This window comes from Ammospiza caudacuta, chromosome 14 (assembly GCF_027887145.1).
Source record: "Ammospiza caudacuta isolate bAmmCau1 chromosome 14, bAmmCau1.pri, whole genome shotgun sequence".
NCBI classification, from domain to species: Eukaryota; Metazoa; Chordata; class Aves; order Passeriformes; family Passerellidae; genus Ammospiza; species Ammospiza caudacuta.
In genome coordinates this window covers 15,365,138-15,507,647 of record NC_080606.1, presented here as the reverse complement: position 1 = coordinate 15,507,647, position 142,510 = coordinate 15,365,138, and the positions used below count along the sequence as shown (strand labels likewise).

The 142,510-nt window shown below is 45.4% G+C and overlaps 5 protein-coding genes and 1 long non-coding RNA gene across 8 annotated transcripts in view; 1 reads left to right on the top strand and 5 right to left on the bottom strand.

The window, feature by feature from the left end:
- Positions 1-38,973: 38,973 nt before the first annotated feature.
- On the bottom strand, positions 38,974-55,499 carry LOC131564006 (transmembrane protein 182-like). 2 transcript variants are annotated; one of them, XM_058814260.1, is made up of 6 exons: positions 55,289-55,499; positions 52,662-52,779; positions 50,657-50,755; positions 47,413-47,550; positions 40,301-40,574; positions 39,412-39,517 (listed from the first exon to the last, which is right to left on the bottom strand). In XM_058814260.1, the coding sequence occupies exons 1-5, from the start codon at positions 55,439-55,441 to the stop codon at positions 40,345-40,347; spliced, it is 738 nt and encodes a 245-aa protein (XP_058670243.1). In that variant the 5' UTR covers positions 55,442-55,499; the 3' UTR covers positions 39,412-39,517; positions 40,301-40,344. The 2 variants fall into 2 exon arrangements, with proteins under 2 accessions (XP_058670241.1, XP_058670243.1); XM_058814258.1 differs by having other exon boundaries at positions 38,974-40,574.
- Positions 55,500-62,945: 7,446 nt separating this feature from the next.
- Positions 62,946-88,699, bottom strand: LOC131563951 (sodium/hydrogen exchanger 2-like). The gene is made up of 12 exons (XM_058814189.1): positions 88,474-88,699; positions 86,625-87,088; positions 85,649-85,899; positions 82,213-82,430; positions 78,422-78,618; positions 75,103-75,192; positions 72,884-72,954; positions 71,659-71,823; positions 71,124-71,238; positions 69,043-69,180; positions 63,965-64,037; positions 62,946-63,088 (listed from the first exon to the last, which is right to left on the bottom strand). Exons 1-12 carry the CDS (start codon positions 88,697-88,699, stop codon positions 62,946-62,948), a joined length of 2,151 nt encoding a protein of 716 aa, XP_058670172.1.
- A 1,692-nt stretch (positions 88,700-90,391) lies between these two features.
- Positions 90,392-92,934, bottom strand: LOC131564076 (uncharacterized). The gene is made up of 3 exons (XR_009275352.1): positions 92,854-92,934; positions 92,588-92,671; positions 90,392-90,812 (listed from the first exon to the last, which is right to left on the bottom strand). It is a non-coding gene; the product is annotated as an uncharacterized LOC131564076 (long non-coding RNA).
- A 3,075-nt stretch (positions 92,935-96,009) lies between these two features.
- LOC131564056 (TLR adapter interacting with SLC15A4 on the lysosome-like) lies at positions 96,010-97,872 on the bottom strand. The gene is made up of 2 exons (XM_058814318.1): positions 97,774-97,872; positions 96,010-97,538 (listed from the first exon to the last, which is right to left on the bottom strand). Exon 2 carries the CDS (start codon positions 97,491-97,493, stop codon positions 96,570-96,572), a length of 924 nt encoding a protein of 307 aa, XP_058670301.1. The 5' UTR covers positions 97,494-97,538; positions 97,774-97,872; the 3' UTR covers positions 96,010-96,569.
- Positions 97,873-103,107: 5,235 nt separating this feature from the next.
- SH3BGRL (SH3 domain binding glutamate rich protein like) lies at positions 103,108-133,146 on the bottom strand. Its single transcript, XM_058813928.1, has 4 exons — positions 132,952-133,146; positions 111,292-111,477; positions 108,169-108,249; positions 103,108-105,206 (listed from the first exon to the last, which is right to left on the bottom strand). Exons 1-4 carry the CDS (start codon positions 132,994-132,996, stop codon positions 105,174-105,176), a joined length of 345 nt encoding a protein of 114 aa, XP_058669911.1. The 5' UTR covers positions 132,997-133,146; the 3' UTR covers positions 103,108-105,173.
- Positions 133,147-141,804: 8,658 nt separating this feature from the next.
- Positions 141,805-142,510, top strand: part of HMGN5 (high mobility group nucleosome binding domain 5) — a 7,789-nt gene continuing 7,083 nt past the window's right edge. Inside the window, exons 1-2 of one of the 2 annotated variants that reach the window (XM_058814131.1) lie at positions 141,805-141,848; positions 142,064-142,107. In XM_058814131.1, the coding sequence (XP_058670114.1) occupies positions 142,093-142,107 (15 nt within the window). In that variant the 5' untranslated portion in view covers positions 141,805-141,848; positions 142,064-142,092. Of the gene's footprint in view, positions 141,849-142,004; positions 142,108-142,510 lie in introns of those variants that run through there. The other variant, XM_058814130.1, reaches the window with a different exon arrangement.

The window sequence follows — 142,510 nt, the reverse complement described above, 5'->3', positions numbered from 1 at the left end:
GCAAATGTGCTGATAATCTAGTCCTGCTCTTCTTGTGGCATTTGGAAAAAACATTTTTCTTTATTGGAGTTGGGGTACAACAGTGGCCATGAACAAGGAGATAAAGAGACCCACCATGCCCTGAGCTGACAAAGAGGCACATCGAGGGCTGCTACAGCCACGTTCTCCCAGAGGGAAAAATTGGAGCTGCCACATCCCAGCTGGGCTGGGAGCTGCTCTTGGCAGCATCCATCCCCTCCTGCATCCCAGGGGCTGCTCCTGCATCCCAAGGGCTGCTCCTGCATCTCTGGGTCAGGCAGGGCTTCCCCAGGTGGTTTCTCTCTCCCAGCATCCCACATCCCCTGTGGGGCGAGGAGCCAGAGCTGAGACCTGGAGCATCCCTTTTTCCCCATGCCCTTTTTCCCCCATCCATGCCCTTTTTCCCCCATCCATGCCCTTTTTCCCCCATCCATGCCCTTTTTCCCCATCCATGCCCTTTTTCCCCCATCCATGCCCTTTTTCCCCCATCCATGCCCTTTTTCCCCCATCCATCCCCTTTTCCCCCCATCCCTTTTTCCCCATCCCTTTTCTCATCCCATGGCTCTCCCGGCCGGTCCCTCCTGGATGCGGGCAGAGCCTCCTCCCAAAATCGGGGTCATGTCTCCCTCTAGGGGCTCTCGAGGAGGATGAACCCCCCCTTCCCCTGCTCCCGGGTGCTGAATCAAGGTGTTCCAGCTCCTAGGGGCTGGGACGCGACACAGACCCCGTGTGCCCGTGGAAAATGAGGCTTAAAAGTTAAATTGTAATAACATTTTCTGGAAGAAATTTGCTTCCTGCCTCCTCTCTGGGCGAGGAGGAGGCTGAGCGCTAAGTCTGTGTGGATGAAGGATGAAGGTGGTTGTGTCTTTGTCCCCAGCCTGGCAGGGTGACACTCCTCCCTCATGGGTGCCTGTCCCTCTCCTCTGCAGCATCCTCAGGCGTTTTGGAGGTGGCTGATGCTGCCAGCTGGGCAGAGATGCTCTTCCAGAGGTGCTGCTGGGTCTCTGATGCAGCTGCAGAGCAACGGCAGGGATGGGGACACAGGCATGGTCCCCAGAGCTGACCGCAAAGAGGAAAACCAGGTGGAACATCAGGCTTTTATTTCAATGTTAGCTGAAATGGGAAACCAGAAGTGTTTATTGGCCATAATGCAGCATTTAAACATAACTTATGAAGATGAATTTTGAGTTTGTTTAATTTGATGCCTTTGTGGACTTTCAGGGTAGTTTGTGTTTTCTGTTTTTTCCAGTAACAAGAGCAGTGGGAATTTGCCCCTGTTTAGTGGCCAGGCAGCCATGATAATCATTCTGTGCCACTGTTGACCTGATATTGATCTGAGAGTCTGGGAAGAAAAGAAGTCTAATAAATAAGTATAAATCAATAAATTCAATCAAAATATAAAGGACAGTCTTCCAAGAGGCACAAGTGGGAATTGCAGGAATTGAAAGGCAGCCCATTTAATTTGAATGACTTGGCTGGTTTTGTGTCAGGACTCAAGTACAGCTCTCAAAGATCTCGTTTTACTTCGGGGACACAGAGATTCATTTCACCAATTTCAACAATCCAAAATTTAGGCTGAGGCTTCCTCACAGTCAGCTGAGAGCTGGGATGAGTCATGTTCTGGGGGAGGGTGTTCATTAGAGGCACTACATCATCGCATGGGACGTCAGTGCCCAATTTTGAGCTGGCCCAAGTTAGGTGCAGTTCATCTCATCCCTCTCAGCATCCCTCCCTTCGTGGGCTGCTGCAGCCTCCCCCCGAGGGGAACAAAGAATCCTCTTTACCCCAGAAATTATTTACATTGTGATGATTTCCCATTGCCCAAAACTAACTCATCTCTTGGAAATTATGGCTCTTCACTCAGCAAAGCCAAGGATCTCTATAAAGATTTCGTGGCAGTGTTGCTGAGAAAAATCTAAAAAACTTGTGAAAGAGCCCAGACCAATTTGAATACAATTCCTCTTTGCTGCACTGCAGTGTAAATCAGGAATAGCTCCTGAACCCCCAGCTCAGGTCCCAAAGGCTTGGCTGCAGTTTGTGTAACACCGATGTGCCTTTGCCTCTTGCAGGATGAAATCACTGATGAAACCAGGATAAGTCAGATACACATATATAATTAGTAGTTGGTTGCTTAATTAACCCTAATTAGGGGTAAAAGCTAGATGATCTTTAAGGTCCCTTCCTACTCAAAATGAAACTGAAGCATTTGGGTGATTTGGAGTTTGAGGATATTCACACGGTCAGATTTGGGGATGTGCGAAAGGATAATAAACACAAGCCAGAGAGAAGGATGCTAATATTGCTTTAGGGATGCAAAGTGATTTTAAATGGTTTTAAATTCTTATGTTTAGTTACAGAAATTCAGGGTCAGATCTAGTGAAAGGTTTGGTACCTAAGCTGGGCTGTCCCATCTGATGGTGACATTTGCATTGAGGCCACACAAGGACAGTGCTGGGCGCCAGCATGGCAAGGGGACCCTTGTGGTCCCTTAGACCCATCAGGGACAAAATCAGCCTCTGGTTTCAATGGGAGCAGAGTCCCTGGGACCTGAGGAAGGTGGCCTGAGTTCAGCTGTCTCTGGCAGTGTTTTGTGGCTGCTGTGGGTGCTGGCTCAGATTTTCTGCTGATTATGCTGGAGCAATATTGCAAGGAATTTATGCATAATGGACATAAATCTCGCTCTACGAGCCACCTGAGGGGCAAGAAAAATGGTCTCTGTCAAGGATCTACACACAGAAATACATTAACCAGGAGCTCTCTGCAGAGCAGGAGCTCCAGCTCCAAATGCAGGTTTGGGGGAATAATGAAGAATAAAATTAGTGCTTTGGTAATGCATTAAGCCTTTTGGGGGGGTTTCACTGGCAGCTTTTTACAGCCTGAAAGGATAAATGGTGCTGATAATAAATTTTACTAACTTTTAAAGCCATCTTCCAGTGGAAGGTGCAGAAAGCTTTTCCTGCACAGTTGTGAAGCGGGAAGAGCTGGGACTGCAGAACCCTGTTGGAACTCCCAATTAGCAAAACATACTGGGAAAGAGCTGCCTGCGAGGATGGGAGGTTTCTGCTGGGTGGGATGGAGGGTTGGGCACACCACAGTCACAATCCTGCCCAGGAAATGAGTGGGGCTGGTTGTGAGATGTCCACACGAGCTTGGCCCAGCCGCAGTTCCCATCGGATTCTGTGGCTGCTCGTCCTCCCTTCAGCCAGGGTGTTCTGTCACCCATCTCCCCTTCAGCCAGGGTGTTCTGTCACCCATCTCCCCTTCAGCCAGGGTGTTCTGTCACCCATCTCCCCTTCAGCCAGGGTGTTCTGTCACCCATCTCCTCTTCAGCCAGGGTGTTCTGTCACCCATCTCCCCTTCAACCAGGCTGTTCTGCCACCCATCCTCCCTTCAGCCAGGCTGTTCTGTGAGGCTGAGAGCTGCCCATTGGTGTTGATAAAATGAACTCAAAACCAGCCCCACAAACCAACCAGGTGCTCATTTCTTTCCATGTATTTCAGGGCCAAGGGGAGCAGGATGTGATTAAAGACTCTTCCCTCCCATCTCCGGGGCTCTGGCTTTGTTATCCATATTCCCATGAATTATTTTGTTGCTATAGCAATACTTTTCTGTGGGCCTAATCCTTTCTCATTTACAGGGAAGCCCTTTACTTCGCTCTCTCAGTGCAGTGGGACCTTCACTTTGGAAAATTACCTCTCAAATTACAGCTCGGGGTTACTTTTGCTTTTCAGCACTAATCTGGATTGGGGAATTCTTAATTTGGGTTAAAGTGGATTTGGAAATTCTTAGTAAAATAAGTGCCAAAGAATCACATCTGTGAAACTATAATATATATTGTGTGTGTCTGCATCTTTGCAATCATGAATCTTCTCACCCAACTAAATTTCCTGTATGGAGAGGAAAGTGGTGGGGGAAACAGAACTAAGTAAAAAACTCTGTATGCTACATGTTTGCAGATTTCTGAATTCCATTTTCATCCTGACTCTTCTCAGCACTTGAAAAGTATCTCTCAGTCAAAACTTTTATTCCCAACTCTGTGGCAGGAGGAGAGCAGGGACATGGAGGAATGGAAGAGGCAGTGAATTCCAATGGTCCCAGCACTGGCTTTGATCCAATCCATAATTTTTCTTCTTTCTGTTTAATTTCTTCAATTTTTCTATTTCTGTGTGTACGTATCTACATATATGTGTGTATGATTTTGAGGTGTTCTTGGATCAAGAACCTGCTGTCCCTCATGCTGGGTCATTGCAACTCTCAACAATGCTTTGCCGTGTGGCTTGTGGATCAGCAAGAGGGTTAAAAGGTTTAAATGACAAGATTTAAATGAAAAAATAGTTATTTTGGAATGTATATGTGGATGGAAGTCAGGTTCAAGGTGGAAAGATTAACTTGTTTGCTTTGTATTAGTAATTCATATTAATTCATGATCTGTTATATTAATTTTTAATGGATATATTTAAGAAGGAGACCAAATTTTGGATAATCTTCCCTTAATACCCTATGAGAGTAATTAAACCTCAACTACATTGTCACAAGCTTGCAAAATCAGTAATTGGAGAAGGTTAATATATATAACTGGGGTTGCTGAGCTGCTGTTGGGGGGCAACAATGCTGGATTTAGATACTGTTACTTCAAATTTTTTAAATCCATTTAAGTCCAGCACTGAACTCATTGCAAAGACTGAAATTCAGCCTAAGGGTCCTGGACTGCTGGCAAAGGGTGGCTATTGGCACACCTCTGAACTCACCCCAATTTGTTCATGGCTGCTCCTACAGGCAAATCTATCCAGATGCATCAGCTCTGTCAGCTATTCCCATTTGGGAGCAGCTTCCAGGTCCTGCAGCCTTCCCAGCTGACACAGGCAGCTCTTCCACTGCTTCCCATGGCTTTGACACTCTTCTGTGCTTCTTTCCTTGTGGATAAGATCATTCCTCCCCTGAAGTGAAGCCCTGGTGTCTCCCCGTGGGGATGCTCCTGGTGGTGGGATGGATGGGGTGAGCGCAGTGTGGATGAGTGAGCCACAGGCAAAAGGAAGAATAATCAATTTATCAGATTTTTTTAAGAGATAGAAAGTTACAGAAGAGTGGGGGTTCTTGATTTGTAGGGGGTTTTCTGCTGAAATCTGTTGTTTCTGGCTTCCTCTGACTTTTAAGAATAAAACCCCACAACATCTGTGGATAGGGAAATTATTTCCTTGGTGGCTGCTGAGTCTACACCAGTCTGTCCCACTGGAGCAGGGTCTCAGAGATTCAGTGGGATTGATGCCTTTTCTGGCTTTAATTGCAATTATTTGTGTGCCTGAACATTTCACAGATTTATTTTTTTCCCCAGGATCTAGCATTTCTTTTTCTTGCCCTTTCAAGAGACTCAGCTGGGATTATCCTGTCCTTATTTTCTGTGCCTTTGTTTTTGTTCACATTCCATAACAAGTGATGCTGGATTACAAAACCCACTTCAGGCTAATACACAATTGTCCATCGTTTTCCACTGAGATGGTTTTTAGTCAGTCCCTTCCCTCTTCCAGAACTGAGCTATTCTTGTGGCAGTCCCACGTGGAATGTCCCTGAGTCCTTCTGCAAGGCAGGAACTCCTCTGGAGCCACCACAGCTTTCTCTGGAGAGCTCAAATTTTCTTGACTTCAAAAGTCTATTTGTTATTTAAGGACACAGGATGTTCTCCCCATGTTTACAGAACACATTGTAACACATTTTAAGTGTAATTGGAAGGAAAGATCTTTGATGTCTATTGTAATAATTTCCCTCAAGGGCTGCAGGATTGGTCAAAGTCTACACCAGTCTCTGGATATTTCCCCTTTTTTTTAACTCTCAAATAATATCTGGGTTTTTTAGTTCATAAAATCCAAAACTGTGGATGTTTTATATAAGATTTAAATATTGGTTTAGTTTTGGGAAAGAAATGTCTACACGAGTATAAAAATATTCTGTATTAATATTTCAGAGGAACTATTTTATTTGTCTTCATTTCCCTCGTGATGATTTTTCAGACTTTTTCTTCTGGATATTTCATAAATATATATTTAAATGTATACGCTGAGCGGGGGAGCTGCAGGGACCAAATTCCTTCTGAGAGTTGGGAACAGAAGGGAGGAGGAGTCTGTGCCTTGTTCTGAAACATCCTAATGACCCAAAGCCCTTTCTGACATGAGAAAAAAAAACAGCTTAAGCAAAAACCCACCATGTTCTACTCATACCTGAAGTCTTTTTGTTAAATCCCTGCCCGAAGTTTGCAATTCCTGAGCTCCCATCCATCTCCATCACCTCACTGATAGCTTGGAGAACTTGATTGCATTTCTAGAACATTTCCAAATCTACATTTTTGGAGGCTGTTTTAGCAGTCTTCTATTTTTCATACTGAGTGTTCCTTGCTTTGAATACTAATTTTTGGTGACCAATTAATTTTTATCATGGTCATATCACTGAACTAAGATAAGCATCTTCTCTTGTTGTTTATTTCCCAATGCAACAAATCAATTTTACATTTTGAGTAGAAAGAGAACTAACTGAAGCTGGAAGAAATATAGATAACTGTGTGTTTTTGTTATGCCCCCAAAATAAAAGAGATCTCATAGCTTTTTAATAATGGATTCTCGAGGTCTATATTTAATATCTGGAATTTAGCATCATTAATTTCATAACTAAGTTTATAATCAAATTCATTAATTTTCATCAGAATGCAAGTGAGGTATTGTTCTGGATAAATAATCATCCATCTATGCCATTGTTGAGAGAACAGTCCTGAGCTGGGCTTTGAGGAATTGGGAATCTTGTGTCCAGAGAAAGGAATGGAGCTGGCAAAGCGTCTGGAACATCAGGAGCAGCTGAGGGAGCTGGAAGTGTTTGCTGTGGAGGTAAGGAGGCTCAGGGGGAAATTTCTCACTCTTCACAACTCCTGACAGGAAGGTGCATCAGGCTCTGCTCCCAGGGGACAAGGGGACAATGAAAGACAAGGAAAAATGGACAGGGGAGGTTCAGGTTGGGCATTAGGAAAAGTTTCTTCACTGAGAGAATGGTCAGGCATTGGAAGGGGCTACTCAGGGCAGCAGTGGAGTCCCCATCCCTGGAGGGGCTCAAAAATGAGCGGACACTTCATGTGGCACAGCTTCCTGATGACTTTAGTGGCCACGGTGGGATTCATTGAGGGCTGGATTTGATGACTTTGGAGGCCTTTCCAACCTTAATAACCCAAGATTCTTCTTGCATGCAGATGCTGGTCCCCAGCAGCCATCCCTGCTGCCACCTGGCACATCTGGCTGCTCCAGGCAGGTGCTCTCACACCTGGCTGGACACTGGGATGTCTCCCACCAAACCAGGGGAAAACCACCCGGGGCAGTTGGAGCCATCACAGCAGAGCTTCCTTGCTGTGATGTGTGCTACCTCGGAGCAGGGAATACATATTTATGGAGCATTATTTACTCTCAATCAGCAGAATATAGGCCAGCTTTGAAATGCAAATGAGCTGCTTCATCTCCAGCCCAAGCCTGCAAAGGCTGAACCCACCCAAATGCACCATTCCTGCTGTTCCAAAGGCCGAGCTCACCCAGCTTCAACACATTCCCTCAGGAGGTTTTGCGGGGGAAAAACAACCTCTGCTTTTCATTTGCTCTCCTGATTTCGAGGTTTGCTCCAGGTAGCCTTCGGTGCTCTCTGTTTATCAGCAAACTGATCCAGGTTCTGTGGGCAATCCCAGCCATGCTCCCTGGAGTCTCCATCCTCACTGAGCTCCTGAGCATTAACAGCTTCCAGCTGCTGGGACAATGTGTGCTGCACATGGCCCAAATTGGGCCTTTTCACACTGCCATCACATCTGCTTAGCAAGAAAGTTCCTGTCCTCCCCAGCAGAAACACCCCAGCAGCCCTTCCAGTGCCATCTGGGAAGAATAACTGGTGCAGCAGGGTAATTCTGTTGTCTCTATGCATCCAGGCAGAATTCCCAAGTTATTCCACCTGAAAACGTGTCTCCTGCAATGGCCATCAAATGGATTTCCAACACGTGCAGAGGAGCTGTAAGTGCTGTTTTGATTCCAGGCTAGCTTGAGCAAAGAGTGAGGGAATCCAACAGAGAGGGAAGGTTGTCTTGCTAACAGGAGTATGAGAAAAGAGGGAAAATATATCCAGGAGAGCTGATGAAGATGGATTATGAAAATACTAGACTTGAATCTCCTCCTGGCTCAGTGGTATAAGAAAAGAATTGACTCCTCCCATAAATATTTTTACTCCCCAAATAAAATTATAACTCAGTATTATCATATCAATTTATATTGATATGATAATAGAGAGTATATAATATATATATCATATTATTTACTCCCTAAATAAAATTATTACTCAGTATTATCATATCAAAAATAGTAGTTTCATAGACGCATCCCCAAATGCTTAATTTTCCAGTCCAAATTTTTCTGCTTTTAAATGCTACTTGAAGAAAAAAATGTAAATATTTTATATATATTTATATACATAAAAACTACTTTCTAAAATAAATTAGAGGCAGCTTTCTCAACAAAACCAGTTTTCATAGTGCTTTTTCCTTACCATCCTTTATCCTGGGTGATATTCTTGGCTGGAATTCCCAAAGAATGTCACAATTTAGTTGTATTTACCTTTATCATTCCCAAACTTGCCTCTGTAAGAGTCCAGCTGTGATGCCAGATCCTGTGCTGGGTCTGCCCAACACCTGTGCAGCTCCAACAGGAAACACATCCTTTCCTCACAGGTGGCATCCCAAAAATGGGATGAAGAGAAACAAACTGGGTAGCATTGCATCACAGCACTTTCCTACTAGAAATGAAAATTCTTGGCTGTTAGAGCTAGAAAAGGAATTAAAGAATGCAGATTTATTAATCCCAGTTGTTCAAATTCCAGCTCACATAACAGCTCTTTTCCCATGAGCAAAGTTTTTATGCTAAAATTCCTCTTTTGGAAGTGTCTGGAATATTTTGCTATTACTTAGTTGCTCATGCTGAGCAATTGATTTTTTTTCTTGGCTCTAATAAGATGTTATTGCTTTCTCTTAATTTACTTTTATGGCTGTTTAATGAAGGCTGCTCCTAAATGGTGGAAAAGAATCCAGAGGATTTAGGGAGCTAGAAAAGCTCTTGGAATGTGATTTGTGGTGCATTTCAGGTAGGAGGGAGCAACTCTTGCTCTCCATCCTCCACCAGCCTGCCCAGCTCTGCAGATGAGATCATTTAGTCAGCTAAAAGTCATCCCAGAGCAAAAACAACTTCCAGATGTTTCTCTAATTTTGCAGGACACTGAACTGTGAACAGTCGTTAAACTTTATCCCTTTTGCTTCCGGAGTTTTCCAAGACAGAAACAGATAAAAGAATGGAGGGGAAAAAAACCCCCAAACCACTGCCAAGGGATAATTGTGCAAAGGAAAACTCTGGAGTAAATGTGTTTATTGTGGGTATGGAAAAGAGAAAAGGAGCAAAGTGCAAGGGCAAGGCTTGGAAGCTCAATCACTGTCCTGGAGGATGGGATCAATCCCCGTGCTGGCGGTGTTGGGAAAGTCAAGTGTTGGAAACCTCCCTGCAGAGAGGGATTTGTTTGACAGTTATCACCTCCCTAAAACTGGCTCTGATGGAGACTGAGAGCTTGAGATCTGTCAGGAAAAAGGGGTTTGCTGTTAAAATTAGTCTTTACTTGCTGAAGATGAGCTCCTGACTCGTCATCCTCCCTAACCCTGCATAGCTACAGTGAGAATCAAGCATATTTTCTCCTAAAATCCAGGACTGGGAATTAAATCCTCCATAAAATTTTGATAAAGATCTTGCAGCTTCAACTTTAGAGAGCATGTACTTATTAAAACTCCTCCGACTTGATGTTTAGTACAATATTGACACCCAGTAATTAGTTCATCCATGATATCCTTCAGTTCTTTTCTGCCAATTAGTGCTGCAGTTTTCACTTTTGCCTGGCATAGAAATAAACAGAGAAGGTACCCATTAGATTTTATTCTATTACTTTTTTTTCTTTTTATGGTGGTTTTCCCATTTCTTTTTCATCCATTTAATGCTGGAAGATGTGGAAATTTGCCAATTGCCCCAACATCTATCCTGCAACTCCTCTTGTTCTGGGGAGGAACAATTCAACTCTGATCTCTCCAGATGATGCTGTCCATAAATTAAGGCAGGCTCGGTTTGAGGGACTTGATCTTGCTGCTTTCATTTCTCACGTGACACTTGAACAGAAAACCAAGTGGATTTTAAACAGCTCTAATTTGTATTTCCCAGTTAAGAACCAGTAAGATCAGTTGATGTGGTTGCAGCATTATTTGGAAAAGACCCAATACAGCCTTTTCCTATATTTTCCTTGTAAATGGTGTCATTTTACATTAATATCATCTCTGGTTTTGTGGAAGCAGCTCCTGTGTTTTTTTGTTGGTTCTCTGGATTAGACTGGCTGTTATGAATTTGACAACAGTTATCAAATCTCCCCTGCAGCAGATTGACTGTCAAGGATATGATGGTCAAATGTTTCACATATTGCAATCAAACCATTTGTGTTTGGTTTGAAGAATTCCAAAAGAAAGCTGTCAGCTAAGAAATGAAGTTGAAGTAGCCTGAAGCTTTTGGAGCATGTTGATCCAATTATGATGATCCACTCATATCCTTCAGCTTTTTTTTTTTCAAAATCAATTTTCATTTTAGCTCAGGGGACGGGTTTTTTTTGGTAATGCAGAGAAACATCTGTAAGGGTATTTCAGATGTGTTGTTTCAGGAAATTTCTTTTTTTGTGTGCAAGAGACCATTGAACTCCACGCTGATTTTGCAAGTGGCTTTTGTCTCCAGCGCACACACATTTATTTTATACATTGTACATACATGTATAGAATGCAATATGTACTAACCTGAATGGGAATTTTAAATGAGTTTACATGTGTTTAATCTGGTTGCTTGAACCTGAGGAGAAAAAACTACAGCAAAACCCTGAGGGCTTAAACTGCCAGCACATAAGGATGGATGTAAAGAAACCTAAACCGTGAGCATTGTGGAAGAGATTCCCAGCTGGTGTTTACCAGGAAAGCTGTTTGTCACCTGCAGGGCTCTCTCCTGGACAGACTCTGCTGCCATGATGTGTTGACACAACAAGTCAGTGGTCAGCTCTCTCCTTTCACTCCTTCAGCTGAAAAATACCAGCTGAAACCACCCAGTATTTGTTATTCTGCTGCCAGGTGCTGTTGCTGGTGAGTTGATCCCTGTCCCTTGTGCAGCCCGTGGGTGACACCGAGCCGTGACAAGTGTGAGGGTGAGGACAAAGCCATGCCCACCCACACTGTGCCCTGCCACAAGTGGAACATCAGAGCTGATCCCAGATTGCTGTGCTCATCCCAGACCAAGTGTCGACAGTGTTCTTTTCACGTCCCATGGTGAGTATTTAACAAATGCCATTAAATAAGGAGATATTCCATGGAAATAAGAGCTACATCTGGGTGGTATCAACAGGATGATGGACACTGTGTTTGGGGTGATGCCTCCAGAGTCCAACAGAGGCACAAATTCCCTGATGCTGGGAGTGGAGAGAGACCCAAACCAGGACCCTTTTGGTCAGCATTCCTGGTAGATCCAGCATTCTGGAGATGCCTACAGCCACAAATACCCACCATTCCCACAGCCTGGTTCTCTTCTTGCTCAGGAGCTCTACAAATTCTTCAAACTGGCAATTAATTCACAATCCATACACCCACCAAGCTGTGAGTCTGATGACCTTTCAGAAATCCATAAATGCTCTTCAGGAACCTCCTCTATAAAATCTCCCCAACTTTACCCTTTTTTTACTCTTGGGTAAGTCCTCCAAATCCCCAGGAACTGAAATTTTACCTTTTCCTCATGGTCAATCTCCAAGCTTTATTTAATAATGATTCTGCTAGGAGAACACACTACCCTGAGATAAGGAGGGGCAGCCTGGCTGTTACAGTAAGAAATATTTCCAATGTTACCAATTATGTTCTGAAAGAGAAAAACTGTCTTAATTTTAATCAAGACTTGTTAGAACCAAAGGCTTTTTGATGGGACTAGGTGTCCAACCACCACAAACATGCTGTGGTTGCAAGATCCATGAAAATATACTCCTGATACAGCTGGTTTGGGGGCAAATAGTAGACATGGCAGTTCTTGGGGCACCTGATTCCTTGAGTCATCTGACTATGGTGGCATAAAGTCTCTCACACTATTTGTCACCAAAGCTAAGGGACACCCTGCTCATTCACTCAGCACAGTGAGCTTGGGACATGTTCAATTGGCTCTTTTGTCTCCTGAGCTACTGAAAGACACCAAAAACTCTTCATTATTATCAGGTTTATTGAGGGGTTTAAGATCTTAAATGAGATGTTTATGGAGAAATTAATCTTCTTGATTTTTGTGCCACCATACCTAGAGCTGAAGGGCAAATTTAACCACTCTTTCAACAGTGTATTTTGTTAAACTGAGATATTAATATCGATTAGATGGCTGATTCTTTCCATAGTATAAAATAAGTCAAGGCATAATTGATGGTACTTAAATATCTTTGCATCTTGCAATACTGGATTTGAGAAATTATATTGACGAAATGCTGGTTTTCAGCAGAAATCAGGTTTATTTTCTTTTAGTTCTGAAGCCCTGGAATTTCTCAAGGAAATGAAGAGTTTATTTGATATATCCCAAATATCCATGAACAGACTCTAAATGCTGACTTTACCAGAACAGAGCTGATTTCCACCAGTTGAAACTTTCAGCCCTTTCTCTCTCAAAATTTGCAGTAAGGGCAGTGCCCAATTCCCTGATGATTTTACAGGGAACTGGATCAGCTCCATAAAGTTACCTGGAAAGGAACAGACCCACAGATACTGAACACCTTGCCAAACATTTTTATGAAGTGATGATGGAGAACCACACCAAGATCAGAGATCACTTTTCAAACCTTTTGGCCTAAATGTACTTTATCTTGGATTTAAAGTGTATCCATCAAACTTTGAAGTTAGAAAATGAACCAACTGGGGTTTTTTAAGTCTTTCACACTGTACAGTAGCACTGCTGTTTGACAGAATTATTCCAAAATCATTCAAGGTTTTATTTAACTGTAAATATTTATTTTCCATCAAAGGAAGGGATTCCCAGAGGTGGCCAAGGCATCCAGCTGGCTGCTTTTCAACAATATATTAATTTTTTGTACACCCTTTTCCAAGCTGTGCAGTCAGCAGGAGTCAGGAGCTGTTGAAGGCAAGGTCTCCTGAAAAGGGCACATTTCTCATGGATAAACACGATGGGGCATATTCTGCTCTAGAAAGGATTCATCCTCATTTTCTTCTCCTCCTGACCAAGGGTTTGATTTCAGTATAAGGCAAAGCAAAACATTTGTTTCCAGTAAAAGCAAAGCATTTTGTGGGCTCCTGAATATTTCATTGGAGAATCTTTACCTAATTAAGGTAAATTTTCCAAATAGTTTATTTTTACAGTAGGACAGGAATGGAAGCTGGAATTTGGGGCTCCTCCAGGAGAAACTAAACCTCTGTGCTGGCAAACATGAGAACAGCACTGCACAGATGTTCCAGACAAGGGTGGACCTGCATAAACACAGGAAAAAACCCTGTCCAATCTCTCCAGATACTGAATTGTACAAGGAGCAAAGTACACAAAATTAATACGACTCATGATACTGAAATAAGGAAAATGCCAGTCAAAGTTATGATAATATGGAGTGTCCCAGAATCCCAGGATTTGGACAAAAAACCTGTGTCAGCAGTTAATGACTCACTCGCAGAATGGGGTGATTAATTATTTTTCTGTGTGACCACCCGTGGATGCTTTAGCTGTGGCCTGGGATGGATCTGTGTTAGTGCTGCATGACAGCAAACTCCAATCGAGGGTGGGAGACTGGGCTGTATTAGCATTGTACAAGAAAATACCCAGCAAAATATTAATTGCCTACACATCATAAATTTGACCCACATGAAATCATTCCGTGGCCGTGCCAAGGAAGGAAAATTTCACAGCTGGAGTTAAAGAAGGATCCAGTCACTCTTCCTACACGTGTAGGGATATTCGGATAAATGGAGAAAATAGGTTTCTTGAAGCTATTGGCATCCCAACATTGAACTGGGTGAGGTAGAAAAGTTCAGAGTTTGACTGGACCAGGTCCTCAGCATCCTGCTCTGGCTGTAAGCAGCAGATGGGCCTGGGTGGCACCTGGGGGTCCAGAGGGGTCCTGAGGAGACACAAAATGCTGATGGTTTGCTGATGGATGAACAGAGAAGGGCATGTTTTAGTTGTATCACGGAGGGGAAAAAAATCTGGTACTTCAGCATAGCCTGGAGGCGTAAACACAAGGAGATTTGCAAGTGGATGTAAAGTGAGTATTGCTTAAAAACAGGCTGAGGAATGAAAAGGCAAATAGTGTGGTGGTATTTTCCACAATGTTTAGGTACTCATAAGTCTAATCAACCTGAGGAAGGAAGATGAATAATTCCCTTTAAATCACATTGAATACCAGAATAGGTGGCTACACAGGACTAGACAGACCAGGAGAGAAGCAAGATGAGCAGAAGGACCATGTGAGGTTGAGGCAAACGCACCTGACCACCACTGGCTGAAGCTCAGCCCCAGGATGTGTTTTTGTACCACAGCCCTGATGATCCAAGCAAACGTTTTGGGGCTGTCTATTGGTGTTATCTCCTCTTTTAAAGGGAGAGGGAGGTCCTTGACCCTTCATGTTCTCTGCTTTAAGCATAAACCCCCTTATCAAAACCACACAAAAACATTGTGCAACTTTCAGAGTTGTGTTTAGCTGCTTAAATTTCCAACCTGAGCAAAAAGAATAATGTTATTTATTTATTTATTTATTTATTTATTTATTTATTTATCCCTGCACTGCTGCCTGGGGACAAATACATAAAGATGGAGCATTTCCCACTGGAGGCTTTTGACTCCAAGTTTAGAGGAGTCATTAGTCACGTCACACATGCCAAGTCTGGTGGAATTTGGCAGAGCTGCTTAAACTTTAACGAGGGTGAAGGGATGAACCTTCACCTCAGCTGTGCCGATGGTTACAATGCAATGATAATTCATCAGGAGTTTAGTGCTCAGCTTCCTATTAAAACACCCCAGTCAGGCAGGATCAATCCCTACAAATCTGCCAAGAAAGATACAACTTGGATCAAACAATAGCGTTTTCACTCGGGCTGCACAGACACAGTTCGGCTCTGATGTGTTTTCCCGGGTGAATTACAAAAGCAGGATTTGGAGATTCTTCCGTCTCGGGAATTAAATGCTCAGAACTATTGGCTGTCAACTTGAAGAATGTTAGATCTGCATCTCTCCACAATTGTCTTGAGTTTTTTGGAATGGAGCCCAGCTATTAGCAGGGGGTAAATAAGACAAAAATTGACAACAATGTGCATTATAGGGTGAAGCGTGGAAGCTGAGGTTTAGATGTGAATGGTTAATGGATTTCTTAGAACTGTGGTATTTGATCTGAAGCTTACCATGTTTTTCAAGCAGATTCACCTCAGTTGATCTCTGAAACCTTAAAAAAAAAAGAGAAGTATATTTTATTCCATTTGAACCACTGCAAAAATACAAGGTAGTGTTTATTAACATGGCATGATTTTGGGGCTTGTGCAGAACTATTCTATGATGGTTAAAAATATGTTTTAAATGTGCATGGTTATAAGTTTGTGTTGGTCAGACTCAGTTTGGCTGTTGGCACAGACTACTACAGTAAAATGAATTCTGCTTGGTGAATTAGGGGTTAAATATTTCCAAGTGTGTTTGTGTCATTCCCAAACTCCTACTTTTCTTTTACAACATACAGTGGGTACAAGGTTGTGAGGTCAGACTGGGAGTGATTCTGCATTTTCAGAGAAGTGGTTTTTGTTTTATTTTTTTGCTGCCTTATGTGTTTGGACCGTAAGAATGTTTTTTCTCTTCTGTGGCATGAGCTGTGCTTTTTATCCTACAGCATCTTTACTAGGGATGAAAAGGCCCAAGAAAAAGTGATAATTTTACCACCGATCCAGTGAATGAACAGCACAGCTAAAATAGGGCAAACTTGTAAAAGACCCCATTTCAACAAGTTTCTAAAGAGCACAAATACAAATACCTCCACACAGGCTGCAAGCAATATAAACAAACCTAAATACACATTGAAGCTCAGTTCAGCCAGGCACCTCAGCCTGGCTGTAGCCCTCCTGAATCCACAGGTTTATTCGCATCCATGCACATTTATGGGTGTAAAAACTCTTTGTCCTGGCAAGCAAAGCCAAGCCTTTATTTCGTTCTATTTTGCCTTTATTTCGTTCTATTTTGCCTTTATTTCGTTCTCTTTATTTTCCTGCTGAAGCAAATTTTTCTGCCTCTCTCTGGACTTGCTTCCTTGTGAAAACACACTCAGTGGTGTTTTTTCTGCAGGTTCTGGATGTGTTTGTGGAGTTTCAGTGAGTTCCCCACCCTTCCCCATGGTGGTGCTGCCTGAGCTTTTCTCCAAGCAGCTGATGATGCTTTGGGAGAGCTCAGCTGCCTTTGCACCAGCCTGGATTCCTTCCCGCTGACAACACCAAGTTCCTTGGAGACTGAGGTAGGTTTCTACTCAGATAAATCTGCACATAGCAGTGATGAATTTGGGCACACAGATTCTAAAAATGCGTGCAGATAATGCCTTCAAAAATTGACTTTACTCAGTTGGGAAACATCAGCCCCCAGCCCTGTCCTGTTTTCAGTAACTGTTGTTATGTCCCAGTAATTTCATCTTATATCTGGAAACCTCTGTTGTTTTATTTATACAAACAATTCTTCATTTTGGAAGGAATGGAGGAATTTTTAAACTTTGTGTTCCCACGATTGCAGGTGTGTATAATGGCACTGGAAAGGAAATTACTGCCATGTATTTATGGCTGATGGAGGCTGTGAGGGGTTGTGATGTGAAATGAGAAACTCCCAAAAACTTTGTCAGGGCATGAATTTAGTAACAAACATAAACCTGAGCTTGAAAATGAGCAGCTGGGTTGTTCCATTTGGTGAGATCACACAGTCAGCAGGAGTTGGGCTGAGTTGGAGTGACTTTGGGTCTTGCTTTTAGCAAAATATCACCCCACTGGGCCTAAGACCCTCTACCAATATAAACTAATAGCTTAGAGTCAGTGGTTTTACTATTATTAGGTCATTGGGTAGAAGAAAATGCTAAATGGAAATAATTTGGAATATACCAGCAAGTCCCAGGAAAGTGGGAGAGCAGAAAGGTCCAGTGCAGCTTCCCCAGGATTCCTGTAAATGAGGAGTTTCCAGCTCCCATTGATCATTCCTCTTTGCACCATGTGTATAAAATAGCAATTTGAGGTTTCAGGAGTGTCATGTCTGCATGATGAGTCCATCAATTTTCTTTGGCTGCAGGTTTCCCTTCAGTGGCTGGGAAGTAAATTATGAGAAGCTGAAGGAGAAAGCCGTAAATTATTGGGCTCTGCCAACTTCAATATCCGCAGCCTGACGGAGCCTTGATTTGACAACAATCTGCTTGTCAGTCTCTCTTGCAAAATATTAACACGCTCAATTATCAAATGTGTTATCCAACTGTTAAATCTCACGGATGGAGCAGTCCAAAGTCCAGGGTCAGGCTCCATTTCTGCTCCTGCTGCAAAGCATCTGCTCAGGCTTGGGACCTGCTCCTTCTTGGCCCCTGACAGCAGCTTTCTTTAGGGTTAGTTGTGTTTTGTTAGGGAATTCAGGCTCTTTCTGTGAGAAAACTGGATAGAAAGGCACAAATGTTGTTGCTTGGTTGCCCCGGGTGCAGTTGGAGTTTCTGGGAACAGTGCTCCCCAAATCAGCCTCTTTGAAGAGGCAGAAAGCAAATTATGTGCTTTTAAAAGCCCCAAGTTTTGGAGGAAGCACCAACTTACCTTCATGTAAGAGCATTTTACTAAATCAAGTGTATTCTAATCACCAGCAAAAAAAATCTTTTCTTTCTCTGAAAGACCCTTTGGGAAAACCCTCCCACTTCAGTAGGATTTTATCCATCCTCCTGTACTTTTCCCAGGCAATGGGGATGAACATTAGTCTGTCTCCTCATGCTGTAAATTATGATGGGCCACTGTAGATAAGGGGTTTGTGCTAAACATTAAAAACAGTCACCTGGAAACAAATGAAAGCATGAGTAATAACCACATGCAAATTTCTCCCCCATTTATAACTTGCTAGTAAATGCTGACATTTGGAGAGAGGGAATGCAGTACAAGAGGAGGATGTTGGATTTTGCAATTACAGTCCCAATCCATTCTCAAAAGATTAAAGTTTTACACAGTGGTTGTTCTCGGGAAATTTGCTGAATCCTAATATTTAAGATGAAAGCATAATGAAGGATGGCTTTTTTTTTTTTTAAATTGTCTGATAGGCTTGATTTGCCAGTTCCCACTGAAGCAAAACTTTCCTCTGACTTCAATTATCAGTAAATTGTGTTGACCTCAATAAGGGTTTTTGCAGAACTGGACCCGTAGCATGAATAGGCTGTTCTGTGCAGAAAAGTGACTGCATGAAAATGGCATCTTCTTACTCATCAGTTCTGCCTCCCGAGGGCACACGAGCTGCTATGTCTGGCTTTAATGACAGAAATGAGGTTTTGCTGCTCTTTCCTCCTGTGAGACCTCCAGAGCTGGTGGAACCAGGCTGGGAGTTGGTGCAAGAATGGCAGAATTTGGGTGGGAACAACTGTGTCCCCTTGGTCCTCCACACCCTTGGGCTGCACCCCAAAAAGCTGTGAGCCCCAAGGCTGTCCCCCAAAGGGGTGACAAAACCCAATCCCCCTGTCTGCACACGACAATGAATCAACCATGCTTTTCCCACTGGGCTACTCCAGACCGGGAGCTTTAAACGCTCCCTGTTTGACATCGTCCTGATTTATTGCATTTGTAAAGGTGACCTTAAATATTTTAATGGTAATAATTCTTTCAAGGGTTTAAATCAGTAAATGTGCTGTGTTCATATTTTGGCATTATATACTGTAGGCAATTTAATCCATATAAGCAGTTTCAGTGATATTAACACTGTAGGCAAACTGATACTAAAGTTTAAATGTCAGAGAGAGTTTCCATATTACATCTAGTGCAAACAAAGCATTTTTTCTCCAAGTACTGAGGCATAAAATACCAGGAGATAGTAAAGACAGAGAGTGCCAATGAGTCTGAAATAAATAGGAGGTGAAATTTATAGCATTTTCAAATATGTGCCCTAACCAAGGACTGCTGCAGCTGCACAGATCTATAAAATTAGAGATAAGAGAAAAACCTTGTAGCACTTCACAATAAATGCACCTCCACCAGGGTATCTATCAGGGTTTCTGTAACTCCTTGGAGATTTACTATTTCACCTTGGATTTATTTCCCACTGTGCATGGCATGGATGGTGTTTCTTATTTCCTCCATTGCCCCACTCGTTATGCAGTGCCAGGTCCCAGCTGTAATCACTGGGCAGGGACGTGGCACCATGAGCTTACCCCTTGCAGGAGGGTGCAAACAGATCTGGGCTGGGATGACCCCACCAATATTTACCCAGTGGTGCTACAGGAGCTTGGGATCAGGCAGATTTCCATCCCATGGCCCCCAGGCTCTGGGTTTCTTCTCACACTCAATGGGTAGTGAAGACTTTAACTTTTGGGGGCAAAAAAAGCAAGGATTTGGTACGAAGAGGTGCCTTCCATGGTTTCCAGTTTGTGGTGAGGTGCTGGGTGCTGCCCATGTTGGGATAAATGATGCTGTGCCTCTCCAGGCCCTGGGAAGGTGCATCTGAGCCAGCCAAGCACGGCTCATAAAACCTGTGACAAATAGTCAAAAGGTTTATCGGCCATGTTCTGCTGTGCATGACCCCATAAACCAGCAAGGATGTGTGGAAACACGGGCTGTTTGTTAGGGTGTTTGCTTGTTAAATAACCTGACCTGCTTTGAAATCTCCTCTGGCATCACTGGGCTGAAAAAGGGGGGCAACTCAGTAAAAATAAGTAAAGCAACCCATGAATGATGTGTAGGAAGTCACAGGAGGAGAAAGCACAAGTGCTGCCAGGGAGGATGAAAGTGGAAGGGAATAACCACTGAGAAATAACGTTTATGAGCTAATTATGCTCTTTTTTCCTAAGGATCCTTATCCTTGATTTAATCCCTCTGGAGGTCTGGCACAGCTTTGGTGACCATGACTCCTGGGAATGTTCATCACCATCACTTAGGTGGCAGGACTGTGGTACAGGCCTGGCAGTGCCTCTTTATCTCAAGGAATTTTGAAGGTGCTTCAGGCAACTTTAGGAAATTAGATATAAGGGAGAAAATCCTGCTCCTGCTGGGCTGGTAGAAATCTCCTCAGCCCCCATCCTTCCCTTTCAAGCTAAGCCCTGCCAGGCCTTGATGAGATGTCCCAGACCACACAAAAAGATCTCCAGGCCCTATAGGAGGAAGGGACAGCCTCTGCCATGAGGAGTTTCTTTCACTATTCAGAAAATTCAAACACAAATAACACCTTCCCAGCTGTGTCATTGCAGCAAGGTGAACTTTTAGTGCTCCAGGCCGAAGGATTCCTCTGGAACAGCACTTCTTCCATCAGGAGCCCCTGGCAGTGTGATGTGACCATCACCTTCTCTGGCCACAGCTCCTGGGTGAACAAGTGACCCAACGCACGATTTGCAAACTCCAGAACCTGTCAAAGTGAGGGAAAAATGAATGTGCTCAAGATCTCATTGCAAATCTGCTGTAACAGAGCCAAGATCTTTAATTCATATTCACATCCCTAATCAATATTTCAAGAAAATCAAAGTGTAAAGCTCAACCTGTATAATCGTGGCTCTGCCTTCATCCTGATTGCACTTAATTTCATCAGGGTCACACTGAAGAGCTCAGGCTTGTTTAATTCTAAACTCCAATGACAGTCAGAGGAATCCAATTTTAGTTGTGGCTCTGTAAGATTTTTTTTTATTCAAAAGCAATTAAATGGCTTTCTCTGGCCTCCTTAAATTACAAACCCTTATTTAAAAACTGTAAATGAGGGTTGTTTGTCCATAGGAAATGATACCACCATATTTAAAACATATATAGAATGACTTGTAATAACTGCTACTACCTCAATAGATGATAAGCCAATAAATTAAAGTAACAGCACATAAAATGATGAATTCTGGTAGACTTAAGGTGATATAAAATAATTGGAGACTTCACTGCTATTTCCATTTTTAATGGGGTTCTGTGGCAGCACGTTCTGGCAGAGGGGCTGGAAACGTAAATTAATCTTTATGCATCATCATCAAGCAGTGTAAACACGGCCAAACTTAATTAGGACATAATAGATTGTTAAGAGTCTGCCCCTCAGAGGTGAGATTGCTCTGGCAAGTGATTACAGACTCTCAGGCAAGGTCTTCTTTAAAAGACTGGTGGTAGCTCTCCCATGCCTCTGACAACAAACCCCATGAAAAAAAAAAGCCCTGCCAGAGAGGCAGCTGTCCACAGTCCCAGGGCCAAGCACAAATCTGCAGTGAAATATTGATGCAATGTGGCCTGAGGTTGTACTGCTTTGGTTGGAAAAATCCTTGGTTTACTGCAAAAATACCAACAGGAGTCACTGAAATCTCCACCAGGATGGAAATGCTGGGCATTCCCAGCTCTGATTCCCACAGCCATGGGCACTCCATCCTGCTGGGCTGGACAACATGGAGAGGGGAACTGGGCTGAAGTGGGTGCATAAAATAGCAAAAATCTTACTTGGCATACTGTGTTTTAGACATTATTGCACATTAAGTAGAGAAATGCAATGTAGTCTGTTTTTCACTTCTGATACTGGCTTTTGTCATTAATCCATTCCTGTGTGATTTTCCGAGCCTGTTGTACTGTGACCTCTCTTTCCATGGCAGCAGTTCAACTTACGCTTTTATATATCAGTATTTATTTATACTTTATACACATGCTCTTGCTTCTTAAATGGACTGAGTTCACTAATCGAACACAAGGTGATAATTTCTGGTTTAAAAGTAGCTGCAAAATGTAGTTGAGAAATCTCAGAGCTCTTTGTGAGAAATACTGACAAAAAAATCTGAAAAGAAAGTACGTTTTATTGAACAGTTTCAGTCTGGATTCAATGTCTGTACAGTGTGGACAGCAGAAAATTCAGGCAAGAAAACATATTGTAGACTCAGGGGAATTTTAGTTGTGTCTGCTTTAAAAGTCATTTTGTAGGATGGGTATGGTGTGTCAAGGTCACGCTGCACAGTAGCATGAACTGGCCAGATGTGGAGACCTTTTTCACACTGCCAAATACCAAAAGGTGTCTTAATAGCTGGGAATCAAACTGCAGCATCATCTTGAATGCCTTGATTACTCCAAGGCTGCTTTTGGAGTTCAGCATTCTCGATTTTATTTCCTGATAATTGTGTTAAGAGTTTTCTGCTGCTCAATTGCCTCAGGAATTAGGAGATGGTTTTGAGAGCAGGGGAAGGACTCCCCTGCTATCACAACTCTCCAGGGCAGAAAACATTTCTCATTATGGAAATTATCATGGATATTGTATGAAAAGGGGAAAAAAACAATTTCAGAGCTGTAGGAAAGGTCTAGTGCAGACCACCACACTGGACTCATCTTGTTAATCAGGATAAAAACAGCAGAGAAGACAAAAACTTTGAGTTCTCAGCTTTATTTGATCACTACCGTCCTTGCAGAGGGGTTTTATGTACTTTAATTTCTATTTTAAGTCTTTAATTCACTTTTTAATTCCCTCTTTGCTAATTTAATATGTTTTGCTCTTTGTTTGCACCACCTAAAACTAAACCAGCTTAATCCATGTATATCTCAGAGTCAGACTCCACCCCTGCATTTGCTTTTGCATTTCCACTCTTTGGTAATAGCTTTTACAAGCAGACCAGTTTAAATTCTTAATTTTGTCTAATTCCTCTAAATGCACAATGATTCTTCAACTGGAAAGGAAAGAGAGCAGCTCAGAATGATCCATATGTTGAAGTACTGTATTTTCATCATTTAAATGATAAACTTCCCATCAAATATCCACAAATGTACATTCATGACTACCATCCAATGATCCATTGGCCAGAGGCACATACATTGTTTTAATTTATTTTGGAGTAAAGGTGCTTTCCTGCCGAGTTCGGATAAGCTTGCTATGCACCAAACAGATGTTCAATAAAAGAGACTTTACTGAATATGACAGAGAAACTCAGGCAAAGAGGATGAAGGAGGGAAAATTACAGGATGTATGGATTCCTGGTTCATCAAACAAGAGGCCACGCTTTTAATCGGGGCTCTTTTATGGATCGAGCAGAAATGGAAGAGCAGGAGCGGGGATGTCTTGGAAGAAGGTGACACCAATGTGTTGCTCGTTGCAGAATTAACTTTGGCAAACCCACTGCAAGAGCACACCAAGTCTCCCCATCCTCTGATGGGTCCAGTTCCTCCCATTGTGAGAAAAAAAAACTGCAAAAATTCAATTGCAGGATCTGGGAGAATTACAAGGTCTGGAGGTGGGCATGTGAGGGTTCCTTCCCATTGTGTGAAACACCCAATTTTGCTCTCGGAAGGAAAAAGTGATTCTTAAACCACCCAAGCCTTACATCTATTCAGGCTTTTCCTATCTGGAGAAAGGTGCTGTTTGAGGAGGAGCTGAGGAGCACAAAGCCAGCCTGATTCATCCTGAGATCAAAGAGGGAATGCTGCCTTTGAGATAAAGATGGCTCTGCTTTGAGGGGTTTCTCCTTTGTTCAGGGATGTCCACCCACCACTGGGACAGCTCCTCCTCAGAGATACCCACCAGGAGAAAAGCACCTCCCCTGCCTGCTCCAGGGAGCTTCAACTCCAATTTTTGGATGTCTCCATCAAAGAGAGAGTTCATGCCTGACCTTCTCCCTGCCTTGGAGCCCAGCAAGGTTGGGTCTCCATTTGGGACAGAGAATTGACTCCACAATGAAATTTTTTAACCTGGAAAATTTTAACACCACACTGGAAACTTTCTTATTCACAAGATGTGGATCCCAATCTTGATTTGCCAAGAAAGGGGAATTGACATTTTCCACCCAGCAATCTGCTATGCTTGTCCAGAGGCAGTTCATAGCCAGCTTTCCTCATTCTACCTTCCATTATGGATGTGTCAACGTGGTGAAAACTGGAAGTATTTAAATATTTTTGTGGGCATTTTGGTAAATTCTGATGGTATAGAAGGTGGAACAGCTTCTGCAGGTGCAGCTCTTCCATCAGTGCTCTCCATCCAGATTATTTGATGTTTTCAAGCTCAGTCCCAATAGTAGTGGAAATGCCTTGGAATGTGGTGTAGGGCAATCAACAAGTGACCTGGTTTGGCTGCTGAGGCTTTCACTTGGTGTAATGGAATGGAGAGAAAAGGTAACAAGGGGTTTCTGGAGAAGGGACCTTTATAATTGAATTTCATAAACTTTCATTCAGGAGATTCTCAGCTTGGCTTAACTCTCCTACATTCACTTCTTTAGAAGGAACTTCCTTTCCACAACCTACAAAATGTGTATTTTCCTGTAGACAGGAGATAATAAAAGTGAGTAGGATATAAGGGGAAAGACAGCAAAAATGGATGGCAAAAGAGGATCTGAGGGAAATAAAATGTCTAAGTGGTAACTGGCATCAGACCTAACTTTATTTTTTAAGAAGCTGCTGAGATGCTGACCTGAATATTTACCAAGCTCTTCCTGGGCAGAACTTGCTGGTTACCAGCAAATTGAGATGAGAAATTACCTCAGCTGTGGGACTGTGATGGGCTTCTCCAAAATATACATTGAGATTTGTGAATTTGCAACAAGGAAGCAGCACTGTCCCTTTAATAATAAATGGTTGTATAATTTATTATTAAAACCACCAGCCATTCAGAACCAATGGTCAATAAACAGCAGTTTGCAACATGAAGTAGGATCCTGTGTAGACTTTCTGAGCCATTACTACATGTGAGTACCTACAACCAGGAGCACCAAGTCTCCACTGCTGATGATGAATTCACACATGATGCTGAAGTTTCAAAACACTGAAGCCTGGACAATATTTTTCACAAGATGGATTGGCATTTTTAATAATTCCCAGATCCCAAACACATATGAAATGAGCCCTTGATGAGAAAGGTCTGATTACAAATAACCTGCAGAGAGATGAAAGTTTGTTTTTAATATCTGCCTTTGACTTTCAAGAGGCTTCAAAAGAAGCCAAAGACTAGAAAACAGTTTGATTTAATACTGTTAGATGTGTGAAATAAAATGCTGGACAATAAGAGATGTAAAACAAGCAACAAGTGCAAATGACTTAAATCAAATTAAAGAGCTAATTGAAAATAATGGAATTAAACCCTTTTTTTTGGTTGTTTTTATTCATCTGGTTTTCAGCACTGTTTGCAACAGCATTTTTTTTTATCTTCTATGCTTTGAAGAACAAACTTTCTCTGCCATGAAAGACAATGATTTTAATCAGGCTGTGAAATGTCATTCTCTGGGGATGTGGCTGTTAAATGCCAGCGAGGAAGAGAAGCTCCATCAACACAAACCAGCAGGGCAGCCACGGAGTGGAGCAGCCTCGGTGTGTGGAGCTCTGATACAACATCCTGATACTGGGATCCTTCAGCTCCCATCTCAGTGATCCTCACCAACACAACCTTGCTCTCATTCTCTCTATATCTAAAGGAATTCTTATTTTTGTAACACAGACACTCACAGCTTCAACTGAGCAGATCTCGGACTGCAGTGAGGAACCACGAGGTATCTGCTGGTAAATCTCTGTTTTCAGAACAGATCACCCAATGTGGAGTGAGCTTTTGTTGGTTTTGTTTAAGCAACTGAAGGGAAATGGGGTTTGCATGAGGGTATTTGGGTGTTTTTGTACACATTAAAGCAGAGGAATGACCCCTCTGCAGTGGGGTTGGTGCAAACCTGCCTGTGCTGCTCACGGCTGCTCCTGGTTCTCCTGGGAGAGGAGGAATCCCAGCAGGAGCACGACTGTCCTTGTGGCTCCTCACTGTCCTTGGGGCTCCTTGCTGTCCTTGTGGCTCCTCACTGTCCTTGGGGCTACTCATTGTCCTCATGGTTCCTCACTGTCCTCAGGGCTCCTCACTGTCCCTGGGGCACCTCAGTGTCCTTGTGACTCCTCTCTGTCCTTGTGGCTCCTCTCTGTCCTTGTGGCTCCTCACTTTCCCTGTGGTTCCTGTCTGTCCTTGTGGTTCCTCACTGTCCTTGGGGCACCTCAGTGTCCTTGTGGCTCCTCATTGTCCTCATGGTTCCTCACTGTCCTTGTGACTCCTCACCGCCCCTGTGGCTCCTCACTGTCCCCTTCTCTCACCCTGCCTTGCAGTGCCAGGGTAACTTCTCCTTCCTCTTCTCTGCCCTCTCCGAAGCTGCCTCCTCATCCTCCAGCTGGGTTGGAGCTCCAGGGCAGGGATGGCTCAGCTGCATTTGCCCAAAGGGCCTGAAGCTTTCAGTGCTTAGAAAAATCCTGCTGAGCAGAACGGAGGATTTTAAGGGTTTTATCAAACTTAAATGATGATTCTGTGATTGCAGAGCACATCTGCAGGGGGATGTTACCCACAGACCTAGAATGAGACTTGGCTTTGCAGAGCAAAATTAAACCTGTTATAAGCATTTTGTACAGAAAATTCCCCCATAAAACCCTGTCATCAGCGTTCAGAAAGCTTCTCTCTTTTTTTGACTGCGTCTCACAGAAATAACTTCCCTGTGGAGTTCAGAGCTGGGCAGCACAGCAGGCTCAGCTGCTCCTTGGCTTTAGAGGTTATTTTTGCTTTACCCCATCCTGCACAGCAGCAAACCACACTTGGAGGAACCTGCTCTAGTGGAAGGTGTCCCCTGGAATGAGATGATATTTTAATTCCTTCCAACCCAACCCACTCTAAGATTCTGTGATTAACTTTTCTGCCTTTCTCATGGGCAGCTTAATTTTAAGACTTGCAGAAGAACAAGGGGAAAACCAACTGAGACAACACGAGGACAATTCCCCTGCATGTGGAAATGTGGGGTTTTTTAAATGAAATTATTTCCCCTGTGTACTGCTACACTGCCTCTTCATTAGAGGGACAGGAGAAGTGTGTGCTTGCTCAGTGCTGAGCTCTCATGGTGTGCAGGAATTGCATAGAAAAAATCATTCCTGGTGCTAAAAACCAACCTGACACTGCTCCTTGAGTTTGGTAAAATATCCAATCAGTCTCAGTGGGTTTTTCAGGAAAAGGAATTAAAAAAAATAACAGGAAGAAAAAAAATAAAAAAAAATAAGAAGGGGGGGAGAGAAGAGAGAAAACCCACCAACCCTGATGTGTTCCCATAATAAAGGGTCTAAAAATGCCCCACTCATTGATGCAAAATTACACTTATTGTTTATCCTCCTTCTACTTCACACAGCTTTATACAATACACACCACGAAAAATACAAGCAAACAACCGACACATTAGTTAAGAGACCTTCCATTTTACTTTGGCAGTTCACGATAATGGAATTTAATTGTGGAAAAAGCTGAATAATTTTAGCTGAATGTCATTTGGTTCATTCAAACTGGGAATCAGGGACATTTTTAACAAAGGTTTTCAAACTTCTTTTGAAATCAGGAAGCTGCTGTGCACAGATAAGGGGAGAGGTTTGAGGATTCTCTATCAGAAATTTCAAGGTTTTTTCCATCTGCTTTTTCACATTAACTGGTAATTATCCAGAAAGGCACATAATAGTGCAGAAATGACAGAAGCTGACAAAGGTTTTCCTAAGATATGTAAATTGTCAGTGATAGGCAAGGTGCAACAGAAAGGCTTTCTACAGCACAATTATTTATGCCAGTTTCATTTGCTTTTAGGTAGCACTGATGGTTCTACCCCACTGCTGCCTTTATCACAGGCACTGCACATTCCCTCACCACCAGCACACGGGGAAGGTGGCAAAAACTGAGCTTGGAGCTTGGTGGTCTCCTCCAATGCCCCTATTTTCTATTAAATACGTGCACAAGGGGCTGTGTGTGGAGATATTTCTGAGATGGTTATAACCTTCCCCTTCATTCCTAGCGCTGCTGAAATAAATTAAGGATGTGATCCTTTCCAGTGAAGCAGCTCCCTCATGGTGGTGGTCTCAGAGCCCACCTTCCTCACAGCAGCTGTTTGAGGGAGGAGGTGTTAGAAGGGGCACTCAGCTGTTTGTCTCCGAGGTTCATTAGCTCTCTCTGCTAATTGCCTAATTGCAGCAGACAGATGAACCCCTCAGAGCTGCCCAGACAAAGCCCCTTCCTCCAGCTGTCTCTGTGCAGGGATTCTCCTGATGGGGTTGGAAAGGTGGGTGGTGGGACCATCACTCCTTTTGCCTTTGGAAGATCATTCTGGGAATGTAGAATTGTGGAATAGTGTGAGCTGGAAGGGACCTTTTGAAGGTCACCCCTCAATGGGCAGGGAGGGCTGATTTGGGTACCCTAGGTTATACTCCTCAAGGGAGGAAAAATCCCCTCTCCATAAATTGTCCACTCAGCCTCAGGAATTATTTCCTTTGGCATTACAAACATGCCATCCCCTTGCCCTGTCCCAGCAGGTCACCAGGCTAGGCTCCAGTTCCTGAACAGGGTTTTACAAGGATATTTTAAATTCTGTTGTACAGGCAGAGGGTTTTGATAAATGCCCCTTTGCCAAAGGAAAAGTTGGGCTGGACCTCTCAGCCCTTTTTGGAACTTAATTCTTATTTAAGTAGAGAGTAAGGGGCTGTGCTGGGAGAAATTCCTGCCTGACCTCCCCCTCATCCAGTTCATACCAGAATTACAGGTTTTAATTAACCTTTCCTGGAAATGGGACTTCCCATATAACTTCACGTGTACCAAGAGTTTGTAGGATCTTTAATGGATGGAAGGACTTCACCTGCTGTAGTGGCACCAGAGGTGTTATGGTGGGATAATCCCTTCCCATCAGCACCTAAGTGATGTTAAAGTGCCCTGATGGGAGGAGTTTCCATGTGTTTCTGGGGGTGGAATTAATTTTCTTTATGGTAATAGTCCCTGAAGTTAATGGGTGCTGAGAGAAAGGAAACAAGATGCAACACAACAAATTTGTATTTAAAAAAAAACCAACAAGATTGCATTTGAAAGTCAATGGGCTTTGTTATTAACTCTAAGGACCTTTTCTCCTATCTGGTGCTTTGTTTTCCCAAATCAGGGAGGTCAAACTCGAGTGAAAGGCTTTGGGAGGGATGGAGAGGAAGGATTTCACCACCAGAGCCTTTGGGCTGCAGCTGCTGCCCAAGGTCTGTCCCTGCAGGAACCAGCCTGGGGTTACTTGTTCTCCTTATTTTAATTGATTTTTTTTTAAAGACAGATTTTCTACCAGGGGCTTTTATGCCATAAAGATTCAACAAAAAATTCCAAGAGCTTCTTAGTCAGTGCTGAACTCCACCAGGGTGTACCAGCTCTGAGGGTTTGGATGAAACACCCCAGCAGCCAATTTTGGAGGCTGCAGCCCCAAAATCGCTCCTGTGCTCATGTCCCCTTTTGTCCCCATTCGTGTTAATTCCCAGGACTCCTTCCTTTCCCTGTGCAGCCCCTGGTAGTGCTCCAGCTGCTGACACTGGGCTGCAGCTCCTCTGAATGCTGTGAAAGCAAAAAAAAAGGCATCAAATATGCCTGGGTTTAAGCAGAAGTTGATAAATTATTAATTGCAAAGGAAACCCCAGCTCGTGCTCAGGGGAGACCCCAGGACAAGATGAGGTGGGGAACAAGATCCCAAGCCCAGCTGGAAATGGATTTTGGGAATATGCAGGTGAATTAAAGGAGGTGTGTGGGCCAGCAGCATCCTGCTGATGTTCACACAGAGCATTTAGCATATTAAAAAATTGCCTGAGTGGTAATTACGTCCTTAAACTTTCTGGATTTCCTTTCATTTTATTTTTTTTTTTAGGTTTCTTTTTAAAAATAAAGTTTAAATTAGATCAAAAACCACCAGGCCTGTGAAGATGGTCCCGGGTGGTTTGTGCACAGCAGAGCTGAGGACTTTGGAGTTGTCATGCACAGACATCAGGTGAAGGCTGGCAAAAAGCACTTTGAAAAGGCACAAAGGCACTTAAGGACAGAAACCCCAAGGAAGCTCAATAAACAATCACAGGAACGGTGCCTGTGCCGTGAATGTGACCTTGCCATTGTTGCACATTTCTGCTCCTGTTTGTAATGACATTTTGGCCACTGTCTAAATACACAGAAATGGCCTGAATGCATCATCTGGATTATCTGATGTTAGTTTGTGTTTTTGGAGGTTTTTTTTCTGCAGCCTCTTGGTAGACTTTGAAAAAAGAAAAGGGAAAAAAAGTTAAACATATTTCAGGGTAATTGAACTGTGTTCACATTAACTTACACTAAAATTATTTTTAATTAAATGAACTTCCCCTGTTTGTAGCTGGAAGGTACTTGTGTGAGATAAAAACTCCATTCTAATAACGCTGAGACTCACCAGCACTTAATTAGCATCACAACTCAAGGCAGAGGGAGCAAGAGGGTGGGTCTGTACTGCTGGGTGGGATTTTGGGAAGGGATGCTCAGCCCCCATCCCAGAGCCCACCCAGCGCCTCGAGGAGCACCGGGAGGGGAAATCACACCTAGGATTTGACACAGTTTGTGGCAAAAGCAATTATAATTAACATTATATTAAATATTAAGTCAAGATCATAAAATGTTGATTGGTACTGATTAGCTGCATAATCCATAATTAGAAATCACTGCACCCTTCAGCAGGTACTGTAGTGCCTTGCCTGTGATTTCACTGCTAAATTAAGCGAGAGTGATTCAGCTTTTGCCATGAGTTTGCTCCTGCATTTCATTTAGGGCAGAAGCACATCCAGGTAAAGAAAGGCACAGGATCTGTTAGCACTCTGTCTGCTCCCAAATCACCCATCCTAAGGGCCGCTCCCCACCCTTCCCATGCCCATGGAGAAGCCATGGCCAAATTGCCCTCGACCACTCTCAGGTCTGCTGTGGATGCCTCTAAAAGATGTAGGGAGAAGCTTTGGAACTGCCTGGGATTTGTTGGAGTGCCCATCCCGGGAAGAGTTCAAAATCCACGAGGATGTGGCTTTTGGGGACATGGGGTAGTGGTGGCCTTGGCAGTGCTGGTGGATGGTTGGTCACAGTGATCTTAGAGGGTTCTCCCAACCTAATGGTTCCATGACTGGATGGAATTCTGTATCCTCTGAAAATTCCTTGTGTATTTCTTCACCCCAAACAGGGACTGCAGCAGGTCAGTCTGAGGCTGTGCCCTCCTGGCTCAAGCCAAAGTGAAGCAGCATTAGGCAGCTCCAAGATAATGATTTCTTTTTGGCCCAAACTCAAAATACACCTCAGGACACCTCAGAAAGGAGGGAGCAAAAAGATATTCTTTATTGTGATTTGATTTCGGAACACCAAACCCATCTGTGCCTCACTCTTTAGTGGGGTGGAAACAGGGACCCTGTGGGGAGGTTGGTGGCTCTGGGCTGAGGAGCTGCTGCAAGAGGGTGAATTATTCGGGGTGTTTTCAAGGCTTGCTGCAGCAGCCCTGCTTTCCCCTAATTTTATGGGTCCATTTATCCTGGATATCCATTTGCAATGGATAATGTCATCATCACACACTGGGAAACGCTCGAGTTTTGTTGAAGTAAAGAACAAAGTGCCCTAAACCATGAGGTTTTATGTCTTTCCTGCTAATTTCAGTCACCGCCTTGGCTGGAGACCCAGCTGTGATTTTCCACAGTAGAGCTGGATTAAAATAATAAAATTTGGTGGATAAAATCCCAAGCCCATGGAGCTCCAGCAGCCTCCTCGCAGCCGAGCTGATCCAGAGGGACCCTCGGAGGCTGCGCCGGGCAAACCCAGGGCAGCAGAGAGAAAACACATTGTGGCAATTTCCTCTTTTCCAAAGGCGCTTTGGAGTCCTAGGGATGAAATCTTTTCATTCCTTCTGCTGTTATCTTTGGCTCTGATTAGCAGTGCCTGGGAGTGGAGCTGAGGTTCTGGGCAGAGCCTCAATCAATTCAATCAATGCGGCCGTGATGCTCCAGCGATTCTCCCTAACCAGGGCTGGGTCTAAAGGAGGGCACAGGGAATCACAGGGAATGTGTGCAGGAAAGCTGGGCTGAAATCCCTGTTCCCTGTGCTGGGTATCATGGAATGCAGCCCTGGACTGGCTCAGGGAGGTACTTGCACTCATACAATCATTCCCACAACATTTCTCCCTATTGTATTAATGACTATATTTTTATTTAAATCAATATATTTAAATATATATATAAATTTTAATATATTGATATATTTCTATATCTATTGTATATTTTAATATATATTTATATTATATATGTGTGTGTATATATATACATATATACATTTTTATTTTAAATTAATGAGATGGCACCGACCATATATATATAAAATATATCTCTATATTATATATTTTAATATATATTTATATTATATATGTGTATATGTATATATATTTATATTATATATATGTATATATGTGTGTATATATATATGTGTATATATGTATGTATATATATATATATATATGTGTGTATATATGTATGTGTATATATATATATACACACATTTTTATTTTAAATTAATGAGATGGCACAGACCATCTCCATTTTAAGATCTATTTTTGGCTACTCCAGGGAACCCTCTGCCCAGCCTGAGCTCCTCAAGCAGCCATGTATCCTAGGAAGATCTTTGCCCCATACAAAGCATCCAAACCCCACTGACATTCTTCCAACAGCCTGGAGACACCAGCAAGCACCAGAAAATGCTCCCAAACCTGGTGTGTTCTTTGCTGAAGCATTGAGAGTGTAGGGGCTACCTCTGGCTGAGCAGCTAAATAAATAAGTTCAAAAATTTAAGAAGATTCCCATGCCATGACTATCAAAATCAAGGTATTTCCACTCTTTTGTCATTTTCATTTTAAAAAATCAAAATTGTGTAAAAAAATAAAAGCAGAATGTCCTCTCTCTGTCACCCTTCCCTGGGCAGGAGTGCAGGAGGTGCTGGGCACAGGGTACTGCATTCCCAGTATAAAACTGGATTTGCATCTCCTGCCTGGGATGTACAGCAAATCCCCCCATCCAGCAGACAGCATTTTGGCTTCTGGAATACTGAAAATGTCTCTTTTTCTGCCTGCAGAACCAATGCATTAACTCTGAGAAGGGGCAGCAGAAGGAAAGCCTGGAGCTGGAACATCCTTCGAGCAACAGCAAAGAAAGAGAAAGCAAAACCACCCCTCTAAGATGGCTGCAAACAGAAGGTCTCTGCAGCCCCTCCTTAAACACTGAAGATATTTTCATTTAAAATATCTACTTAAAGGCAGGTTTAATCTCCAAACGGCATTTTCCACTTAAAAAAAAAAAAATCACATGCACACAAAAAACCCCCACCTTCAAAAATGTCTTCAGTTATTTCTCCTTCAATTTTTTTTTTCCAATTAAATTAATTTAAACAGAGTGAAAAATGCTTTATGCCCTGAGAGCCTGAAACCTCTGGTGTCAGCTGAAACGGGCACTTGTGCTCTCAGCTTCAGCCCTCGCTGCAGGCACCTCTGCTTTGAAGCCTTTGAAGTGTCTGTGGCACAGGAAGAGGCTCTCCTCAGAGAACACCAGTTATTTTACAGATATTTAATGTGTGAAGTGTGTGTGCCTGTGTTTGGGTTCGGATAACGGGGCTTTCACAAGGCAGGTGGGAAAACAGGGACGGGATCCTGACTTGCAGAGCAAAACTGAGGGAAAAACCACCCTGGGAGCATCTCTTAAGCTGCTTCCAGCCTTCACCAGCACCGCCCTGAAGATGCAGATGAAATTATGAAATTATCTGACCTTCAGAGGGACCAAAATATTTTTTTAGTGTCTTTAGAACTCACTCAGTCTCCCAGCACCGGGATTTCCTTTAGAGGAAAAGATGCCGCCTTTTCCAAAAAAAGCCTGGGGACACCAGGAGCAAGGGGCTGGGGGTGCCCATGCCCACGGGGCAGCTGGAACCACCCCTGAGCTTATTTTGGGGCTGTGATGCAAAAGTTTTGCAATAAATTTGATTAAGGGCTGTATTTTTTAGTTAATTATTTAACTCACGTAATGACCTTGCTTGTGATTTCAGAGATAAAACCTCTGCCTGAATTTCAGGGGGGTTGATGCAAAATCTCCACCTCAACACCCTGCAGGAACAATTTTGAGGCTGATTTGTTTAAATTGTTTAATTTCCCTTCTTTTTGTGGGGCAGGGATGCCCAAAGGTTGATGCCTCTGTTTCAGAACAAGCCACATTTATTCACTGTGCACTAAAATTATTCCAGCTTGCAACCAATGAGGTTTCATTAATATTAAAATTTTAAATCAGTCAGCTCAGCCAATGTAATTTGAGCACTGATGGTCTGTTGAGTATCTTCTCTCATGGACTGGTATTTAAATAGAAGAAAAGACAAAAAAAAAATTCTTATACCTGAAATGGAAAAACAATTATGTTCTATGACTTTGCAGAGTTATTTTTGAGGACATGTAATATATTTTTGCAGAGTCCCTGTTCTAGGAGAGGCTCTTCCTTCTTGGTGTTTGTTGCTTCTCTTAAAGTAAACACAAGGAAATATTGGGCAATGGATCGGGAGATAGTAGATAAGGAATATAGAATAAACCCTCTCTTGTTCAAACAATTGCCCTTCATGCTACTTTATTTTTAATTTTTCCAGCTTTGCTGCAGCTGTCCTTGACTCACCAAGGCCAGGTGAGATATTTTTCCTTGTTTGCAGATCCTAAAGTTTATAAAGCTTCAATCTACTTTTCCATAACCAAATGTTTAGTACCTACCTGCTGTTTTCCTTTGGTATTTCTTTTTTCCAGTAGTCCTGGTCTTTAACCCACTGGTTCCTTTGGGTTGAACCAAGGGTTCATCTGATCCACCTGGAAACATCAATTTCCAGGAGATGAGAATATCACCTGCCCTCCTGACAATTTTCAAACTAAACGCAGCACAGAATCTTGGCTATATCTAGAAAATAGGTGATTTTTCTTTTTTATTTAAAGAGGAGGGGAGAATACTTGTAGGAAAAAGAAAAACAAGATGAGAAGGAAGAGAGAAGATCAGTGAATGTCCAGCATTGATTTAGAAACAGGCTCTGCCAGGCAGGGGGAGAAGGAGCCTTTCCCAATCCATTCCATTTATGGTTATTAGTATTGATATTGTACTTCTCTTGGCTCCCAAAAGGAAAAGTGGGGAATGAATTAGGAAAAAAAAAAAAAAAAAACACTTTTCTGTAAATAATTTTTTCCCAATTCAGATGTTTTTTAGGAAACGAGGGGGGGGAAAATCTGCTTCTCAAATGTCAAGGACTTGAAAGACTAAAAATACATCACCGGAATAAATAAATTAACCCAGAAGACAGGACTGATGCTCTGCAGGCATCAGGGATTAAATAAATTCACTAAATTCAAAGTGGTACTGCAGATAAGAGCTCTTTGTGCTGCAGCATGTACAGCTTATTGATTCTGGGATTGAGGTGCTGTGCTCTCTTGTAAAGGGGGCTCTGCCTGATCTGGTGAGTCCTGCCCCGGTGCAGAGCGTGGAGCCCAATCCCCTCTCCCCATTTGTTTTAATTTGGTCTCTGCCTTCATTTGCTGCTCCACATCTGTGCCTCCCGCCCAGCACTGCCTGGAGGTGCTGAGCCAGCAGGATGGGGCTGCTGCAGGAAAGGAGCCGTGGGCATCTTCCATAGGGAAGGAACGCCCAGCGCTTCCCCTCTCCAGAGGGTTTTGGGGGCACTGAGAGGACAAAGGGTCCTTAAGGGAGCAGCTCCAGAGGGGATCCAGGTTCTCCACACTCACATTTTGTTACGGGAGCCACCAAGGAATGTGCCTGACCAAGGTCAAAACAGGACCTGCACAGATAAGATGAGCTTTTCCAGACAACAAAAATAAAAAGTGGGAAGGTTTGTAATAAATCCCAGAGGGGCTGTTGCACACCCAGCTGGAATGAAGCTGGGAAAGTTCCAACTTACCTGTTTTCCATGGTAAAGGGTGTTTTCACCTCCTTGGTCAGATGCTGAACTGTCAAAGTCACTTCACACGAACACAGAAGGACATTTAATTCCTCCTTTGGAAGCTCACCTGGTGCTCAGCTCAGGTTTCCTCCACAGGTTGCTCTGAAGGGCCAGCAGATCTCTCCAAACACAGAATTTCATGATCTCCCAAGGAAGAGAAAGACCTCCAGGCCTCTGGAGGTGTGAGGAAGCAGCTGGGCAGGGCAGTGATGCTCTCAGGGTGTGCTGGTCCCCTGTTCCATCTCTCCTTGGGTGAGGTGGAGCCAGCACCAGCACCTTCCCAGCCTTGGGGCATCCTTGGGTGCTGGCTTTCAGAATCACAGCAAAAAGAGCTGATCTGACCAAGGGGAAAGACCTTCCCAGCCTCAGGGCATCCTTGGGTGCTGGCTTTCAGAATCACGGCAAAAAGAGCTGATCTGACCAAGGGGAAACACCTTCCCAGCCTTGGGGCATCCTTGGGTGCTGGCCTCGAGAATCATAGCAAAAACAGCTGATCTGGCCAAGGGGAAACACCTTTATTATTAATTGTTGTCGCTTGGGTACGAGGGAAGAGCTCCATGGCATGAAAGAAGTTGCCACAGGGACTTTTGGGTGACCTCCCCAAATTCCTGCATCTCCCTCAGGTTTGGCAAATCTCCCAGTATCTTTCACCAAAATCAAGCTCTTAATCTCAAGACACCTCTCCTACGTCAGGCCGCCTCCTGAGCACGATCCACAGGGCCCGTGTTTCAACACCCAGGATTCATTAATATTTCCTGCAGAGTGCTCAGTAAGTAGCAAATAAAGCAGGAAGTGTCCCAGATGTTGGAAAGAAAAAATGGAATTATTCATTGCTTACTAACATCAAATGCTAATGTGAGAAAAGCATCCTTGAAGAAATCCTTGACTAAAATTCATCAGAGTGATGTGAAATCACTGTTTTAATTATGCATTTTGAATGTATTTATTAGTCCCGGTTCTGATCTGACTTACAGATGTTTAGCAGTGATAAGGGTCTGCTGCAGCCTTCGGAATTACTCATGATTTATAATGACAAAACTTGGATCAGAATTAGGTCCTTGTCACTACTCTATAATATCCTTTCATCAAACTTCACATTCAACAGATGAAAGCGAACGTGGTTTCTGCAATTTCCAACTCTACCACTGAGCCCATGAGTTCCTTTTTTAAAATTTCTCCTACAGAAGTGATGACTCTCACAGCAAATTTTGTCTGCTTGAGTTACACTAGCCATGAGAAACTTGAGAGCAAAGGAATTGGAATTTTTAATCCATGAAAATGATGTATTTGGCCTTGTGCTGGCCGTAAACATGGAATTTTAATGGAAGAGTTAATTGCTTTAATTATGCAGCTCTACAATCTCATTCTTTCTTAGTGCTGTGACTATTAGATATATACCAAATATTGAGAGATTTTCCAAATCTTTGGGAAATCCAGGGATTTGATGAAGTCATCCAAAAGCTCAATACCAGACAACAATTGGATGTGCTCAATACCAGATATTTAAAATAAAACACCCTCTGTTCAAGAATGATTCAAAGCCATGTGGTTTATTTCCAAAGAATGATGGAATTTTAAACTATTGCTTGTTCTAGAGCTGATCCAGAAAGAGCAGGTCTCCAGGGATGCTTTACTCCCCAAGGCATGAATGCATGATTAAGCTAAATGTATTCCATAAATGCCTTGATGACATTAAACTAAATTTTTTAAAGAACAGATGGAGAAAGTTAATAAATATTTCATTCTATAATATAAAACTCACTTCTATATTCACAACTTCAGGGATCCTCAGCTTCACAGATATCAATAAGTCTGATGGATTTCTTGCTGCATTCTCATTCTTCTGCCCTGGTGTCTCTTATGGGATCATCATTTCTGCATGCTTGGATTGTTTTATGGGATCAGTGAAAGGCAAGTGACTGTAAATCTTGACCTCTTCTGCTCCTGGATTGTATACTTTTATTCTTTGTGACCATAAGTGTTCATCTCCACATTGAATAGATAATTAAATGACAAAAATTATTCAAAGGGAATTTGTAGTGAGAAATTATACCTTGAAGAACTGATGGGGAACAGAGTTAACCCAAGGAGAATCAGGAAAAAAAAAAAAAACAGTTTAGAATGGCCAAATAAAAGACTAAAATCTCTGTGTATTTGGGAATGTCATGAAACATCCATTCACTGGGAAAAAAAAAACATTATTTTTTTACCTGCACATCCCAATTCTATTCAAACAAAATTTCTATTAAGGGAAAACAGTGTGGATATTGCTAAAGAACTGTAGCCCAAGCCTGTTATTCATATGAAAGAACTAATCTTTACATGGGGGAATTACAATTCCTCACTCTCTGTATGCCATGAATCTTGTAAAAGAATAATTAGAACTTGCTCCGAAAGGAAAGAAACGCCAGACTTGAATAATATTTTAGGAAGAGCATTAACAAACATTTTTACACTGCCAACAATCTTCAGCGCTTCCTAGCAGAGATTTACATTCCATTATTAATTAACTGCACTGAGTCAATAGTGTGACATAAAGCTCAGGAGATGTGAGCTGAGCACAAACTCTGACATCCACGAGAACGGCGCGGTTTGAGAAGTTTGATTTAAAATTTATGCAAATGAGCTCAGCAAACAAGGACCCAACAAACTACTTCAAAGCACCATGCTCCAGCCCAAAAAAACACGACGAGATCAAATCTTTGTCATTTCTCAAGTGTCTTTACAAACCTCTGCCTATTCAGGACAAACTATTTCACCCCCAGTACACCTGGATAGTTTGGTGGAGAATTAGGAGGTGATTGCTCTTCACAGGGTCACTGCCACATCAGCCTGGATGACTGCAAGAATTTAAATGTACTTAAATGTTGTATAATTTGTCATTTTAGTTCTGACTCTTGTAGGTCAGATAGAATACAACAAGGTCCCAGCTGAGCTGCCTGATAGGGCTGACCAAAACAAAGCCAAAAAAATAGCAATTCTATTGTCCCCATTCCCATTCCTCCAGCTCCCACCATCACTCCACTTTTGGGCTGAGAAACTTCTCCAGATTGTGTCCAGGGAAAATATTAAATTCAGAGTAATGACAAAAACTATTCAAAACAATTTTATAGTGAGAAATTGGCATGTGAAGAACTGATGGGGCACTGGCACAACCCAAGGTGATATCACAATATCATGCTACTGTCCCTCCTTTTCCCTCAACCAGGATCACCTCTCAGTTTTTGGGTTGGGAATCCCCACAAAACTGCATCCAGGGAAAATATTAAATGTAGAGTAAAACATTGCTGTAAAGAAATACTAATTAATTCATGTTATGTTTCAAGCCACAAAAGTTAGTTTATTCCCTTATTGAAGGTTAGGTTAGGTCCAGGTACATTTGTATCTTCAGAATCAGGGCTTTTAAGGAAGAAAAAGTTTCTCATGTTTCCCGACATCCCATTAAAATGGTTGTCCTTTGACGTCAATTAGAGCTAGCCAAGGAAAAAAAAATCATCCTTAATTGCTTTTTAGAAATAGACATTATTGCTTGCACCATCACAGCCAGATTCGATTTCCTTTTACAAGAAACTGGGATGCTGGGAATGCTGTAAACCTCCAGCTCTGCTGAATATGGATGTGGAGCTCTGCTGACAGAGAGCTACTTTCCCCTGGGCTGCAGAAAAAACTGGTGCAAACCCCACCAACATGCTGAAATATCTCCAAAGTGGAAAAAGGCCGGAGCTGGATCTCAGCTGGGGCTGGTTTGGGATGGGCAGTGGTCAGAGTCAGACTGGGAGGGCTGGGGGTGCTCACCTGGAGAAGAGAAAGCTCCAGGGAAACCTTCCAGGGCCTAAAGGGGCTCCAGGAGAGCTGGAGAGGCACTTGGGACAAGGCATGAAGGGACAGGACACAGGGAATGGTTCCCACTGCCAGAGGGCAGGGATGGATGGATATTGGGAAGGAATTCCTGGCTGTGAGAGTGGTGAGACCCTGGCAGAGGGTACCCAGAGAAGCTGTGGCTGTCCCATCCCTGGAAGTGTCCAAGGCCAGGTTGGTGGTGCTTGGAGCAACCTGGGATAGAGGAAGGTGTCCCTGTCCATGGCAGGGGGTGGAACAGGATGGGTTTTAAGGTCCCTTCCAACCCAAACCACCCTGGGATTCTGTGGAGGCTCAGTGCTCCATCCCTGCCTCCCCATGAGAGTGAGTGTAACCTATCCCCACAATCAGAGCCACAAAAACGATCAAACCCTCAAAACTTGGGTGTGTTTCTTTACCAGGAGCATCACCAAATTTTCTCAAAGCCTTTTCCACGCTTGTCTTACTGCAGGGAATCCATAATGTCTCTGCCCACCAGGAAGAAGAGGAGTCCAGAGAGGAGTGCCAGGGGCACCCCGGCGGCGGCGAACATGAAGGACCAACCGTAGTAGACGTGCACGGGGACACCATCCAGGCACCTCTCGCTCCTCTCCAGGAGGATGTACCTCTGGAAGTCAGCTGCAAACTCCTTCCACATCACAAAGAGAAACACGAGCAGGAGAAACAAACCTCCTGGGGAGAGAGAAAAAACTGAGTTATTGTCTGTGCAGGGAATACAGGAGTAAAGGTGAGAAAAGACGGCTGCAGCTTCTCATCCGTGCTCGGCATCAAAGCTTTGTGTGGCAGAATTTCTGCTCCTGATTTTGCTCTGCAGGTTCCTGGGGAAGCTGAGGCCACTGGCCGTGGACAGCCCCACACCACAGTGACCAGTTCCTGCCTCTGACACCTCCTGCTTTGACCACCAGCACTTCTGAAGGCTCTGCTTTGGCAGGATAAGGCCATGGAGAAACCACCGAAGCAGGGCTGATGTTCCCAGCAGGGAGCTGCCTTCCTCTCTCCAAGGTGGGATCTTTCACCTTTTTCCTTTTTAATTTCTCAGAGATTAATGAGGAGACACCAAAACTTACTTCTTCCTTTTTTGTATTTACCTTTGCAAGCAGGGTCATAGCCAACCCCCACCAGGAACTCAGAGATGCCATGATCAATCCTGGTGCTGATGGAAAAATTTTGGCACTGTCACGCCCAGAGCCAGCAGGGCCAGAACATTATGGGGTGGGAAAGGCACACAGCCATGAGATATTAATCTTAGGTGGGCTACTAAATACCAGAATAATAACAAGAATTATTACAGCAGCTTATGCTATGAAGCTGGAAACAGATGACAAAAATTAGAGTGGCCCAAATCTCATTTACTGTGTATCTTGAAAAAATATATATTTCTATGGTGCGTTTTAAACTCAACATCTATTAAAGCTAAATAGTGATGGTGTGTTGACAGGTCTGAAAGCAGTTCAGAAATATCTGATCTTGCTACTTCACAGGTAGAAGCTGCTATTTTTAAATGGTGCTGTATAACATATAGATATACACACACACACATATGAAAGAAATACATCACAGCTTATATTATTTTTATGGTTGAAATGAACTGCTCGAAATTAATTTAGTTGACAAGTTACCACACAGTTCTGTGGATGTGTTGTGGCTTCTGCAAGATTTAATTTCTCCCCTTGCCATTTTTAAATCAAAGGTAGTTGTGGTGTATTTAATTATTCTTTCTGGCAGCTTATGCACTCCAAAATCCAGCTCTTGTGCTAAGGAAAGGAAAGGGGTAAAGATTGATGTTGATTCATCTGCTTAGGGAGGTTACTGAATCTTCAGTCAGAGAAAACACGTCCGTGTTTTACTGTGATTCTGTTTATAATGGTTATAAAAACATCTCAGAGACAAAAATAAGACTCACATGAAGGTAAGAGGCTTCAAAGTCCTCACTAGGAGGGAGATAGAAAATTTGCAGTTCCCCACCCTAAGCTGTCACATCTACTAAACTGCCTCCCATGCCCTAAAAAGATGCAATCTTACCAATCAAAAATTGGTGCAGCCATACAAATATTCTTTACATCACCCAACACTGAAATTCCAGCCATTCTCCCTGACGTGGAGGAGTCCTTGTTTTTCCTGGAGAGGCAGGCAAGGAGTTAAGCAGCAGCTGCTGGAACATTTGCATGTTCATTGAGGTTTTGATACCACTTGAAATTAAGTGCACAAATAAATATTTTACACTTACCATGATAGTTGTATGCTTAAAATACCAATTATTCTACTATAAGAAAGCGATGGTGTGTTCAAATAGTCGCATGTCCTTTACAAAATACAATGTATTGATAAGAAGGCAATTAAGTCTTTATTACTGATGTAATTTAAAATTAAATTAATTAGATAGCAACTGAACCTTGAAAAGTGCTCCTTTAAAGATCAATTTCTATTTCATTAACTTATAATACCTACCGTAAGAGACGCAAATGAAAGCACAGCCCCAGTGGGATGGAGGACGTGGGTATGGAAATGTACTTTGGAATTCTGCTTTAAATAACCAGGAATTCTGTGCTGATTTCTCCCAGGACAATTTATATGGCCTAAGTCTCGTTTTTTGAAGTAATCAGATCAAAACCTTCCAGTTCTCACTGAGGAGAGTGTGGGAAGTCCCATGTGTGGGTGGCACCATCCCCAACCTCTTCAGGAGATAAGGAATGGGAATTGGTCCCTCCTCTGGCCTCAGGAGAAGCTCCAGGTCCTGGCATGGAAGGATTTATTATTAAACAGGTACTGGAGGTGATGGCATGGCCATGGCATCTAAATTAAGAATGTTTTCACACTCTGGGCAAATGACAAGAATATGTAAAGCAAGCAGTCTTCTTCCCTGGAATAATTACAGCTGAGTGATGAAGAATCCCTGGGATTTACACGATGTTCTCGGTGGGAAGAGAAAATCAGAAGGGCAGGTGCAGGCAAATGATGGTGGGAGCTCAGGAAAGGCAGCTCACCAAAATCTGCTCAGCCAGAAATGCTTGTTTGGAGCAGTCACAAATGTACCTGAATCTGCCTAAAATTTGTCACACACCAATCAGCAGCCTCTTCATCATGAGAAAATAAGGATGTTTCATTCCTGTGTTACCAAAGCGTTTGGCATTTTTGTTTTAAAATCTTGTTGGATACGGGATTTTTCATCTGTTGAACGGGTTTCACTTTACTCCCTCCTTTCTGGGGCTTTTGGACACAGCAGAAATTATCTTTGTTTCCTGACAGCTTCAGATGTAGAGACACAGATTCCTTCCTGCTTTGGGCAGCAAAATGAAAAACTGAAAAAATGTAATTTTCTGTCTGAAACAGGACACTGTCTTTGGCACCCACACCCGAGACACAGGGTGTGTGTTGGGTTTGGGTAAGTGAAGATCTCAACAAACCTCATCCCCATGCTCCTCTCAGCACCCTGTGCTTTCTCCACCAGAAAATTACCTGAGTGATTCCTTTCATTGCCTCCTTCTCCCTCTTTGCCTCTGTTCATCAGGGTGGTACTGGGAAAAATTAACTGCGAAACTCCATCTCCAGACTGATGAGGTCAATGGCATCTTCTGGGGAGGGGCTAATTGCCAGAAAATTGCAGTGGGGCATTAAATCTGTCTCCTTTGTGCACTGCAGATCTGGGAGCCTGGAGCTCCATCCCCCTCTCCCAACGGAGCTGTGTCTTCTGTGTGGGCAAATTGAAGTGGAGCTTTTCCTTTCTCTCACTTTATTTCCTTGTGACACCTTTATAGCTGCTAATTGTGGGGACAGGTGAGTGAACTCAATCTTTAACTCTTATTCTGGGGAAGCTACTGAATTTTTGTGTAATCTGCTAATTAGGAGAATAATGAACTTTGACTCGTTCTCTCTCCCGCTCGTTGCCTCTTAGGGATGTTAATAACAGCGAAATGGAGGGGTGACCTTCAGCTGCCCTTCCATAACTGTCAGCCTTCCCTGCACGTGGGGGGCCTGAGACTGCCAAAGTGGAGCTGCTCCATTTGGGAAGCAGAATCTGAGCAAAAAATCCAGCCCTTTAACTCACAGGAGTGGGAAATCTGCCCTTTTTTTCCATGCTGTTGGGTCATGCTGAAGAACAGGTTGGTCCCACCATGGGCAGGGATGTGTCCCCTCATCCCAGGGTGCTCCAAGCCCCATCCAACCTGGCCTGGAACACTTCCAGGGATGGGGCCTTCACAGCCTCCTTGGGCAACCTGGGCCACAGCTGCACTTCTAAGTTTGGTCTCTAAAATACCCAAAGGAAAAGAAAACCGAGGAGCGCAAGGTAGGGAAAAAATGAAAGACCATGAGTAAAGTTGTCTCAGCAACTCAAAGAGCTTCCAGAAGCTGCAGCACAGAGCTCACCCAGCCCTCTTGGTGACATTGTAGTGACAATTAACCGACCTCTGACTACTGAAACAAAGGGACAATCAGGCACCAGGCAGGATCTGCACCCCTTGGAAGCACTGAAGCTCATTCCACAATGGCAAATGCTGGGAGGAAAGCAGCACACTGGCTACACTGGCTCTTGCCTCGTGTATTCCAGGTGCTTTTGGGAGAAGGCCGGCAGGGAAAACTGCTCAGAAAATGACCTCAGCTGCAAAGGCAGCACCAGCAAATGTCAGATTGGTATTGGCTCTTTCCAGAGTCACCCAGGGGAGGAAATCCAGAGAAATGGCTCCATTGCTTCAGAAGGGCCCTCAGAAACACCTCCCAGAGCAATCCATTGTTTATTGGAGCTGGCACACTCAGATTTGCCCTCTGGAATGTACAGTAAATAAAAGGCATCCCAGGGGAAAATCCAAAAGGATCCAGTTGAGCCATAACAATCCTCACCCTTTGGCACTGGATGGGACAGATGGACACACAACCCTCCTCAGGCTGGTCATCCATAAATGCCTGGGAATGCATTTGCACCTGTGGGGCCTTTAGAGCCTTTTGGTGGGAAAAGTGACATCATTTTGCAAGGAATAACCACAACTTCTCCCAAAAGCAGGGAGGTGGTGGGCAGAACAAAGCTGCTGGTGAAGGGTTCCCTGCCAGGCTGGGACATCCCGCAGTCCTGGTGCTCCATCTCCCATTCCTGCTGCCAGACCACATTCCCACTCTGCAGATTGCCAGCTTTTTCACACTTCCTCAAGGAGAGATCCTTTCTGCAGGGGAGGTTAATTAACACTGACCCGCAGGCCATGATGAGAAGACAAGAGGAGCTTTCTCCTGCATCATCCCTGCACATCCCGCTTCCCAAAGGAAAGGGATGGGCTGGGGACTCGAGCCTCTGTTAAATCCATTGTTCCTACTGCTTAGTGCAATTATGCTAAATATTTTTAGAAGGGATAATGAGAAAATAACCATGGAGGGATGCAACACAAATCCATCCAGAAGCCAAGGCCAAGCAGGATCCAGAGGTCTGAGATCAGGATAAGCCCCCCGAATAAAAGGATCAGTTGAAACACTAAGGAAACTTTGCTGAAAAACACATTGAATCCTTCTGCTATCATTTGAGTGGAAAATATAGCAGGAAGTGTCTTCCAGCTGAACTCATTCTCCTGAACGACTGTTAATAACAATGATTGCTGTTCAGATTGAAGCTGCATTAATACAAACTTCAATTTTAACAGCAGCATCTTTGTCTAATGCCAAGAGGTTTATGTGATGCATAATCAGCTCTTCCAAAAAGTGTCACATTCGAAGCCCCAGCCTTTTAATCAAGGAGTAGTCAAATAAAGTGGAAAAGCAATGAAGAAAAAGGAAAAGAAAAAAAAAAAAAAAGGAAGACAGTTGAGTATTACTCGGCATCCTTTTCTGTGATATTTCTGCCCAATGTGCAGGCTGGACATACTCCTCAGGGACATCTGCTGCTCCTGGGAGCCTGGACTGCAGATGGGAAGGGAAAGCTTCCTGCCCTGGTACAGCCCTTGGATTATTATCCATTATGGGATCACAACAACCCCATGGAAAACTACAGCCTTGGGAATCTGTTTGTGGAAAAGACCCAGAGGGTGCCAACAGCTGGACATGAGCCCAGGGTTCCCAGGTGGGCAGGAGGCCAGTGGCACCTGGCTTGGGTCAGGAATGGTGTCCAGGGGATCAGGGCAGTGCTGTCCCCTGTGCTGGCACTGCTGGGGCACCTCCAGAGCTGGGGCAGCTCGGGGACCCTCACGAGCAGAGGGACATTGAGGGGCTGGGGTGAGTCCAGGGAAGGGAACAGAGCTGGGGAGGGAATGGAGCCCAGGAGGGGCTGAGGGAGCTGGGGAGGCAATGGAGCCCCAGGAAGGGCTGAGGGAGCTGGGAAGGGTCTGGAGCACCAGGAGCAGCTGAGGGAGCTGGGGAGGGGCTGAGCCTGGAGCAAAGGAGGCTCAGGGGGGACCTTGTGGCTCTGCACAGCTCCTGACAGGAGGGGACAGCCAGGGGAGGCTCTGCTCAGGGAACAGGGACAGGAGGAGAGGGAAAGGCCTCAGGCTGGGCCAGGGGAGGCTCAAGTTGGAGATCAGCAGGAATTTCTCCAAAGAAAGCATTGTCCACCTCTCTCACAGGTTGCCCAGGGCAGGGATAGAATGACCATCCTTGGAGGAATTTAAAAGTTGTGTAGATGTGGCAGCTGGAGACATGGATCAATGTCAGAACCTTTCTTAAATATTTTCACTAATGTTTATTGTGGGGCAGCAGGAGCTGGTGAAGGATCTGCAATTAAGCAGTGGTTTTTCACAGAAAGACCTGATTTCATTACAAACTTTATAACTTTATATACATTATAACTTGGCTCAGCTCAACTGAGCTCCAGCCTGTGGCTGCTTGAGTCATAAAAGAGCTTTTTTTCTGAGTTTGAGTCACTGGTATAAATCAAGTATTTCTAATATTGAAGCCAGTTATAACTCTCAAATACAGAAAAGGAAAAAGCCCAAGTGACAATTCAGTGGAATCATTGGTAACAGCAGTGGGAAAAATGAATAAATGCCTATTTTTAATTCATTTTCCTGCAGTGCCATCGTTTCATCTTTTCAGGTCTCCTTAAGCCAGCCCTCCCATTTTGGATCATGGGGTTTCCCTTTCATCCCTCCGTGGGTTTTCAGCTCTATCAAAGCTAACAGCAGAGGAGCAGCCCAAATGCAAAGCCTGACTTTGGGGAACTGAGCAGGGCTGATGCTGCCCAGACTTAACACACCTGCAGGCTTTACTGAAATGAAAGGGTTGCATACAGGAGTAGTAAAAACAAAGTGATTTTCAAAAATCTCAGCCCTGCTAGGACTAAGGACTATCTTGCTAAAGCCTGGCTGAGCACAGAATGATGGAATCACAGAATGGTTTGGGTTGGAAGGGGACCATAAAGGCCATGGACAGGGACACTTTCCACTGGACCAGATAGCTCAGAGCTCCCAGGGGTTTAAATCCAGAAGGGAAGAGGGAAATAATCATTTGCTGCTCCCATCAGAGCCCCATCTCCCACGGCAGCGCTCCATCCCCGCCTGCCCCCATTCCAAAGCCACCCTGCCCCTGCCCTGTCCCTCACCTGAGAGCAGCAGGAATCCTCCCCCAACTTTGTAGGAGTGGGGGCTGGAGAAGGGAACCCCACAGACCAGCAGGAGCCCCCCCACGAGCCCGGCAGCCACGGCCAGCAGGATGAACGCCGTCCAAAATCCTCTGTACACTGCAACAGGAGCAAGGTCGGTCAGAAAGGAGAGGGAAAGAGGGAAATTACAACCTCAGAAATATTTTTTACTTAATGATGCCATGTTTAACTCCTGCTTTGGCAACAGTAAAAACAGCAACAACAAAAAACCCAACGTTGCTGTGTCAGGCAGAGCTAAGGCTCCAGCCTTGCCAGGGCACCTGGAACAGCCACGGGTTCAGGGGGAATGTCATGGCCCACAGAATGGGACTGGAAAGAGGCCAAAGGGTTGGGAGGGTTTGCCAGGGAGGCACACAAATAAAAAGGGTGGGAGGAAAGGACACCGCTCTTAGCTGTGCTGGGGAAGGTTGGAAAAGCTTGGCAAGAAAGGAAAGAAAACAGCAAAATTTGGAGAGGTGGATTCAGACCACAGCTTTGTTCCGCTTTTAATTAACACTTCGGGAAGGTGCCAGGCTCCTGGTTTAAAATAAAAGCAGTGTTTGCTAGCAGGACTGCAGGGACAACAGGAGCTCATGAGCTCCCCCATTAATGGCCTTGTTAGGCTCTGGGAAAGAGCAGGGGCAGGAGAGCAGCCGCCTGTCCATCCCAGGAATCTGGGACTATGACTTCATACAACGCCCCAGGCAGAGCTGAGCAAGCTTGGGCCCATCACATCCCACCAGCTGGAACAGGCTGGGATGCAGCCCACTCATTCAAGTCTCCAGTAGCCAAGTGTCTTGCAGACCCTGCCACAAACCTTATCCAAAGGGAGTGGTCCTCCGGCAGAGACCCCCTGATACCCTGCTTCCCATCCCCTGATTTATCTCATCCCTTGGACCACCCCATCTCACCCTGCCAGTTGTTTTCCAGAAGCTCCAGCTCAATTTAAGCCAAGCACAGGCAAGTGGGAAGTGCTGAAACGATTCACACTTGAAAGAAAAATGATACAGAGAAGATGCGTTTTCCTCATTTGAAACCATTTTGTCAGGAGAGCCACTTAGGGAGAGATAAGTATCTTGAACTCTCCAAAACCACAGAATTCATTTTCATGTTTAACCTCCCGTCACCCGCTTCTCTCAGGGAGCCTAAGAGGATGCAGATAAGGCAGAATTATCTCTGGAGCAGGTAATAGCTGCAGGACCCCTCTCCTTGGGCAGCCTCCTGCTTTGTCAGCCCTGGCAAATGAGGAAGGGCTGGTTGGAAAGAAAAGGTGTCAGCGGCAGGGTGTTATCCCAGGGAATTGCAGAGGATTGGGGCAGGAGAGGAGCCCGGTGCTCTGTCGGAACTCAGCGCATCCCTCTGGGTGTCCAGAGTTGCCAGGACCCCACAAGGGGGCTCAGAGACCCTGGCACGCAGCCCAGAGCACCTGGGGATTTGATTTTGACCCCTGGAGCAAATTACCAGCTTTGTATGAGGACCTGAAAGTCACAGAGGTTTGAATGGTGTAGTAATAAAATTATCACAGGGTGAAAATGTAGATTTTAGGATTTTTGGTATGGGGGTTATGGGGGCAAGATGGAGGAATTTGGGTGTGTCCAGCCTTTCTTCTTCTTATTCTCCATTTTCTGCTGTGATGTTGGCACTTTGGGATTGGTTTAGAGTAGAGGTGCACTGTCTAACATAGGTGATAGGTATTGGGAATTAAGTGTAAATATGATATACGTAGTTTGTAGTATAAAAAGACAACACAGAGTGCCTGTGGCTGCCCTGCTGAGCAGATCTCGGCTGGGCAGAGAGAAAATTTTATAGATAAGAATTAATAAACAACCTCAAGACCGAAGAGTGAAGAGTCCAGACTCGTTCTTCAGTTGCACGGGCTGAAGCAGAGACATCCTGCACATCTCAGGGCAGCAATTATCAACCAGAACCCGAGCGTGCTCCAACCCCCTGAGCCACCCCTGGTCCCCCAAGGTGATGGGGACAGGCAGTGCCCGGGTGCAGCCCCCACATCCCAGCACAGCCACGGAACCATTGGGGTGGGAAAAGAGCCCTGAGAATGCCGAGATGGTCCTGGGACTGTCCAGGGGACACATCGGGGAGGGTTCCACAGCCGGGGCTGACAGGCAGGGACAGGTGCCTCCAGCGCCCTTTATTAGGATGGAAAAATATGTGTGTGTGTGTGTGTGTGTGTGTGTTTATCAGCAGGATCATTCAGAACTGGGACGCTGTGCCCGTCTCTCCCCAGCAGAAACAATCCCACTGCTCATCCCGCACCAGCTCCTCCTCCTCCTCCCTCCACATCTCCTCCATCTCCATTCCACACCCCGGGGCAGGAATTCTGCACAGCCAAAGAAATGAGCTGCCCTTCCTCGCATGCTCCTACTGACAATATTTTTTTTTAAATTAATTTCTCATAGAGAACTAAAAAAAAATAAAATAAAACTAAAAAAAAGTACTACTAAAGGCTAAGGAAAAGGTCAAGATGTTTGTTTGTGCAGAATGCCTGCCCTGCATCCCCGGAGGCAAGGCAGACTGATGCACACTATTTAAAGAAATCAATTCATTTCAAAAAAGATCATTGAATTAATTCTAACTGCTGCCACCAATTTAGCAAATTAAAATTCCTAACAGCAACTGATTCATTAAAGAACTTGGAAAATACAGAGAAACATAAATAAAAAGGGACCCGATTGAAAGGAAGCTCTCCAACTGTGTAGTGTTCATTGCTTTAAAAATAAGCCAGTCACTTACGTGGGTTTTCTAACAATTTGGTTTTTAACCAATTTTCCAGTGCTTGTTTATTTTGTCTTGCAAAAAATCAACACCTGAGCTACCCCAGAAAACCAGATTCTGGGATGGAGTCAGCACTCAGGCTGGGTTTGGGTGGTTTGGCTCCATCTCTTCCCAATGAGAGAGGAGATGGGAGAAAATGGATTTACCCTCCTGCCCTGCTCCCCTGGAGGAGCTGAGACCCTTGGGAGGGAGCTCAGCCCATCCCAGCACTCCAGGCTGGAGGAGAAAACATGAGAGAACCTCTCAAGGTGGGCTGGGGCAGCCAAGCCAGCAGGACTGGCTGGTGAAGGAGCTTTCCAGAGGTCTTGGCCATGTGAATTTACAACAGGAGAACCACAGCACTGACACACATCCCAAATGTCTGCCTGATCCCTTGGAAAAGGAGCTGCTGGGGAGAAGGAAAGAAACTCACCTGCAGTTGTGTCATAGGAGGGATGGGGGAAAGGTCCCACAGCAATGGGCATGGGGAAGAGGTAGCCATGCATGCAGAACTTGGGGTGGGCTTGGCTGGCTGGAAAAGATAAAGAAAAAGAAGAATTAAATCCCAGTTTGCTTTTATTTCCTGCAGAATCAGTTACAGTACTGACATGGTGATGTGCTGTTGTGCAAAACCTGCAAAGCCCTCAGTGAAATCAGAAGGCTGGCTGGAAAAAAATATAATAAATCTTGGTTAGAGAGAAAAATAAAAATAGAAATAATAATTATGAAAGAGAGGAGATATCAGAGAATCTGAGACTGCTTCTTGCACATCTTCTCATCTTCATAACCTGACTCTGAGGTGGACAAAAATCATGAAAAATGGAACAACTGAAGTCAGTGTCAATATTCTTGCTGCTGTTTTCCTCTAGAGAATGTGCCTGACCACCTGGAAGGGCCAAAATGTTTGGGTATCACAATAAGGCACTTCCAAGACCTCCAGCTGGTGAGAAGGAAAAGCACAATTAGAATGGAAGTGCCCCATCAATATTAATACCACTGAGGCTTATCATGATTAACAGTAATAGAATGAATGTTAAATGAATTAATTAATGGTTGGCCACTTATTTAAATATGTTCCCCAGCTCAAAGGAGCACTTTATAATAGGTGGACATTAGTTCATGCTAAATTGACTATGGAATACCTATTGAATTAATTATTACATCCACAAGACCAGCAAATTAATTTGCCATGATCAATCCTATTATAATAAATACCTAAAGAAGTAGCAAAAAATTTGCCAGTTATCAGAGTGACTCATTTTACTTCAGGTAAAATTATATTATGTATTTCCATATAATGTAATTCAGTAGCAAACTCCCTGTCTCAAGCTTGTCCTTTTTTACCACAAATTTCTTGTGTGAAAAACCTCCCATTGTTGAGTGGTGGCGGGAAGTATTCCTGCAAGATTTTACAGGAAACAGGTCAGGGGCTGGGGGACAGCGAAGTCATTTGAAATTTTAATCACTGCAGAGCAAATTTAGTATGGGAACCTGCACTGTTTGCAGGGAAGTGCCCTCTGAGGGGATTGTGCTGCTCCACAAGCTCAGGAACATCTTCCGTCGAGGCCTCGGTGGGCACAGGGCCAAGGTTTGTGTGGTGTTTGAAGCCTTTGCAGAATTTATTTAAAATCTGGGGTGGTTTTATCACAAATCCTACTGTAGAGTTGTGGTCCCCAGCAGGGCTGGTGCCAGGTGTGTCCTGGTGTGGTCTCACTCCTTTCCTATTCCTGGTGGGAACACCTGGTTCACTGGGCCAGCCCTTCACTGCACGAGGGACACCAGGGTGGCACCAACCAGGGTCCCTTCCTTCAATTTGTTTTAAAGAGTGAATGTGTTTCCAAAAAAATTAGGGATTTTGCATCCCTCTCTGTTTATTCTCGAGTGTAATTTCAATGATCTTAAAAAGTAAAAAAAGTGAGAACTTAAAATGGTTTTCCATCACTGGTCCTGGCATCCAGGGACACCACGAACGTGCAGTTCCAGCCTTCCCAGTGCTGAAACCAGTGGGAGCTGGGAATGTTGAGCACCTGGAAGGCAGAAAACAGGGACAGAAGAGCAATGCCAGGAAGGGCATGGGCTCACATTTACAGAACTTTGCTGAACACAAACATCAAGAGGTATTGGGAGGGACGGGGAGGAAGGATCAGCATCTCCTTGCTGGTGGAAGCCACCACTTCACATAACCTGGTAGGTGATCAATTAAATGGCCTCATGAGGTTGCAACATTTCAGTGAACAACCCTCTGAGAGCAAAATCCAAGTCAAAAAAATGAGCATAGAAAGGGCACAAAGAGTGAGCCAGCTTTGCTTTTGACAGAAGATGAGAATGACAAAAATGAAATAAAAACTGTCTCCTCATCCCTGGGAGCACTCCTGTGTTTGTTTCCCATTAAGCTGTGATGGAGTGCTGTGGATAGGGAGTGGTGGCATTGTACTCACTGTACCAGAAGGTCCAGATGCTCTCAGGGTGGCCCTCACCAAAGAACCAGCACCGCCAGAAGAAACCCTCGTGGTGGAAAGTGAGGATCTCATTCCCAGCCTCTGTTGGAGCTTCAGCCTGGGGAGGAATGAAAGTCCAGGCTGAATCAGGGAACATCATGGTACAAACGGTATCAACTTTGCTTAGACAGACATTGATTTAATTTTTTATGGGGCTTTCTTTTGTTTCTTGAGTCAGTTTTGGAGGGATTGGGGAACACAGAGGAGCTGCTGTCTTTGACTTTCTGCTGTGTCACAGCTACAAAATGTTCTGACAACAAATCGTCCTGCAGCCCTGCACAAACCATTTGCCTCCTTTTCTCCTGTCCTTAAACCCCTGCTGGCCAGAGCTGCATGGGACTTTCAAGAAGCTGGGCCTCCTGGGTGTGTTCTACCCCTCAAACACCTTCCTCCAAACCCAAACCAGACCTGTGAGCACAAGATTTTGGTCTTTCTTGAAGGGACAATATTGCAAAGTCCAGTCATGGAAGATTTACCAAATAACTTATTAAAATTATCCTCAAAACCAGCTTTATCTTCCCCACACACAGTTTGGTAAAGGAGACAGGACTGTGACAAAATTAAGTTTTATGGTGGATGGGGAATGTCCATAGATGAATGGCCACAGAGAGGAGCTGGGACTCAGCAGAGAGTGCTAGAGATATTTATCCTGTCACAGGTTAATAGGTTTGGGTGGGAGAAACCTTAAAGCCCATCCATCCAGTGCCACCCCTGCCATGGGCAAGGACACCTTTCACTATCCCACGTTGCTCCAAGCCCTGTCCAGCCTGGCTTTGGTCACATCCAGGGGCAGCCACAGCTGCTCTGGGCACCCTGTGCCAGAGCCTCACAGGGAAGAATTCCTCCCCAGTATCCCTCTGGCAGTGGGAGCCATTCCCTGTGTCGTGTCCCTCCATCCCTTGTCCCCAGTCCCTCTCCAGCTCTCCTGGAGCCCCTTTAGGCCCTGGAAGGGGCTCTGGGGTCTCCCCAGAGATCTGCTTCCCTCTCCACGATGTTTTATGTATCACATTAAAGCAGCTTCTGACCTGATTCTCCTTTCACTTTCAGGATAAAACCCTGACTATGACAAGGGGAACATTCAGCCCTGAAACCTCCTCAGCTGGTGCCTCTGACTTGGTGCATCCACATTTCACTGAGCTTGCCAGATACTCAGCCCATCCTTATCTGTAAGGGACAGGATTTGACAGTTTAAGAAAGGGCAGAGAAGGTAAAAGCAGAGCCTGTTATCCACAACCAGCAACAGAAATAATAGAAACAGTGTCTGAAATAGAAATAAAATAGCTCAGAGGGAAGAGTAAGAGCAGTTCCTATTTGTGCCTGGTGTTTTTGAAGTCACTGCCTCAGCGTCAGGCTCCCCAACACTTGGCTAAGAGCATCTCTGAAATGTTTGAGATGCTTATTTGTGTCGTGCAGTGCATCACCTCTGCTCTCTCCACTTTTTAAAACAACTAAAATGTGAAACAATTAACACTGTCACTTCCCAAGTACACAAAAAACAAGCAGCACTTCTCTGTCTCTGCCATCCTTAGGCTTTACTGAGCTGCTTGAAACTAAAGACCGTTTTCTGTTTCACTTCTCCAGGCATTTTTCCATCATAATTTTTTTTTTTAGTTAGGAAAGTAATTTGGAACCATGACTCAAGCAAACAGTGCCCTACATTTGATTATGGGATTCTGAAATGAAAGAAAAAATATTTCTTGCTGGCATCATGATGCCTACCCAGGGTGACTCACTGCACCAGGAAAAAAAATCAAACCTAATTGGATTGAACTTTGAAGTAACAAAAAGTCTGCACACAACGAGGATCTTCCTGTCATTCTGTAATGGAAACCACACATTGATTGGCACAAAAACATTTCGGGGGAGTGGGTGGCTTGAGGAACTGATCTGGTTGTTATTTCATTGAAGAGTTAGACAACAGCAAGTGCAGCAAGAATCCAACTTGAGGGATCTATAAACGAGTGACACCAGCCCTTAGCACTAAAATATCAAGCTATTCCTTGAAAATTACATTTCCTGCTAACTAAAATCCTATATAAACCTTACTTTGAGGATATCCAGGCCACTGGTCAGATGGGCAGGAACCCGTCTGCTCTGTTCTGTGTCTGATGTTCTCTTTAGTTTGGTGTCTGTGCTGCAGCTGTGCCACTTCAGATGGAAGTGACTGCCAAGGCCCACACTTTTAAACGTGAACTAGTTTTAAATGAAAAAACTACAGAGGGAGAAATCTTCTAATGGCAAATATCAGGAGATATCTTTTGTCTTTAGAGGGAAATGCTGTCAACAGCTAAAGCTCTTACATTTTTGCCTTTCATTTTCTAATGTTCATATCTGCCAGATTACAGAGATCTCTTAATGCTTCCTAGACACAATTTACTCCAGTCAAAATGCTCAATATTATGGAAAAGCCGTGTTGGATTTTAAAGAATTTTAAGTTTTCCCTCAGGCTGACGTTTTACATTAACAGGTCACTTTCATCAAGCATAAACATTATCAGAGATTTCAAAATTTTAAGATCTGCAATCATTTAGGCGAGTTCTTTCAAAGCACAAGGATTCGGAGCTCACCCCGGCGGTGCTCAGAGTGCTGTTCCCATGCTCGAGGACCCCGCAGGTGTCGGTGGCCAGCAGCCAATAATCCGTGCCAAAGGCGATGAGGAAGAGCAGCACCCCGGTGCCCCCGAGGATCCCGGCTGCCAGGGCAGCTGCTCCGGCCTTCATGGGGCAGCAGGGGGGAAACCAGCCCAGGGGAACTCAGGAAAGGAGGAAAACCCCCGAGTTTCCCGGGGATCTGGGAGAGCGGGGCCAGGGAAATGCTATTTTTGGGTGTGGGCAATGATCTCCTGGCTGGTGTGGGTTTCAGTGGGTGGTGGGGCAGGACTAATAAAAGCAGATGACCTGGTGTGAGCGAGCAGCTGTGGCATTAAGGATCATGACAAGCAGCTACAGAGCCATCCAAGGGGACACACGGCTGCTGCCGCAGGAGGAGCAGAGCCAGGAGCCTCAGGACACAGCTCTGGGTCACGAGTGCAGAATTCCTGGGGCACCAGGGAGTTACTCCCATCCCTCCCTGCACACACGAGCAGAGGTGGGCTCAAAGGTCTTCCCCACACCATGGAGCCCGTGGTGTCCTCAGCCACTGTGGTGACACCCCACAAATGGCACTTCTGGCATTTGCGTCTCCTCCCTCCTCTGAGCAAAACTCTGCTGTGGCTTTTACAGAAAGTAACCCCAGGGATGCAAGAAAAACATGAAAACACTGGGAGATGTCAAATATCCCAGTGCTCCTGGGAGGGGTGCAACCACCACCTTTGCACCAGGCAGGTCCACACAGAGCTGGACAAGGAGCATCCAACCAGGTGCACACAGGGACACACCAGGGATGTCCTGTAAGTGATGTTCTCCCTCCTGCCATGGAAAAGTGAATTAAATGGATCCATACCCCTCCCACCCACCCAGCCTGCTGTGGGAGAAGAGTCTCCTGGGAGCAAGGACATTCCTGCATGGAATTTCACTGCCATTTGCTTCCCAATGTTTTTGGCTTTTGCTGGAGCATCTTCAGTAGATCACTGCCAGGAATGGGATGCCAGACTAGGAAAATTATAATTTCTGTAGGGCAATAACGATATTCCTGTGGCATGCCAGGAGGTTGGGAGAAGAAATTTAAATTACAGTCAAAAATCAAGTTCTGATTTTCTGACCTTAGCCTTAGTCATGACCTGCTCTAAACATGGGGGTGATGATGTTGACTTCCCTATCCTATGGGAATTTGTGCTACCAAATTAATTTCCAAATCAATTTAATATTTAAAGTTACCTGTGAACATATGGGCATTTCAAAGCAACTGCACACTGGTTGGGGAACCTGGAGAGGGTTGGGAAAAGTTTTGACTACACTTCTTATTGAGGCATACAGAGTGATGAATGTTCTCAATCTTCTCTTGTGCTTCTATAAGCAGAACAGAATTTGAATTATAATAATTTATTTTATCCTCTGCATTGTCTTTCTTAAACATTGCAGGGGTAGCTGTTAAATAACACATCAGACCTCTCTCCCTCACTGTCCTGGGGCAGAGCTGCTCCTGGTTTAACCTGACCATGCGAGGAATTCCACAGGATCCAGAGCAATCCCTTCACTGACACAGGGAAAAGGAGAGCAGGGACAAGGTGCAGATTTACCATCATGCAGGGTCAAACTCAGCCACAGAGCTGGGATTCTGCAGGAATAAACACACCCTGTCCATCCCACTGCCCTGCCATGCCACTGGAAACACTCCCAGCTCTGCCAGGGATTTCCATGTAGGTTCTTGTGATCAACCCTCCCTAAACCTCCACCCACCCCATTCCTACACAAATTACCCCTTCCCACCTCATCCCAGCATATTCACTCTTTTCCCATAGTTTTGAACACACCCATCTCCCAGTCACTGGTGCTTCACTGCTCTCTTTGTAGTGAACGTAAAATGGCTGATTAAATACAAAACACAACTTATCTATCACCTAAATAATCAATTAGTGCAATTCCAATCAGCCATTTAATCACCTGTCTGAAGTGGCAATGACAATTGGTTGCCATCTCCTCTTGTGATCTCCTCCTCAAAGCTGGGCACGACTGACAGGAGCTTTGGCAACACCCAGAGCTGGGTGAAAACAAGGATTTGCACACCAGGAGTGAGGAATTTTTCTGTAGCTCACACTGCAATTACATAAAATTAAAATGCAAAGTGGGCACTTGTGTATTTTTGGTTTAAAAAAGGGATCAATGCACATTTCCACATTTCTGGGTGTGTTTTGAGCCAGCTGTATTTGGCACTGCTGTTTTTGTGCCACTGCACATCCCGAGTCAGTGCTGTTTGCCATTTGGAAGTGTCCTCTGGAATTCTGGGTCCCATTGGCAGCCAAACCTGCGTGGCTGAGGCAGAACGTTGCTGGTGCCCAGCCTTGGCTCTCCACAGGATGCCCTGTGCCCAGCCAAACATCCTCCAGGTTCTGAGGCTGTGAACAGGAATTGAGTTCCCAAGGCTGAAATGTCTCTCCATGCACTGAAATCCCACTCCTGACAGGTGTTTCTTTTCAAAGAAAGGTTGGACTGGGATTGGAGCAACCTGGTCCAGTGGAAGGTGTCCTTGACCATGGCAGGGCTTGGAACTGGATCATCTTTAAGGCTCCTTCCAACCCAAACCATCCAGGACTCCAGGATGATTCTGTGACTCCTTGTCACAGCCCCAAGCATGTCCTCATCACCTTCAGGATCCAAAAACCTCCTGGGCAATGAGACTGCATGATCTCTCCCACAGGCTGTAGAGAGTGGGAATGATGATATTTGTCCTTTGGAACCCGTGTTGGGATTTTGGGAATGCCACACCAAAGCCAGGGGGTGAATTAACCACCCAGCACCCCATTCCATGCAAATGCAGACACAAACACCATTTAACTCCCAAGGAACACAGTCCTTCCTTTCTTCCCTTGCCTCTCCTGGCCAGCAGGGACCTTGCCTTCAGCATCCTCTTATCCAGAGGTCAAATGACGGTGCCACCATGGGCAGCTCCAGGACTTCAGTGGTGGAAAAGGAAACTTGTATCCTGAGCATTTTATTAATTCCTAATTGACCCTGAAGATTTTTTGTTGTTTTCACTTATGCTTTAAACCAAAATTGTGACTCTCCAAAACATACATATTCCAGCAAGGAGCTGGGGCAAGTCAGCTCAGATTTTTCACAGAATTGGGTGTTTTACCTTTGAATTGATCAAAGACTCCATCACCACAGTCTGTGTTATTTCCTGTAGTTTCATCCGTGCTCACAGAAAAACTTACATTTTATGTAGATAGATCAACATATTTTCAGTCTCTCAGGCAGAAAGCAGAGGATTTCTTGGAATTTGATAAAGAGATGAGTTTCCAGGGCTGCCTTTGGAGATTTCTCTGAGTTGGAGATCTGCAGACCTTTCCTCATTGGAGCTTGGCCTGATGACCCTGGGTGGTGAAATCCTGGAATAGATGGTTCAGGGCAAGGGGAGTCCTCATCTCTGGGGGGATTTAAAACCTCTGTGAATGTGGCACTTGGAAACATGGGTCAGTGGTGAGGGAATGGTCAGGCTCCATGGTTTCAAAGGGCTTTTCCAAACTTAATGATTCCATGGTTCTATGATCTGCCCTGCTCCAAAAGCATCCCATGTGGTGTTTCCTTGGGTAGGTCAGTGAATCTCTCTCAAGTCTCTTCTTTTGCTCTTTTCTCCCCAAACCCCTGAACAAGAAGACACCAAGCACAGCAAAGCCAACCAGACCACAACAAGAGCACCCCAGCACTGCCAACTTTACCTTGGAACAGCCACCAACATCCCCAATGGTTGCACAAAGAGCATTCCCCCAGGCTGAGCTGTGCTGGAAGGGAGAGCAATAGATACCCATGCTGACATTTGCCCCTTTAATTCTGCATTAAAATGATAATCTCCAGTTCATCTCCATCACATGCTCCTTTTTCATCTCTCCCGTCTCCACGTCTCTTGGAAGAAGCACATAAGCCTGGATGTTGAAAGATCCTTAATGGTGCTTCTGAGGCTGAATCCCCTCCAGGACTTGATGTCAGTAGAGAAAAAAGCTCAAATTTGCCTCACCTGCTTCTCCAGCTCTGCCAGCCCTTTCCAGGATTAAGTCATTATAATCTCCTTAAGCAGTCATGAAATAAAATAAACACAAGTGTGGTTTTCTGCTCAAAATAAAAATACTAAAGTTCACATAAGGAATGCTTTTAGAGTTGTGAGTATAGGGGAGATTTTGCCTGATTTTCAAATGCAGCTGACTGAAGTCTCTGCAAAGAGTTTTCTGATGTGGTTTTTGGGCTCTCGCTTTGCCATCGAGCTACTCCCCCTCATTAACAACTTTTGCCCATTTTAACCTGAACTTTCCACAGACTCCTGTAAACTTCCAGAGCAGGCACAGAGCAAAAACTCTCTGAACTCCTAAAGGAATCAAACTGATGCAATTTATTTCCACAGAACCATGCAATATTCAATGATACACTGAATCCGTGTTTTTAACACTTTTTAAAGGACTAAAACCCTGGAAAGAATTAATTAGGCATGCTCTGAAGCCTGAGCACTTAACAGTTTTCCACTCGGTTGTAGAATTTTAAGACCACCAACACTGGATACTGGCAAAGATTATCAAAGGTATTCTGGGCTGAAATACAAACTAGTCAGAGGGCTTGGCCACTGAGTGACTGGAAAATACTTCATGAAAGCTTTAGCCAGGCTATTATATTTTGTAAAGAAATTTTAAGAAAAAATCCACAGTATCCAGAAGGTTAAATTTAGGGCAGAGTGACTCACTGGGAAAAAATGTCCTGCTGGGAATATTGTCTTCTCTGCAGATCAAGCAAATTGTTCATGCAGCAGAGAGGTATTGAAGGACCCAGCACTCCAAGTGGGGCTGGAAGGGAATGATGGGCTGGGATCCATGAAGGATGAGCATGGAACTGTGGGGCTGGAAGGGAATGATGGGCTGGGATCCACGAAGGATGAGCATGGGAATGTGGGGCTGGAAGGGAATGATGGGCTGGGATCCACGAAGGATCCCATGCCTGAGCATGGGAATGCTGGGCTGGGGTGGAGCAGCCTGTGCCCACCTGGAGCCAGAAACCTCTGGAAGTGCCAGGAGCTGGGAGATGCTGGCATGGAAATGTCCCTCATGCTAATTTGAGATGAAAATGTACCATTTAAAAAAAAAATGCAAAGAATATTTTTTTTTTACCTTTTTTTTTTTCCACATCAGAAAAAATTTCCATTCAATTTTCTGGCATTCTTCCAACCACTTCTGGTCCCTACAGCAATATCACAAAGAAATCTACCCCTGCCAAAAGAGCCACCATTAAATAAGGTCCTTGATAACCCACAATGATATTGCAAAGAACTGATGGGAGTCTCAATTGGAGAAAGTTCCTTATTCAAGTGCCTGATACCCAGAAAAATGATGCATGCTGCACAAAGATGACAAGGATGGATGCAAGACAAAGATGGTACAGACACCCAGGTATTTCAGACAAAAATAACACAGGTCAGATGCAAAAGCATAAAAGCAAAATAAAAGAGCCAAAAAACCCCAAGCAAGAATTAGTCACTCACAGTTTCTATCCTTGATTAAAAATTCCTAGACAAGCAAATTGATTCAATTTCCTTTTTGGTCACCCTTTATAGAATAAAAACGACTCACCTTAGTAAACCCTCCTATGACTATTTACAGTGCAGAATTTAAGAAGAAATTTTAAACACTGAGGACATAAAACTGGAGGTGAACAGGGACATTCCAGCCCCAGAGAGCTGAGGACCTTCAGGTTCAGTATTTTTTTCTCTCTTCCTTGTATGCAATGGCTTTCACCAATGAACAACAACACCAATTTTATTTTCTTGTTACAATTGCTTTCCTCACTCTGATCTTGGGATCACTGGCCAAGGGTTGAAGGGGCGGCTGGTCCAAGAGGATGGGCCTGGAATGACACCCAGAGACACCCCTGAGTGTCCCCAGCAGCACGTTGAAGATGCAAGGAGAGAATAACTCAGAAATTATCCCATAACACAGCGAGTTTAATTGAAACAGAAATGTAGAACACTGCAGCATATTCATAAATATCTTAGATTGCATCATATATTACAACATATTCAAAGATGAGCTGTTTTTTAAACCAAGTGCAGCCAAACCCACATGGCTCCCATGCACATGGATTTAACTAGGAAACAAACCAAAACTGTAATAAATGGAAGATGACAATGAGCCTATATTAAAATCCATGCATATGTACATTTTGTATATTCACATGTAAAACGCATCTATTGGCAAAAGCTCAAATTTTCCTTTGCAATGAAATGAATTTCCAGTGATGGAGTGACCTTCAAGTGAACATGAACCATCTCAACTTATGCCAGGACACCATAAAGGGGTTTTTTTCAGAAGAAAATGAGATATTGGATTATTGCAAAGCAAATTTGCGCAAAATTGTGCCTTGAATTTAAAAGGAAAGCCCCAAGGTACCATGCAGGGGTCTCCTAAGGGAGTATTTCTGCACACAAGGAGTCTTGGTTCTGTGAACCCAAAAATATCATGGTGGGGAGTCTGTGAATACCTACAGTTTCTTTTAATGCTGTTTCAAAAAGAGCCACTTGTTCAGATTAAACACTCTTGGATCAGAGGAAGGAGAAGAAAAAGAAAAATGTCAATGCAAAACTAAAATTTGTCCTGTCAGGTTCAGGAAGGACAAGAATTCAAAGGCTTGAACTTACCTGGAGTTTCAAAGAAAATTACCCAAAGCTGGGGCTGCCTGTCTTCCTCAGGTCCTATCCCCAGAGTTTTCCTGCATCTGCTGTGCAAAGGGCTCACACCTTTCCTGGGAGAAACCACCAGGGTTTGGGTCACCCTCCTGGCACTCTCAAACCCCTCTAAACCCACAGCTCCCAGCTATGGCAGCACAGATCATCCCAAAATATCTTTACAGGATTAATGCCACCAACCAACCACATCAGAAACCTTTCCCATAAGGGCTGTCACCCTCATCTCCTGCTATCACCACTGGGTTTGGAGCCTCCTCATTTTAACTTCAGGGTGAATCATTCCTTACATAAATTTTCAAAAACCAGAAAGAACACATTTCTCCCTTTTAATTCAGCTGCAATAATTTTTCATTAGCAGAACTGTGGCTGGGTGTGGGACAATCCCTCAGGTAAGACACAGCCCCTTACTGAACCATGTCATTTAACTTTGGGCTTCATGAGATTAATGTTTACACTCAGGATCCATCAATTCCTGAGGAGAAGAAGAAATCTGTTGCTGTCTCTGCTCTTTCCTCCACCCCCTAATAAAACCTTCTTTGAGATTATCAAGTTTTTCCCAACCTATAATCCAAATGCTCCCTGCTGTTTAGCCTATCCCTGAAAACTAATGAGAAGATCCCATATCTCACCTTATTAAAACATCCTTCCTTGCAGTTGTAGGCAGTTTCAGAAATTTTCCCAGACTGAACAGGCTAATTTTTCCTAGAAATTCCTTAGAAATGTCCCCTGGCATTGCTGGGCATCTTTTTCCTCAGTTCCCACAGAAAACCCAACACTGGGCAGTAAGAGTGACTTTCCATGCAAACCACTCTGGATATTCCACCCTGTCCACGCTGTCCTTTCCAACGTGCATCTTATTTACATTATCTACACATCCAGCATCCCCCACTGAAGGAGTCAGAGCCCTCATGGGGAGCTAGAGCATCCCTTGTGTTTGTACATGTCCAGAGTCAGCTCCTTCAGCCCCGTGCCAGGCTGGCGCGGTGGGATGGCACACACGGACTTGGACCGGCTCTCCTTCCCCTCTCGGACCTTCTCCGTGTTCCCCACTGTGGGAAGAGAAACAGCACAAGAAACACCACGAGAAACACCCCAAGAAACACCCTTCTTTGTGGTTCAGCAGGAATGAAGGACACCAAGCTGGCCATGTGCTCTTTGGGGATGAGCTGTTCCACTCCACTTCCCAGTTATAAAACAGGAGAAAAGAACAGTGTTTCCATGGAAGGAAAAGCCAAAAAAAGGTGATTTCAATCCAGGTTTACACTTCAAAATACATAAAGTATTTGGATCAGTATCATCATTCTTTCGTCAGTCCACATCTGCAGCTTTGCAGAGCAAAAATTCACATTGGTGACTTCCTTAAAGCAGCTCTGGACAACGCAGGTGTCCTGCTGGAGCACCTGGAATGTCCTCTTGTCATATTATGGGACTGTTTGACAGGGATGAACATGCAACCATGACAGAAGGGTTACAATCTCCTTCTGTTCTGACACCACTGTATGTCAGAGGCCATGGTGCTCGTGTTTTCTGTGGGTGGAAAAAAAATTTACCCAGAAATAATGGGTTTTATCACTTTTCTCTGCTTACAGTCATGGTTTTCTTCAGAAAGAACATTACTGAAGTATTCCTGGTAAACTGTGGATTAAAACAGCTACATCCCAGGTTGGATGAGGCAACCTGACCTGGTCGGAGATGTCCCTGTTTGTGGCAGAGGGGTTGGATTAGATGGCTTTAAAAGAGCCCAAACCATTCACACCAACCTCAGGTGGGCTGAGAGGGGGCACCAGGGCTCTTTCAGCTCTTCTTGCTCACCCAAGAGGCTCATTTCAGGAGCCCAAATTTGTCCCACAACCTCCCTGTCACCTGCTGGGCCATTCCACGGGGATGAGGGAGGGCAGGGAATGAGCCTCAGCTCCCCAACTTACCGGTGAGGGAGCGGCAGAGCTTGGGCTGCGGGCTGGGCTCGCCCTGCGCCGAGCACGAGTCCTCCTTCTGCGACTGAGGGAGGGAGAGAAGGACTTCAGTGCCCTGTGAAACCTGCCCACAACACTCCTGCCTCATAAACCTGCAATCCCTAAGGATTCCACTCCCTTTCGGTTCACTTTTGTCATGTAAAAATAAACAATAACAACAACGAAAAAAATAAGGATTGCTAAAAATAGGCTGAAGAGATGGCAGGAAGTATTTGCAGATGGTGATTTGGTACAACATAGAATCATGGAATGGCCTGGATTGGAAGGGCTTTAAAGATCATCCCATTCCCTCTGCTGTGGGTGGGAACACCTCTCACAGGACCAAGTTGCTCCATCAAAACTAAAGGCCTAAAACCCTTCCAGGGATGGCGCATTCACAGCTCCTCTGAACAACATTACAAGCTCTTTATGGAGCATCAAGAATTTAGAAATAAAACCGAGCCAGTGCCAGAGGCTTAAAGAATGAAAATGGCACAATACAGCAATTATGTTTTGAGTTCTGGAAGAGGTCTGAGCTCCCCAGGAATGGTTCAGCTGAGGATGGGAAGCCCTGGAGCTGAGAGAATGGGGCAGGGAGTGCAGAAGGCAAAGCTGTCCCCAGGATATGGATGTTTCTCACCTTGGCTGTTCCCCACGCTGGCTGCAGGCCAAGGAGGCAGGTAACGAGCTGGCACTAACGAGCTCCCTGTCCTTTCATTCCAGTGCTAATCTCCACCCTCCAGGACAAAAAAATCGGAATGAAAAAAAAATAGAAATCAGGTAGCACAATGCCGCCTGGATTGTTCGGCGCCTCTGCAAACTGGGAATAAGTCTCTCACACAGCTGCGATTTGGCACCTCGGTCCTGAAACCCAGACTGCCAAAATAACTCTGGACACATCCCAGCCTGGTTTTCTGTTTTGTTTCGGTTCCTTCTCCTCCCTCCCCTAACGAGGACCGCTGCCCTGCATCCCTTGTTCTCCCTTTTATTGACCATTTTAATAACAATGCCTTCCCGGCTCCGGCAGCTCCCTGGAAAGCCATTCCCAGGGGCATTGAGCGGTTCTCAGAGCACGCTCCATGAAAGGGCTCTGACATAATTACCAAAGGCACTCTGTCATTTACGCACATGGCTCGCAGGCAGCTCCAAATAAGCTCCTTCTGGGGGAGTGCACTCCTGTTTTGGCAGCAGAAAAGAGGACCAAGTTGCCTGGCTACAGGTGCAAGGATTTTCTGGGTGCTCCGTGGTAAATAAAAGCTGTCCTGGGTCTCAGAATCTGCCCTGCCAGCTCAGGCTGGGCTGGATCCCTGCCTAAAATAAGGCCAGCCCCGAAAGCAGCCGGTGCTGGAAGCCAGCAATGATGCACGGCTCCAGGAAGCAGCAGCCTTCGGCAGGAATTTTGTCCTTAGGCAGAGGAAGGAGAACTTTCTGCTGGAAATAGATAGTCTTGGAGTTAATCCTCTGGGCTGTGGTTCAGAGCTGAAGTCACCTCATTCTCCTGCCAAGGTCCTTCTGCCTGGTGTAAATCATTTAACCTGCTCTGGAGGAAGGAAGATTGTTCTTTTCTTGCTCTTTCTCCCTGTTTTGTTCTCCAAACTCTCCTTGGAGGAGGCTCCAAGAGCCCCCTCTCCATGCTGTAAAAGCCCCTGAAGTGAAGCCACCAACCCAAACAGGGATGTTCTCCCACACACCCCTGATTTTGTTTGGGGAGAAAAAAACCAACCAGCCCCTAATAAAATATGATAAATAAAATATTTAACTGAGCTACAAGAGCTTCATATTTAACAGCAAAGCTCTCAGCACCTTCACTAAACAAGAAAAACAGGGTTTTCAAACACCCAACAGAAAAAACCAAACAGAAAAAACCAAACAGAAAAAAACAGGGTTTCTACTGAAGCAAATTTTTAAAATAATTCCCTCAGCTCCTAACGCTCAAGGTACCACCACAGCTTTTCTCCAGGACTGGCAGTGGAATTGCAGGAGTTTCACCAGCACCACAGGGGTTCCAGTGGCCCTTTGCTGGAAGTTTATTCCCCATCCCTGGATTTCCAGCTGGGCCTGCAAACACAGTTGTAATGCTTCCATCTCGTGGTGAGATGTAGAACAGAAAAACCTGGGGAGCAGCAGCATCCAAGTTTTTCTTGCTGACTCAAAACCTGGAAAGCCAAACCCTTCCCTGTGGGACTACAAAAGATGGAATATCTGACAATCAGAAAAATCTCTAACACTATCGACAGTTTTCATGAATAGCTTTTTTAAATCAGGAAAATACAATTTTCTTTTCAATTTGGCATGGAAGAAACACGAGTAGCTGCTTTTTCCCCAAAACCTGGTAAGTATTGAGCTGCTTATAATAGGCTAAAATCTACTTTTTAGCACACTGTTCCTTCTTTCTACTGACAAATTCTGCAATCTGTCCTCCTACAGAACAAAGTAACAGCATTCACCCACCCTCCTTAATATTATATAATATTATATATATAAAATTAATATGGTGTTAATATTTCAGGGCTCTATTAGAGCACTATCCCATCACTTTTGGGCATCATTTTATTTCTTTTCACAGTAAATGAGGCAGCTATTCTTAAAAATTAGCTGGAAAGCTGCTGGTGACACAAAACAGGCCTGGCTTGTCCTTTTGGGCACTGAGGGATGGTTCTTGGGTTAGAATCACCCTTACAGGTGTCACTGGGATCAGCTCCTGGTATTTGCTACCATCTCCAGGCTGGACAGGACATCCTCATCTAGTGGAAGGTGTCTCTGCCCATGGCAGGGGGTTGGAACTGGATGATCTTTAAGGTTTTTCCCAACCCAAACCATTCTGGGATTTACATCTGCTTCCCTTGGCCAGGCACAACGCCAAGGTGGCTGCAGTGAAGGGCTGTGAGCAGCACCAACAAGTGGCTCCAGTGACACAACAGTATTCAGCATCAAATTGGCATTTTCCATAATCCACAGGGCATTTCCCACCCTCAGAGGGCATTTTTCCATCATCCACAAGTCAGCACAGACACAGAGTGAATCCTACTGCTTTTGCAATTCCCCAAAAACCATTCTGTTCCCCCAAAGCCCAGCTGCAAGCACTCAAAGGAACAGGAGGAACAGCTTTCCCAAAGCTCCTGGATTTCCCACCAAATGCAGCAGAGAAGGGGAAAGCAGGAGCACAAGGGTTAACAATCAAATATCCTTAAAGGAGGGAACGTCGTGCTCAAAATCAGCCAGAGTTTGATGTTGCTCTTTTGAAGTTTAATTATACCAAATGTTCTACAGGAACATGCCATGTTCTTGCCTATCTATTCTGAATTGTAAGTACCAATCAGCATGTAAATGATCAAATTAAATCTTTTAAGTTGTTTGCAAGAGCCAGAACACCTTTCTGGGGAGGAAGGGCTGAGCACCAGCAGTGTTTGGTGCGGTGCTGCCGCTCCCGGTGGGCTCCTCCATGATTGGCATTTCCACAAGGAAAGTGGAGTGGAAAAAAGTCCACAGCATTCCTGAGTTATTGTGCTGTCATGGAAAATTACTATCTAAATAGGGAAGGGTGGTTTGTTTCTTTCTAAAAGGTCATTTTGTTCTCATCAGTGATGGAGCTTGGCTGCTCAGATTAGAGATCACAACTCACACTTGGACAGTGCTCCAGCTCAAGCCATCAAAACCTAAAATTCGGAGAAGTGAGTGAAATTCAGGAATGGCTCAGCAATTACTGCAAGCACCAGCCCTGCCAGAGCTCATAGAGTGTTTGGACAACACTTTCAGGCACAGGGTAGGATTTCTTGGGGCTGTCTGTGCAGGGCCAGGAACTGGCTCAGTGATCTTCATGGATCCCTTCCAATTCTGGATGTTCTGTGGTTCTGCACTGCTGCTGACCTGGGCATTTGGGAGCAAAATATGACAAGGGTTAAATGCTTTTCCTCTAAAGAGTTACAGAGGATGGGAGGAACTGAAAAAAACCAAGCCTGCTCCTCATGCATCATTTCTGCAAACCTTTCTTTTCCATAGCTAAATGCCGGCCCAGCTTCTCTCACCAATCTCCAAAGAGCAAAAGTCTTCACCAGGCACAGACGTTGTATTAATCCTGTTTCTCCTCTGATTCAGAACATAAACCAACACAGAGCTATGCAAGCAGTAAATTGGAAAAATTTTCATTTCTCACAGGAATCTGGTAAGCAAAACTTCCTTCTATTTTACTTCTTTCAAGCCTGCTCAGAACTGTAGATGTGTTTAAAAACAAAGAATTCACCCCCAGAATGCACAAGAAAGATCACAAAAATGCTTCTTCTGTCCTTTCAAAAGAGTTGAGCTGGGAGGGGGGGAAACATTGAGCAGTTTCAAATATTTACACTCTGGACCACTGACAATGGGGGAGACAAATTCCTGTGTTCGATGAAATCTCCCAGAAAAGAAAACACGGGAAAACCAGACCTCAGCATCGCAGAGTGAAGCCCAGTCAGTGACATTTGTAAATAGTAAAAGTAAAGAACTTTCCTAGCATGGGTGGAAGTCACAAAGCACTGAACAGGGCCGTGCTTGGGATGGCTCCTTGCTTTGCCAGAAGCTGGGTTGGGGGCAGTTCTTCCCTTTCTATTTTTCCTATTCACTGGAATGCGATTTGGGATTGAGAGCCTTTTTTTAGTTAAAATAACAATAGTTGTGTTTCAAAGGAAACAGCCTCAGCAGTGAGCAGGCTGTGGGGAAAGCAGCCTGTGCTGTTGAGAGTGTAGCTAAGAATTGGAAAAGTACAAGGCTGTGGCTAATTCCAAGTCCTGCACCTGCAAGATAGTGTGTCCTTGGGCCTAGCTGTAGTATGATAACAAATAGTGAAAGAGACATGAGAAAAGAGAGATGTAACCCCTAAAGAATAGAGAAGAGCTGATGTTGTGGTGTGGCCAATAGACGGTGTAAATTACACAATATTCATGAGCTTATTACTTGCTGTATAAGTCTCTGATGCTCTCTTCAATAAAAGAAGCTTGCTGATCTCATATTGAGCATCTCAGGTTTTCCCTGCACCCGACAAATGGCTCATTCTGCAACACAGTGCTCGCTCTCACCTCCTTCCTGGAGCTGCTGCAGGTGTCGCTCCCGCCCAGCTCCACCAGCAGGCTCTTGTGCCGCAGGATCAGGAGCTCCTTGGCGCGCTCCGCGGGCTCGCTGTCCCCGGGCAGGGTGTGCCTGTTGTACGCCGGGCCCTGCAGGGGACACACGGAGCTGCTGGACACGGGACATCGCTGCCATCCTGCAGGAGACTCCTGCCCTGCAGCCATCCCACCCAGCTGTGCATGCAGTGGTGTGGGAGACGTGGGGATGGGAAGAGACACGGAAGGGAGATGGGACTCTGTAGGAGCGTCGGGGGTAGGATGGTGGGGACAGACAGAGACGAGAGATCTCTGGAGCCAGGTCGTGGAACTTGGGTTGATTGCAAAGGGCCTGGGTGCAGGGCCCTGCTGGGATTTGGGGTTTATTGCAAAGGGCCTGGGTGCAGGGCCCTGCTGGGATTTGGGGTTTATTGCAAAGGGCCTGGGTGCAGGGCCCTGCTGGGATTTGGGGTTTATTGCAAAGGGCCTGGGTGCAGGGCCCTGCTGGGAGCTGCCAGACACAGCTCAGAGCAGGCCTGAGAGAAGAGAGGGGCAGAGAGGATGAGAGGGTGAGAGAGTCAAAGGGCAAGAGAGTAAAACGGGGTAAGAGAGTGAGGTTCCCATTACAATACAATAAATCTTCTTCTGTGTTGAATATTCTGATTCTCACTAACCAATCTAGTACAAGCTACAAATCCTATAGCATTTACATACAGCCTATAAGATCATTACATTACCATACTGTGTTACATTTTAAACCCTAAAAACTCCTCTTTGGGCCCCTTCTGCCAAGCTGTAGGGTCTGCTCTAACTAACCCTTGGAGCTGTCTGCAAGCAGAGGGTGTTGTTCCATCAAAAGGGGATTACCTTCAGCCAGCCACACCATTGTTTTCTAGTTGTTTAGTAACTGAGGTATCTCAAAGCTTGCTTTCATTTCAATCTCGCTTATAGTTTCTATATTCTCAAAATCTTTTGCCAGACAATCATATTTATAAGGCTTTCCTGTTTCATCTTCTCCAACAGGACTCCAAACTTCTTTTTTTTTTAGTTGAAATCACCCAAGAAATCCCTGAATGACAAGACTGAGGTGGCATCCAGGTGTCCACAGTGACTCAGCCCGAGGTGCCTTCACAGCTTCAGCCCCCAATGTTTTGTATTAACACCACCTTCCATATAAATCATTGGGAATCATAAATCCTCCTTCAAAACCCACCACCCAGCTTGAAATATCCCACTAGCACCAGTGGGAGCTGGGATAATGCTGTCTCTACAAGGGGTTAGGCTGGATTAATGCAGGACTAAGCTCAAACTGGACCTGTGCCTTCATCCCTCCACCATGTCCATAGGTTCTTCCCAGCCTTATCCCACTGTTTCCCTCAGCTCAGCAAAGGGACAGGAGGGGAAGGCTGATCCCTCTGTGCTGAGCTGCCCACACCAGCCCCACCCCTGAGGACTCTGTATTTTGTGTGCAATGCATAAAACAAAGGCTTAGGTGGACTTTAAGGCTAAGTCTCCCTAGGAACAGCAATTCCAGGTGCTGTGTGAAACCCCAGACATGATCCATGACTCTGTAAACAGCAAGTGGGGTTTATGTCCTTTAACCACTGCTACCAGTTCCATGGCAGAACTCTTGAGTGGATTTAAAAGCTCTACAGATCAATTGCCACTCACAGCTCTCTTCCATGGGGAAAAATGTACCATGATGATCACCCCATCCCTGCTCTGCCCTAGAGCTGCTGCTGGATGTGCTAACCCAGTGCCTGGAGTTCCACGTGCTCCTCCTTTCTCCTTTTCCCTGCCGGGTACCGATGCCGAAAATATTCCATGAAATTATAGGCTGACTGGGTGAACCTTTCAAAAGCTGTCAGGCAGCAAACAGAAATGTGCCACTGACTTGGAAACTGGATCTGGCTCCACACAGCCAACTATTCTCTCCTCACAAAGAGACATCCTGGGTAATTATGGAAATATTCATAACATCTGCTCAGGCTGTTCGGATAACTGAGGAAATTTGTGTCATTGGACACTTAAAATATGGATGGAGGGAGAAGTTGTACCGTCCTCCTGATCCGGTACAGGTTCCTGGCCAATATTTCCTGCATGTTGTCCAGGACATCAGGATTTGGAGTGTCCTCCAGTTTTTGGTCTGTTATGACAGTCCTGTCACTGCTGCTGCAAAGGAAAGCAGAAGATCTTATTTTGGAAGTGTATCCCCAAATCTCAGTGCCCCTTTGGGATCCCACCACAGCCAACGTGGCCAGCAGCTCATCTCTGCAGATGGAGCTCGTGGCAAAGCAGGAATTTGGCACTTGCATCAGAGCTGGGCTGTCCATATGCTCCCTGGTGGATAAAAGAGCCACGGGGAGCTGTGGCAGAGCAGAACCATCTGTGAGGTCTGAAGTGGCCATTCAGAACATTTAACAGTGCAAACCCATCCAAAATTGGGCAGGAGCCTCTCCCTCAGAGCACCATTTCCCTGTAACTCGTGGGGCTACAGGTGGCCCTCCATGTGCCACCATCAGTGCTGGGTGATGCTCACCCACCCCATCATTTCTAGCCCCAGCTGCTGGGTTTGAGGTGGTGTTTGCTCACAGGAAGGAGGGGTGGGCCAGGCCGTGGCCCAGCTGCCCAGCCTGGGCCAGCTCCATGGCGTGCTTGCGCTCCAGCTTCTCGTAGAGCAGCACGATGCTGGACTTGGGCTGGTCATACTCCCTGAGCAGGATCTTCTGCAGGTATTTGCTGTTGAAATACTCCAGCCTGTTGGAGAACAAAATGAGATGGGTTTGGCCTCTCCCCTGACTCCCCAGCACCAACAGACCTGAGCAAGGCACAGGGTCACAGCCCACGAGTGACCCATATTCCATTAAATTCCATTATATCCCATTAACAACTCCTCAGAAATCGATGGTCCAAGAGGTCAGTCCCTAATTATTTCTGCATTACAGTACATGAGTCAAAATATTAAAACTTCACTAATTAAAATGAAAACTCCCCAAAAGTACCAGATATATCATGAACTCTTCTAGAAGTGCTATATCTGCAGTAGCCACAGAAGTCAACACTTCCAGATTCCTTCTTGAGCCATCTCCTCTTCTTTTCTGCACAAATTGTTGAATAATTTAGGTTGGGAAAGACCTCTGATATCATCAATCTCTCTAAGATCTGCTCACAAGGAGTTAGGATGTTCCTCAGCAGCAGTGTCTCCCATACCCTCTAGTGGCACTTCCAAGCATGGGCATTCCTAAAAAATCTCTACCAGCTGCATCTGTGTCTGGACCACCAAGGAGTTAAACCTGGTAGATAGTCTTTTTTGTATATTTTATGGTATTTGTGATTTTTAATAAATTCTAATAATAAATTAATAAATTTAATAAATTCTGATGCCTTTTAAAAAAATTTTAAAATGTACAGATTCCCAGAATTTAATGAAAATTGAACACTTTGCTACAGAAATCTGTAGAGATCTTCTGTAATTTCAGTCCACAACAAGCAGTGCTGCAAACTCAGCTCTTTAATGTTAACTGGGCACAGGCTGCATGTCATGGCCATGGGCTTCCAGCAGATTTCTTTGGGCAAGAAGGGACAAACACAACAAGAGAGGAGAAAGAATCTTTTTAGGGTGATGCAAAAGAGGTGTCTGCAAGCAGGGAAGTGCCTGAAAACCTGGTGTCCTCTTGGACAAGGAAAAGCTGCCCCTCTGTCCCCTCCCTCATGGATGAACAAGGCCCAGCTGCCCACAGCGGAAACTTCGGGAATAGAAACCAACCTCCTATTTTTTCCTACACGTGTACACAGTTGTATTTTGGCAAATCCTTACTTGTCTTTCCAGTAATACTGTCCCCAGTGTCCAGATATATCTTCAATGCCAGCCAGCAAATGATCCAGGAACTAAAGAGGAGAGAGAGAGGATTTCACTCTATGCCGGCTGCATACGCGATGAACGCGGCCAGCAAACAGCAAAAGCCACACACACACAACAGGGCATGGGCTGCTTCCAGCTCGGGATATGGAGCTGGGAAACAAGGAGAGAAGGCACTGGGATAACTCTCCATGCCCTCATCCATTGGTGCTGGAGTATGACTGGTTTGCTTTCAGGCGTGGGCAAGCAGAGGATAAATGCAGAGGGCCATGAATCTGCTCTCTGTGATGGGGACAGGAGGGCTGGTGGCTTCCATCTTCTGGGCCTTGTCCAGCAGGAAAGGCTCATTTTTGGGGTTTTGAGAACAATTTGTCTCAGGGAATCAGTATCTTCAGGATATAAGTGTAAGTAACCCATAAATGTTAATCTTGAATAATAAATACTGCCTTCCCCCAGACACTTCCCACTAAATAAAATAATCATATCATACTTTATATGAATACATTATTATTGTTTAAAATTATGTAAAAAATCCCAGCCTGGTTGGGTTTTCCCCCTCAAAGTTAAATCCCTGTAATTTCCCAAACTGCTTTCCCTCCTAATGGCATCTCTAAAGTGGGAGAGGGCTCTGCTCTGCTACCCTCCACACTCAGGTACTGATGATCCTGGAACTTTCTACAGCTCTAAATTTTTTAAAACTATCTTTCTGGGGAGTCAGAGACAGAAAAGTTTCTGAGCAGCTGGCTCAGCCCTGCAGCCTGGTGTGGATTTAGTGCCCTCACATGGCTGCTGGCAGCTGTGAGCTCCACGAACACAGCACTGGAGGGAAGCACTGAAGTGTCCCATCCCTGGGAATGTCCCATCCCTGGGAATGTCCCAGGCCAGGCTGGACAGGGCCTGGAGCAACCTGGGATAAGGGAAAGTGTCCCTGCCCATGGCAAGGGGTGGAATGAGATGAGTTTTAAGGTCCAATCCAAACTATTCTGATTCTTTGGAATTACACTCACACACTCTGATCATCACTCCTACGAGCAAGAATATCCCAACTATCCAGATGGCAAAATAAATTTGAGTAAGAAAACTGCTTCTGGCTTCTGCATCCCTGATTTCCAACTATCTGCATTTTTACCTTCTCAACTTAATTGGTGCATGGCCATTTTCAGCTCACAGCTCCTAATAAACACATTTCTGAGATGATTTACCGCTCACATCCTAACAAAAGAACAAAATCTTCTCTGCTCATGACTGGAAAAGTGTGTGTTAACCTCAGACAAAGCCCTGCAGTCCAACCCCATTGTGAGGATGCCAAACAGGTTTTACAAATGTCCTCAGCCCCAATGGCTTTATTGCTAAAGAAACAATGACAATAATATTCCTGGAGGAGCCATCTCCACAGAAACGTGGCTGGGATTGAACAGGTAGATTCAGAAATATATTAATTTTCCATTGAATGCAGATGAAAATGGAAATGCTCAGGTGAGTGGGAGAGCAGCTGACCTCATGGAGCTGAGCCTCTCCCTGAAGTCCTCTATGACTACAAATACCAACACTGGGGTGGTGAGAACAAGGGGAATGAAAACCCACCTTTGAGTTATGGATGTAGAATCACAGGTTGGATGGGACCTTACATCTCATCTCATTCCAGTCCCTGCCATGGGCAGGAACACCTCCCACTATGCCAGATAGCTCCAATCTCCACCCAACCTGGCCTTGAATAATTCCAGGGATGGTGCACTTCAGAGGTTCCCTCCAATATAGCACCAAACTTATCTTCCCTTTCCTCATTTTTCTGAACCAATGGTGGTGATGGGACTGGAGAACACATGAAAGTTTCTAATCCTGAAAGCAACCAAGCCTCATTTTCTTTCTCTTGTTCCAGAGACCAGAGAAATTTGAGTTAGGTCAGAGCTTAAAGTTTTGGGCGAGAAATCATCTTTTTCTCTTATGTTTGTGCACTACCTGATGTTACATCAGCCTGACTGGTGCTGCTCTTATAATGCAAAAAAAACCCCCATGGTTAGGGAGCTGAACAGGACTTCTAACATGCAAAGGGGCTGGTAAAACTGCAGATTTTGCAAATTTGGGTAAAACTGCAGATCTGCAGCATCCCTGGAGACACATACATTGCAGGAAATATCAGAAAGCTCTGACCACGTGCTGATGGATGCTCCACTTACCCTGATGTGGATCTGCTCCCCCACAGTGGGAGCACTCTCCCTTTTCCTCTTGACAGCCAACAGGTCAACGAGGGGACGGATGGTCATTCCCTGCAGAGTAACCACAGACACAGAAATCAGCCTTTCCTCACGCCCAATTTTCCTGCATTGGAACAAAAGCCAGCAGTGTGGGGCTGAGCCACAGTGACCCTGTTCTTGTGTCTGAGCAGCCTCCCTGACCTGCCCTGCTTTCCTAGCAGGATAAAACCTGCCAAGCTTCAACAGGACTAGAAACTGTTCCCCCAGGTGTACCCCAAACACTTTGTTTGCTCCTGGTAGGAACCTGTCAATGGAGAGGAACTCACAGGGAGGCTTCAGGATGGAGGGAAGAAACTTCCACTCGCCTCATCCAGCCTCTCTGAGACCACAAAAAGCCAACCAAGAATTCCAAGGTCAAGCCTGTGGTTTGCTGTTGCTGTGTTTGTGGTTTGCTGCTGCTCGTGGCCTCCCAGATGGAAAGGGGCTCGAAACAACCCAAGTTCAAATGCCTGAAATGGGGATAATCCCTGAGATTTCTCAGCACGGAGCCTCCGCCAGCAATTGTCTGCTCACTCCTTCAGCCCTGTGTGTCACACACCATCAGTCCAGAGATCTCTGATGGCCAGACAGTGGCTGAGCTTCCTCATCAAAGCATCCACCTGGTGGGAAGGGTCAAGGAAAAGTTTTAATATCCTTTAAGCCTCATGAGAGAACTAAAATGCTGCTGTGGTGTGTTTCTTAGTCCGGCTTCCGCATGAAATGACTTTTCTAGGACATGTTTACAGCAAAAATGATGGAGTAGTTGATGTTTATGACTTCTGAATGTCACAAATGCTGGCACGGAGAAGAGTTGAACACATTTTTAATTGCAGAAACAATTAATGTGTCATTTTAATAGCTAATAGCAATAAAAAATGTGTCTCTATTGAGTCAATAACACAGAACTCACAAATTCCAGAATAACAGATATTACAAAAATTAAGCAGAGACTCTGCAATTTGGCCTCTTGCCTTCCTGGATAATCAGCTGCAGTTGTTTCCATTTTAAAGCAGTATTTGGGAATGTTATGGGAATCCCACCTGTCATTCCAGCCACACATCATTTCCCAGCACACCTGCAGGTCCCCTGTGCTGCTCCTCCATCCACCAGGGAAAACTCATCCCAGGGAGTGTCTGACAGCTCCATCACAGCTCACACAACGTTTTCCACCTCCAGAAATCCAGTGGGACAGTGCAGGCATCAAACAACCTGCCCCTTTCTCAATTATTACATTTGCTCAGAATTTCATGGCAGAGGTCAGGGGCCAGTAAGTTGAGGGAGTGAACTTACAGCAGTATTTGATTTTAAAACCACACCAAGAGGCAGAACAATGAGGGGAGGTTTGTGACATTCCAGACAAGCCCAGAGAGCTCCCTGGAGAAGTTCCTGGTCTGCGTGGCACACAGCCAGCCTGCTTGGAAGCACTGAGGGGCTGACAGTGGCTCAGGCAACCTCCTCAAAATGATTAACCAGGCTTGTTGTGGGAAGAGCCTTATGCAACTGGGTTAGGAAGGCCAAAAGAGAGGAGGTTCCTGGCTTGTGGAATGCTCTGATAGAGCCACGGGTGGCCAAGCCCAGCTGCTCATGGGGTGGTCATTCCTCTGTGGCAGGAGGGTTTCCAGCCAGCAGAGCCAGGATTTCCAAGGGAATCATAGATGTGGAGGGTTTGAGCACTGACAAGATGGCCCAAACCAGCCTAGAAGGGCTCAAATCACCTCTGCCTTGGTTTCTGTCCTATTATTATTATCTGTCCCAGACACTCCCGAACAAGTCTATATTGAGATCGTTGTGAATACAGAGAAAACATTTGCATAAAACAAGAAGAGAAATGTCCACTATGCACTGAAGTTGTTTCACAGCCAATATTTCTCTTGCCCTTTCCACACAGAGCGACCACAAAAGACTCTGGGACGGTAAAATTATTTCCTCCCCAACAATGCATCCATCGATGTGTCTGGCAGCAGCATCACAAAGTTGATTTGCAAACCCAGGTTTTTGAAGCGTCTGTTACATTTACCCACCTTTTTCTGTGCTGACTCCAGCAATATCATTCTGCCTCAGATTTTAAGTAATTTTCCTGTTTTTCCCTGCCCTGTTGTGGTGGTGCCCTGGCACTGCAGGCCCCTGGAGCCCAGCTCAGCCCTCTGCAGACACAGAGCTCCTGAAAGGCTGAGGGTCAGGGGGCTCCCCAGCGACACAGGGACCCTGTTTAACTCTCACCCTTTTGCACGGGGCTGACATCACCAGCTGAGCTTTGAGGTTACACAAAAGCCCTTGGATTTCCCAAAGCCTGGAGCTGCTGCCTTGGAACAACCTTTCTGTGAGGCTCGGGAACGGGAGCGGCCTGCACGAGCGGGCATGCCTGGGGACCGGGACTTTTCAATGTTGCACCCACATTTGCATCTTAAAACTTGTCAAGCTCCACCTAAGCACATCCCCCATGCTGGCCTGGCCCCTGCTCTCTCCTTTCAGGCTGAGGCTGTGCCCAGTCCCACTGCCCTGCAGCGCCCAGCTCTGATCCCATTGGCACAACACGCTCTGATCCATCCTCCAGCTCAGGATGAGGATTTGGGTGGATGTGGGGAAGCAAAACCAACTCCAACACTCCACATTGTCCCAGTGCTTGACACCCACCAGAGGGGCTCAGTCAGGAAAAGCAGAAGGAGTTTGCTCTGAGGGTGATGCTCAGCCATGGGGCCACTCTGCAGCTGCCACCATCTCCCAAAGGCCCAGAAACTCCTCTGCTCCTGGGCAACAGCTCCTCATGGACCTCACCTCCCTGACCAGGAGCTCACAGGGAGCTCTTTTACATGAGATCTTTCCCAAACATCCACATCCCACTCACTTCAGTCCTGTGGAGAACCACTCTTTACTTTTTAGGATAAACAGAGGTGGACATCGGCCTAGCTCACTCCAGCACCTGACAACCCCAACTTTTCCACCAAAGCCTCCTTCAGATGTGGCTGTGTTTGCCAGAGGAACCAAGAGCTGTACTTTAGAGAAGCCCTTAGAGACCTGCTGCTGGTCACAGAAGAGCAGGGACACATCCGAGATCCCACAGAAAGCTGCAGGAAAGGTTTTACCACTAGATGTCACAGCAATGCTGAGAGCTGCTGCTCCTCCGAGCCCTGGAGCACCACAATTCCTTAAAACTCAGTGTTGGAGCACCAGAATTTACAGCCCCAGCGAGAGGGAGAGGAACCTCCTCCACCAGGCCCTGGAGGGGACCCAATCCCGAATCTGAGCCCAACACTGGTTTTACCTGCACGAACACAGTGAAGAGGATGACAACAGTTGTTGCTGCAATGAAGAGCTTTTTCCTGTGGAAGTCGGGCAGCAGGAAAACCAACGAGAAGCAAATGGCCCCTCGGAGCCCCCCATAGGCAATGATGAACTGGTCCTTACTGGTGATGGTGTTCACGTGAAATCTGTTCACAAAGAAAGTCAGCACAAGAACCCCTGGAAAGCAGGAAGGTAGATTGAGGTACATCAGTTAAATGGAACAATTAGAGAAAACTCATGATCTTACATCTTCCAGTAAAACATCACAGAATTGGGAAACACCAACTACAAGGAACAAGCCACGGCACAAGGGGGTATATTCCCAATACACCACTGGAGAACTTTTCTCCCAGTCTGATCCAACAGGCTGAACTTTGTGCAGATGAAAATTAATCCCCAACATATTTCTAATTTGAGGGATTACAAATATTGACTGGCTACAGTCCTGAAATATTAATTGATTTATTCTAATTGGTGATAACAAATGACTGAATTGCTGAGGTTACAAATGCTTTTGAGGCAAATCAACAGCAACAACTTAACCACAAATTGCCCTCCTATTTGCCAAAGTTTCCAAGCAGTAGCTTGGATAAGTAGCTATATTCCACTTGTGTTAATGTTATTTCTTTCCCTCAGATTTATCCTACACAAATTGAAGGCCAGGTGAGGTTACACAACAATTGCTGTGATTTACAGCCATTTGCAAATGCACAAACAGATGCAGAAAGGTACAAAAAGTCAGGCCTTAAATCAGTAGGCCGTGATTTTAATCCCAATGGATGTGATAAACATCCCATTTCCCAAAGATTAACAGCCATTCTGAGAACTGATGGCACCTCCTGTCACTGACTTTTGTTAGGAATTAGCTGGAGCCACAGCACTGTTGCTTTTCTAGAGGGTGTTTCCAAAAGAAATAAAAACAGCGCATTTGTTGTGTACATATCAAACATCTTCCCACACACCTCCAGCTAAAAATAGCTGAACTTTTACTGTATATTGGAGGAGTGTGAGGAAAACAAAAAGCTGGGCATGTTTGGGAATAGGGAACTCAGTCAACTGAACCCTGTGGCACCTTCCCCATCTCTGGAGCTCTGCAGAACTGGTGCCCAGACCAGCAGACAGGAAGCACTTGGGTCTCAAGGTTCTTTGCAACTTAAAAAATAAATAAAACAACAAAGCCTCCCTCAGATCACATCCACCCCTACTCTACAGCTCAGGCAGCGCCAATGATTTAAAGGAACAAAATTTACTTGAGCTGATATCCTGGCCTTTGTCTTAATTTAATCCTTCCTCATAAATTATTATTAGCATTCCCTAAACTAATTCAAGGCCAGTTTGCTCCAAGAGATGACATACAATTAATCATTCTGAGCAGAATGTATTTTCTCCTGCAGATACCTTGGGAAAGAGCAGGAGGAAATCTCCCCAGGGCTTGGATATCAGCAGAGCCCCAGTGCTGCCATGCAAGGGCTCTACTTTCCTTTTTAGATGATCTTCCTCATACCAAAGGAATTCCCCAGGTTTCAGCAGAATAATTTCTCAAACATTTAATGCACTGAGAGTGTTCTGTGAGGGACTGGGGTACACACCAATCCCAGCATTGCCCACCCAAAAATCCCCAATTCCTGCAGGGAAATGTGGGGGCACCTCCTTTTTCTGGATCAGTGCCTCAAGCACCTCCAAAATCCTGGAATTAAGACTGGATAAGTCCTCCAAGATCATCAGGTCCAACCATTCCTCCAGCACTGCCAAGGCCACCACTAATCCATGTCCCCAAGTGTCACAACCACACATTTTTTGAACACTTCCAGGGCTGTTGTCTCCACCACTGCCTTGGGCAGCCCATTCCAATGTTTGGCACCCCTTTCCACAAAGAAATCTTCCCAACTATCCAATTATTAATTAATAATATTAATTAATTAATCCAGAGCTGCTGGATGGCTCAGAGCAGGCCAAGGTTTCATCTCAACCACTCCAAGGAGGAGTTTCCCAGTCTGGCTCGGTGCAGCCCCTTCCCAGTTCTCACCCTCCCAGCTTGCCAGGAAGGTGCTGCAGGACAGAACACCCTGCTCAGGACCACCCAGACAATCTCCAGCCCTTGTTTGTGTGTTCTTATTTAATTCCAGGGAGATTTTCACTGGAAAAGGGTGGCTGCAGCCTGAGCCCTTCCCTAATAATGTGCTGCATAATTGAAGCTGCTCTCAGAAGAGCTGTGCTTAGGGAGGATTTTTGGGGTACTTTTGTAGCATTGCTATGTTCTTATAGCTTGCAATGAAGAATTTTTGAACTAAAAAAAAAAAAAAAAAAAAAAAACCAAACAAAAATTCAAATTTACTGAGAGCTTCTTTTATCTGAGCAAATAATTTAAGAGAAATCACTTAATGGAAATAAAACACATGAATGTATAAAAAACTGACTAAAACACATGAATGTATAAAAAACTGACTAATGAGCACATTTCCAAGTATGGTGCACAGTTATTAAAACAAACTTTGGCATGTCCTAGCAGCTAATAAACCCCATTCTGCTCTGCCTTGCTAATCATGGCCTAACCTATTTAAACAATTTCTTGGAGTGTCTGTCAAATTCGAGTTCACTGCTTGACTTACTGGTTTGTAAACATAAATCCTGTCAAACGTTTTTAAGCGCTCGAATTCTTTGCCAAAAATGTGTGCTGTTATTTTCACAAATATTGTTAAGATATAAAAATACCCATAACTGAAGCACTCATTAGGTGCCAAGCACCATAAGAATGGAGGTCTAGCCTCTCCCAGCATGGAACCAGCACAAGATGCAACTGTGGAGAATGGAAACAAAGCACATCTATTTTTTTTTTGGTCATTTTCAATGCATGAAAATGGGATCCCAGGGAATCCTGGAACCAGAAGTTGGGTTTGCATTGGAATTGTGGCCAAAGAAACTGCAGAGATGAGTTATCAGGAGAGTATTTTCCTGCTTTGCCCCTCATTATCACCAAGCCTTGATCTCTTTATCGCTGTGAGGTTGGTCACACACCCTGATGAGTTCTCCAGGGATGCTGTAGACTCTTCATCCATGGAGATAACCAAAAGCCACCTGGAACATTCTTGCCTGTCTGACCCTGCTAGGGCAGGGGTTGGAGCAGATGATCTCCACAGGCCCCTGGAAACCTCAGCAATTCCCCAATTCTGCCACTCTCAACCCTAACCTGAAATTCTTGAGTAGGAGAAGGAGCATCCTCACAGTTTAGGTCCCAAATCTCATCTGGAATGAGAGCTACTGCAATGTTCCTCCAGCTTCCCAGTGAAGGATGCTGCTGTACATCAGCTTGTTATGAATTAAATCCCTTAAATTCAGAGGATTTTCATGGATCTTTCACCCCAAGGTATGTATCTACAAGTTCCCTCCTGCTGGGGAGAATACCAAGGAACTAAAAAACACTGAAATGGAAAAGGAGATCGTGGCAATGAAGGAGGGTAAAGAAAGATCATGGCAAAAAAGGGACATTGATAAAACAGATCTCATGAAAGCTTCTATCCAGCACCAATGAGTGCAAGAGCAGGGAACTGCAGCCAAAGCCAAGATTTGGAATTGAGTGAGATGGAGGAGCAGGAAGCATTGGCTGGGATGTCCCAGTCCAGTCTGAGCATTCCCATCTGGAATAATCACACTGCAGAGTGAACAGGAAAGGAGGATGGAGGGGCAGAGCACCCTCTCATCCAATGGAATCTCACTCCTCACTCCCATAAACAATAACAGACATGAAAAACCAAGATCTACAATTTCCCCTACCAAGTGCCCTCCAAACGAGGCAGAAAATAACTGTGAAGCAAATGTAGGGCCAGTTCCACTCGTGGTTTTCTCCGATGGTGGAAACTCCGAGGAAGATGAAGATGAGGGTGTCGCTCACGCTGCTCCACATCTTCATGAAGTACTTGACAGTGGTGTGGGACTTGAGGGAGATGTTGGCCTCCACGTAACGCTTCATGCCCATGGCACAGGAAATGATGCTGAGGAAGTGAAAAATAAACAACAAGAAAATAAATATGTTTGAAATATGAAATGAAAAATATGTTTTTCTACTTTAACACAGAAAATCAACATATCAATTATAAAAAAATGGGGTTTCATCAAGTCTTGGACATTTGCAGACATTTCACTGAGGGCTGAGTCACTTCCTGCATCAGGCCAAGAGAATCGGGACTACTAGGACAATAAAATACTTCATAGGTTGCCCAAACTGTCCAAATCTGGATTTTAGCAGGTGAACAATTCATCACCTGTTGCATTTTATCAGAGCACAAAGCAACACCTCCAACTAACACCCAACTCTTCCCATCCCCACACGCAGTTTCCAGTTCTTTAACTTTGCCAAACTCTGACCTTGCAATTGCCTGGCAATTTTTCATGGATAATTGTTTCTTCAAGTTCCAGGGAACATGGCATTAGCCTAATTCATCAGCTTTTCAAATCAATGTATTTTCAGGCCAGCAATCCTAGGAGGTCAAAAATCAATACATTTGCAGGCCAGCAATCCTAGGAGGTCAAAACAATTGAGCGCTCAAAGTGCTGAAACTCTTTTTTTTATATTTTAATCTGGACCAAAACATTTTTGTTCTAAATATTGCAACATGAATAGAAAAAGGGCTTTAAATTTCCAAGATCTGACTTGTAGTGCCATTTGATAAAGCCATCCATATTTTTATTGCACTGAAAACTGATTCCACAGGGAACATCACAATGTTGGATCACAGAAAAGCCAACAGAGAAGCAGATCTTTGGCTTGTCCCTGGCTCTGGGTGTGACCAGGACAGGTAAGTGACCCAAACAAAGGTGTTGAGAGAGGTTGTGGCTCACCCAGAACTATCAACTAAGAGATGCTCAGAGAGCTGCCAGGCAATTACTGCTTTGCACTGAAAATGCCCTGTTTAACCCCAGAATTTCACTAACATTTTGCATTATTTTGAAGACATAAACATTTGGGTCTCTTTGAATTTAAAACTGGGCTTTAGGGAGAGGATTTGTGGCAAAAGCAGAGGATAGGAAAGGTCAGAATTAGGAAAGTCACAACACTTTTGCTGAGGAATGGGATCCTGTGTTTTCCAGCACTAGGAGACAAAGATTCAGTTCCCTTTTTCACCAAATGTTTGAGTTCACATCTTTCCTCTCCTAAGAAAATGTACCAGTACATAAAAATATTCTAATACAGGTCTGGTTTGATTTATCCTTTTTAGGTCTGGCCTGCTTTGCCAGAAAGAGCAACAGGGACTGAACCACAGACTGGAAAAAAAATAAATTCTTCTGTTACTGTGTCTGCCTCAATAAATAGTGGGGAATGTAGTTCCAGTTAAAAACTAAGAAATCCAAGTACTTATGGGCAAGTGATTTCCAGAGCTGTGGTTTTGGGGAATGCTTATTGGAGAACGGACAGGGGATCACAGCACAGTCACAGAAAGAGAATAAACTTGTCTAAAGATGAACACTGCCACCAAAGCAAGGGGCAGGGAAAAAGAGAATAAGAAAGGAAAAAATCCAACTAAAACCTATTTGCAGAACAGTTTCACAGACTGAGCTGTATTCAGATTTTTTTTATATTTTTCTGGAGTATGTAGAATTGATTTTTTTGGCAATCAAATTATTTTTCAAAGACACAAACTGCCAAAAGCTGCTTTTTATAATACAGTATTCCCTGGCCACAACAGAATGAATTGTTTGAACTCCAGATCTATAAGACAGGCATTTATAATTTGGCAATTAGAAGGGCACAGTGCAGGAATCAGCTGCCTTTGCCATTGTTTTGCTTTAGAAAAAAATGCATTATTCAAAAGAACAGCAAATGGGTTCCATAATGGGTACAGCAGATTGTGATTGATAGAAGGAGACACCATTAGGATTGAATGTTTTCTGCTCCATGATGATTATGCAGCATATTTATTTCACTGTTCTGTCTTGCACTCCTATAAATAGGCTTTTCCTACCTATTCCCAGAGCTGGAATTGTTTTCAGTAACACTCAAATATTGCTCCTATTAACCAGCCGAGGAAACAAAATCGGCAAGACACAGGGATGGTTTATATCCAAAGCAACATCATTAGTTTTAAAATAGAAAATAGATCTCCCAGATACTTCTGTGCTGAGCTGGGAGCCCACTTCATTTTTTATTTTCTTTTTATCTTCTTTCTCATCAGCTGCACAGTTGTTTACACTGCAGCCACTGATGCAGGGTAGGTGCATTTTGGTGTCTTTGGGGGAATATTAAATGGTTGTGATCCTCAGCACCAGCTGATTCAGTTTGGGCAGGAGAACCACACTCAATACAATACAGGGCTGGATCCTGTATTCCTGTGTCCTCTGGTTTTCCTCTCTCTCTGCTTTCCAAGGTGAGATTTTGGTGAACATTGGGGTCTTTCTGGCTATTTTTGTCTCAGCATCTGCTCTGACAGTGAGATGTCCAACGAGGTAAGCACAAAGCTTAATTAGTCCCTTAAATCGGAATGATCTGGCTCAAAATTATTCATTTTATTAAAAGATCTACCCAGGTAAAAGAAAATTAAATGAGCTGCATGAATTTCTGACAGCTTTGGCTGAAATTGGCCAGCAGATTCCCAATATTGCTGGAGACAGAGGTGTTGGTTGACACCTGAGGCCAGACATGAGCTGTGTCTGAGCTTCTGGAGCCAAGTCAGAATCTCCAAAGCAGAGGTTTCCATTAGAATCCTCTGCTCCCAAAAAAAAACAGGAATATTTCAGGCTTCAGTTCCTGTCCCATCACTCACTGCTGTCACACCAAGGGCTGCCAGGCAGGACATGCAGATGGGGAAGGGGATGTGAGAACAGAAGTGCTGCAAACCAAGATCAAACCTTTCCAAGGAGCTGACTAAATTCTCCTTGTAACTCTTCCCATGTTGGTTTTGACTGGGCCATGTGGAAAATAACAAAATAAACTAAGAAACTTCTTCTGGCTCTGCCAAACCTGCCAGACCTCTCACTGTTGGAACATCCAGCCTTTCCAAACAAAAACCATGGAGCTCAAACAAACATTCCTCAATAACCTACATAAATCCCCCATCAGCCATCATTGTGCAATTTGGGAAACAGAATGACACTTGGAGAGGGGCCTGCTCTTCGTTATACACAGATTTCCAAATTTTAAAGTGTTTTGGGGTGTTTTTCAGTGAATATAGGCAGGGAGTTTCCCTGGAGAGAGGAGCTGCAGGGCCTGACTTACGCCACGATGCCGGAGAGGTGGAACATCTCTGCAGTGAGGTAGGACAGGTAGCTGTACAGGAACACAAACAGGGGCTCGATGACACGGATGTCCTTGGTGAAACGAGTGGTGAAGGCAGCAGTGAACCCAAAACTCAGCCCCACTAAAACTCCTCCCAGCCCAACCACGAAGAATTTTCCAATTCCAGCAAAAACATCCACGCTTTTGATGGTCGGCATCTCACAGAAAGAGCGAAAGAGTTTGTAGAGCACCTTGGAGGGGAAGGAAAAAGGGAAACAGCTGTTCACTGGATGTTCACCAGACATGGTCATGACACCAAATACAAATACTGGGAATCCTGCCAGTGCAGTGTCACCTCCTGCCCAGGAGCTCTGGCTCCCACCAGGGGACTGCTGTGGCCCTCACAGACTTCTGTCCCCAGACACAGAGTCAAAGAGGAACCTGAAAACTCCTAAATTCACCTGAATGCTGCCCAGGACCTCATTGCCAGAGAATTGGACCAGGATCCTCTGCAAGAAAGAGTTGTTGATGACTTTTCGCTCAACAAATCACAGAATCATTGAGGTTGAAAAAACCCTCCAAAATCATCCAGTCCAACCAATAACCCAGCACTGCCATGTTCACCACTAAACCATGTCCCCAGGTGCCACATCCACACGGTTTTTAAACACTTTCAGGTGTGGTGACTCCACCACTTCCCTGGGCAGCCTGTGCCAATGCTTGACTGCCTTTTCCATGAAGAAATTTTTCCCAATGGCCAATCTAAGCCTCTCCTGGTGACACCTGAGACCGTTTCATCTCATCCTGCCATTTGCTCCCTGGGAGAAAAGATCAACCCCCACTTGGCTACGACCTCATCTCAAGGAGCTGTAGAGAGAAATAAAGTCTTCCCCGAGCCTCCTTTTCTGCAGCTCTTCCATCCCCTCACTCAGTTTAACTTTGCAGGTTAAACACCCCAGCTCAGGCTGGTCCTTACCACGGTCACGGCATCATTGAGGAGGGATTCCCCAAAAACCAGGATGTGCAGCTTCTCGTTGACATGGATCTCCTCAAAGACAGCCAGCACGGCCACAGGGTCCACGGCAGCGATGAGGCTGCCGAACAGGAGGTTGTGCAGCAGGGACACGTCCTGCAGCCGGAAGGATTTCACCTGGCAGATCCCATACAGGGAAAAGCCGATCCCAAACACGTTCCAGATGGTGCCCACCACGGCGTAGAGCAGGATGGTGCCGATGTTCTCGAAAAAGGGGCGGCTGGGCATGAAGTAGCCGGCGTCCAGCACGATGGGGGGCAGGAGGTAGAGGAAAAAGATGTCGCTGTCCATCACTGGTGGGGATCTATCGTTTAACCCATAGATGATTCCCCCCATGATGAGCCCCACAAAGATCAACAAACAGCTCTCGGGAACGACGGAGGGCAGCTTGTTGTAGAGGTGGAAACCTACAGGGCAGGGAAGGATAAAAGTGGTGTTACCTCACCAGCCCAAACCCTCCCAAGGTCCCCACACTCCCACTGTCAGCAGGTTACACCTCGGAGTTGCACAAATAAATTCACACAGTGAGGGTGAAGTTGCTCAGAAATGGGTTAGAAAATCTGAAAGTTACTGAAAATACCAAACTTTCTCAAATTACTGCCTGTTCAGACCTCATTTCATCATAGCATAAGGTTAGAGATTATCTATTGAGGTGATAAACAAAAAGTAATAATCTGCATTAAATAAAAAAGTATTTGGAATTATTAATTATGTAATCTAGTCAGCAGCCCATCTTCAGTGCTAACAGAAATAGCAATTTCTAATTTTAAACACAATACAGTTTCTATACATTAAAGAAAAAATCACAAAATCCCTTCCCATTAATTATAAAGAGGTCCACTTTTAATAGCATTTAATCATTAGCATTTAAAGCTAAAAAATGTCCAATCAAGCCTGTCTTGTGCAATGCCCAACATTAGAAAAACCACCACAAGTACAAGGTGAGTTATTAAAAGAAAAAGTCATTGAAACAAACCTAATTAGAACAAAAATAACAATTTTTTTAAATCTCTGATCATTATTATGCCTTCATGCATGTGACTAGAATTAGGGCCTCATTATGAAGCATGAAATTAGTCAGACAAAAAGACTCTTTCCATCTGAAAAATTCTAATCAAACCCAATCTTAGAAACTTCTCCATTCTGAGGAAAAGAAATACAAGGGGAAAAAAAAAAGCCTTAAGATAACTTTTATAGCAGTAATTTAACAGAATTTAAGACAATTCCTGGAGAAAAAATATTTTTATATAATTTTCACTTGTCTGTGCCCAGTTTTTCAGAGGAAAATAAATCTATCTTAGATGACCTTGCATAGACAATCAACGCACAGAGATTTTATTTTGGGCAGCCTGGACATGGATGCAATTATTCCCTGGCCAGACAAAGGGCACTTTTAGAAGAATAAGCAATCTTCATTTTAAGATGAAGATGTCAGTGGACCACCTGCACAGAGCGTGGCTGGCAAGGAAATCAAGGTGAACACACACCGTGGTGCATCCTGCAGTTAAATCAAGCTGCTTGCTCCTCCTGGAAACCCGGTATTTTTCCTCCTAACAGCAACAGCACTCCCAGGTGTGAATTTCTAGATGGAAAATCACCCTTTCCAGATGGAAAACCACATTTCCCTAAAATGCAACTTGTTTTCCACCTGTGCAGCGTCTCTGGCACGCAGCGTGTGAATTCCGAGGATTTGGGACGTTACCTCAGATTCTAAAGCGGAGCAGACATGGAGCAAAGGCCACACCACCTCCACAGACTCCCCATCCCTCCTCATCCTCTCAGGAGGCCTCACCTATTTTGGCCAGGGAGGCCAGCATGATCCAGAGGGTGATTTCAAAGGGCACCTGGACGTGCTGATAATCCAGAGAGAAGAAGGCGTGCTCCGCGGATTCATTGCCCGGCGCGTCCTCGGCAGCCCAGCTGATGTTCTCCAGCCCCACGTCCTCCAGGGCTCCCACCATGCAGGAGAGCCAGGAGCCAGCCAGGACAGCTGCAGCTCTGCACCCCTGGCTCTCCATGGCCCTGGAAGCCGCAGCTGCTCCTGCTGTGGTGGGTGAGTGGTTGGAAGCACTGCTGGAGGCACCAGAGCTCATGGGGGAGGGATGCAAAGGGAGGAGCAATTGTTCCACCTCAGGCTGGTTTCACTCCCTGGTCCATCAGCTTCCAGCTGGGAGATCCCACTGGAGAGTGGTGCTTTTTTGGTGCCATGTGCCTAAATAGGGGCTCCTGCTGTGGATGCTTCATTGAGGAAATGCCTCACGTGCCCTCAGACCAATGGTACAACTCACGTTTTAGTCCCAGTTCTTGATGTGTTTTGGCTCCCAGTCCCTCACAAACCTCTCTTGGAGGGAACAAAATAACCTTCACTGCTGTTAGAACAGACCCACATCCCACAAAAAACCCCCATCCTGAAACAGCTCCATCACACACGGGGCTTCCCTGGATTTCTGCAATGTCCACGCAAAGAACACAACACAAACATCACTGGAAATCGGTTTTCATTTGGTGAAACAAGCAAAGCACCCAGTTTGTTGGGCTAAATACAGAGCTGCAGGAACAGAGGGCACCTGTGTGGGACAAATAAGGGTCTACAATTGCTTAAAGCTTCCTATAAAAGAGATTAACAGGAAAAGTTATTTTCAACTCTCTTGAAAACAGCATCAAAAACTGAGTTGCTCAGAATCATTGGAAAAATAAGGGTAGTTGCAACAGTGTTTAACAAAACAGTGGAGGAAAAACGTATTGGGTCAAATTCCTTCATTTTAAAGCTTCATTTAGTCTGATGATGCTTCAAGAGGCACAGATTTAGCCCAGAGAACACTGGTAATTAAAATCTGGGGCTGCTGCCAGACGGATCGATGGTCTATTTGCTCCCTAAGTGACACCAAAAGGGAGTGCCAGTGACAGGCTGGTGACTGACCCACTTCTGAGCTGTGGGGCCCAGGACACAGATCCTCAGCACCACTCCCTGCTCCTCATCCCTTTGCAAAGCAAGAGGAGGATACACTTTGGAAGGCAGGAGGGATGCAATGACACCCTCAAGGAGCAACTTCTTTCTGCTTTACCAGGGTTCACTTGGATTTCATTGAATCTGACAATGGTTTGGGTTGGAAGGGACCCTAAGGCTCATCTCATTTCAACCCTCCATCCTTGGGACATCTCCCACTGTCCCAGGTTGCTCCAAGCTCCATCTCTTGACACTTCCAGGGCAGCCTTAGCTTCTCTGGAAAACCTGTGCCAGGGCCACACCACCCTCACAGGGAGGGAATTCTTTCCAATATCTAACAAGAAATCACTCATTACTCTGAAGAAGGGAGAACAGTGCTCTTGACAGCAATTAAGAAGTAATTAAGCAATTATTTAGCCAGAGGAAGAGCAATGGAAGCAGCTCCGAGCCTGGGCTCACGTCCCAAGCCATCATATTTTCCTCTTTCTGTTGAAATATTGGGTGTTAAACGTAAGGGTTTGAGGACTTGTTCCATTTGGCAGCATGGGAAAGGAGTTCTGCCAACCTCCCATTCCCCTCCATCCCCAAATGATCCATTTTGTCTTTTGCTATTCTTACAAAATAAAAAAGCAAACAGTTAATGCTCACCTACAGTTAATGCTCACCTACACTTTCCTTAAGCCAAAATCAAAATGCTTGCATCTTGGAGGGGGGAAAAGCCTTGCAGTTCAACAGCATCCTGGAAACTGCTTTTGTGTGTAGAATCTATATTTATTTAATGATGGAATCAGAAAAAAAACCCAGCAGAGCGGGGACAGAATTTGAGGAAGGTCAACAGGGAGGATAATTTTAAAATATGCTTCATTTTTCAAAGAAAGCTGCCTTATAAAATCATTAAGGCTGGAAAAGACCTATAAGACCACCAAGTTCATTATATATTACCTACAAACAAGCCAAAAGCCAAAGACAAAACGTTTTTCCAAAGTTCTATGATAACAGAATTCGTGCTGTTCCTCTGGTAATGGCTATTGATATTATTGATCCACTTTTTCATGTGAGCACCATTTGATCCGATGTTTATGGACAGGCTTTCATTTTTCCCCTAATGCAATGCTCTTCCCTGCATTTTTCAGTCTCCAGGCTGGATTTTGATCCTCACAATTGTGCTGATGGGCACCTTGCTCCTAGTGGAATGAAAAAAAGAACAGAGTTATTGTGGGATGCGATATCAGTGACCAAAATTCAGACTCCTGCTCCTCTGGGACAGATATTTGGGAGCACCCAGGAGATGTTTAAGTATTACCACCTTTTTTTTTTTTTTTCCCTTTTTAGAAGTAAACTTTTTTTTTTTTTTTTTTTTTTAAGCTTACCCTAAAAACCTCCAAGCCACCCATCCCACTTCCCCTTCTGGGAAGGATCCCACCCACAGCTCTTGGGGGCAGCAGGAAGAGGAAACCCTGGAAACCCCCGAGCCACCACGTGGGGCCCATCAGCACATCACAAGCCATGGGGACACTGAGAAGTGACCTGGGGACACTGAGAAGTGACCTGGGGCTGCAGACAGTGGGGAGCCCTGTGGGCACCCAGGCAGGCTGAGGTTCAACAGAACATCAGTGATCCCAGTCAGAAATCTGGGTTTGAGGAGGATTCAAACAGAGCTACATGGAGCAGCTGGAATATTGATAAGGAACAAGTTAAAAGAATACATCTCAGCAGAGGTGTGAGCACATTCTGCCTCCTTAATAATGAGATCTGGAATATTTAATTAAAGGATTTCACCTCAGGGTAGAGATGAGTTCCCATTTATTGGCTGCCCCCAGGACACCACACCCTGGTCCCACACATTGTCAGGAGAAATCCAAATGTTCCCTGAATTCTTTTACCAGCCTTTTGTTTCTCTTAGTGGAATAAACATAAGCAGGTGGTTATTTCCAAGGATGCTTTTGTTATATAAAAATATTCAATAAAACTGTCCCCAAGCCATTTGCCTGTGATCAGTGACCTGTCCTTGCTGTTTGATGGCTGAGCTGGAGCAGAGCTGTGCAAACATCAGCACCAATATCCATACACAGCATTTCACACTCTTGATTTGTATAAATTTAACGTGGGCAACATGAATGTTTTGCTTTCTATTTTAGGAAAGGGTTTTTTATAATTCAATAACCAAGAAAGAGGAACAAAATTTGGTAGTTTAAAACTTCAAGGCAAGATTTTTAAGAAATTAGTTTGCAGTTCTGTTCCCTATTCCATTGCATTCATAAATCTCACTGATTTGAAACAAAGAACCAACACAGCTTAAGGAAAAAAAAAAGTGATAGCAGCAGGTCTGGATGTTCTCTCACCCATCTTTGTTAACTTTTGTTACCTCTCAGATTAGTAATTAATTATTGAATATCAACTTTGTATGGTTGAGCTACAAAGAGAAAGGGAATAAATGGTCCATGGGTCTTGGAAATTTGGCAATGGAAAACAGAAGTGTGTAATCACTGCAGATGGGGAATGAGAACAAGAAACAGCAACACAGCAGATTAGGAAATTGTATTATTGCACAAAATTAGAAACTTTTTTGAGGAGGATGAAGGATCCCAAAATAGCAAACCAGAGCCCAGGAAAGCAAAGCCTCTGTGCCCCAACACAGGAGAGGCAGGAAAACCCTTCCTGTACCAGTGTGGGGAGAAAGAGAGGAAAGATAAAAAAATCATGGGATGGCAGACTGGTTTGGGTTGGAAGGGACCTCAAAAATCATCCAGTTCCACAGATCCCAGAGCCCATATTTCAGCTTTACGCAACCAGAGCCACACTTAGGGAAGATGCTGTTCCCACTTACCCTCAAGGAGGAGCAGCAGTGGTGGGACACAAAAAAACCCTGCAAGCCCCAGTTCTTCTTCTGGGGGTGGTTTCAGCCCCAGCTCCTCAGGGTCCTGCAGCTTCCCTTCTCCAGGGGAAGCTCCTCACTCACCTTTGTTTCGGAAGCACCACCAAAGGAACCCCCAGGAAAGTGCTGAGATGCCACATTGTTCCCAAGGCGTTGCAGTTGAAAGGGCTGTAAAAATAGCAACAAATTCTCTGCTCCAAAGAGAGCCCCAAACAAACATCCCGAGCAAAACAAAGCCTTGAAGGACACAGATCACACAGAACTCCCAACAAGTTTCAATAACTCAGCTCCACACACAAATCTGCTCCCACTTTGCTCCAGTATATCAAATATTCCTCCAGATTTTTTACCTTCCCAAGAGCACAGCTCCCAAGTGAAGGGGAATATCCACAAGCCCTACATGGACCAGGATGGAAAAGGAAAAATCTTCAACCTCCTGGGATTCACAGCTCCACACTAAACCCTTTTATTTCCCCCTCATGATGGTGAATATGGGAGTGAAAGGTTCATTAGCACCTGGGCACTCATTTACCAAACAACCACTGACCCTCACAAGTGATTTATATTCCCAACAGATTTATGGGATTATCACAAATAAATAAACTCAAAAGAAAAGCAGGCAAGGATTAAATGGTGAGGATGTTCTGGTAAAGAAAAGAAAATTAGGGTAATTACAATCAAATATCTGGATTGTTGAAATCTGTATTTAAAACAGGAACAAAACAGAGCGGAAAAAAATCAGTTTTGCCATGCTATGTATAAACTAGTGGAGAGCAAGAAAGAAAGAACACTCTTCTAAAAAGCAGATTTCAACCCACTAAAAGTAGTTTAATATTTTACATTTCAGGTGAAAAAATAAGCTACTCAGATTTAGCTTCATTTGTTTAACAGCTTTTTCCTGATTAAAAGAGAGATGAATGAAAAATACAAATATTTGGTGTTTGAGATTTTTCTGACAGTCAGAATTTTCTGTCACAAAATGAAGGGTTTGGCCTTGCAGGCTTTAAGTCTTTCTTTATTTTAACTGAAATAGAACATTAATTGATGGGAGTTGCTGTTCTGCACACCTGGGCATTGTTTTCATGGGAAATAATCCTCCCTCCAGAGAAAGACAGACTTTGAGATTTCATTGCAAAATGGTCGTAAAGCCCTGGAAATCCTGACCTGGAAGGTACTAAAGGAAACCACCACTAGATATCACCATTTGACTATTTAATAAGTCTCAGAAAAATTGGTAATGTATAAAAATCCTAATTATCCTCCAGGCTGATGAAGTCACTTTCTAGAGGGGTTTAATTCCCACAACTGAGGCAGGCTGGGGAACATCCTGTCTGCAGGATTAATTGGGGAAATGTAAATAAAGAGTCCGGGTTTCTACAGGGGCTGGGTCCCAGGACCTGGTGAATATTCCTCTGTGGGAACAGAGAATCAAAGCTGGATATGAAGGTAAAAATTCCCTGCCAGTATTTCTCCTCCAACATCAGATTTTCTGGCATGGGGATAAAAATCAACTCCAGGCAGAATCTGGCCGTGGATGTCTGCCCTGTAAAATATGGCACTGCTTTCCTTGGTAATGGATTCCAGCTGCTGCCCTTCAGCAGGCTGGATAAGCACCTTTCCAGGGATTTTCCCCAAGGAATTGGAGTTCACTGAGGCATTTTTCCTCCTAGTGAAAATGGGCACAGCTCCAGTGCAGCTGATGGAGTTTTACTCAAAGTCATAATGGGACTTAGCATCTTTCAAATATAAATAAATCCAAAGCAGGTCATGGATTACAACATGTAAATTAAAATAAAATTGAATTAAAATAGTATTTAAGTTAGTAATAAATGTATTTGTCTCATCTTTTTAGAAATTAACAGATTTTGCCCCTAAAAGGTATTCTGTAGGAACATCTTTCTTCCTACAGAGAGAAATTAATTTTGAGAAGTTACTTAAATTGTGGGTTAAACCAGTTTAACAAATGCTGGGGGGAAAGAACATGGACAGTGTTTTTCCATGGGCAAAACTACATAAAAATGAATCACAAAATACAAAGTGCTTTACATTAACAATGTGCATTTACCTGCACCTCCATTTGTGCTGTAAAAACACAGGTCATAGGGGTGGTCTAAATTACCTATTTTCCTCAAAACACTGCTGTTATGTGGTTTTATTTTCCTTCCAGCTAAAATTACCCACATATTTAATAAAATTAATATAAAAACAAGTTCTTAAACCAGTCCTAAGAAGGGCTGGGATGAACGCAACTTCCCAGTGACCTCAGGTTTTGGTGAACTCTCATTATTTATGTGTTGTTTTCTCCTGTGCCACTCCATTTCTGTCCCAGGGATGGAGCAGCAGATTCATCAGGGATTGTCCCATGGTTTTATTTTCATACCAGCCAAAATTACCCACATATTTAATAAAATTAATTTTAAAAAAAGCTCTGAAACCAGTCCTAAGAAGAGCTGGGATGAACACAACTTCCCGGCGACCTCAGGTTTTGGTGAACTCTCATTATTTATGTGTTGTTTTCTCCTGTGCCACTCCATTTCTGTCCCGGGGACGGAGCAGCAGATCCATCAGGGACTGTCCCAGAGCAGCAGCTGCTGTTGATCCATCGGTTTTAATCCCCGGGTTGGGGTTGGGGAGAGCAGCAGAGCAGAGAGGGCTCCTCCAACGCATTCCTCAGCGCCGGCAAGGACAGAAAACCACCCCAGCCTGGAGCTCAGGTTTAACCTCCGACTTCCTCATTTCCTGAGGAAGAACCTCGTGCAATTAACTCCTTTCCAGACTTTGGCTTGCACTATAAAAGGATCCCAGGGGGAAGCAAGGGCTGGGGCACGGCAGCACGAATGGCACGGAGCACTTCTTGCTATGGTAATTGCAAAGCCTTTGGCTGCTGCTGCCCTCTGGAACATTTCCCATCCCAGCCTCAGTTAAATTGTTCTCTGCACCTCCACCAAGGAAATCCGGAGAGCTCTGCCCACCCTGCACTCCTCTGAAATTTAATGAAGTCATTTGGCCTCTTCCAAAGGACTCTTGGCCTGATTTTGAATGCTGAGGAGGAGATTAATGAGACATACATGGAATTAGGGCAATGCAATGGAAGCAAATCATCCTTTTCCTGCCATGCTCCTAGAAAGCAAGGATGAGATTCAGTACTGCTCACACTCCTTGCACCAAGGTCAGTGGGAATTTTGGGTCAGGCAAGGACCAGTCACGTCTTGGATGTGTATGAGTCTGATTTTATTAATTTGTTTCCTTATCAGGAATTATCTTTCCCCGTCATTTTAATAAAGAGAGAGAAGTCCTTTCATTGCCCACTTAGAACACTTTTCCCTCAGGAGCAGTTTTTTCTCAGTCCTGCTGATATTTTCTTTGAGTTCACAGATGATTTTAAGAAATGCCCAAGAAATAAAGATTAAAACAAACGAACAAAAAAACACCAACCACAAGCAAAAAAACCAACAAGAAACTTTATTAGGAAAAAAAAAACTTCTGCAGAGCAGGTAACAGTCCAATTCATCTATCATTTTACAGTGGTGACATAATGAATAATTTCCAGCTGAAATATTTGCTGAGAAGCAAGAGCAAAGGGAGAAAATGTGTTTCAGTGCTAAACAGCAGTATTTCCATATGAAAATCTGCATTTAAATTTCCAGATGAAGACGCAGGAATCTTGCACTATTTTTTCAGGAATGCTGCAGTCATCTTTGCTTGCTGATTTTGCAGAAAATTAATGCTTTTATGTGTGGATGTGGCACTTGAGGATATGATTTAGTGGTGCTGTGTTAATGGTTGGACTTGATCTCAGTGGTCATTTCCAACTTCAACAGTTCTATGATTCTATATATATTATAAAAACATGATTAACCAGTATTTTTGAGAGAAATTAATTTCAAATTCCACATTAAAAACCAGAAAACAATGACCTTTACTTGTCCTCCTACCAAAGGGGTTTAAGACTTAAAATATTAACTAGAACAAGTGTAGTGTGCAAATGTTTCCATTTCCCAACCTAATCCTTGCAGTGAATCACTCATACCTGAATCCCATCCCTCTCCTGAGCTGAGCAGCTCAGTCAGGATGTGAATTCCATCCTGCAGCTCCGTTTTGCAGCCCCTGTGTTGGAGATTTGGAGGTTTGGGGTGCTGAACTCGGAGCTGTTCCTGTTGGGAGCGTTGCGGGAGCTGAACAAAGCCAACGAGTGCAGGAGGGCTCCTCTGGCTCTGGAGGTTTCTATGTTCTGCTCCTGGGAGATCTGAACACTTATCTGGTCCAGGCTGTTCCTTATCCAGCTGCAGGTCAGCAGGTTTGTTATGGAACCACACCTGGCCAGGCTTTCTTCAAAAAACTGTTTGTAGAGCTCTGCCACTTTGGCTTCCATGTACTTGTTGAGCGTGGAGTTGGACAGGGGCTCCTCGCTGAGCAGGAGGCTCCTTTCTCCAGCTTCATCTCCAGGCAGGGACATCCCAGTGGGCTTTCTGGGATGCTCACACAGAGGGGACTGACCCAGGGGAATGTCTACGGAGAGCAGCACAGGCCCATCAGGGAGCTCATCACACCCGTGGTCCAGGACACAGCCCGAGTCACACGTGGGGCCCCCCACGCGGTCCCCCCCGATCTGCAGGTCAGGGTAGTTCTGGTAAATGCTGTTGCATGGCCAGGACCTGTACAAATCCACCTCGTCCAGGCTCCCTCCTCTCCTGGGGATGTGTACAGCTGGGGATGCAGTGCCTTTAACCAGCATTCGCTGATCCTTTGCAGGCTCCTTCCCTATGGATCCCCATCGGGGGCTGCTCCCGGCTTCTACTTTGCTGCTTCTGGCAGAGAGCTCCTCCTGCTTCTCACATCCATCAGCAAAGCCTTTAATTCTTGGGATGTCTACAAGTTTCTGTCTCCAGATTCCCTCTTTGGCCTTTTGGGATGCAGGGGATTTGCGAGGCTTATCTTGATGACAGCTTTCTCTGTAGATGAGCCTCGTTAGGATGCCTTCTGCCAGCATGGTGACAAGTGTGAGCAGCAGGGATCACCAGAGTTCCATGGAGCCCTGGAATGGAGAGACAGGCACAACACAACAGCAACAACTATTATTCAACAACTATTATAGAATAATTATATTATTATTGTTGCTATTATTGTTATTTTTACTAATCAGGAAAAATCACTGTCTTTGTGAGAAGTGCACTGATGACCAGTGCACTTCTCACAAAGACAGTGATTTTTCCTTCCCTCTCAAGCATTTATTTTTAGCAAACATTAAGCTGCATGCTTTTCCTCTTTACCATGTCCACAAAAATCATTCTGAAGGTACAGGAAGGGCTTTAATCAGCTGCTTCATCTGTAACATCCCTTCTGCTGCCAGGTCTCTTCCTCATCGTGGCTACTTCAGACAGATTGCACTTTGTAAGCTGTAAAAATCAGCAGAATCATTTTACTTGTCTGTATCAATATCATCAGTAATTAATCAATGTTTTCCATTACAAGACAACCATTTCCAAGAGCTAAAGAGGTGACATAGAAAGGAAATAAAGACTATATTTATATTTAGAGGCATTTCTGACTTGAGCACTTCTGTGAGGTGCCAAGGAGCTTCAAAAGAAACTGAGAGTTCTGCAAATAGAACAAAACTGTATTCAAAATGCAGATCAAATGTGTTTAGAGTCCCTCTTAATGATGAACTTAAAAGATAGAAATAGTTAATTTGTCTTCCTCAATAGTGATAATAGTGAAAAGTGTCTCAAAATAATTTATTACACTTAATGGTTCCTTATCATCCCTTTCCAATTCACCTACTGTTAAAATCAATGGGAATCTTCACATTAAGAGTCTGACCTGAACCACTGCTCTTATTAAAGAATGGGAAACATGAACATAAGAAAATCATTCAGTTATTTTAAATATCCTTTAAATCTCTGCATAATTGAAGTATCCACAGACCCAAAGTCTGCTTGTGGCTCAACACTTTTCACCATGCCCCTATACTCTGGTATATTTGAAATTCCTCACTACACTGGGTCACTTTTCAATCCCAATGCTCCTTCCAGAAAATATTCTAAAACTTCACTTATTTGAGAGAAGGAAATTTTCACCTTTTCCCCAAAATTTACACACTGGCACAGCACAACTGTTTGTTTTTTTATTTTTGTAGGGTTCTTTATTTTTGTGATACAGAAGGTGAAAGGAACACAGGAATTTCAGGCCAAAGCAGGCAGGAAAGGCAGCAGACCTGGTTATCTACAGAGTCATTTACAAATGCATAAAGCAGGGCAGCACTTTCTTAAGCACTTATGGGAACTTGATAAATCATTTTCCAAAGAAAGAAGAATTGGCAGTCTAAATCTTGCTAAAGATCCATGGAATTTGGAAAGCTCTATGCCCTGTAGGACATGGGTAACCCGGTCCTTACCCTGGTCTGTAGGACCTCAGGGTACCCAGCTCCTTACCGGCTGATAATTTTGGTTTATTGGTTTGAAAGTGCTCATGAAGAGCTAAAACTTGGCAATCTTGGAAAAACCGGTCTCCTCCAAATGAAATAAGTGGTTCCTGTGTTCTGGAACAAAGCATAAGGAAAAGAAAAAGGCACAAAAAGCCCAACTCACCAAGCCCAGCCAGGTCCAGGATGGATTTCCCTGAGCCCAGAGCTGTCCTGCAGAGCTGCTGGGAGGGGGCAGACGGTTCCCCAGCCTTTCCTCACTGCTGCCAGTGCACAAGAAGCCTGACGTGCTCATGATGCAACTCCCCAGCATTTTGAACTCATAAAACAGAAGTGATCCCGCTGGGAGAGGGCGCGGTTTTTGAACACAAAGAGAGGGCTGCAGCTAAAAGAGGATGTTTGAAAATGAATTGAGATGTTCCTGACCACGGTGTGATGCTGAGGAGCTGCTGACAGCCAGAACGGGGCACGGGGAAGGAGCAGAGAGTCGGGGCTGAAATCGGAACCGAATTCCACCAACACTTCCACTGGCAGGAGCTCAGTGCTGCTCAGCTGACCTGCGGACTTGCACCACTTCCCCTTTGGAAACAGGCAGCTAAATTTAGAGTCTGGTGATGTGCCACTCATGGGGAGGAAGTTGGCAACTTCCTTTCCCCCGGATTTTGATGAAATACCCTGTGTCTGTGACTGGCAAACAGGACAATGTGCCAACCTGAAGGCAGCAGCCAAGGGACAGCCCTGCACAGTCGTAATGCTCCTTAACCAAACCTGCTCTTTAGGGGTTAAAAAATTACCTCTGGCACTTCCCATGGTGGTTTTAGGTGTCCTCTTCAAGCTGAAGCCAAGCTCAGGCACTGAGCCCTCCCCTCAGCACAGGATCCAGCCCACAGACAGTCTGGAGAGTTTTCTGTTGGTGACTTTTCTAAATTTCCTTTTTCTCCGAATTTAAAAAAAACCCAACGAAGCAGAAGCTGAATCTCGTCTAAGTACAAGACAAAAGATTCTAAAAATACACTGTTTAATGACAGGAGCAAGACACAAATTATCATCAATGCCATGGGCAGGGACATCCTCCACCATCCCAGGCTGCTCCAAGCCCTGCCCAACCTGGCCTTGGACACATCCAGGGATGGAGCAGCCACAGCTTCCAGGGCAACCTGTGCCAGGACCTCCCCATCCTCACAGGGAAGAATTTCTTCCTAATATCCAATCTAACCCTGCCCTCTGTCAGTGGGAAATCATGTTGTGCCTTGGAAATTAGGTTTGGAGTAATTCTGGCCATACAGGTTCAATGAAGTCTGTAAAGTTATCTCTCTTCCCTCATTTTCTCCTGCATTTCATGAAAAACTTCAGGTTTTTATGGAGGCAAAATGAAAGCTATTTTTACTCCCACCAAATTGATATAAAACTCGTTTAATATTTAAAAGCTGTTCAAAATTAGCTGATTTTTTAATCATGGTTCATGAGCAATTTCTGCACAGAAGGTGTGGCTGGGACTCCAGCAGAGTCACTGCCTGCAGCCCTTGGGGGCAGGAACCAGGGTGGATCAAATTCCAACCAGTTTTAAAGCTCACCAAGCTTGCAATTAGTGCCAGCTGCAGCTGGAATTTTTGTGCAGCTGTTTCAACAAGACACAAAAGTAACAGAGAGGAAGAAATCAAGTCAGGTAATTTGTGTGGGGTGATTAAAAGCTAATCAACTTCCATTTCATACCCAGCAATGTGATCTATGGAATGTGTCCCTGCCCATGGTGGGGGGTGGAATGAGATGAGCTTTACCATCCCTTCCAACCCAAACCAGTCTGGGATTCAGGTGGTAAATGCATCAATAGCCAAGGAAATCAACGTGTTCTCTCAATTAGAACTCACCAAAAAGAAATTCCCTTTTATTTACAAAAATAAAGTCAGAATGAGATAGAACCAAAGTCAGTTCAGAAGCTGAGCACAAATTGCACTTAGGATAAACAGCAAGACAAGGATGTCAGACTTTAGAGCTGACTATACATTGAAAAATAATAAAAAATTACTCATATCATTCATATATGGAGAAAATTCTACTACACTGAATGATACTATATGAACTATGGCTGCATGTAAATGAAGTCTCTTCTTTCAGCACAGGCTGCGCACTTTGCATGCACATAAACATGACACAGATACTGACTGGTTTGAAAGGTTTCATGTGAGAAATCGTGTTGTATGTTGTGGTTTTTCTCCCAAGCACGGCGGCTGCGGCGCTTTATTTCCCATTCCAAAGGAATTTCATTCCAACACCGCCCCCCACCCCAGAGGAGCGCCTCCCACACAACCCCACCGCACCCGGCGCGGCTTAAGTAGAAGAGAGGCGGGGTTTAATGCTGACTGACAGCTGTGCCACCCAATAGAAAGGCGGGACGGGCTCGCCTCGGCCGCTGAGTGGCCGCTGGTTGCCGCAGCAACGGCGCGCGCGGCGGCGCTGCGGGCCGGGGCGCCATTGCGGCCCCTCAGAGCGGGCGGGCGGGACTCGGGCAGCTCCTGGCTGGGAAATGTGTGTGCGATCCACTTCGCTCCGTGTAAATAAAATAACCTTCTCTGCCTGCTGGGAAAGGTTCCGGAAAGAACTGAGGCCATGTGGGAATTACAGTGATGCTGACAGTGGATTAATGATGTGTTGGTTTCCCTTTATTAAGGATTTTGAAATAGTGAGCAAATTAAAATGAAGAAATGGACAAGTTCCTGATGATATTTACAATAAACTTACCTTTAAGAGAAGGAATCACAGTATAAGAATTATATTACTTTATTCTGTATGTGTATAAATATTTATAAATATATAATATTATACATAATGAACTACTGTATATTCATGTTACGAGATATACTGGGCCAAGTCTGACATATACTTCATGAACACAACACATATATTTTGTACTAAATATGTGTGTTTTCCACTAAATATATATATTTTGCATACTCAGTACTCACTATTGTGCTTACCTGTATTAATCCAGCAATTTCTACTACGTCACCTAAACTTTTAAAATTCTTTTTCATTTCTGCATGTTTACCAATGCAGTCCAAAATTTTTATTAATAAACTTCAAAACTATCATAACGAACCCTTCAATCTAAAACATTCTACCAAGATCCCAGAATATGGATAAATCACAGAATATTTCTGCAGGAAACTCAGTAAATGGTAACGATTGAGAATGATTTGTTTGTGCCTTGGGATCAGGATCTGAGCAATGTGGTGTAGGGAAAGCTGTCACACATTGCATGCACATGTGTAGCTTGCTTTTTAAAGATTTTGGGAAACTATTTTCATTGAACTTATATTAATGAATAACAACTGGGTTTTTAGGATTTTTTTTAATTAAAAAAAAAAGCAAAGCAGCGATTTTTCTGAGTTGCATGAGTGGAGTGGATACACGGGGGGTAAATGGGATTCATTACAACTTAGAAATGGCATTGCTGGCCCTTTTCCCCTGTGCCTGATGGTGCTTGGCTGTGCTTCAGCTGCTCACACAGAAGCTGATCCTGCACAAATTACCAACCACTCTGGAAAAAGTCAGGTTATTAGTTTTCACCAGACAATGCAAACTGAAGTCTGGAGTTTGGGCAAACCCCAGGGCAGGTCAGAGGCAGCGAATGTCGTTTCTGTAACTCTGCAGATCTCACAGGTGGTGCACAACTTCAGCACATGAAGCAGGAAGCTGATCTACCTGGCAAACAGGAAAGGTGTAAGTGAAGTTTTAGTTTAAAATTTATCCTGCACTGCCCTGTGGCAACACAAATAGAAAACAGCACAGCTCCCTGCTGGGAGCAGCACAAAGCTAATTAATTACAGTTTGTGAATGAGCAGGGGAGGGCTGGGTGAGCTCTGAGTGTGGGAGCAGCTGCTGTGTCCCAGCCACTTCCGACTGTCCCTGTCCTGCGGAAGGAGTGGGAAAGCAGGAGAATGAGGAATAACCCAAACCTTGACACTGCTTTGGGTAGGTGCATCCTAAATTAAATCCCATTTAGTAGTTAAATCCCATTAGCTGCAACAGGTGAGAGATCCAAACTTCACTCTCAGCAGCAGATCCCTGATGTTCACCTTGTATAAATCCTGAGCTTTTAAAAAGCAGTATTTCCATCTGAAAAATTCACTTATTTCAGCTTCAAACTGTGAACAAAACATGCAAACAAGTCATGGAGTGAGAAAGTGTTCTAAACCAACTTTATTGGAATGATACAGGAATGGTTAACATACAGGTTAAATCCTCAAGGCCTGCTTTCTACATAGGAAAAAAATAAGAAAGAAAAGAACAAATTCAGTTCTTGCACCCATGGAAACAGAAAACCAGCACAGAGGTAACAGATTCCTGGCACTCCTAAAGTCATGCAAGAGATCTGCATCAAAAAACTCAAGTTTTACACACACAACAAAGAGATTTTGGGTATTTTCAGTTTGTGTTGGTGCCTTGTTCCCCGGACAAAGGAATAATTCAGCCTGGCTCGCCAGAGCTGCCTTAGGAATGCTGATACAGTTTGAATGCTCCCATATGGCAAGGGGGGGACAGACGAGGGCAGTGACTTTGCTTTCTTAAACTTGGCAATTCTCTTGACCATTGAGACAGGGATTGACCTCGTTTCAGAATGTTTTGGGTCGCTGAACTGACAGAATTTGGCAGCTACTTTTAATTACAGCTTCTCCAAAATAATGGCTGGAATTCACCAAACGTGCACAGGAAGCACAGCAAACTGCTGTGGGTACAGAGACTTGTGTGTCAAATCCCACTTTCCTCACCACCCTTCACTTAGTATTCCACAGTTCCCAAAAACTTGAGCAGGAGTTTAGACACAGAGAAAGATTTTGGCCAATATTAAGAAAGAAAAACAACCTCGTTCAGAAAGATGAAATCATACTGAACAACAATAATCTGATGCTGGATTTAAAACATAATGAAACTTCCATCCCCAAAAGACCTTAAATTTCACAGAACTGCAGTAACTCCTGACAAAAGGTGTTAATAAAAAGCACAGTTTTGTGTGTGTTAATCTTTAAGGTAAGGCAGCATCCATCCATCCATCCATCCATCCATCCATCCATCCATCCATCCATCCCTCTTGTGATGCTGTGCTGCTTTGTAAGCACAAGCTTCCACCTCCTTCCCAGGCTCCCAAAATGATAAATCAGGAATTAAAATATGGTCAGGAATTACAGGCTCCCTCATGAGCACTGGGAGAACACACAGGTTAATATTGCACGTGGTAAATTCATCCACACAAGACACTGAGAGATTTGAAATTCCTATTATAGTTTTATGATATGGCAATAAGAATGGAAATTAAGTTTTTATACCTTAAAAAAAAAGAAGTCTTGCTTAATTACAATAACTTTTTGCTATTCAAGCATTTATTTCCTCATTTGAAAAAATACTATATGAACCTAATGGCTACTTGAACATGCAGTGAGATGTTTAATGCTCTAAGCAGTGTGAACTGGTATTTTTGTAGAGAAATACATTAAAGGCTTTCACCCTTACACAGGTAAGGAAAGGCCATTTCTGGCTGTTTTGGCTTGTTTGCAACATTGAATCTTGCCCCAGATGTGTCATTGCTCGTGCTTAGCCAGCTGGAGGGACCTGTGTCCATTGCCCTTTCTGTCCAAAGAGCCCACACAGATCCCTTAAATGAGAGCACATGGGGTTTGTGGGGGGTTTGTCACCTGTACAACTGTGTAACAATACAAACCTTAAATATCCATTCTACAGAAGACAAACACAACTTTCCAAAGTGACTACAATGGTTAAACTACACAGTACCACCTACAAATTCATCTGAAACCAGGAAAGACACTGAAAATTTACTGTGTAACTCAGTAACATTTTTGAGGCAACTCAGGCACTAAATTAGTATCTGACGAGGTTTTAGATGCTGTTTTCCATAGTTTAAATAGTTGGATCTCTAGGTAAAACCCATCTGCGTTTTTAGTACTAAAATAGTTTCTTTAAGTTTACACAAAATGGATGAATTGCCAGGACAGTTTAAACTAAATGTAACTCATTCATGTCTGATTGCTTCAGCTTCCATCAAAACCCACTCCTGCTCCCTACCCTGAAATTCCCATTTCCATCCTGTGTTCAATTTGTGTTATGGACAGTGAATGCTGCAAGCACCAATCAAATGTTAGAAATCACATCTACATTTCTTGAAGCAGAGACAGTTGAACTATTTTATAAAAAGCTGTGGAAATTCCCTTTACAGACATTTAAGGCAGTTGAAATTCACGCTTGCTGCTTGGCCAGTGCTTCAGCTTCCTGAAACAGCAAAGAACAATTACATGTTAGTAGTTTCTCAGCATGTTTCCAAAGGAACACTATAAAACAATAACCTGCATTTTTCAATCTTCTTTCAGCCTTTGTAAGGTGATCACAAATGGGAACAGAATGACAACAGAAGAAATGCAGAAGGAATTTCCCTTTGGTTTCTCCGAGTGTACTTTTGACTGCAGATTAATTTAATTACCTGCCAGCAGCACCATGACCTAGAAGGAGATGAATCAGAAATGAATTCCCAGTGCCCTCAGTGCAGCACCTCAGTGGGGACAGCCTGGTTTATTTGAAAGGACAAAGTTCAACATCTGCCAAGATGTGCTGGAGCCATTTGCTTTTATGACTGCACACAAATACTCAAGATAACAGATTCAATATCATTGTTCCATGACCCAGCATTGCTACATAAACAAAACAAATGAGGAGAAAGGACTAGGAGGGGAATTTCCAAGAAGTCTGTATGATCTTTTTAGGAGGAGACACAGTGGGTGACCCCAGCCTGCAGGGCAGGAAGTCCCACGTGTATCTCTGTATCTTGGATGTGTGGCTCACTCTGGCTGTCCTGGCTAACTGCCCTCATCCTGCCTTTGAACCCAGGGCGTGGGAAGAGCCTGGCTGGAGCTGCTGTGCTCTGCTCTGCTGGCCTGTGCTCTGCTCTGCTGGCCTGTGCTCTGCTCTGCTGGCCTGTCAGGGCTCAGAGAGCAGGGCCAGGATGTCACCAGAGCTCAGATGTCATCGTGCACCCACAGGCCTTGTGTGAGGACATCCTGGCCATCCACAGCACAAAAAGCAGGTGAGCAATGAAAGGAAGATCAAAAAGAGATACAGAGCCTGTTAAAAAGCAGTGTGTTTGATATTGTCTAAAAGACAAGTGGTTCTTTGAATGGTAAGAAAGAGGAGAAGGTTCCCTTGGCTTTGTAACAACTCCCGTAACCAGCCCAGGGCACTGCAATGGTGGCACCTCACTGGTTGGGGTTTTTTTTCAATACAAAGTACATTTCTTCAGAACAGGCACTGGAAAGCTGGAGAGGATTCCTGGTATTTCCCTCAAGCCCAGGAAGGTTGGAACAGGTAACCTGCTAACCTATTTTTCTTGCACGTCAAATTCCATTTCCTTGGGCGTAGGCCTCCAGGTTATCTGGGAGAGGCTCAGTTTTCCAGGCCTGACACTGTCCCTCTTTCATACTTTTCCTTATTTCTCCCTCAAGGCCCCTCACTGAGCATCCTCTCAGTCCTTAAATCCATAATAAATAAATAATTAAACATAGCTTTTAACTTACAAAACCCTCTCCCTTTAAAATCCACTCATATTGCTTGAAGTAGAGATGTTTAAGAAAAACTGAAGGCCAGTCTTTTCCAGAGTTTGTAGATCCAAAGGACAAACCAAACCACCAGGGCTCAGAAAATAGTTACCTGGATTTACCATGCTCATTTCTGAGCCAGTCCTGTTTAGCATTGATATCAAACCTTTGTGTTCAGAGTCAGATAACTTCCCAAATCTCTCCTTATGGCATCCAATGGAGGTTTCCTGCCAAGGCTGCTCCCAGCCTCCTGCCATTTTCTGCAGTTGCCATGTCATTCCCTATAGCATTATATCCAAGCTGTACACAGCTATGCCGGAAACATCATTTTCAGCACCTACAAATCTCTGTACCCCCCTCAGCAGCCTGCAACCAACTTGACTGGACATCCTAATTGTGGGAGGGATTCCCAAAGTCAGCCCCAGAGCAGGACACAAGGGGTACAAGGTCACTGCTGCAAAGGTTATTTACCATCATCAGCCCAACACAACATGGAAGTTCAGCAGGGTACAGCTGTGTTCTATCCCTTCTGTTTAAAATTCACCTTTTCCTTAGGTGAGGACAGAATTGGAGCATCCCTCAGGACAGAAGCAGAGCTCCTGCCAGCCAGCGGGTCTGGAAGCAGCGACGTTCCCAACGTCACTGAGACAGGTGACCTGATTTGTTATGGCAGCAGCTGCTCTCTGGTACCACTGCACTTCCCAGGGGAAAGGCATGAGCTTCCCTGCATCCCACAGTCTCAGGATTGCTCCCTGGTTCTTTGGATCCATCCTGCACACTCTGCTGAGCAGTGAAGTGCAGATGTTCCAAGGAACTTCACCAGGACTGTGGCACTGTGTGCAGCTGGTTTGATGCCAGCAGTGGGTAATGCTGGGGTGCAGATCCCAGCTGCTCTGGGCAGCTCTGCACGAGGCAATTTTTTCTTATCACACCATCCCCAGTGGAGCTACTGCTGGAAATCTGGCTCCCAAAACTGCTTCAGTCTGCCCCACAACCTGCAGTGCTCCCTGCTCATGGTCACCATCCACCTTTAAAATTAGGTCTCTTAGTGATGTGCCCAGCATGACCTTCAGCTCGTACATGAGTAAAGCTGAAAGGGAGCGGCGTGTTTATCCACTGGAACAGGAAAGCTGGAAGTGACCTGGAGGATCCTGCTGCTGTCAAGTGAAACGTATAAAGCAGGCTTGTCTTATCCTATCAAAATCAAAAGGAGAATTCCAGCCCATTGCATCCACAAAGCAGTAACCCAGTTCGTAATTGGCAAAGGAAAATAAGCTTTGGATAACAAGCCAGAGGAAAAAATTACTCTGAAGCAAGACCATGTTATTTCAGAAACAGTGACTCTGGTTTCAAGGGATTTTCTAGTAGAAAAATCTCATCAAAATTTCAAATGAATGAATTTTTTTTTCACTGAATTGAAAACATTCTTTGATTTTGGGGTAATTTTTTTCAGCTAGGTTTCTTATGCATTCTTCAGTACAAATATTAAGAAACTCTTTTGAAACTGAAGCCTGAGAGCCTCTGGAATATGAGTATCTCCCAGGGAGATTGATGGGGGCAATGACAGCACATGCACCAGATCCTATTGTGAGCAGAGGAGGAGGAGGAGGAAGCCACAGGCTCCCTGTGAGGAGGTGCTCACCCACCTTTGAGCCAGGAGGGGCAGTCAAGCCCAGGAACGCGTACACGGCGTTGTTCTCCCGCGCCTCGAAGAAAGCATCGTAGTCCTTCAGCATGGCAGGAGGGAGGGGGAATAAAAGACAGAGGAGTGAATTGTCAGAAATAATCTCAAATCAGTTCAGGGTGTCACCCAACCCACACCAAGCAAACTGCTTCCTGTGCCCGAATGCAAAATCCAGCATCAGCTCAGCACATGGCATTAGCACTAACAGCACACAAACTGGTCAGGCTGGAAAGGACAAGATGGGAATTCATTCTGTGTCCCAATAAGATGTTGCTGTGAGGTGCTCCAGCCTCTCCCAAAGGGACAGACTCCACACAAGGCAGGTGTTGTCATTGGTCTGGTGTGGACATTCCCCTAACAGGAGCAGCTGAGCCTGGACCTTGGCAGCAAAAACCCTGACGTTCCCAGATGTCATTGCTGACTCCTGATAGGGATGGCAATTGTGCAACTGGGACTCCAGCTCTCAATCTGTCAGAAGTTCAACTGGAACTTTTACACAGAGTGCACCTTTTACACTGAGAGTGCACCTCTCCCATCACATTTCCCACTAAGGATTAGTCTGTGCAAGCAAAGGCAATGGGGTGGCACTGTTTGCTCACAGTGCACTACAAATGCCCTGAACACACACAACCACTTCCCAGGAAAACGAAGGTAATAAATAAATAAATAAAAAGAAATACCAGTTGCCAAACTCCAACTAAAGGAACCCACAAGTTTTGTGCAAGCTCACTGTTGTCCAAGTTACCACACAATTCCCTCACTCTGACTTCTGAACTCAGCAGGGATCAGTCCAATGACTTTCCTGCTCTCCATTTTTAACTGACTGTAACTTTACCAGCTCCTCCAGCTTTCCTGGGCAATGTTTGGACGCAGAGTCCTGGCTGGGAAGCCCCAGGGCAGGCAGCAGCTCAGTCTCAGGTTGGAGTCAGGGAGAGCTGTTTAGGGCATGGTGCTCTGGGTTCCTGACTGTGTGGGAGACAAAAGCCTAAGGAGCAGCAGCTCTAAGGAGAGGCTGCTGCATCTAGAGCAGAATAAAGTACAGGGACCAGAAGATTCCAGCAGCCTGGACTTCAGGGATATCAAATTATTGCTCCATTTGCACATGCAGCACTTGCGGGCTGGTTTGATAAAAATGTGTGTGATTATGGTAAATCCTCCCTGAAGCCCTTCTGTTGACAGGACTGAGGCTGCTTGATAACAAAGGGATTGTTTATCTGGCTGGTGCACAGGCCATGAGCCTGCTTCACAGCATCTCCCAGGACAGGAATGCTGGGCCTGAGGAGCAGGGCTCATGCCAGCCCACACAGCATCTCCAGCTCAGCCTCTCTGCTGTGCACGGGCCAGGAAGGCCAATTTGCTCTTTGCTCTGCCACTTGTGCTGCATCAGATGGAACAAACAGGGAACTTCATGCTTGAGAGGCATCAGATAAAGACAGAAAGAGGTTCAAATTCTGGGCACAGAATTAACTTTTACTTTCCTGAAAGCTAAACTGTAGCAACTTGAATCCAGCTACAGAAACTGACCAAATTTAAAGAGTTCAACATGACATCAATCAAAATTTTGGGGATGAAATAAAACCATAGCAAGAATCTTGCAAACAACCCCTTCTCAGATAACTACTGATCCTTATGTCTGTCACTCCAAACCAACCTTTTTCCTTATCACAACCAGTCAGTAAAATTTTGAGAGACAAGTGGCACAACAGTTCATTGTGGATATTATTTCAAGTTCTGCTTCTATTACAAGCAAGAAAAATTCTTGGCACATTGAGAATAATTTCTTTCAGTAGGCACAGATTTGTCTCACAAAGGTCCAGAACTGGCAGGTCCTGACTTACAGACTGTGCAGGTCAGAAACAGACTTCAAAAGGACCAGAGGAATGCACACTGTGAGCTCTGTTCAGAAGATACTCAGTTTTAAAAATAAAACTAACACTTAATCTAATAATCATTCCAGCATGGCCTGCTGAGTACAAGTACTGCAGGGCAACTTACTTTTGATCAAGCATTAAAATAATTACATAGGATTTTTGTTTGCAACACGAGTTTCAATCTGTACAAGGCACTGGAGTTAGTGAACCACAGCAGCACACAGAGCTCATCCCAAGAAGGATCAGAAAACTGATTTATGATCATGGCAGACATCAGTTCATGAGATCTGGGATTCACATGTACTGGCAAACCCCACATGGGCAGAACAGATCTCTGAACTTGCTGCAGAATGTAAGCTTGGTGTAAAAGGGCCAGATTTCTTTGAGGTGTTAGTTCACAATCATGGGGGAAGATAAGGAGTAAAAAAACCTGGCAACTTTCAGAGCCATAAAATGGGAAAAAACCCACAGGAAAAGAAAATTAAGTATGTACTGCAAGGTAGGATCCAAATCAAGATGTCTACATTTAAATCTTTCCTATGGTGTGACTGGAAAACTCAAGAATCAATTATAACTAAAAGCCAAGATGGGAGGAAATGTCCAACACCTCCTACAGCCTCCCCAGTTTGGGCAACTGCAGCTGGGCAAGGCCTGCCTTGCTGCTCACTGCAGGGAGGCACAGGCAGCAGCAGTGAGGAAGAGGAGGGGGATGAGCACAGGAGGCTGGAGCTGAGGGGACAGGCACAGGAGGCTGGAGCTCAGGGGACAGGCAGAGGAGGCTGGAGCTCGGGGGACAGGCACAGGAGGCTGGAGCTCAGGGGGCAGGCACAGGAGGCTGCAGCTCAGGGGACAGGCACAGGAGGCTGCAGCTCAGGGGACAGGCACAGGAGGCTGCAGCTCAGGGGGCAGGCACAGGAGGCTGCAGCTCAGGGGGCAGGCACAGGAGGCTGCAGCTCAGGGGACAGGCACAGGAGGCTGCAGCTCAGGGGACAGGCACAGGAGGCTGCAGCTGAGGGGACAGGCACAGGAGGCTGCAGCTGAGGGGACAGGCACAGGAGGCTGCAGCTGAGGGGACAGGCACAGGAGGCTGCAGCTGAGGGGACAGGCACAGGAGGCTGGAGCTCAGGGGGCAGGCACAGGAGGCTGGAGCTCGGGGGACAGGCACAGGAGGCTGGAGCTCGGGGGACAGGCACAGGAGGCTGCAGCAGCCTCACCCCCAGGTAGCGGCTGTCGTTGAAGAGCCGGGGGGGCAGGGGGTTCCCGCTCGCTGGCCGGCTGTCCTCGGGGACGTTCTCCCGCATCCATTTCCGGTTCTCCTCGTTAGCTGCGATGTCCTTCTCCTCAAATTCAATTTTGTTGGCTTCCAAGAAGCCTAACACATCTTGCTGCTGCTTTTTAATCTGTCACAAAAAAGGAGGGAGGGAAATAAGGTAAACAAAATCAGTGAAATCATTTTTGATGCCGCTCTGGGGTTCGATGCAGAAATCAGGGGGTGAAAATCAGGTTGAAAATGGGAGTGGTAAGAAACTTATTAGAACCAAAAAGTATCTTCTGAAGAGTCAGAGCTGGCATCCCACAAAACGGAACAGGCTGAAGCTTAAAGATGCTGTCTCTACACAAATGTAAGTGTTGTGTACCTTAAAGGCGCCCACCCAAAAGCACAGGTGTGAGCAGAGCCCTTGTGCTGGTCAGATTTTACATTTAATTACTCAGGGGAACGTTGTTTTTTCAGGTGCAGTGGAGTTTGCTGGAGGCACATTTGAGGTACAAACTGCTTCCTCGTGGCCTTGGAAGCACAGGCTGAACCTCCCCATTCCTTCCCAGAGTCTTTTGTCCACCTCAGCGACAAAAGAGAAGTGGTTCACACTTCTTTGCACAGACACTCCTCTCCCGTTGTGTCCTTGGTGTCTGCAGGGCAGGCACAGTCTCTGGAGAGCTGTGACCCCACATCCCCATCCTAACTTCTGTCAGGGAAGCTGGGTGAGGTCCCAACCCGATGCCATCCATCTTGTGCACTCACACAGCATCCAAGGGAAAAGCAGGATCTGTGTGGCAAGCACAGTGCTGGCTCTGCACAGAGAAGGATGTTTTTATTATTGTCATTATGAATTACTGACTTATTGACACAGAGATGTTCTGCTTATGCTCTGCTCTCCCTTTGCATAACTTCAGCACCACAAAGGAGATTATAATGATGCACATACTAACAAACAATAAAAAAATGGAATTTAATGGAAATTTTGTTTTCTTCAAATTGCCCCCTTCACTGCAAAGCCAATCCAAGGGCTGGCTTTACCCTAATGAGCTGGGAACCACAGGAGCAGCGTTTCACACAGATGTTGCTGGTGCTAACTCAGGTCAGCCGCAGCTCCCGGAGCAGCCGCTCCATATACGGCCACAGGCAAACCCGGAGCTGCCGGGGTGAGGGACAGCCAGCCCGGAGCCAAATATGGAGCCCGGGCCCCGGCTCGCACAGCCCCGCACCCACGGGCACCGGGCCGGGCCCTGGCTCGCACAGCCCCGCACCCACGGGCACCGGGCCCGCACCCTCGGGCAGCCGGGAGCAGCAGGAGCAGCAGGAGCAGCAGGAGCAGCAGGAGCAGCAGGGAGCGTGATGGAGAGCGCTGCCCTGAAGGATGTGGGCTGGGGAACAGAGCCCAGCACATCCAAAAGGGAATCTTCAGGCACTCCCTGAGGCCTGGAGCTGCTCTGCCCATGGCAGGTTCAAGCAGAGCTCGGGAGGGACCCATCCTGCTCTCCCGACATAGGGAATGCGCTGAGAAGCCCGGGTGATTCCTCCCACCCTGTCAGCACAGGAGCCGCTGGACTCTGCTGGACTCGCTGTGTGAGCACCCTGAAACACAAGGATATTGCTAATTTTCATCATGGCTAAAAATAAATCAAACTGGAGGAGTTAATACTGCCCTGAGGAAATAATTTGTGTAGAGGATGTATAAAAACATTCTCAGCAGACTCAAAGCTCTGGGTAAGAGGTTTCCTTGCCTGCCTCTATCAGCAGCAGGAGGGGAAGCTTTTTCTGTTGTGCTCTACAGGGGGAAAAAAAGGAGCACTCCCTTCATGAACTCTTCTTTAGGGCTAAACTAAGGGAAGGTCTTTGGAATTGTAAACTCTTTGGTCACTATGACCCAGTAGTAAATGTAAATTTTTTTCCTTGAACCAGTTACATGTTTAATTAACCATTTCCTACAATCTCTAAATTTCAGATCCAAATAGTTTTTATTACTCTCGGGTTCTTACCTTGTCCAAAATCGAAAATGCTTAGTGAAAACATTTTGAGATGCTCCAGAATTATAAAGGAATTAGAGAAAACCAAGCCTTTACCCACTCTACCGTTAACCTGTACACTCTGCCACATAAAACAAGAGCTCTGAGTTGGACAGGAATCATCATTTTGATATCCTGAGAAGTCACTTCATTTTTTTAATAATCATTTTGACTATTAGATTGTTTTAGCCACACACAGATGCTCACACCCTCCCAGCATCTCACAGTCTCTGGGTTGTTTTTTCAGCTCCAGGAGGTACAACCACATCCTAGATTGTTGACTGTGGCTCCAAAGGGTGATCACAACCCCCTCTGCTTGTCTTTGAAGAGCTGGCAAAGCTGGAAATTAATTTATTTCTGCTATAAAAGGCACCATTGTAAGGCAAGCATGAAGTTTGGTCTCTGTTGCTCTCGGGCCATCTGTAGTCAAGGGAGGTAATTCTCTAGAGAACTCTCCAGAAAAGCAAGGATGGTGTTGATGCATGAGGAATATTAGTCTGGAACCCTTGTTTTCTGGCCAGATAAGTGAAGTTGGGAGATGAAGCAGCACTGTTTTCTCCCAGCTCCTCAGACAAATCCTCCAGCCATGGTGATGAGCACTTCCACAAGAGCAGTAAATGCTCCAGAGAAACAGGGCACCAACTGCTGGGCAGCAGGGACACTGAGCTGCCAGATCCTGTTATTTTACGGGATTTTATTTAGAAAACTTCCATTAATCACTGGGAGGGAAGGGCTGAAAATAGAGCAAGAGACGTCTGCTGCTGCTTCAGGGTGTTTTGTCTTACTTGAAAGGGCACACGTTCTCCTCGGGACAGAGCTGGAGACGGTTCCTGCTGCCCATGTTTGGGAAGGAGCGAGGAGCCCGCTCAGGATGCGCCTGTCAGCAGCAGCGCTCGCTGCCCCAGAGCCTCCCCCACGTGGAGAGCGGCCAGCGCCTCCCAGAGCCCGCACCTCGGCCCGAGCATAAACAACTGTCATGTCTGAGACCGCCCTGGCCCGTGAAGGGCAGCTCACTGCAGTTGGCAAACACGAAAATCCTTGTTTATCCCGAGTGCTCCTGACACATTGTGCAGGGCCGAGAGCAGCAGGAGAGCCGGGAACGTGCCTGGAGTCAGAGCAGGAGCTGGGGAGCCCAGCAGGGCCCGGGGCTCGGGACCAGCACTGGTGGGGCAGGAGCACTTATGGGGAGCACAGGAACACAGAAATGAAAGTAGGGATGGACAGACAGCTGTGAGGGAAGAGGCTGGGGGCAGGAGTGGAGGGGATGAGCAAAATGGATGGATAACGATCAGGGGAAAATCCCTGTGGGACGGAGGCAGAGGGATGGAAGGAAAAGGGGTGGGAGCAGGTGAAACCAGGGCTGCATCCTCTGGAGTCCCCACCGCCCTGCCTGGTGACAAGGATGCCTTGGAACAGCCCATTGGGCTTCACCCAAGCCCAGAAACAGAAACACATCCTGCCTCAACACACACTCGGGAGAAAAACCATTCCTAAGGTGAGCGGAGATATTTTACTTCTTGCTGATGTTCCCAAGATAATACTGAAAGGAACATTTAATGAAATAAATCTATTTTCTCTTTGGTTTGGATTTCAGGGTCTGGTTCCAGGACAGAAACAGCTTTATGGCAGGTTATTGGTGGTTAAGCAAAGTCTCACCACACACTGTGATCTTGTGCTATAAGATCCACTGGGTATCAAGATTCCCTTCTCTTCCAGTTACAAGCCAATCACGAAACATTAAGCTTTCACCAGAGCATGGGCACAAAATAACATTATAAAAATGAGTGTAGAATTGTGAACAAGTATCACCCCTCACTTGAGTACACATCAGAAATTCAATTTACTGTTCTTAATCTAACTCCCATCAGTGATGTCAGTAACACAAGAGAAACCGCATCAAAGCTGCCAAGAGTACAAACAGGTGATGTTTGCCAACAAATCAATCCATCAAAAATAAAATTTTAACCCCAAAGTGGGAATAAACTTTCTAGAAAATGCTGCAACATTTTAGATTCTCTTCCAAATCTTTAATAATTTAGAAAAAAAGTTTAAAAAAAGAACTCAGCTAAAAGATAATAAGGAGAAAGGAGGCAGGGATGATGCTGCAGAGCCTTGGTCCAGTGAGCAGGCAGCATTCCAGCCTCAGCTCCAGCCAGGACTGTGCTGGCTGTTCAAGAGCCAGCTTCTCCCAGCACCACCCACTGCAGGGAAACACTCATTTTAAACACTTTTTGGAACTGAACTTCACAGAGGGTCTATCTCATTTGGTATACACAGGCACATACACACAGCACAGTCCAGTCCACACTGCTGGCCAAGAAGGGGTTTGGGTTGGTTTTTTTCAGTCTTGTTATTTTTTCAGTTTATAAATAAATCCCTGGTTGGACAATAGACATGTTTTGGAAATCTATTTATGGACCACTGGAACTCAAATTAAGTTTACAGTCTGAGTGCTGCTGTTTTGATCCAACACAAACTTACTGACTGCAGCTCTGCCATCCTGGCCCTTGGCAGGAGCTTCTCCAGCACTTCTGTGGCTCCTGTGTCCCAACCTCCATGCAGGGGAAAAACACAGATTTTATTAATTTCTTTCCCAATGATGGGATTAAATGGCTCATGCTTTATTGTGAGGATTTAAAAGAATTATAAATGGATTTCTTATGATGTTCCCAGCCACCATCAGTTATAACATCAGGACAAAAGGAATGGCCTCAAGGTGCACCAGGGAAGGGTCAGATTAGGAATCAGGAGAAAGTTTTTCATGGAAGTGGTTATGGAGCATTAAAACAGGCTGCCCAGAGAAGTGGTGGAGTCACCATTCCCTGGAGGTGTTAAAAATGTGTGGATGTTGCACTTGAGGACATGATTTAGTGATGAACATGGGGCTGGTTTACGGTTGAACTCAGTGATCTCAAAGGTCTTTTCAACCATAACAATTCCACGATTCTGTGACTCTCTCCAGCTCCTGCTGTGTGTCCTGAGCTGCCTCTCCCAACCTCACAGCTGGGATCCAGCACCAGGACAGCAGAGAAGCAAGACCTTAGAGCAGATCTTACATTTGATCTTACAGATTTCTCAATTCAGTTTCAAGACAACAACACATTTAAAAGGGGAAATTTTTTTCCATTTCCAGTTCCAGAACCTTCAGGGTTCCAGATAACCAAAATCAAGTACAGCTCTAAAGCAGTTGTATTGTGTGCCAATGATGGTTTTAAAGATGCTGCTCCTTCCTTAGTGGAAGTAAACCTTTAAATCCCAGAAGCAGCTGCTTTGTGCAGGAAGGTGAACTCCAAACTCCAGGTGATGCTACTGGTTGTGGTCAGACTTGCAGCCATCAGTTCTCCAGAAGCTTCAGAGTCTCCTGAAGATGGACAAGCTGAAATGTAAGCAGTGAATAGGAAAAGTGCAGTGCAAGAAATGCCAGCAGCAGCCAGGTGGAACCCCAGGCAGGGATTTTCCTGGGAGGAGTGGGCAGCATGAGGAATGCCAAGTGCTGCCGTGACAAAGTGACTTGTCACAGGGTGTGACCTGTGGTCTGAGCTGGGGCCACACTGCCACAATCCACTGCCACTTTCTGGAATTAGAGTACAAACTATTGGGGGCTTTGGTTTGGTTTTTATCTGTCTCACCTAATTTCTCAAATGACCTTGCCTTCCTCACCCAGAGTCCCTAATGCAGAAGCTCATCCTCACAAATGAGCTGCAAAATGCTTAGAATTTCTGCTCCCACTACAGCCTAATTTGTAGGAGTTAAACAGCCCAGCAGCTCAGCCATGGATTTAAATGTCACAGATTCCTGTCAGCCCCCTAAGCTCATTCCCACCCCAGGACATGGCAGGGCTCCCTTCCCAGCAGCCTCAGTCCTGCCCTCCATCACACTTTTCCTTGCTATTACTGTAATATTCCACAAGATTTTTTTTTTTTTGTCTAGAGTGATTTTGTTGGATTTATTTATACGAATGAGCCATTTTCCCCCCTGTATTAGCTTAAAAATCCAGAGTGCCAGTTCTGGTGGTGCCACTGTAAATGTGGTCAGAGGGTGGGAAAGCTGCAGGCAACTCCAGCCATGACCTGGCTTGATCAGAGCTTTGCCAGGTGTCTCCCAGCAATTCCTGTCTCACTTTTATTTCTCTCTCTCTGGTACAATGTCTGCTTATTTTTAGGTCTGGGTAATTATCATCACAGAGCTGAAAGCACTCCTTTGTTCTGGTTATTTTAAGCAGAGCATCACACGAGTGGTGCCATCGTTGTCTCTCCCGATGGATTCTGGTCTGCAGGGAATGAGACTGAGGGCAAACACAGCAAAACCACCATGAACTTACAGCACCTCACTCAAACACAGGAGCCTGGAGAAGTTCACACTGGACTTGTGCTGCTCTTTTTTTACATCTTCCAGAAATTCAGCAGTGTCCAGATGGACTCCATCTGTCCTGACTCTCTCCCTGCAGGGTTCTTTGGGAAAGCCCATGGCAATATCCACATGAATCCTGCACAGCAGAGCTGGTTTGATGTGGTTAGACCCCAACAGCTTCAAATTGGTTTATTTGGAAATGGTTTTTACCACCAGGCACCCAATGACCCTGGGCTGTGTCAGCATCACCAAAGCTGGGGCAGGAGGAAAGAGGCTCCAGCTCCCACTGAGAGCAACACCCACACTCCTGCTGCTCACGTGTGGCTTTGGAAGACACCTTCTAAAAGCAAGAAAAGGTGAGAGGATGCAAAGTGACCACCACTCAAGAGGGAGGCCAGGGAAAAATCCAGGCTACCAAAAGGGTTTTGCAATTTAACCTGGAGGTTACATCATGTCTGGCAGCACACATGGGCTGTCTGCAAAAGGGCTTTAGCCTGGCATAAGGTACCACCCCATAGAGCAGATTTTGGAACACAAGCCAAAAATATAGCTAGCTGGGACAAAGGACAAAGTCTGCACTTCCCAAAACAAGACCACAACTTGCTCCAGAAACCATAGAAAGTTACATAAATGAAAAAGCTGATTCATGAGAACCAAAATAAAAGCTTCTCTCATGGATTATAATGCCATTGTAACTGCATTCATTCAATAACCCAAAGCCTAAAAACTTGTTAAATCCCACACCAGCAACAGCCAGGTCCAAAGATCCTTGTGCACAGAACAAGTTTTTTCCTAGCAGAACCAAACAGGAAAGTTCACATCACCTCCATGTGCTGAAGTCCTGGGGAATCAGGGTTCTCAAGGGAGCCAAGAGTGCTTAGAGACCAAACTCCCTCTCACTTTTATTTACTCTAACACAGACTGGAAAGAGAATAAAATCCCAGGGGGATTTGGCATTTAGTTCCCTTGGGCTGCTTTGGGAAGTTCAGCCAGCAACACTGGCCTGGCCCCTCTGGTTGGCACAGCCCAGCACAGTGAGCAGGTTCCTAAGGGCCACTCTGCCAACTTGCTCTTGGAGTTCAAGGAATTAGTTAAGAAAAAATAAGAAACATTTTCTCTCTTGCTGCAGCAAGGAGAGTTTGAGTTCAGTGTTCCAGCAGAGTTTTTCAGTGTCACTAATTTAGTGTCAGACAGCACAGCCAGCTCCACCACACCTCAACTACAGTCAAATTCTAACAAGATCCTGAAAGGCCCCAAATAAGTCAGAACTGTCTTGCTGCAACAGCCAGGGTCTGTTCAGCTGCTTTCCTCCTGCAGTGGCCCAAAGCAGATTCCTCTACCCATTAGTCAAGTAGGAGGACAAGTAACATTTCCTTATTTATATCTCCCCAGCTCCTGGCACTCAGCAGCAGCAGCAGTGCCTAACGAAGCCCTGATGGCTTTTTAATGTGTTTTAGGTCTGCTTTCCATGAAGGCACCTTAAGGATTAACATTATTATCACAGCTTAAGGCAAATTCTGCTTTTAACAAATGATACCCAAGCACTGGGGAGATGAGTGGGGGTGAATCCATTCATCCTTCAGCACCTGCCTGTCAGGGACTACTGTGGTGTCACCAGGATTCCAACAGAGAACATCTTATCAACAACACCTGAAACCCATGGTTAAAAGTACATTTAATAAACTTCACATTTTGTTCCAGTACATGAAAATGGTTCTGTCAGCTGAAACCCCACCTCTTTTCCTACTGAAGCATCAAATTCAGAAGAAATTTTTCTTTGTTTTTGGCCGCAAGGAAAAGGTGGTGGGGCACTGAAATGGCTTCCAGGGAATGGTCACAGCCCCAAGGCTGCCAGAGCTCCAGCAGCAATTGGACAATGCTCCCAGGGATTGTTGGGGTGTCTGTGCAGGGCCAGGAGCTGGACTTGATCCTTGTGGGTCCCTTCACTCAGGATAATCCATGATTCCATGAAAAGAAGGGTGACACAGGGCACTCTCCTCAACTCTCCTCCTTCCTGCCTGCTCCCCAACACATTTCAGTTGCTCACTCAGCATCTCCTGGCCTGTCCAGGCTCCTGACTGCACTGGCAGCATCCAGTTGTTCTGCCCAAGAGCCCAGCTCAGTCTCACACCCACCAGAGATGCACAAAGTGCTGGGAGTGCTCTGGGGCTGTGCAGATCAGATGCACCCTCCTTTGGTGAGAATATCTGTGTTCTCAGCACAGCCAGAAATGACACATCCCTGTGCTCTCTGCTTAGATGCTTCTGTTCATTCTGTGAAAGGCTTACAGAGGTCACTACTGCCAAGCCAAAGTCATTCACAAGTCAGGATGTGCCAAAGCTCCTCCCCACAGCAATCATGGCCTGCTCAAAGACTGCCTCCCAAAAAACAGACTCTGTGCATCCAGAGACTGACTTGCTGTTTCTCTGGGATTTTTCCTTCCTTTTTTCCTTTTTTTTAAAGTTCTGTGAAAAGTGGCAGCAATACCCAATGGGATTATTTGTCTGGATTTCAAAACCAAACAAACCCCACGCAGCCAAAACTTCCATTTGCAGGGATTTTAATACAAGATTTTAACATTTAAAACCTCATTCCATCATCAACCAAAAAACAGAGATGTTTGCTCATGGGCAGACAGTGAGCCTTTTTTACACTGTACTTCCATGCACATGGAACACAAGATCCCCAGCAGCTGGGCAAGGGAGAAGGTAAAACCCAAAAGTCCAAGAAGTTCTGGCAGCCCTTGAGCTGGTACCAGCAGAGGCACCAAACGTCCCTGCCTACTTTTTGTAGACAACCCAAGAGCCTGAACACAGAATAACAGTGAATACAACTGAAGCTTCCAGCTGCTGAACACTGGAGGTGTCCCAGGTCTGGAGAGGTGTCAGCTGTCACTTGTCCCCTCAGACAAGGAAGGTTTGATCAGTATGGAGGGTGCCTGACCCTTCACTCTGCTCACGCCGGGCTCCAGCCCCAGGGACAGCAGCAGGAGTCTCCCCTCCCTCCACGTGACCTCTGCAAACAGCCCCACCAGGAGCTGTGTTTGATTAGGGATGGACTTTGCACAGAAAGCAGCCTGAGTCTCTGGGGAGTCTCTGGGCACTGCCTGGCAGCAGCTCCAAACTCCAGCAGCCTGACCCCTCCAACATCCAGAGCTGCCCATCCTCCTGCAGGGGCTCTGCCCCCAACCCTGCCCTCATCCAGCCAGGTCTGGGCAGGATTGCCCAGGACAGACGGTCAGGGAAGCTCAGCTCCTGTCCAGGACCATACACACTCAACCTGCATAGATCAGGGCAGGGATATGGAAAGAGGCCTTGTCCACCAACTCACAGACTCACAGAATACCCTGAGTTTGAAGAGACCCTCAGGGATCCCTGAGTGCAGCTCCTGGCCCTGCACAGGACGTGCCAACAATCCCATGCTGTGCCTGAGAGCACTGTCCAGGCTGTTCTGGGGCTCTGGGTCTGTGACCATTCCCTGGGGTGCTGTTCTAGGGCCTGAGCTCCCTGTGGATGAGGAATCTCTTTCTAACATCCAGTGTGACCCTTCCCTGACACAGCTCCAGCCGTTCCCTGGGGTCCTGTCCCTGCTCAGAGAGCAGAGGTCAGTGCCAGGCTGTGCCCTGGCTGGGCTCCATGGAGCTCTGGGTTGGGAATCTCCCCCAGCTGCTCTGGGGCCAGCCCAGCTCACGGGGGATCCTTGTGCCATCACAAGCAAAGGGCAGAGATGAGCCAGGGGAGGCAGGACTGCCTCTCCCAGCAGCAGAAAGGACTGAAAGCAGGGATCAAGCTATGGCCTTGGGTCATTCCTGCTGCAGGCTTTTGCTTCACTCAGCAGCAGGAAGGACTTGAAAATGCAAATATTCACATATCAGGATTTTTTTTTTTTACTTTTTTTAATGACTGCTTTAGTTATCCAGAATAAACATCTTGCAAAATCAAGCTTCCAAACCTAGGCTTTCTCTTACTTTCCTTTAGGTGAGGATGTAAAGAAACATTGATATATGGCAAACTATAGCTGTAACCACTGCTGACACTGCAGCACCCAAAATTGTCATCATCCAAAGGAAAACACCAGCATTGCAATACTAAATAAATTGACCCTTGGCAATTTTCTAAGTCAGTCTTGTGGCATTTGACTTTTATAAGCCTGAAAACTGCTTGTCTGGTCCAAAACCAACAGAGAGCAAGCTTCCTACTGTGGAATACAGGCTCCATTATCTCAGTTATGCACTGACAAAGCATAAGCAGCAGCAGAATCTGAGTTCTTCATTTATTACACACAGTTGTTTTCTGCAGCAGACGTGGAGCTTGGCAGGCTGAGTTTCCCTGGAAGTCTCCATGTGCCTTGTCATTGAACTCAGGGCTGGGTTAAATAAAAACAAACAGATCATCCCTCCCAAAGCCCGGTACAAACCACCAGCTCCTGAACAGCACAGGGCTGAGAGTGGCAGGGATGGGAGCATCCCAGGCACCAGCCAGATGTTCTGCTATTCCTGGGGCCTCACCAGCCTCAGCATCTCACTGGACTCTCTGACCTGAGTCACAAAACAGAGAAAGGGGAACTTTTGCTGTGTGGAAGGAAAAAAAAGTCCATAAGTCCAAGCTACCTCTGTCACAGACTCCTTGAACAATTTTCACCTCTCATAGCTCCCTTTCCTGAGTCATCAGGAGTAATTATTTTTCAAATCACTGCTTATTTACTTTCAGGGATCATTTCTGGCTCATTCTACAAATAGTATCAATACACCACAGCCCAGCCCCAGACAGGCTTTGCACACTGTAAAGCAATTTACCACACAGAAAACTGATCTCCAACAGGATAGTGAGGCTCAGTATCACAAGATGCACACAACTCTCTGACACATGACATATTCCTCAATACTCAAACATTTACCACGTGGCTGAGAGAAGCAGGGAAAGGCCCTGAAGATGCTGCTTGGTCACCTGAGTGCTTGCTCTGCAAGCTTTAAAAAGTCTGGACCTCACCTCTGTTGTCAGGTTCTGAACCTGTTTTTTTCAGCCAGCCTCCTTCTGAAAGCCAGAAGAATTATTTCTCCTCCATCTTCAGCTTCATGGAGATCCCAGGACAGGTCTGTGCAACGCTGGCAGCAACCCCACCCTGTAAGCACTGCCACAAACTGCCAGGTCCCCCTCAGTGCCCCTGAGACCTCACCCTCCCCACCAGCCCAGCACTCCAGAATGTTCCAGGGAAGCAGCCTGAGGTAACAGCACACCCAGGGCTGCACTTTGGGGCTTTATTGAAACAGCTGCTCCTGGAATTATTTTCCAGAAGCTGTGGATTTCTGCTGGTGATGAGGAGCCCTGCACAGCAGAGGAAAACCAGGTTTGGTTGTGCTTGTGTGAGGAGCTGAGCTCAGGCTAGGGAAGGAGTTAAAAGCACTGAGAGTTCTGCATGAGGCCCCTGTGGTTTACAATAAAAGCAAAGTTTATTTCCTGTATGGTTTAGCACACAGAGCCTAAATTAACTGACAGGAGTAAAAGTTTACAGCATTAATTGCTGTTTCACTGCCTTTATATTGCCAGGCATTTATTCTTTAAATAAAAGACTACTTTAGGAAGAAATACAACATGGCCTCAGGGATCCAGGTGCCTCTGATGTGTATTACTTTTTATCTTTGAAGAATTCATACACCACAAATCTCAGTTAACAAAGAGTCTTATTGCTGACTGCTGTTCTAAAACTAAACCAAGTAATTCTTTAAGAGAGAACAAAGCTTTTTTCTTCAACTAAAACACCTAAATATCATAATACAAAGGAAGAGAAAAAGCTATGGATTAAATACAAATATTTCTCCTCTTTGCAAGAAGAGCCTTGAGATAGAACAGCATCCAAAAAACTTCCTGGAGAGGAAACATTCAGCACAGCCCAGCCTGTATGGACAGCAGTTTTCTGACCAAGTAATTAATTGCCCTGGGTAACATTTCAAGTGTGAATAATCCTGCAGGCCCCAGATCCTTCTCTAAATTACTCGGACAAAATATTGTCTAAAAACTGTCTGTAAGTGGGAGAGATAAATTGTTCTCACCAGACCTGGCCACGCTGCAGTTTCCAACACTTTGGGCAGCTGAAACAACACAGGAGTTGCCAAGCTCTGCCTGCCATGGCCAGGAAGGCCAGAGCTGGGGCTGTGCTCTCAGGGCTGCTCAGGAGACACCCTCAAGTGACTCTTTCAGGAATGAACAAATGGAGCATTTCCCAACACAGTGAGGTGTCCCATCACCAGCTGCTCTCACCCACAGCCCCCAGGGCAGTGCCACCTTCACCCCAGAGCAGCAGCACTCACCTGGATGCTGCCCATGCCTTGGAGCCACAACCTGGAGCCACTTTGCAACTCCCCATTGTCTTTTAGAAGTTTTATAGATCCCTCTTGTCACCATGGTATCTGCTTTTTTTTTTTTTTTCCTAAACCACAAGCTTCCTTCAGCCTCAGTGCAAGCCAACATCTGCTTACCCCAATCAGAAACTAAGATAAATACACACAGCATTTTATTTTTTCAAAGTTTAAGTCCCCAGCTGTTTATTTGCTGTAGGATGGAGTTCTCCAGGCCTGGGCAAGCAGCCAAAATGGTTTCATTCCCCTGCTGTTCCTCAGGCTCAGCCCAATGCTGATGGCTGGCAGTGGGAGGTGATGGCTCCCAGTGCCCTCCAAGCTGCCAGCCTGGGTCCCCAGTCATTCCATGGAAGGTGGAGCTGTGTGTCCAGCAGTTCCTCAGTTCCTCCAGGTGTGAATTCCTGAGGGGAACATTTCCCAGGTCAGGGTTATGGATTTCCTTTGATCTTTCTACAGCAAGCACAACAGAGCCCAGACCTGTGCAGGTGGAGGGAGGCTCTCACAGGGACCTCCTGGGACACTTTAATGGGATGGAAGGGAACAGAAAATTGGAAAGATTGCTCAGACACAAAGGTTCCATGGACTGAGCTACCAGAACCAAGGGACTTGTTTGTCTGCATTACAGGGTGGAATTTCCAGTTCTTAATCAGGATTACTGGGGCACTAACAAGGAAATTTGCAAACCTGCTCCTTTATATTTCCATTCACATATATTGTGTTTCTTGCCTAGGGAAATCAAAAGCCACCAAACATCTACTAGCCATAAATCAGCTTCACTTGAACCTCATTTCTATCCATATCCAGTGAAATGTTTTGGGATATATTTTAATTCAGTCACAGAGTTATTCTGCTCCTTTCCTGCTCTGCCAGTTGTTCTGCAGCTGCTGCTCTGGCCAAATACATTTGCAACGTGTGCACAGGAATGTCTTGGATAAGCAGCATTAAGTATTTCCTAAGGAATCAAATCTTGTCCTGCTGTAGTCCATGGCAGAATTCCCAGTGATATAAGCACAGCCAGAGGTTGATCCCATGAGGTGAATACAGATGTGCTGTTTAAACCTGCCTGGCAGCAAGTACTCCATAAAAACCTGGGTAGATGTGAAAACTGCCTGGATTTTTCCCAGAGGCTTCGTGTTTGCTGTTTCCATCAGGCTTTTCCAGTTGACTTTGATCTGTGCCTAAGGCAGGAGAGGTGTCTGATCACCCACCCTGAACATGGGCTGATCATGCAGTGTGCCAGCATCTGCACAATGCTGCTGGCCTTGGAATCCCCAAATGCTTTTTTGTATGTAAGAAATGCTGAGACACCAACCCAGCATATCCCAAACACACGCACGTGTTTCTTTTCCACCAAACATTTTCTTGGACAACATGGTCTTAATTTTTTTAATGCAAACTGTTAACATCATTTTGGGAGCAGAGCCAATTTCATTCAAGAAGAGAAGAAAGCTTTACTGGGTTGGATCCAAGACTTGTCTAGCCCAGTCTGATGCTGCACTGGTCCCAGATCCCAGGGAAGAGCACACATCATCAGGCTGAGCACAAAGAGCTGCCCCACATCCAGCTCCCTTCCCAGGCTGCTGTAACTCACAGGTTTGAGTCAGAGGTGTACTAGTAATGTTTAATACCCTTAATAGACTTTTCCCCTTCATTTGTCTCACTGCTTCCCAAGCCCATGCACCTTCTGCTGCACACCAGGTCCTCTGGCAGGGAGCTCCTCCCTGAAATCTGTGTTGTCAAACAAAGCATTTCATTTACTCTGAACCTGCCACTTCCACTCGCTCTCCCTGAGTCGTTCCATTAGGGAAAATTATTAATAATCCCTTCCTGTTTGTTCTCCCACGCCTGACGTGGTGTTACCACATTTCAGACTTTTTCACTCTTTCTTTCTCAACTGCAGAATTCACAGAATAATGGAATGGTTTGGGTGAGAAGGAACCTTACAGACCATCAAGTCCCACCCCCTGCCATGGGCAGGGACACCTCCCACTGTCCCAGGCTGCTCCAAGCCCTGTCCAGCCTGGCCTTGGGCACTGCCAGGGATGGGGCAGCCACAGCTTCCACCTTATCATCCACAAATTCTCCATTATTTGGTTGTTCCTCCTACAGTGGAGGAACACCCTACTTCTCTTTTCTCACCTTCCTATATCATTTAAAGACAACATTTCCAATCTACTAAAGACAGACTCACCACACATTTATACAGTGATTTTTTTTCTTTTGCCCTTTCCCATCCTAAACATTCCTGACATTCTGTTTGCTTTTCATGGGCATGAATAAGGTATTTTTGTAGAATTACCTAGTATGGCTCCAAGACCTCTCTGCTAAACAGTGTTTTAGCAGAGTTTAAACCTCATTCTTGCACAGGACAACCATTGTTGCTTCCGAGTTTTTCAGCTGTTCCTGCAGTGTTTGCTTAGATTCTAGCACAGATATCTGTGAGAATTTCTGCAGATTGTCAAAGATTGAAAAAAAAAAAAGATTTTTAACCTGGCTAACACTTGTCCAAAACTTTCCAGAAATCCAGGGATTCAATGCTATGGATGCCCTCCCTGCCGTGCTGCAGGCAGCTCAGGTGTGAGGCACAGCTTTCCCCTCTGACCCTGCACTGATTCTCCTCCCTGCTCTGTCTCTGTCCATGCATTTGCTGGGAGAGAGCCCAGTGAACAATAACTCCCCTTTGTGCAGCACTGGAAGATGCTCACAGCTCCCACATCTCCTGAGATCCTTTTTCAAACCACAGCTGCCTCTGGCTCCTCTCCTCACTCCAACACCCCAGCAATCAAACACAGGTAGTAGTTAAAATTTTACACTCGAGCGCCTTCAGAATTTCTAGAGAGGCTGATTCATGCATAGAAACAGCCCCAGAAAACTGAACTCCAGATCATTAATTAAAGAAATAAATCACCACATCTCACAGGGGAAACCATGGCCAGGAAGGAGCTGTAAGTCAGGATGTGAAAACAACTTCAGCTGTATCCTGAGAGCACAAACCTCAGTCAGGCCACTTGGATGCTGACCTTTCACATTTTTTCCTGGTGCTTTAAAGCTCAGTCTCACCCTGCTGCCTTTTCAGTGTTAGAAAATGGCCTTAACATTGAGCTGGAGGTGCTGTCCCAGGAAGGACAAGCTCCTGCATGGAGGCTTTTATTCTGGGACAAACAACAGTAGATAAGAATTACAATCAAAGCTCTTTCAGGCTCGATTAAATACCTGACCAACAAAAGCATTTAAATTTAATCATAAACTGAAAGTCTCCCCTGTGTAGGGCCAGGGTTAAACAAATGGCATTAACACCAAATGTTCATGTTTGAGCAGAAACATTCCTGAACAGCAGAATGTTGATATAAGATGAGGATTTGGTTCAGGTTTCCAGCTCTGCAGTCAGAGCCAAGAACTGAGATTGGTGCTTCCAAGGCTGGGGAGCACAAGGAACAGGGAGAGCTCCCTTTGGCTATGGCAATGATGCATCCTTAGCTCTTGTTTTCCTCTTAGAGGGGAGTATTTCAATTCTGTTTTGAATTCTGAACAGCTGAATTCTGCCAATGCTGGTGTAGTTCCCTTTGTCTCCCCTCTCCCCAATTCCTCCTTTCCTGGAAGGAGACAGAATAACCTTGCAGAGACACAAGTCTTGGCACCCTCTGCTCATTAACACAGATGCCAATTCACTGACTTCTACAGGAATTTTGTGAGAGTAACTTTAATGCCCCAGGACAAGGAAAGTTCCATGCTCAACTCTATAAATATTTCTTTAAAACCCACAAGTGCTTGGCTCTGCCATGATGCTGTGTGCATCCTGTCTCAGAACGTGCTGTGGTGCAGGGTTAGAGGGAAAGCCAGCACAGGCTGACAGCATCCAGCCTCTCCCCAAAATCTGCCTCTTCTCCCCAGGCACAGACATAATCCTGATGCACCCCCTCAGAATAAACACTGTCCTACCTGCATATACAACCTAGAAAAATTCTCAGCAAAAAGCCCTTCCTGGCTTTAACTGTGGAGTAGAATTTTCCATCATTCTCCTGCTGTCAGAAACTGGTTTTAGTTAAGCACAGTAGAATGTTTTTTATTTTGATATATTAAAACTACTGCAACAACTGCAGCCAGCTTAATCTCTGGCTCCATTAAAAATTCGAATGCAATATTTTAAGCAAAATATTTGACTTATCTCGAGTTTGGAACAACGACTGTACAGAAAACAACCAGGAAGCAGATGGAACACATCCGAGCTTGGGCCGCGTTACGGATTTTGTCTTCCATCCCAAGAGCTCTAACTCAGAACAACTCCTTCCATTTTATTGAGAGAAACTCTGTTTGGTGAACACTGGGTATCCAAAAAGTCCTTCACACATATTATGTTTCCACAAAAGAGGGGTTAAATATCAACACCTAGCTTAACAAGTCACCCATGGCATATAAAGTGCATGAACTGAGTATCATGAAACCACACATACGTGAGATTGTTTTTAACTACAGATGCAGCTTATTTCCCCATAATACGTGAGTTTACCTCAACTTGCATCACAGTACCAGACTATTTACCAGAGATTTGTATCAGCGTTTTCTTCCCACAGCCGCTGCCCTGTCAGGCAGCCCAAGAAGTTCCCGAGCTGCTCTGCCCGTCTGTGCCACTGCTCGGGGTTTCCGCAGCACAAACGCGACCGCAGCATCCGGGCGGGGACAGCACGGGAGCCCCGAGCGGGGCAGCGCCACAAGGGACACTTGTGATCCACGCTGATAAGGCTGCGTGCACAGAGCCACCCTCTGTGGCTGCATTTCCCTCTGAGCCACCTCCTGCCACAGCAAAGCCCTTGGACTCCGTGAGCTCTGAGGCCTTTCCCAACCTGAACGGTTCTCTGACTCCATGAAAGCTCAGAGCAGCCAAACCACACAAACACAAACACAGACTGGGCTCATTCTCTGTAAGGGTGGCTTTATTTGTATTTATTGTGACCATCTGAGAGAACAGACCCTTGGGGGATTTAAATGCAAAATAACATTTTTTATACAATCTCCATCTCTCCATGTTTTACCTCCCTGGGATTCAAACTTCAGAAGGATGAAGCAGCCTCACCAGCCCTCCCAAAGCACTGAGCTGTTGAACAGGGACAAGAGCTGGTGTTACACATGCTCTCATCATTTCCAACAGCTCTCCTCCCCTGGAATGCTCCAGGAAGCCCTTGGCACTGGTTATAAGTCTCCAGTAGCACCAGCAAGTTCTCTGGGGCCTTACTGGGAAAAGAGAAGAGTAATTGCAAGCAAATGTTCTCCAGACCATGGGCAACTCTCATCTTCACTTCCTGGGAGAAGACCTAGAACCTTTCCCAAGCAAGAAGACAATACAAGAAAAATACAAACTCCCCCAGATGCTTAACTTTGTGAATGAAAAAGAAATTATAATTTCCTTTCCTCTCTAAAACCATCCATAAACAGCAGCAGGTCTGTGTCACACAGGACTCTGACTCTGGAGATCATCTCTTCTTTCTGCCATGTCTGCAGTCGCAGCAGGAAGCAAGGAAAGAAAACCACTCACACTGCCATCAAAACAAGGGAGGAGAGCAGAGCTGGGAGAGATGGAAATGTGGCTGTAGATCACACAGATGAAGCAATTGGCTCCACAGAGCATCTGGACACCAGACATTTGATGTGGCAGTTTTCACAGCACACAGCACTGGCAGTGGCACTGGGCAGAGCTCAGCCCAGCACATCCAGCGCTGGCACTTCAGTCCCACAGCCACAGCCTCCAGTGTCAGCCATCCCCTGGAACTGCAGGGTGATGTTGGATGAACAAATTCTCTCAAAGTCCATACTCAAGACCTGTGCAGTGGTTGGCAACAAATGCACCCTTGTGAGACCAAGAAGAATTTAAGCAGCTGGCTCCCTTCCACATGAGATCAATAAAATGGGCAATGCAGCTGCCTCCAGGAAAAAAGGGATTCTGGTGCTGGGCAATCTCTTGCCCCAAAAATCAACAAAATACCAAAATCTTGTGGAGAAAATCACACACTGGATTTGTGCTATTCAGCATTTTCCCTCCTGATATCCTTTTCTACCAAAAGCAAGAGTTTAATGACTCTTAGACCCCTCTCCCTTTCACCCCTGAAGGACTGGAATGGGAGGTTGCAGTGAGACCCCTCTCACAGGCAGCACAGTCCCTGTTCCTGCAATGCTCCCATTTGTGTCTCATTTCTGTCTGCAGCCTCCAGCACTGTCCCAGGCTGTGGAACACTGCTCACTCCCCCTGTCTGCCATGCAGGAAGGCTCCTGAGAGCAGCTCCAGGTTCTCCATGACACTTCATTCCCACGTGGGTGTCCTCACCTCATCTTCATCATTACCATCCCCGTGCATCCCTGCCCAGCCCACAGCATCCACGGTGAGGAAGATTAAATACAAGGGGCCTCTTCCCAAGCAAGACTTTCAAACACTGCAGGAAACTGGTGCTGGAACTATCACAATATGGAGTGAAATTCAAGTAGGAGGCGAGACAAGATGTCAATCATCATCTTTCCAGAAATCCCTTGAAACACACTCATTAAATGCCTTTGCTTAGACATGAGCTTCACACAATGGTTTTTTCCTCACAGATACATCATACTGAATATAAACATTGTAGAGAACAGTGCCTTGGGGAAACATTTTATACACTGTGATGTGGCAAATTATACCTTATAGCAAAGCAGGACTTTGCCAATAAGAGACCACAAAATTTGGGCACCCTCCAAGACTCACAGCCCCAGGGCATGAGGTGTGAAGCAACCTCAACCCTTTTCTGTTCAGTGGGAGACACTTCCAGTTTCACAAAAGCTTCTTCAGCTTACAGAAATGGGGCAGGAAGGAGGAGATTTGATACTTATTTCTGGTTTGCTTCTACTCAAGCAAATTAGCATTTAAAACCCAAAATAACACAGTGCTGAGTGTCACTACAGTACAAAGATGACTTAGCAGGAGTGAGAGCCCTTCCCAGGCTGATGTTACCCAGTTCAGTCATTTTGTTGCAAACAGACTTGTCTCTGTTCCATCTCTCTGTAGCAATCTTCTCTGATGTGGATTTTCCATTCCTGGAGTGGGTTATTTCAAATTCAGCACCCAGAAAGGCTTCTCTGCTCCTCCATGCAAAGCCTGTCTCACCAACACTTTTAAGAGCCACAGAAACAACCCATTCCCATTCCCTCCAAAGAGGTGCCTCTCTGTCTTACTTTAGGTTGAAACATCGATTAAAATTCTTGTACTGGAAAGAAAACATCACCCAGTGAGGTGCTGGGCTAGTCCTGCCAACAGAAACACCCTCAGTGTACGCAGGAATCTAAGAATGTGCAAGTCTTGCTCATTACCACAAGATCCCTTGAGCTGCTCCAGCTTTAGACACAGGCATGAGTGTATGTGCATGTGGGTATATATATATAAATGTACACGTCATAAAACTGGCAATCATGTGCACATTGCACTCAAATTCCCAAAAAACAGATTACACCAACGCTACATTCAAAATTCCACAGGCAGGGATGCACAAAGGAGCCTGAAAGGCAGCACTTAGTCAGACTGGAGCTTTGTAATGTGTACAACCCACACAAGGACCAGGCAGCACTGTAGAAAACACTAACCTAATAATTAAAAACTTAACTTAAAACCATAAAAACACAATTGGGATTGAGTGCTGTGCTTGCACCCCTGGAGCTCAGTATCACCAGACAGACAGAAATCAATAGGTGCCATGAAGAGAGTGCTGATAAAAATCTATAGCAACTGAAGCAGTCAACTTGAAACCTATTAACAGCTGCATAAGAAAGAAAGGATTACTTTTCCAATCTGCTGCTTTCCTTACAGATGATCATTCTGTAGAACCCAGCAGAAATCCCTTTGGATCCCTTTTATGAATGAACTACTCAGGATTTCAAGACCCTCCTCGGTCAGCATGAAATAAATCCTCTGCTTTTCACCACCAGCACCAGCACTGTCAGCGCTGGCATCAAGTTTACTAAAAATGACCTGGGAAGGGAGGGACAGCAGGAACACCTGAGGCACAGGCTCCTGTGCCATCTGCAGCCCGTCACCCCAAGCTTACCAACTGCTATGTGATCTGCTGAAGCCCACAGACCAGTGGCTGCACTCAAGCAAAGAAGGAGAATGCAGTGAGGGCTTGTTTTTATCTTCTGTACATCACTGTCCTCCCAAAGTTTAGGGACCTGAAGCACGAACAGTGACAGGAAAAGGTCATCAAACAGCCACAGCTCAGACTCTTTATCTCATCGCAGTAAAAGTCACTGATCATTAACTGCAATAGCTGGCATTTTCTGAGTCCCTGGCATTTTGTAGTTCTCCAGCACATCCATACCAAGTGCAACCAAATCCCTCGGATTTCAGTCTCGGAGCATCTCCCACACAGATCAAAGAGAAACCAGATGATCCTGAAGACATAGAGCTACACCTGAATCTAGGCAAAAATCCCGCTATTTCTGTGTATCTCTTTATTTTCCCTTTGAAAAACACACTCCGAGCTCTGCCTGTAACACACTGGGGCCACGAAAAGCGAAATCCAGTATTCCCAACAGGGCAAGAACCAGAGGCTACTGGGACAGCGGCCACACACGCCTGCCACAATCAACGAGGAATAAACTCATTAAAACCAAACGACGGAAGACACATTTAGAATTGAACTTCAAGAACAACAAAAAAAAACCCAAATAGTGGTGGCTCTGCCTTCCCAGCACAGGGCGAGGGGTGCAGGATCACCGAGGAAACGCCGCTTTCCGTCGGCGGCAGCCGCAGCACCGCCGGCACAGCGCCGGGCGGCGTGAGGGGACCGCGGCTGCCCCGGCCTCTCCCCACCCTGCCCGGCCGCCCCCCGCGTCCCCCGCCCGGCACAAGTTTCCCTCGGGGGCTGCTTACCGCCGTGGAACCGGAGGAAGAAGCGATGTAGACCTTGATGACCATGCTGGGAGCGGCGGGATGCGGAGCCGGGCGGACGGTGGGTGTGTGAGGGCGGCTCGGGCGCGGGCTGGGGCTCAGGCGGGAGGGCGGGCGCGGGGAGGCGGCGGGAGCGCTCGCCCCGCCTCGCTCCGCAGCTGCCACCGCCCGGGCCCGGAAGGGCGGAAAATGGTTTTTTAAAAATTAATTAAATAATTAAATAGTAAAAAAGGAAAGGGAAAAAAAAAAAAAAAAGAAGAAGAAAGAAAGGGGAGAGGAGGAGCGTTCTCGACGAGCTGCGCGAGACGTGCGGGGGAGGTGGGGCGGGGGAGCCATGGCGGCGCGGCCGCGCTGAGGGGACGCGGGGGCTCGGGCGGGGCGGCCGCGTCATGGCGGGGGTGACAGCGGCGGGGCGAACCGGGGAACACCGGGGCGGGAGACAGAGAGAGGGAGGAAGCCAAGCGTGGGGGGTCGCCATGGTAGCGGCTAGTTCCCCTCAGCACCAAGTCTCCTCATGGCCGCTCCCCTCACGGCCGGGTCTCCGGGACCGCTGGCCCCGTGCTGGGCTCCATCGTTACCGGCTGCCCTCCAGCTGTCATGGCCATGCCCCGCTCCCGGGCGAGGGCAGCGGCGGCACCGCCAGCCCCGTGCCTTGGCCGCTCACCCCGTCTGGGGCACAAGAACTCGGGGGTGGGTGGCTGTTTCTGGGAAATGGTGTTTAGAATTAAGAATTTCCCTTTAAAATCTATTCCAGCGTGCCCAGGTGATGTGCCAGCCCATGCCAAAGGACAGGTGGCGTCCAGTGGAGTTCTTCACGTTCCTGTGGTTATTGTAAAGTATCGCCCACACACAAAAAACCCCATCAAATCCCCCACATTTTTAATGGCTATAGTCATGGTGACATGTTATTGAAGGAAATTTATATCCAGCACCTGTCTCCCACTTGCCTCTGGTACTCCAACTATTACCTCATATATATTTTATTATCTGTTCCGATAGCAGGTTCACAACAAATGGAAAATATGTACAGTGATAAGCACAGGAAGCTGCAATTTTACACCTACAAGCTAAGATGAAAGTGAGGTGTTTGTTCTGCTCTTGGCAAAAAACAAGGAGGTATTTCTGAAATGAGTTTTCCAAACAAGCTTTCCTGTTTCAAATTATTAGTTTTTCTAACAAAAATTAAAAACACACTTAAAAAAAGTATTGGATTAAGTAATCTATATTTGCTTTATTAATTTGACAATAGTAAAAGAAACTCTTTTGAGGAGGATATGCCTCAATTTGATATTACTTATGATACTTATCTGAATCTTTGAAGCAGTCATGAGTTTTAAGCATGTTTGAAAAAGCAATAAACCAAAATTGATTGAGGATGGTGGTACGCCATAAAAATTCCCTGGTTCAAGGAATAAAATTTAATAAAATAAATGGTGTACTTTTCAATCTGTTTAAAACAAACTGACTTAAGTCCAGGAGATTAAAATTCTTCAAGGAATGTTTCTTCAGTTGTGTTTGTGCAGCCCCTTCCCAGCTGTTTGAGAAACACCCTGGGAATTCCTGTTGGCTCCAGCGTGTAACCTGATTCACAGCAAGGAACGCAGCAGGGAGAAACCCCAGCTTATCAGAAAGAAGGAAAAAGTGCAGGTGGAGAACGGGAGAGGGAGGGTCACTTGAACTTTGGGCTCCCCTGTCACATCCCTGGCTGGCTGCCAGCTCTCATGTCCTTGGAGAACTGGAATCAGCTCTTCAGAGGTGAGATTCACCTGGAGCGAGCTGCGCCTCGTCCTCCTGCCTCCTCAAAACGCTGCTATCATCATTACTCTCAAAAGTGCTCTCTAGGAGGCATTTTATCTTCATGAAATGAGATTTATTAAGTTAAGAGCAATACACGATCAGGTATTGTTGACACAACTTGGTTTTCTTGACTCATAAAAGTAAATTTTCTACTTTATTGATGGGAAAGTGTGATGTTTTCTATTCCCACGCTACTCCAGTAAAATTCATGGTGGTGTTTTTGTTTTCACCGTTAAACACTTGGAAAGCTATGAAATATCCTTCTCAGACAGACCAAAACCTAAAGCAAAATGACCAAATTTTAGGTGCTCCCCAAAGGGGAGCACAAGGGATTGGCCATGGCAGAGTCATCCTGGGATTCCACAGTGAAACACTGCCAGTGATGGCAAGGATGCCCTTGCTTTTTCCTTAGAGCACAGGCAAGGATGGAGCCTTCCTAGTGCTGGCAAATTAAGCTGTTTTAAAAAAGAACTGTAGGAGAATCTCACAATGAAAGATACATCAGTAATCATCTGCAAATTCCCTCTCATCCAAAAGGTCAGGAAGAACACACTCCACATGCTCCACAGCTGCTTTGTAACCACTGAGAGAAATGAGTCCAGAATCCAGCTGTGAGTAACGTGAGGCTGTGCCAGGGTCTGCTCTTGGACCTTGTGCCAGAGGAGATGACGTGGATGTGTGTGAAATGGAGAAGGTGTGATGGGCCAGGGACGTCAACTCAGCGCTCTGAACAGGAAATCAGAAATCCCTGCTTCATTCCCGGCCCAGCCTGGCAGTGACTGGAGCCAAAGGGCAAACCTGACTGAGAGCCGTGCCCTGCTGCATCCCATGAACTGCTCCCTGCTCCAAAGACTTCGTGGGAGCAGGGGGGGAAGTCCAAGAGATCTTCCTCATCGGGAAACTCAGCAAGGCTGGGTTTCCTTGATTTACGAGTGATTGTGGTAGGCACACGGCAGAGGAGGCACAGAGAGGGGACTCTGAGTGCTGTCTCACCTGAGCAGTGGCAGCAGTGAGTGACATTACAGTGCTGCTGCCTTCAAACCGCCCATCCCGCTCAGCACTCACAGACTCGGCTCCGCACCCCCAGACCCGGCTCAGCATCCCCAGGCCCGGCTCAACCTCCCAGACCCGGTTCAGCCCCTCCAGGCCCGGCTCAGCCCCCCAGGCCCGGCTCAGCCCCCCCAGCCCGGCTCAGCCCCTCCAGCCCGGCTCAACCTCCCAGACCCAGCTCAACCTCCCAGGCCCGGCTCAGCCCCCCCAAACCAGGCTCAGCCCCCCAGACCCGGCTCAACCTCCCAGACCCGGCTCAACCTCCCAGACCCGGCTCAGCCCCCCAGGCCCGGCTCAGCCCCCCCAGACCAGGCTCAGCCCCCCAGACCCGGCTCAGGCCCCCCAGGCCCGGCTCAGCCCCCCAGACCCGGCTCAGCCCCCCCGGCCCGGCTCAGCCCCCCAGGCCCGGCCCCGCGCTGGCTGCCGGGGCGCGCCCCCTGCTGGCGCTCGGCGGGACCGCGGCCAGGGCCCGGCCCGCTCCCCTCGGCCCGAGAGGAGGAGGAGGCGGAGGAAGAAAAGGAGGCGGAGGAAGAAAAGGAGGCGGAGGAAGAAAAGGAGGAGGAGGAAGAAGAGGAGGAGGGAGTTGCCTGGGGCTCTGTGACACGCTGGAGGCCTGGAGACGTCCGCATTGTTGCCTTGGTGGGTGGGGTCAGCCGTGCTTTCAAAGAGCCATGGAATCACTTAGGTTGGAAAAGTCCTCCGAGACCGTGTGTCCTACCGTTCAGCAGCACTGCCGAGGCCGCCACTAACCCATTCCCCGAGTGTCACATCTACACAATCCTGAACCCTTTCAGGGACGGTGACTCCACCACTTCCCTGTTTTGAAGACAATCTCCCATCTACTGGGGCTGGCCACACACAACTCCTTGCTTAGCATTTAATCCCTGCTTTTCCATGTGCTCCAGACTGGCCATGCACCCTCCCAGCCCTGAGCCAGCAGCCAGCCTGGGCTCTGGCAAGAGCTGTGCCTGCTCCTGAAGGCACTGAGTTACCCTGGAGTACCCAAGGATGTACATGGAAGGGAATGCTACAGCTGCAAGACTACAGAAACACCCAGGGAGTGACAGCTTCCCACTAACAGAGCGTAATCTAGATTGGGTACTAGGGAGAAACTGTGCCCTGGAAGGGTGGGGAGGCCCTGGCACAGGTGCCCAGAGCAGCTGTGGCTGGCCCTGAATCCCTGGAAGTGTCCAAGGCCAGGCTGGACAGGGCTTGGAGCAACCTGGGACAGTGGAAGGTGTCCCTGCAGTGGCAGGGGGTGGAATGAGATGAGCTTTAAGGTCCCTTCCTAGGATTCTGTGATTCTATGAAGTGGAACATATAGATAATTGTGTAAAAAAACAGAGTTTGACAAACAACTTACAAAAACTTCAAACCATAATAAGTAATTTTTCACTCTTGGCAGGAGTGGGAGGCCTGAAAGATGATTTCTAATACCGGTCTGCCATGGAGGGCTAACAGGAACATGCAGGAAAGACAAAATTGGGGCAGAAAACCCCAGTGAATTTTTTTTGCATGTGTTTGTGGAGGAGGAGGAGGAGGGTGGGGAGTTCCCAGACAGGAACTCACGAGCTCGCCTGAGGATCTGTCTCAGGCTGGGGTAGAATCAATGGACACAGCGAATAACAACAACCTAACCATTGCCAGATGGTCCTGCCTGCACCCCTGGAGTGGCTAAAACTGCTCCCACACACAGCCCCAGGACATGGCTGGTGCTCCCAGCTTTTACAGTCCATTCCCAGGGAGACCCAGAACTGACAGGGCTGTGACCAAGAAAGTTTCACAAACCATCCTACCCTTAGCACTGATTTTGAATTTATTTTACTAGAAGTCTTCCCAGAAGCCATTTGAAGATTCCCAGAGAATTTGGGGTTGAGCAAGTCTGTGAGCAGACCCTTTGAGCAGAGCTGACTCAGCCCTAGGAGACCCCGAGGCCTCTGCAAAGTCCAAGTCTGTGAATGCAAGGGGCCATCTCCAAGTATGTAAAAAGCCCCAACACCTTCTGGCAGGCAGCAGACACTGATTTGCAGCCCCATTTCCTCCCTTCCAGCTGGCTCCAAGCCCACAGCCAGTGGGAACTGCAGGTTTCTCATAGGATGGGCATGAGAAAGGCAGGATTTAGTGTTCAGAGCACAAAATGTGTTCTGTCCAGCCCAGTGCTGGGCCACAGGGAGCCAGGGCCAGGCCAGGCTGTTGGCAGATTTTGGGGTTCTGTGTTCTGCCTTTCAGGGCAGCCACCCTTGAAGGCCTAGTTGAGCAAAGTGTCCTAAAACAGCATTAACAGAATGGCTATTCCTGTTACTTGGGCTGAAAACCTGGTGTCTCACAGAATCTCAGGATGGTTTGGGTTGAAAGAGACCTTCAAATCATTGAGTTCCATCCCCTGCCATGGGCAGGGACATTTTCCACTGTCCCAGGGAGCTCCAAGCCCTGTCCAGCCTGGCCTTGGACACTCCCAGGGATGGGGAGTCCACAGCATCTCTGGGCAAACCTGTGCCAGTGTGTTGTAAGTGGAAATAAACATTTCCATTTATTTTAAGCACCAAATCTGTGAATAATCTCCTTTGTGTTTGATGAGGAAATACATTTTCTGGTTTAGAACACCTGATTGAACATCTGTCCTAGAATGGAGTGCACCAGATCCCAGAGGTGCCAGCATTTTTCTGTTGGCTATCAAGGGAGTCCAGACAACTCCAGTGTGAGCTCTGCTTTGGGACAGATGCCTGAAGCTCCCTGGCAGTCATTCTTGTGTCCTGTTATTTGTGTTTTGTGTTTAACACAATTCTGGAGCATGCAGTCACCCCCTTCACCCTCAGGGATCAGGTAAGAAGCTGTAGCTAAGCCAAAAGTTTTACTGAAGCACAGATAAACAGACTCAATGAGAATCCTAAATTCCTCATCCTCATCTTCCCAAATTAATAAGCTCTAAATGTTTTATTGCAATCAATACTGAATTTGACACATAAATCAATTTTTACCCAGGACAAACCACAGAATCACCCAGGACAAACTATAAAATTAACCAAGCACAAACCTCTTCTGTAGATCAATAATCCACTCATCCCAAAAGTTATATAAAATAAGGCAGAAGGACACTTCAAACCAGGTACAGAACACAAAAATGTGTTTTGTAGTATTTTGCCACAAAAATATGTATTAATATTACTGGTCATATGTGCCATGACTGCAACACACACAGAATCCTAATTTCCCTTCCTCGGAAATTGTGACTTTTAAATAGTGGGGCTGTTGCACAGGGAAATGAACCAGGCTGAGAGCAAAATGTGTGGAAAGGAATCTCCAACATTCCAACCCCCATTATTTTAGCAAAGGAATGAGAAAGGAACATGTATCTGATTGCCTCTTCCAGGAAGGTGAGAAGTCAATCACCCCTGAGTGACTCAGGTCTGTTCTGCCTTTATTCAGGAATTCCTGATCTACTTCAGCTCAAGAAGGTGGTCCAGGAAAACATCCCTGAAGTACTGCAGATCTCTGATAGCAGGAGCAGGCCCTCCTCCTCTGCAGGACATTCCCAATTTTCACACCATTCCTCATTATTTGAGCATCACTCTCTGAGTTCAGTGTGGGCTGTTCAGACTGACCATCCTGTGCTGCTCACTGCTGGTTTGATGTAGGCCCATGTTTCTGTCTGGATGGTTTTACCTCTGGAGTCAGTGACTCCTTATAGAAGGAGAATTCACATTTCAGCATGGAATTTTGCTCATTGAAACAGTGGCACACAAAAAGGAGATTAATTTCTGATTCGCTTTGATTCAAGATGGTTCATAAATTCAGTTTTAGAGGATTTTGTACTGAATAAAAAATGCCAGTTTGGGTTAAAAAATAAAAAAGTCACATTAGTTACAAACTAATGCTCCAGAATAAACTTATTCTCTTGGCTGCAACCAGGTCTGTAATTTCCTGCATAGTTACAGCCATTTATACTTGCAGCATAGCAGCATCTCACAGCAGCTTATCTTGTCTCTTTACAAGGAAATAATCTTCTCACTAGTCATTATTTAGGTCAGTTTGTGGTTTAATGAATTTTCTTTTTCTAAATAAAAGTGTTTGAGAAAATGTAAAGGTGAAAAAGAAGGCAGAGCAAATATAATGCAAAACTCAGTTGTGAATTTTAAATCTGTGCTTCACTTGCACATTTTGATCCAAACTGTTCGTTGTGCAAGTTGTTCAGAAGGTGTTCACAGACCCTTCAATAAATTCCCATTTCTCTTCCACAAAAACTTTTCCCAGAATATAGAAAGGATGAAAGAGTAACTGCAGGGAGAGAGGAGAAACCTCCTGAGGGAAGTCAAACACAAACCTTGATGGTAATGGAGAGCTCAGAGACCAAGAGCTCTAAATGTGTTTTAGGCCTGTTTAATTCAGAAAATGGACAAAACTACTGAAACACTATTTAAAATCTTGATAAACGCAGGAGAACTCGAAGGAGGTGTGATTGCATGTGGTTACATGTTTACACTGAGGCTGAGAAATGCATTTCCCATGATACAGGAGGCCAGTCAGAGCCATCCTTAAATAATTGGTGTGTTTTAACAAAATAATCATGGCATTGATGGATCAACATTGACTGGAGGAAGGGGGAGAGGGGTGGCTCTGTGGACGGAAAATTGCTCAGCTTAACTGCAAAGTGCAGGAAGATAATAAACTATTGACATCCCGGCCCTTGGAGAGGGAGGTGACGTAAAAAGTGACAAATCAAAAAGTCACCATGAATTTGTCAAGAACGGGGGAACAGCTGTTCAGGGAGCAGCACTGAAAGGGATCTGGGGATTACAGGGGATCAGGAGGAGTCTGAACCAACATGGTGATGCTGTTGCTGACTCTGCAAATGCCACGCTCAGATCTGTTACCTAATTAACCTGATTACTGGATATGGACCTGGGCAGGAATGTGGAGTCCAGAGGAGCCTAAGAATGACAAAAGGTTTAGAAAATATGGCCTGTGAGATCATGAGGCCTACGAGAATTTGTTTAGTCTGTATAAAGTTTTAGGGAGAAAATGATAATATTATGGGAAAGGACACAGTCTGTAAAATGTTATTGGAATTTGATGCTCAGTAATCGTTCTTTGGATCTGCTGGGCATGGCACAAAGAAGCTGAAATTTACAACCCAAGTACAGTTTAGATGCTGGGGAAAACTTTGGGGGGTTAAGGCCAGTTGGATGCTGGAAGTGGCTTTCTAGGAAGATGGCAGAATCGAGTTTAATGTAGGTTTTAGAAAGGGTTGTCCTGGCCTTGGGCAGGAACCATGGCACCTCAGAGCAGCAGCTGCTGCTTCAAGTCTTAGTGCAAAACGCCAAGTCCTGAGGGTGGTATTAATACACCTTGTGCTTTCCCTATGGAAATACACAAAATAGGTGGCAGAGGCACTGCCAGACATTGCAGCTATGATGGAAACGAGAGCAGATTTTCCTTAATCCGCGCCGAAATCTGAGACTTCACCTTGTGAACAACCTCAGGCTCGCAGGCCCCGCTCCGGAGCCAACCTCCCCAGCGTCACCGAGGTTCAAGACCCCAAGAGGCCAAGCCAGAGCCCGAAACGCTCGGACAATCCCGGGGCGCTTAAACCGCCCGCTCACCCCGCTCGGGGCCGGGCCGGACAAAGGCCGCAGCCCCCTCCCTCCGCCGGCCGAGGCCACGGGCGGGCCACGGCCCTTTCCAACAGGTACCGCAGGGCCGGGAGGCGGCTCCGGCAGGCCGCGGGGCCGAGGCGGCCATGTTGTGGTCCTGCGGCCTGCGGGAACTTTGGGGGAAGTTTGTGGGGCGGCCGGCGGGGGGCAGGGCCCCGGGGGCGGCGGGCGGCGCGGGGCCCCGCGGCGGGCGGGCGGAGGCGGCGGCGCCGGGGCCGCGCTCCGGGCCGCGCACACGCGGAAAGCGCGCGGCGCTCGCGCTACGACGGCCCCGCCCACGCCCCGCCCCCGCGCCGCTCCCCGCGCTCCCATTGGTCGTTGCGGCCGTCAGTCAGCGGCCGGACCCATCTCGCGCTCCCCATTCATGCAGTTTGGTTGCGTGTTGGTGTATTTTACTGTTTGCAATAAAGAGGGGGGGATTTTTTTTTTTTGTTCAGTTTCTGCCGCAATTAACTCTTGGTCCCTTAAACATCTTCCTTTTTATTTTTGGGGTTTTTTTTCCTGTCTATTTTTTTTTTTTTTTTTTTTTTTTTGCAGGACGGTCGGAACAGTTTTTCGCCGCTTCCATTTATTTTTCGATATCTTATCTCTATTAGGTTTTGCAATCAACTATTAAGGTGCAACTATGCCCAAAAGAAAGGTAAGTACGAAAAAAAAATAATTCAAAAACGAGGGAAGGCAGATGGGGAGCGAAGGGGGAGAGATTAAAGCGGCAATCGCGGAAATTTAGCCGTAAAAAAAAAATTTAGCGCGCGCGCGCGTGTGTGTGTGGAGTTTTTTGGGTTTTTTGGTTGGTTTCTCTTTTTTTGCATTTTTAATTTTTGGTGTATGTCCTAGAGCGGAGCGGGGAGCGGAGGGAGAGGGCTCGGGGCGGGCAGGGCAGCGCGGCGAGTTCACTTTTGGGCTGTTTTGTTTGGGAAGGAGGAGAAGGCTGGAGCAGCAGTGTCTCCATGCTGGATTACAAACAGCCATAGTGCTGTGCTGCCCCTGTGGAGAACGCGGGGCAGCAAAACCCCCCCAAAACCTGCGCCACGACCCCCCCA

Excerpts from the sequence above, each read along its gene's own strand:
- LOC131564006 (XM_058814258.1), bottom strand. The coding sequence starts at position 55,441 with ATGAAGGCCGGAGCAGCTGCCCTGGCAGCCGGGATCCTCGGGGGCACC. Across the intron at positions 52,780-55,288 it reads GCACTCTGAGCACCGCCGGG|GCTGAAGCTCCAACAGAGGC; the intron begins GTGAGCTCCGAA and ends ATTCCTCCCCAG. Across the intron at positions 47,551-50,656 it reads CTCCTATGACACAACTGCAG|TGTACAGAGGATTTTGGACG; the intron begins GTGAGTTTCTTT and ends CTCCTGTTGCAG.
- LOC131563951 (XM_058814189.1), bottom strand. The coding sequence starts at position 88,699 with ATGGAGAGCCAGGGGTGCAGAGCTGCAGCTGTCCTGGCTGGCTCCTGG. Across the intron at positions 85,900-86,624 it reads TCAATGATGCCGTGACCGTG|GTGCTCTACAAACTCTTTCG; the intron begins GTAAGGACCAGC and ends TTCCCCTCCAAG. Across the intron at positions 72,955-75,102 it reads GGGAGCAGATCCACATCAGG|TTCCTGGATCATTTGCTGGC; the intron begins GTAAGTGGAGCA and ends TCTCCTCTTTAG.
- LOC131564056 (XM_058814318.1), bottom strand. The coding sequence starts at position 97,493 with ATGCTGGCAGAAGGCATCCTAACGAGGCTCATCTACAGAGAAAGCTGT.
- SH3BGRL (XM_058813928.1), bottom strand. The coding sequence starts at position 132,996 with ATGGTCATCAAGGTCTACATCGCTTCTTCCTCCGGTTCCACGGCG. Across the intron at positions 108,250-111,291 it reads ACGACAGCCGCTACCTGGGG|GACTACGATGCTTTCTTCGA; the intron begins GTGAGGCTGCTG and ends GCCATGCTGAAG. Across the intron at positions 105,207-108,168 it reads CTGCCCCTCCTGGCTCAAAG|GAAGCTGAAGCACTGGCCAA; the intron begins GTGGGTGAGCAC and ends TTGCTGTTTCAG.